General features: G+C 42.1%; 5 protein-coding genes and 1 non-coding gene across 12 annotated transcripts; 1 reads left to right on the top strand and 5 right to left on the bottom strand.

Annotated features, from left to right (window-relative positions):
- Positions 1 to 68,459: 68,459 nt before the first annotated feature.
- On the bottom strand, positions 68,460 to 105,198 carry LOC122774824 (forkhead box protein O3-like). Its single transcript, XM_044034363.1, has 2 exons — positions 104,237 to 105,198; positions 68,460 to 70,663 (listed from the first exon to the last, which is right to left on the bottom strand). The coding sequence occupies exons 1-2, from the start codon at positions 104,729 to 104,731 to the stop codon at positions 68,915 to 68,917; spliced, it is 2,244 nt and encodes a 747-aa protein (XP_043890298.1). The 5' UTR covers positions 104,732 to 105,198; the 3' UTR covers positions 68,460 to 68,914.
- Positions 105,199 to 111,450: 6,252 nt separating this feature from the next.
- Positions 111,451 to 113,848, bottom strand: med18 (mediator of RNA polymerase II transcription, subunit 18 homolog (yeast)). Of its 2 annotated transcripts, XM_044033364.1 has the most exons (3): positions 113,475 to 113,848; positions 113,096 to 113,190; positions 111,451 to 112,919 (listed from the first exon to the last, which is right to left on the bottom strand). In XM_044033364.1, exons 2-3 carry the CDS (start codon positions 113,166 to 113,168, stop codon positions 112,363 to 112,365), a joined length of 630 nt encoding a protein of 209 aa, XP_043889299.1. In that variant the 5' UTR covers positions 113,169 to 113,190; positions 113,475 to 113,848; the 3' UTR covers positions 111,451 to 112,362. The 2 variants fall into 2 exon arrangements, with proteins under 2 accessions (XP_043889299.1, XP_043889298.1); XM_044033363.1 differs by having other exon boundaries at positions 113,096 to 113,848.
- Positions 113,849 to 114,246: 398 nt separating this feature from the next.
- On the bottom strand, positions 114,247 to 120,708 carry LOC122775130. 6 transcript variants are annotated; one of them, XM_044034885.1, is made up of 7 exons: positions 118,863 to 119,711; positions 118,532 to 118,769; positions 118,179 to 118,448; positions 116,423 to 116,611; positions 116,152 to 116,256; positions 115,997 to 116,037; positions 114,247 to 115,045 (listed from the first exon to the last, which is right to left on the bottom strand). In XM_044034885.1, the coding sequence occupies exons 2-7, from the start codon at positions 118,548 to 118,550 to the stop codon at positions 114,929 to 114,931; spliced, it is 741 nt and encodes a 246-aa protein (XP_043890820.1). In that variant the 5' UTR covers positions 118,551 to 118,769; positions 118,863 to 119,711; the 3' UTR covers positions 114,247 to 114,928. The 6 variants fall into 6 exon arrangements, with proteins under 6 accessions (XP_043890820.1, XP_043890814.1, XP_043890816.1 ...); XM_044034879.1 differs by lacking the exon at positions 118,863 to 119,711 and adding an exon at positions 120,463 to 120,708 and having other exon boundaries at positions 118,179 to 118,769; XM_044034881.1 differs by lacking the exon at positions 118,863 to 119,711 and adding an exon at positions 120,463 to 120,708 and having other exon boundaries at positions 116,163 to 116,256; positions 118,179 to 118,769.
- Positions 120,114 to 130,381, top strand: LOC122775129 (cytochrome P450 4B1). The gene is made up of 12 exons (XM_044034878.1): positions 120,114 to 120,366; positions 121,334 to 121,478; positions 121,558 to 121,602; positions 121,701 to 121,828; positions 121,908 to 122,032; positions 122,734 to 122,888; positions 122,969 to 123,075; positions 124,371 to 124,561; positions 124,658 to 124,791; positions 125,784 to 125,848; positions 128,666 to 128,748; positions 129,469 to 130,381. Exons 1-12 carry the CDS (start codon positions 120,175 to 120,177, stop codon positions 129,638 to 129,640), a joined length of 1,542 nt encoding a protein of 513 aa, XP_043890813.1. The 5' UTR covers positions 120,114 to 120,174; the 3' UTR covers positions 129,641 to 130,381.
- Positions 130,382 to 134,107: 3,726 nt separating this feature from the next.
- On the bottom strand, positions 134,108 to 140,081 carry ppp1r8b (protein phosphatase 1, regulatory subunit 8b). The gene is made up of 7 exons (XM_044034975.1): positions 140,017 to 140,081; positions 139,478 to 139,538; positions 138,267 to 138,420; positions 137,158 to 137,375; positions 136,343 to 136,487; positions 135,856 to 135,920; positions 134,108 to 135,120 (listed from the first exon to the last, which is right to left on the bottom strand). Exons 1-7 carry the CDS (start codon positions 140,064 to 140,066, stop codon positions 134,767 to 134,769), a joined length of 1,047 nt encoding a protein of 348 aa, XP_043890910.1. The 5' UTR covers positions 140,067 to 140,081; the 3' UTR covers positions 134,108 to 134,766.
- LOC122775317 lies at positions 138,495 to 138,663 on the bottom strand. The gene has a single exon (XR_006361091.1).
- Positions 140,082 to 144,179: the final 4,098 nt, after the last annotated feature.

Genomic DNA, 144,179 nt, shown 5'->3' with positions numbered 1-144,179 from the left:
CTATATACAGTATGAATATATATATATATATATATATATACAGTACATATAGTATAGTAAAAATGTATATAAATTCAAGTCTAACCCTAACCTTTGTACAGTATATACAGTATGTATATATATTTATATATATGTATGTATATATATATATATATATATATATATATGTATATATATATATATATATATATATATATATATATATATATATAATATTTGCATTTTGAAGGTGAAGCTTACAAGGTAAACAAAGAAGAACAACAATCTTTCTGGTATGCAGATCTAAGTCAGGCGTGACTGTGTGTCAGTGACTTATACAACCACATTTCAAAAACCTGAATCATCCCTTTAAGGAGGGTTTGGATCGCATGCCATCACATCATGTATTTTTCAGAGCCTCGGGTTTCAGTCACTTTCTGCAACACCTCCACTCTTGCCAAGAGAGAGAATGAGTTTGGATCTGTTCCTAATTTCACACCTCTCCACAGCTGGCTTAGCGCTGTCGAACATGGCGGTGTCTGTCAAATGTACTGTTTTAAAAAGTTACAAACACTGGGCAAAAGAGAGTCGGTTATCCAACCAACCAGGAGTTTTCAGGAAAGTCACAAATAAATGACTAAATGAATGCAAAACACTCGCCTGTGGATGTTTTTTCACATCAAATCTATTCAGATCAGAAGAAATTCTGACATTTGCAATACGATCCGCAGACAACTCTTCATGGACACCTAGTAATGATTATTGTATCCTCACTTGAAAAAAAAGAAGATCATTTCAGAGGAAGAGAAAGAGAATTCCATCACATCCATATTTTAGGATGTCAGTGGGACAGTTTGAAGTCCTGCTGTGGAAGCTGCAACTGCACCTGAGGAAACAGAGGACCATAGTGGGACCCTGCTGACACAGAGCAGCATCTGGCAGTCTGTCTGAGGGAAGCAGCTGTGTGTGTGGCCCTGGAACTTTGTATTGTACAGTTATTGGCGACTTAAAGCTACAGTGCATGACCTTTGTTGATTGTTGTTGATGTTAATACCTCTGTTTGGTCTTCATGGTGCGTCCTTCATCTGAAAACAGACTCTGTCAAGCAAAACTATCACACCTGACTGAGGGAGTGTTGGTGTTTATACAGCAGCAGGTCAGGGGTGGATGGGGAAGAGGCCTTTCATATCATCAAATTGCTGAACAACTGGGTTTTTGTTTGTTTTGCAGTCGTCTAACTTTTCTACCATAAAGTTTCTGTTGCTTCAGTTTGTCCTGATGATAAATGAATCACTTCCTGTGTGCAGCGCTGGAATTTCGCTAGTTCTAAACACGTCTCTACTGAGAGACATAAAAAGAGTTGAATGGAATTGTGTGGTGACTTAAATCTTGTTTCCATCAAGTGGAGCGGTTAAGTTCGGTTTGATACAGTACGGTGCGTACTATTTGAGTTTCCATTAGGAACAGTACCAAGATAGACCAAACCATTCCATTGTTTGGCACCCTTCCCCTGAGGTACCAGAGTAAAGTGCTATGGTACGGTCTAGCTCCAACCACGACAGTCAGCTGTCGTCGTTCGTTGTCTTCACATTGGTATGATGTCACACTGAACTGGCCATCGGGCACAGCCCACACTCCGCCTACCAAGTAATGGTATTGTTCTCAGTCTAAACACACGCCTGACCAAGGGCTTTACCATTCCGAACTGTACCGTACCAAACCAAACCGAACCGAACCATGATGGAAACACAGCTAAAGGGAACTTTTGGGAATTTAGGACAGGACAATTATGGCAAAATTATAAACATCTTCAAAACAGTCAATGCTGATAATTGCCATGAGAAATGTAAGATGATTAAAGGCCACATAGACCGGAAGCTCCAATTAACGCTGCGTTTGTGTGTGTATCTGCGTCATGACCTTGTTTATGAAACCCTAAAGTTTCAGAACAAACAGTTCAGCCACTGCTGAGAAAATAGTGTTGTATTGTTTTCCTGGGCTCTGCGAAGCAGAATTTGATGTCGTCATCAGAAATCCTCACCACCCCTCTCACCACTGTAGCGCCTCCTGGTGCGGGCACTAGTCCGGGCACATCCGGTTGCGTACATTCAACCGCAGAAGAAGAAGAACTACTCTCCTTGTAGCTGCTGAGATGCAGAGCATCCACCGTGCCAGAGGGGGAGCTGTGTATCTGAGAGCTGGCCTATCTATTACGTCACTTCCAGGTACCAAGTAAATATTTTGATCGGCTCGTTTGCAGCGATTAGGAGGTTTTTAACCATGAAAACAAGTTAATATAGTAAGTAGACCTCAATAACTAACATGTTTTAGATTTTCAGAGTATATAGCAAATATTTCCCTATCTAGAGGATAATCCACTCCAGATGCAACCCACTGGGGTCAATTTAGAGTGTCCAGTAAACAATGGCGATTGGGTACCTTGCTCAGGGGTACCCCAGCCCTTGACGGGCTTCCTTCTGGTCACAAGCCAAGTTCCCTTGGCCATGGGCTGCCCCGAAACATTTAGAGTGATTTCACACCTTTTAGAGTGTTTATGCAATATATTAACATTTCATTGATACATGAATCTGTGTTACATTGTGATTGAACAATGTTACAGCACAATCTATAAATGTTATTATTCAATCATTGCCCATGCAGCCCTATATGAATTTAAAAAAACAACACATGTAATCCATCGTCAAATGTTGACGATGGATTACATGTAAAAGACATTTGTTTCCATTTAAATGTTAGCCACTGCCGTTTTAAACTCCAGTGCGAATGTGACATTCCGACCTTCCAAAAAAACAAATTGCTTCTTTTTTATTGTGCAACGTACTAAAAGAAAATACAGTCTATATAAATAGTTGTGCAAAGTAATCACACAAACCCCGCCTCCCTCGTGTAAAGACCTTAAGGGTCTGAAATGAAGTACTCTTCGTGCAAAGTCTTGTCAGACTGAGCCTCAGATGGCAGTCGGGTTCAAATCAGGTGAACAAGATAATATCATGCTGTCTTTTCTTTTTCAGAGATTTTATTTAATTGTCGTGTCATCATCATCATCATCATCCTCCTCCTCCTCGCTGACTGCCCTGAAACAAAGATGATAATAATAATGCATCTGAATTTGTAAACTGTGATTTTCCTTTCACTGATGCCAGTGAACCACTGCAGTCGTGATTGGCTCCAGATGTCGGCTCTTTTTCTTTCTTTGCTTTTTTTTTTTGTTTTCTGTGGTTGGCCACATCATGGAGGAAAAGTGACTTTTTTTGGGAGCCAGACATGCAAGGAGCAGGTGTATGCTGCGGTGGTGCAGTCCTGAGGTCCGTACCACACCCCACCCCAACCCCAACCCCCAAACCTCCACTGTTAATGACTGTGCCACAGCCCTCCACTGTGGCTTTGCCCCGCCCCTCCTGCTTGTCTGAGCGTTTGAAATGTGCCAACCAGATGTTCGGGGCTGACACCTGTACATGACACAGACTTTGACACATTCTCCTTTGGGTTCAGGGATGAACACACAAACGCGCGCACACACACACACACACACACACATACTTGTTTTTATATCTTAGTGAGGACACATACTAGACATAATGCATTCCCTACCTCATACCCTAACCTTAACCATCACAAAAGTGCCTAACCCTTAATCTAAACTAAATTCAAGTCTAACCCTAACCTTAAAAGCAGGTCTTAACTTTTGGTCTCCAATACTGACCTTGTTGCAGATCCAACAAGGTCACCAATCAAGGTTACTGCTTTTATTAGCCAACTGTGTAATAACAATACATTAACCAAGTGTCTGTTAGTAAGTAAGTGCAGCTGCAGAGAACATACCTGAATAACCGGGGGAATCATCACGTCTTCACCTTCCACAATGATTTACATCCAGAAGATTTCTTATTTCTGTGTCATTAGATGCACTTGAAGAGGAGTGATCACCAAGAACTAACACCAAACCTGAAGTGGGATGGAAGTATGAGTCAACGACCTGGGGGGGGGGGAACTCCACTTGTTGCAAAAAGAGCTGTATTTGAAAGGAAGTCGCTGTGAAAATGAGCTTATACGTCTCACTTAACATCAGTTAACATTTTCCTGATGAGTTGATGGTCTCAATCACTACTTTCAGCTCTTCTTCGATTGCACATGATGTCATTTTTGTAAATGATGGCACATATGAGTGGACACCAGTGTGACTGACAGCTGGTATCGTCCACAGGGGAAATCTTTGTATTTCCAGTTTCAAAAACTGACATGGTCCTGGTGATATTGGAGATTTCGAGGTTTTAAAGAAAGTCCATGTTTATAAAACGTCTATACTGCACTGTCGTCACACTATCAGGCTGCTTCATCTCACCTCGCATTTGTTTCTCTGCATTTACCAATTTTTTCTTTTTCTGCTAACTACTATAGCAATTTTGTGGATGCACACCCCCTGCTGGTACAAATCTTAATTGCACGACTTGTAAGGTCCAGAGAAATTCACATCCATGAAATCATTCTGGAATTACCTGATGAACTCTCAGTATATCACATGTATTAATGGCATTTTGTGTCTGACTTCACGATGGCACATGACACTAATGAACGCAGTGATTTTCAGCCACTGTGAAATTATCCAATTAGGTCCAGAAAATATTATGTAGTCACCGTCTACACACACTTGTTCAGCATATTGGTCAATAACAGTAATAATAGTAGGGAGCGTAATAGTCTATAACTGTATAACTGAATTTGGCTTTAACGTGTAATTTGTAACATTTTGGTTTGTGGTGTGCTGTGGAATCTTAATGTAAACACTGAACGTAGGTAGTGGAATTATTATGACTCATGAGTTATTAATGATGTTCCTGATGACTTTACTCTGTGGTCTAAAAGACAAGAGGGGAAAAAAATAAATAACAATCTGCTGAATCCCAAGTGTTGTAATCTGGACTCAGCATTGCTTGCTTATGACCTCATCACCTCATTTGTGGCCCTGTAAGTACATAAGATATGATTGTGCAATCTCATTATTTCTTCTGGTCAAACTTTACTGCCAATTGTTCTTTTTTTGTGGTTATTCCTGCGTAAGTTGTCCAGCACTGGTCCATAACTTGTGAGCACTGGCCAAAAAAATCAAAATGTCCCTACAATGTATGAAAAATTGTCCTTGCAAACACACAGAGACACGTGGCTCCCAACATGTATGATCAGTCCTACACTAGTGTCCAGATGCACAGTGCATACACCCACGTGCCCAGCAGAAGCGATAGCTCGCAGATTTGCCAGCAGATGGCTCAGCAGACATGAGCCAACCTGTAGACCCACACACACAGAGCTCCACTTTTAACCCTCTCATTTATCATCATCCACTCACCCACAGTTTGGCTCTAATGTGAACCTCAGGACACACGTTGAGTAGCAGCTACAAGGCGTCCAGTTCATGTCGCCCCGGTGCTATATAGCTCGCTCCCATGTCTCGCCTCCCCGCCCGCCCCTTTCGATATTGTGTGCCATTACGCTATAGTGTGTTGTGAGTGGAGACGGTCTGTCTGGCTGGTGTGAGTTAATGGAGAAGAGCAAGTGTATGGAGAGGCCATAAGAAGAGACAGTCGTCCTTCCTCACATGCTGCTGTCAGAACGCATACGGGCCTGATTAACGACAACAGCCACAATAACTCTTTATGCATTCTCTACCCTCGTCTGGACCACTGCCAACTCTCCCTCAGGGAAGCAGAGGTACACGGTGTGTGCAGAGAGAGAGGGAGAGAGAGGGAGGGAGGGAGAGGAAGGTGAGGTGTGTAATATGTTCTGATTTTGTGTGTGGGAGGGAGAGAGCTAGGTGTGAGAGGGAGCATTCACGCAGCGCTAAAGAGAACAATCAAATGCTGCAAATCCAATTCACAACTCTCCAGTTCCCTCTCTCTCTCTCTGCAATAAAGAGCCACTTACTATTGTGAATTGCATCTGTTTAGGCTACATCTATACCACTCCATTTTCATTTAAAAAAAAAAAAGAAGCATGACTTCTGCTCCGGATACACCTGTTATCCACACTGCCCTGGTGTCTTTTAAGAAAACTGAGAAGTTTAAAACCACTGTTGGCTCTGTTTTTAGTTGTGTTTTCTTATCGCCTATGTCCACTCGACAAAATCCCTGTTAAATGCTGGGTTTAAACAGGATCTTCACCAGTGGGAATGTGTTTAATCAGCAATGCACGTGAAGTGTGGTTCCAATTAACACCAGTTGGAGTGTAAGACCCGGGTGAGCGCCTTAATTTCATCATACATTCATACATTTGTCCTGATGGCACATGACATGTGGACACCAGTGTGACGGACAGCTGGCATCGTCCAGTAGGAGCCAGGTTGTGGGTGACGTCGACATAGCGCCAATTATATCACAAATCTCAGTTCAATTTCTTCGGGGCGACGTCACCAGCAGTTACGACTCGGCCACAGATCAACTATCAGCTGTGAACGAAACGCTCCATCACAATAACTCACCCCATCATCAGTCTGATAAAAGAAATCCTTCTTTCTTTTGAAACTAAAACGCTAAAACGCTCCCCTGGATGTCGATTGTGTTTACTTGGAAATGCAATTTTTAAATAAACATAATATTATCCTGACCCTTAAAAGTAGCAGCAAAGTTGAGGATGTTTCACCAGATTTAACTGGCTGTAGAATGAAAATAACCCTTAAACTTTCTATCTCTTTTAGGTTGTGTTTTGGGTCTCAAGTCCCTACTGATGCTCAATACTTGTGGGTGAATATATGTGTGTGTGTGTGTGTGTGTGTGTGGCTAGCTAGAAGCTATCTCCCCTCGCTCCTAACACAGAAAGGTTGAGAAGAGCCATCTTTCATCTCCTCTGCATCATCACAGCGTCTGCATTATTAATGGCCCTGATTACTGTAATCAAAAATTCTTATTTATTTGGAAGAGGAGGAGAAGAAGGGGGGGTGATGAGGAGGGGGCGGGGGAGGCAGCAGCAAGGCCTGGGCTTCGCTCACTCTCTCTCTCTCTGTCTCTCTCTCTCCAGACAAAAAAAAAAAAAACCTTTGGTCTCCATCTTTAATTTTTCAGAAACAGAGATGCCGCAGTGCCCCATCTTCCCCCAACTTTGCAGCTACGCTAGTTAAAACATGAAAATACTGAGGCATCGGAGTTCAAACTTTTTTCTCCCTCAGTCTTTGAGCATCATGTACACTTAGCGCTGCAATAACATACACACACACACACACACACACACACGCGGCAGTTACTGTCAATACTAACGTCTTAACGAAGACAATCATCTACACCTCCAGACAGCCTAAACGATAAAAAGCAGAGCACACTCATCCCTGCCTTTCATCTGGCTTTGAGCTTCTTTCCCACCTCCTTTCTCTCCTTCAATATAGTCTGTCTGTCTCCTTGCCTCCCTCCTCCTTCTCCTCCTCCACCGCCATTGCTTCCTCCACCATCCACTCCACCCTGTCTAATCTTTCCAGGCACTGCCATTTGCATGCAAATAGTCCATTACCCAGTGGCAGGGAGACACAGCCAGGAGCTCACTACTAGGTAATCAAGGACAAAAGAAGTGAGGGAGAGACAGGAGGAAAGGAGGAGAAAGAAAGAGTGGAAAGAGCAGTGAAAGATCACACATGAATTAACATTAGGAGCGAGAAGCACAAAGCGACTTGGCAGAACGAGGGGAAGAAAGGAATAAATAAAGAGAGAGAGTGGGGTGAGTCAAGGAGAGAGGGAATACACTGCGACTAGTGGAGAGTTTGACGTGTTTGAAGAGGCGATTGAGAGAAAGTGTCTTTGTAATGTAAAAGTTACACGTTAAGTCAGAGACGACAATGAGCGCAGTGCAGCACAGAGTGCGAGATGGATCAAAGAGCACTTCATTGAGGCTTGTCGGCCTGTCAATCTGCTGCAGCTTTATGAAATAAAAGGCTGTTATCCTGAAGTAAGCATTCAGAGGAAAAGGTTGCTCCCTGCATGTTTGTCTGCATTTAAAGAACAGCCTGCAACAAACTGCTTGTCACCGTTGCAGTGACCATAAAAGGGCAAAATTGTAGCATTTGAAAAAAATAGGTGGGTTTCAAAAGGAATCAAAAGCACACCTTGACATTTAGTCGGCAGATATTTGTCACATAGAGGAAACAAGAAATCCATTCTGCAGGTTTCTGCTAACAGGAGTCAGACTGTTGCCATTTCCCCAAACAAGTGCTCATCTAACTGTGTTTGAAGACAGTGAATGGACAAATGTAGTAACATTTATATGTCAAATAATGTACACGTGACTGTTTCAGGGTGTCTTCACACCTGAAAGTCCACGTTGTTCTTCTGCACCTGATGGAAATGTGATACATATTTAGATTTTTCTGCTGGTTTGGTTCACGTTGACAAAGGTAAATCCATTGTTATAGAAATACTGCTCCAGTAAAGACACACATCCCTTTGCAATTTCTACACCATGGAGCGTCGTAAGGTTAATGTTCATCTGCCCTGCTGCTCTGGAGACATGCAGCACCCACCGAAGGCCAGCAGGTGGCAGGTGGGCCAACGCGTTCTTATCCCAGAACGTCATATACAGTGACGCTCTGTCAAAGCGTCGCCTTGCAGACGCACAAGGTGTCCTTCCTTGTCTGAAAGAGACTTTCAATTGAGTCCAATGTAAACCCACTGGTGGCGCATTTAGACGCTCAGCGCAGTGAAGGGGTCCTAACTCTGGTATGTGAATACTATACAGTTCCAGTGAAAGGTGTGAATAGAGTTCGCACTTGTGATGAACCCTCTCCAGAGTTCACTTGCAAGGGAATCCAAGGTCCGGGTTCCTTGGTTTGCATCAGGAGTCTGTGAATGCGTTAACGGCGTAAACACTCCAGGGTTCTAAACAAGTCTGGGGCACTAACTTCACTCCGCTTGCTGTGTTTGCTGAACCAGTCTGAGGCAGTCGCGCTCACTCAAAAACAAACTAAATCAGGTAAAATCTTCACCCTCTTGACTCTGCAATATCTTATGAATCTACTTGTTGCTTGTTTATATGCAAAGGCGTAGGACAGTGACCTCCCTCACTGTGTTACATTCTGCACTCTCACCATTAGATGCCACTAATTCTTACACATTCAAGACATTGCAAGTCCCACTTGACTAATTGGCACATTAATCAATAATAACATTAATAATGATCACTATCGTTTATAAAGGAAAATCTTCAATTTCTTTTTGTCATTGTATGAAATGAATGGTGTTGTCAGTAAGACTCCCACCAGTGTGTGTATCCTGGTTTATCCGCAGAAGTTTTTTAGTTTTCTACAGTTTTTGTCCACCAAACTGCTCCTCTTGAGGGCTATAAACGCTAATAAGCACACAATCAAGAAGTGTTTGCATGTAGAGCCAAGATCAGTCTATTTTCCAGACGCACGGAAAATAAAATCTCCTCCTAATTATGAAAAGACCGCAAAGAGATGATGACATCTTAGGGAAATATTCTTTAAAAAGTTGCTGCTTCCATGCATCTCTCACACTCTTCTGTTATGACCCAGATGACCTTCCACGTGACCTTTTCTTCCACTTCCCACCCAGTCCCTTGTCTCACATTCAGTCCCTCTCTTTTTTTCCTCCGTTTCCCTTGATAGATGCTTGAAATAGCTAAACGCCTTCTTCTGGGAGAAGAAGAAGAAGAAGAAGAAGAAGAAGAAGTGCATGAGCGTCAAAGGAAATGAGCCCCCCACTGCTGCCACCACCTCCGAGCCCCTCCTGTCACCCCCTCCTCCTCTCTGCAAAGCGCTTGATTGCGGCCCGTTTGATGTCATAAACGCGGCGTGCAAAGATTTGCTCTCTGTTCCTCGCAGAGCCTGTTTGAAGCTCCGCGTGAGCGACACACATTCCCGACGTTACACTCTGCTAAAACGGGCAATTATTTTCTTCACCCCCCTTTTTTATGTTCGGCTTTGGAACGAGGAGGTGGCAGAGAGAGAGAGAGAGAGAGAGAGAAAAAGAGAGAGAGAGAGAGAGAGAGAGACGGGGAGGGATGACTTGCACCCACGCAATCCTCTAACTAAGACGTAAATATGCATGGTGCAAAGGCCTTTCTTCTAAGACAGGCACTTTACTGTTTCCTAAACTTTTGTGTCTTTTTTTCTGTCACAAGCATTACTGAAATTACACCTCCTGCAGATATCACCAGCATGCACCTATTAAGACCCATACATTAGTGTCACTAGTGCTTGGTTGAACCTGCCTCAACTACTTCTCAGCATCTCTAAGCACTTTCATAAGCCTTCTGTGTCAGTCGTGGGAATATAAAAGATTCTGTGGTAATACAAGTCACTGTAAAGGGGTTTATTCATCGTATGAAGAGCTTCTGAAGCAGCCCGAGGCTGCCGTCTCTCTACACCCACAACAGCAGCTCCAAGACAGTGGCTTGGGAAAAAAGAAAAGGTCTCGCCTTGGACCTGCTCCGCACTCACCCACTCATCTCCATAAGAAGCAAGGTCACCACTCCCTGTATGTAGCTTCATCTGTTTACACTCATATGAGACACAGTTGATTCACAGCTCACTCTCTCCCCAAAGCCCTTTTCACACTAAATGTACACATGAAAGGTGATTTACACCATTTCCATTACCAGTGCTTGGTCTGCCATTAGATGTTTTTTTGTTTTTGATTAACCCTAGTGTCACATGTGATGATACAAACTACATGTTTAGATCCGATTAACATCTGTCCTCAGTGATTCCTACAGATCTGTAAAAATCACATTTGAAATCACCTTGTGGTTTTAATCTGCTTTAGAAAATCTTACGTCCCTTTATCCCTGTTTTATTTTGTAGTTTCTCCTTGTGTTAACTTTTACTTCCTGTCTTGTCTGCCCCACCCAAATTATCCCTGCTCCCCCGTGTGTTTAGTAATCCCCATTATCTTCATGTTTTAAGACATTTATCTGTTGGTGTTTTGGCCTTTTTGTGCATTTGATGTATCAAAGACTCTTTCGTTCATTTCTTTGCTCATGTATAACCAGATTAAATGAAGTTTTTTCACAGGTTTCTGCAGGGTTAGCTGTGTTGCGCTGCCTCATATGCAACATGTGCACACACACACACACACACACACACACATTTCGACACACACTCCTCTCAGAGCTTGGCCTGTGCCCAGCGTTGCACTCCCCTTTTATGACCCTTGCTTTATGGTTTATTTAAAAAGTAACAGTCCCTTTATAGGTCATTAAAGCAGAAATAAAAGACAGCAGACGGCCTGTAGTGGAGAGAGGGGAGATCAGACGCCAGCCACATTGGCTTGAAACTCACAGAGAGAGAGAGATAGAGAGACACAGGAGCGTATGCAAGAGTGCATCCGAGGCCAAGGGGTTGTGACCTTCCTGGTGAGAAAGGTTAGCTACACATCATCACTTTGCACATCATTAACCTGATTGTATATCGTGTGAGGAGACTCTGCAGGGACAAATAAAAACACGTACAGAACATAAGCGGCGGCACACTGGTGGATGAATTGCATGCAAATATACTCGAGATGGATAGTTTAGTGACACATGCAAATGCACGGTTAATGCAAACATGCTAACACACATACAGTTAGTCCAGAGGGCGTTCACAACACACATGAAACATGATTCACATGTAAATGCATCAGTGAGGGACCTTCAGGGCCTTCTACGCCTTCAGAGGCCCAACATTAATTCTGGACCAAAAAATATGAGTTTAAATAATAAAAAATATATATATATATATATATATACATATATATTAAAACAATCTATGTCATTTAATTTAATAGAATACATTTAATACATTTTCTCTTATCTATGTTCTAAAGTTAAGCTTACTGTCAAGTTCCCATCAGCAATGAAAGGGTTACTGTCCTGAAACATGTTATCCAATCAGAATCGTCCGTCTCTGTTTGAGGGGCCGGTCACACCGCACTTCCTTGTATCTTAAAAAATATTCTTTGTGCTACCAGCTTGTGCGTTTGAAATTGTAGTGCAGTGTGAGGATGCTCATGAATTTATTTCTTAATGTGTGTATGGTTTGTTGTGCGTTGTGATTTCATGGCGCTGTCCATGGTGATGAAATGAGCCTCAGTGTTGGTGTCAGCAGCGTCACGTGGTGACCTCATTATATATTTCCAGATTGTGGCTTTGTTTGCGCTGAGTATGTTTATTTAATTTCAACTGTGTAGCCATAATGGTGTCCAGTTTTATGAAGTTGATGTTGAGAATGTATGTTGTTGCGGGGAATGTTATTGATGGTCTATTTGTTTACGTCCTTGTCAGCGTTGTTTAACGCTTTCAATTTGTCGTACTGTTTATTTTCTCGGCAATGACGGCTGAGGTGAAGGCCCAGCTGTAGTGTTCACGTTTGCCACGTTTGAATCATTTTATATTCTCTCTCTCTGTGTGTCTGTGTCTCCATGAGGAAGTTTTAATGGAGGAGGTTTTTATTTGTGGTTTTTAAATACATTCACCAGAAGTGTCATCTTTCAGAGTTTGCAAAGACGGTGGTGATTCGGAGGAGAAGAGCTGAGGAAGTAATGAATGTTGATGTGATTCCTGTGTTTTGTAGAAGAAAACATAGTCCAGACTGCTCCTGGATTTAGTTTTTTTAAAACAAATATGAACACAACTTTCAGTGTATTCACTCTGAACACAAAGCCTTTTTTGCATCGCGTTACTTGTGTGAACCCAAACACTGGATTACTCCAGAGACTGACTAAAATGGACGTAGCCTTCCAGTTAGAAAAGTGAAGCAAAGGAGGAAATTAGTAGCACATAGCCACCAGGGGGAGACTCCACTGGTTGAAAAACTCGTCAGTATAACATGATGTCAATTTTGTAAGTTATTTTACCATCCATCCCTCTTCTGCCGCAAATATCATCCACATGAGGAAATTATACAATAACGCACGGCACATGGGGTGGACACCAATGTGATTGACAGCAGGTTTCATCCAATAGGTGCCTGGTAGAGCAGGGATACCAGACCCAGCTTCAACTGAAACATAATTCACAGTTCTCTCATGGCACCTTTCCATTATACAGTTCTAGCACGACTCGGCTCTACTCGACTGAACTCCGCTCAGTTTGGTGTCAGTCACGTCCATTACTTCCGTTACCTCCTCAATGTGGGCGGAGTCGTCATGGCACAGCTGCACGAAACTGCCGCCACGTTGTTTTATACACGACACAAACGAATGACGGTCAAAGCCGTTGTTTTCGGTGTAATTGAATCATTAGAATCAGTTCACAGAATGGTTCAGTACTTCCCGCACGACCGGAGCGCAGACTGCGTCTGACACAGTCACTGAGCGGAAACGCGACTGAACGGGGTTGGGATTCGGCTCATGAACCCCCGGATTGCAAAATGAGCATGTTTAACTGTACAGAAATGTCAGCTGAGAATAATGGCTGGAATGTAATCACGGAATGAACGTGGATCCTTCAAGAGACGAGTCAGACATTAAAGAAAGGAGAGAGAGCGATGTCATCAGTACGCATATTAGTACTGTGTCTATATGACTTTTATTTAGATCTATGTTTTTAATACAGGATCAAATTCCCTCTGTGTCACTCAACATTAATGTGATAGAATTATACAAAAACACCATGAATAAAAACGTACATATAGACACACAATAGCCACACGAGTGTTTTATGTGCTTGAAAACAAGCGCAGTCACATGACATATACACAGCAATATCTTTAAACTCCATATATAGATATATATATATCCAAACGGCCTCATGACTGACTGTGGCTCCAGAGTGCCGCCGCGACTGCTCCCGTCGCGAGTGCGAACGACGCAAAGCCTTTGCTGAAACATGCACACAATAAACAGATTTATAACTTAGACAATAAGAATTACAGTACAGTTTGTGACAATGAAGAACAGCCCTGAATATTAGTTTGAATGTCAAGCGTTAGTTCTGCCTGAAACATTTTCCGTGGCTATAAATAAATCTTTGTCTCATTTAGTTTAATGCCCATGCACTGATATCTGAAGCCTAGGTGTGTGTGTGAGTGTGTGTGTGTGTGAGAGGGACAAAGGCAGCAGAGGAAACAGTGACAGTGAGTGGGTGTGTACATGTTACACTTAACATTGTAAGAAAGAGAAAGCAGAGTGACGGAGAGAAAGAGGCTTTGGTGTGGAGTGGATGTATTTCAGAAAGGTGTTGCCATGCAGGAGAATCATTTGCAGATCTTCAGGCCAGGACCTGCAGTTCATCTGCTCTGTGAAGTTGCAGAGAAGTGTGTGTGTGTGTGTGTGTGTGTGTGTGTGTGTCATATCAGTGTGGATCTCCACGTGCACATGCAGACAATTTTAAAATCATTTGCTCTTGGAAAGAAGGCTGCAGCAGCACTGCCATCATCAGCAATCCAGCAGAGAGAGAGAGAGAGACAGACAGACGGAGAGAGGGAGGGAGGAGAGAGAGAGAGAGAGGGGTGGTGGGAGGGGTTGGGGTATGTCAAGGCAAAGAGAGCGAGGCCATAGTCTTATTAGTGATAATGAGAGAGAGCCATTCGGCCAATTTACATCCGTAATCTGATATTAGCTGCTGCCACCCACACTAAGGAAGCAGGCGCGCGCGCACACACACACGCGCACGCACACACACACACACACACACACACACACGCACACACTTGAAATGAGATATTCATACTCATGAAAAAGCAGAACTGCTCTTGGGTGAAAGCTGTGGTGACCCTGAGGATACAGGAAGAACTTTCAGTGAACTAAAGACAAATAAATGAATAAATAAAAACGCATGCGTCTATTATTCTACAGTACTTTGCTACATTTATTTGAAAAATTGTACATAATCACTAATATAAAAAAAGGTAAATACACACTCTCTGTGCTGGGTTGCTAGAGGCAACGCTTAGGCCTCGGCAGAAGATAAAATGAATATTTGCGATGTCAAAAAAGATATCATTGAATCACTATTTTTATTTGAATTCTGTGTATTTTTGCATGATGCGCATGGAGGAATATTTAATGATAACGTAAGGGTAAATTGCAGCGTCTCAGTTCTATTGGTGGTGATAAAGGTCCATGAGCAAAACATTACACCTCCATGCTGTCGACTGGCAGGAATTCAACTTTTGAGCCTAATAGATAACACTTAATTTTATATGTAAAGCACCAACCACACACACACACACACGCACACACACACACGCGTACACACACACTCCTGCAGTCAAACACAGACATTGATGAATGAATCTCTGCAAACCCTTGACGAGACTCTCATGCACAGAAACAAGTGTAAGTCTCCTCCCGCTGCACTTGTGTGACATTCAGATGATGAAGCCCATGTCGGAGCACTCGTTCTCACATGAACACACTAATGTATCCAGGAAACTGAGGCTTTCAAGGAAAGCAGATCCTCTCGGGCGAACAGTGAAGAACTCGGCTGAGCACAATAAGACCCCACAACATGTTTCATGAATATTCCATCCACACTGGAGAGGCAAACCTCTCAATCCCTCGTGTTTCAATTAGATCCGAACCACCCAGAATCGTCTAATTGTTGCGCGCACTTAAGCATGTATGGCAGGAACCCTACCGCCTATCCGCGGGCTAGAATGTGGGTTTCAGCTACGAGCGTAGCAGAGCATTATGCAAGCCAGAGGGGGAACCTTTTAGCTGTAACATCACACACTTTCACATACTGTCATGTGTATGGCGGCAGCTCTCTAAAACCATTTGCCTCCACTACAGGCTTGTGGTTATACACTTCTCCACGTCGCCATCCTCGCAATAGAACTTTTATTATCTATAGTCATGTCTGGCAGTCTGGTTAAGAGCGCCATATGGATCCACGCTGCACAGCATTATCTAATAACTACAACATCGTGCTCTAATCTGATCTGCTCAGTTCCTGAGCCTTAAAAGCATTGTTTTTTTTTCTTAATGTAAATGAAGTGGAATTACAGTTGTCATACACACAGTGTGTGTGTGTGTGTGTGTGTGTGTGTGTGTGCGTGCGCGCACGATGCATTTTAACACGCCGTCGTCATCTTTGCAGCTCTTCCAGTACGTGCAAATTAGGTGACAATTGTACAATTCAATTATGATTCAGAAAATATTTCAATGGGTTTATTGAAGAGCGTTATAGAAAGGAAAGGTTCCTTTTTTATAAGCGGGTGAATAACTTTTGCCATTGTATGCTTGGTGTCTGTTTCCTTGACGTCTAGTGTGCTTAATCATTTCAGACATTTTGCTTTAAAACTACAGCTGTTTTTAATTGACTATATTCACGGTCACTTCCTGGTTTTTAATGAAGCGCCTCGTCTATTTCTAGTAAACTGTCGGCCAACAATGCAGTGATGCTCTACAGCAGAAGTTACCACGATGAAGCAGTGTTGTCCCCTCGTGACGCTGAAAACGAAACGTCCAAGTTACGGAGCTGTAAGTGACGCTTACGTGCATATAGTCCACTGTATAAGTAAATGAATCAACGCAGAGTACAGACTCTTGGCCTCTATGAGGAAGCTTGCTCCATAATTGACTCTAATCGGTCAGGTGAGAATGTGTTTGTCGCCCTGACTGATGCAGAGCAAACTGCTCAACAACACAGAACAAAGAGACTGTACGAAAATGGTGTAAAATCAGCTTTTTTCCATGTTTCAGTGTGAGGCTGTCACGTGCTCTACAGACTGTAAAGCCCTTCAGGCCAGTTGTATTTGTGATGTTGGGCTTTTTCAATAAAATTGCCATATTTGGGTTTGTTTCCATGTGTCACAGCGTTACTGGAATACGTGGTCATTTTTTGCAGTGTTTGCATGTTCTCTGGTTTCCTCCCACAGTCCAAAAACATGCAGATTCCATTAATTAGACACTTTAAATTGACCGTAGGCGTGACGGTGAGAGAGTGAATGGTTGTGTATGTTCGGCGATCTGTCCAGGTTCGCTGCAGGCCTGTGTCGGCTGGGATTTGCTCCTGGGGGTAGAAAATGGATTGATGGAAGCAAGTACATGTGCGGCTGGTCTGCGGTGCCGTGCATCTCTCTCGTCACTTAGACACACATGTTAGCTAATGAGTCCATTTACACTGCCCACGTGAGACACGTGTGGGAACAGACATCGCGCCTGTTTTTTTTCACGTTGCACGTCTCACGCCAAATATATACAGCGAAAAAATTGTCTTTCCTCACAGTTTCAGCATCCTTATGTGTCTCATGTCACAGCCACAGTACATCCTGTTCCTGTTTTATTGTTAAAGGACTTGTTTATGATGCTTAATTAACCTTTTAATTGAAAAAAAAAAAAAACGTGCAGAAATATCCCATGATAAATTGATATTAAGTGGACCACATGAAATCAATTGAAGGACTGCATTTGGCCTGCGGGCCACGAGTTTGAAACAATACTATTGGTTGCAGAGACAAGTCTGTTTGAAAGGAAGTCTATGGCACATGTGTTGTTAACAGGAGTTTATGGTCTCAATCACTAGTTTCCGGTTCAATAGACCATTGAGAGGAAAATAGATGATAAAGCACAGCACATGTGAGTGGACACCCGTGTGATTGACAGCGTGGGAAGTTGTCATGGCGTATAATCACGTATCCTGAGGCTTCAAAATAGAAATGAATTGTGTAACCAGTAGACGACATCTATGTTTTATTACCATGTGCAATACAGATGTGCACTATGATTCTGTGTGTAATTGTGCTGCATTTGTATTTACCTTTAGTACCAATGTAGTTGCACATTTCAATATATATATTAGTGTAGGAGTCACATTTAAGTTGAATATTTTGATCATATAGGATGATTTTTGTTGGTAAATCAAATGTGTGCATGTTAATTTGAGCTCGCCGTCCTCCTCAGGTGGTGACGACAGGGCCGAGGTTTTAAATTTGACGCTGGATCGCAGGAATGGTTGCACAGCACAGCACAGCACCGCTCTGTAAGTTCTTCTCTTTTTACCTTCGGCGCGTCAAACATTTGCTCTGTCAGGAGTGACAAAAACCACAGGAACCATGAAAGAAAAATGGGACTTAGGTTCTTCACAGTTCATTTATTTCAGTCCAGTTACCTTTGTTCCACTGTTTGCAGATGATGTTGTAATCTGTAGTGAGATTAGGGGGCAAGTGTGAGAGAAACTGGAGAGAAGATGAATGAGGTTAGTGTGTGTGTGGTACTGAATGGAGCTGCCAGGCTGGAGGAAAAGAAGCTTTCACATATTTCTTCTTCTGTTAAAAGGGACTTGTTTTGTCTCCACTGATGCCCAGTGTTTGCTCATTGTGTGAAGTGTTGGGTTTCATATAACATGAATATGTATAACTACAGCACTAGTCTGTGCATGTTATAATAAATCATCAAATACATGTACCACCGTTTCTGGTATGTGTTTATGAGAGCTCCCTCCTCTGTGGCTCAACCTGAGATTTTTACATTTTGTTCTGTGTTAAAAGTCTTTCTGAGATGTTTGTTACTGCTGTGAATGGAGTCTGAGGAGAGAGGAAGCCACATGCTTTACCATTTGTAAATAGCACCAAAACAAATTGCGACTTGTCAATATGGGTCATACAGATTACAGTGATTTGAATAGAATCACTCTGTGTACTAGTAAACTTTCAAATTTTGGATGAAAGAATCTGCCGTCATTATTTTTGCTTTAGAAGGGTTTTTTTTCTCCATTTTTCACCTCAGTTACTTTTGGGTTTCATCAGTTTTTTTTTTCCACTTTACTCCTGATCATCTTGAAAAGAATGATTGGCATAAACCGTATTTGCTTTTAGGGACACAAGGCCAGTGTGAATAATGCTGCCGCGCGGCGCTATAGAGGCATATTCATGATCATAAACCCCAGATCTCCATTCTAAAGAGCACAAATCTTGTCTCCGGTCAGCTCATCTCATCCCGATGCATTTATCTTGGACCACATGTAAATATGAAAGACGAGGAGAAAGACGACCAAAGTCTCGCTGAGTCAGAGGCTGCCTCTGCGGATCGTGTGATATCCATCACAGACGAGAGCAGAAAAACCCATTAGTTGGATGTTTAAAACAAATATGGTGGAGTGTGAACGACAGTATATAATGTGGAGGCTTTCACTGGAGTCAAGGACGACGAGACCTGCTGAACTATGTTTTCATTTCCATTGAAGATATTTAAGCCAGCGATAATCCCTGCAATACAAATGGTACATTTCTCTCTCTCAGTGTTCCTTTTGTTTACTTCTGAAACTCCGTCTTAATCACTCTCCTGCAGCTCGACAGTGTCAGCATTAACCCCAGCTGCATTAACCTTACTTAGTGCCTGAAACCTTTTTGCCTTCGAGTGTGGAGGAAATATAGTGAGCCTGAGCTCTGTGCCTCTGTGTGCTCTGCATTCTTTTTGTTTGACTGAGAGCAACTTCTACTTCTCCCCATTCAATATTGTGTATATGCTGCACACACACACACACACACACACACACACACACTTTCTCACCAATTACCTGTCTCTATCTCTCCGCCTGTGTTGTGTGATTGAGGGGAGATGTGAGAGAAAGTGTGGATGTGTGTGTGTGTGTGAGATAGTGTATACCTGCATATGCAGGAGTGTACACAATTGTGTGTGTGTTTGTGAGAAAGTGTGTGTCCGCGTCTCATTCTTCTGCCTCTGTTTCCCCCTCCGGATCTCATGTATAATTTATGGTACCGCTCATGAATATGCTAATTAGCCGGCATGCAGGGAGAGGTGAGAGGGCTTCCCCTGTTCTATTCTTACATTCTTCTGATGAGAGAGGGAAAAGGGATGGAAAAGAGAGTGAGCGAGAGACAGAGTGTGTGTGTGTGTGTGTGTGTGTGTGTGTGTTGCTGCTGGTGAAGGGAAAAGGGAACAAGACGAAGGGCAGGGAAGGAAATCGCTGGAAGGAAGGAGTGTGGAAATACATTTATGAAATCCCGGGCGTTCGACAAATAAGCACTGTGGCAATATGGACAGTGTGTGAGCCCATGTTGTGCTATATTGTGCTGGAGACAAATGAATCACCCATGCTGAGGGGACGTGGAGAGGCGAGATTGGAAGAGGTAGTGAGAGAAACTGGGAGATGAGAGGTGGAAGAAAAAAGTACTTGTCATTGTTCCATCAGCATTTGAGTCGTGTTTGTGAAAGGCTAGACGGGCAGGCAAAATAGGACTGTTATTCCACTTTCAATCGCTCCGCGCCATAAATAGATGATAGGTGCCAAGTTTCTGAAAAACACCTATCAGAGTATCGCTCAAGACAGAGACAAAGAGAAAAAGTGATGCGAGCTCCAAGCGCTAATCAGATAAATTGCGGGGGAAAGAGAGGTAGAGGGTAGAGAGAGATTAATCCAACCACTAACAAACTAAACATCAAACACTTTGCCTTCAAAGTTGCGTAACATGAAAAAAAAAAAACCTTTTAAAGCACACAAAAAAAACTTCACAGAGAGCTGAGGGAAGATCACTCATCTTTCTTCTCTCTCTCTCTTTCTGTCTTTCTCTTGAACCCTCTGTCTGGAAGCTTTTCTCTCTCACTCCCTCTCTTTTTGTCAACCTCATCCTCGCTGTCTCTCATCCCTGTCTTCCTCTCTCTAACTCTTCTCCCATCTCCCCTCTGGAGTTCAATCATGAGGAGTGAATTTTGCGTGAAATAGTGCATGACATGCAGTGTGTGTGTGTGTGTGTGTGTGTGTGTGTGTGTGTGTGTCTTCCCTTCTGGCAGCCTCTGGGTAGAGAGAGCATTCCAGCGGGCAGCTGATGATTCAGCATCTGTCACCCGGCTTATGTAAGGGAGCAGACACAGTCTGGATGGCTGACTTAGCTAACTGACTGACTGACTGGATATATGAATGAATGAATGAATGAATGGATGGATGAATGGCTGAGTTACTCACAGACGTTGTGAATAAAAGTATAAGACTGAGTCAGAAATAAGTCGATTTTAAACAAATGAAACACAGAAAACAATATAGTGATGAGATTTATTCAAAGACACACTCTTTTATTGGTGACAAAGTCAAAACCAATGTTTTAAAATGAACAATATTAGTAGTTTGTCCTGTTTGGTTTGTTTCTTTTTATTTTCTTACATCGCTGATATTCCGGGTTATCTCGTGGATTTATTACTTGTTTTTTTCCTCTGTGATGGTGCAGGAGTTAAATAGAGCTGCATATATGTATGTCTGTGACATATTCATACAGATGGATGTGTTTTGCTGTGTTACAGCCGGGCTCATGGGCAGCAACAAACAAGAGGTATAATAATAATTCAACTTACATTAGTTAAATTAACAAAAGCAGACGGTATGAGGGGAGGACGTGTGAGTGTGAGTGCAAGTGCGTGGATGTAGTGACAAATACGAGGTGGAAACAAGGAAAATAACAATAACAATAATAGCGTTAGACTTTTTTCAACCAGGGGCCTCAAACTCAAACAACCTCGAGAAAATTAAAATCCATGATGATGATGATATTGCACACCATTTCAAAATAAAAGCGTTCGCTTCTACAGTATATGAAATGATAACTAGTTCATCAAAACATATTTATTATGCAAAATGAATCTAAAACTGACAAAAACATGTAGACAATTGTAATTAAAACACTAGACAAGTGTAATAATGTGATAAATATAACCTAATGTATTATTATTAGTATTATTATAAACATATTGTTAATTGTTCTTGAATAATGCTCCTTCTATTATTTTATTAATAAGAATAAAAATAATAATAAGAATAATTTCTGTCAGGCTGTACTCCGAGAGTTACAAAGCTGTCCTCCATAGGAAGAACCTCGCAGTTATGTGTTCATAAAAACTAGGTAGTAAGTGTTGGGCTGTGTGAAATGCACAAACCTGAGTTTGTACTACTAACACAACTTAAATGTATTGTTAAATGTTATTTTGAAAAAAAAAATACACTTAAGTCTCGTGTAAAATTCCAAATTCAGCTAATGTATCCATGAGGATGTGACTTGAGGAGCTGTGGGTTAAACTGCCAAACCTTTAGTTGTTGCTCTGCCTACTGAGCCTCAGCTGTGCCTTGCATCAGTATCGGTGTAAACACAACACACTGCAGTGTTTTGAATCCACAATGATGTCGTTATGGTGTGTTGTAAACTGGTTCTGTTGAACCCTGTGGTGGTGGCCAAAAGAAAAACACTTTTCAAACCAGACTTTTTATTATCATGGTTAAAAAGTGTGATCAGTTTCAACATGTGTATACCTGCTTTAAAAGAGATCTTTTAGGTTAAAAGAATCCCGTGTAAGTGCATTGCCATGAGCTCTTGTCCAACAGCTGATAAACATCCACAAACTGAGCCTGGAAAAAGAGCACATCATTTTGCAGTTTCATTTTTTTGTTGTTGTTTTTTATTACAATGTCCTCGTTCCAGCAGTAAAGATTAAACATATGTTGGAAATAAACTTAATGAGGGCCTTTAATGAGAAACAATTCATTAAACACTTCATGCTGCAGCTTATGTTTTATGTCCCAGTGGTCACCATCAACGAGCCCAGTGGTCTGACTTGGACTTGCTGCGAGTCAGCTAGGAGACCAGCTAACTAGTCCTTGTGGCCAGCTGTCTGGACCTGGATGATGGATCGGTCCGCTGGCTGCCTGGTTGGCTGGAGTCAGGCTGTCAGGAGAGGGAGAGAGAGCAGGGAGCGGAGTGGGAGAGGGTGGAGAGGCAAACCAGAGTTCATTACTGTAAACTTGGGAAGGCAGTGTGGTGACAGGCTGAGCGAGAGAGCAGAGATGGGGAGAAATTGGGAGTGACATGAAAACTCTGTATCCTCATGCAAATAGATGCAGTTATCTCGATGACCTAGATGTACACACAAAAACATTCTCACACACACACGTACGCAGGGGCGCCAGTCTTGTTGCTCAGGCTGAAGGTTGTCGGGGACAGACTGCATGGAAGTGCGTTCATGCGTCCGTGTGGATGAGTGGCTGATTGAGTCACAGCAAAAGAAAGAAAAATCAACAAAGAGATGAAGAATGGTGAAGGAAAGTGAAAAAAACAAACACAAACAGGAGATTGCATTTAGCCGCTTGACCTTCAGCGCTGGAGCAACTTCTGTGAGACAAGGTCGGCTCGGCAAAGTCACTCCTACACAGAGCTCACGCTCGCATGAGGTCATGAGACCGAACACACACAATCTCACAGAAGAACCTCACACCCAGATCTCAGCCTGTAGACTCTCAGCCAATAGATATGAGGTGCAATAACACCTGATGTGAGTGGGAGCCTCTCGCCGCTTTGAAAACAGAGCACACACAAACACACACACACACACACACACACACACTGCGATCTCCAATTCACACGTCTCACTTTGGTGGCCAAAGACAGGGGGAGGAGGAGGGGGGAGTGAAAATACAGGAGGAGGTGGAAGAGGGAGAGATAGAGATAGAGAGAGAGAGCAAGAGAGGTGTCGCCTCTCCTCACTGATCCCTTATGCTAAGAGGGATTTGCATACATTTTTAATCAAAGCAAATTAGATCATAACCAAATTAAATCACGCTTTCCAGCCGCCCCCTTCTCTGTCTACCTCCTGTTCCATCCTCCCACCTATTTCTCATCATTTAATTATAGTCGCTAACAGGTATGGTTAGACAAAAAAAAATAAAATAAAATCTGTGCACTGATGGAGCTAATTGACTTAAAACATATATGTTAAAAGTGTCTGTGGGTGTTGAAGTGAATACATTTGTCAATAATGAATAAAACATGAGGACTGGATTTCAGGCAAAGCTAATTTTACATTTGTGGCAGGCTTGCGCCTGTCTTGGCTTTGTTCGGTGGCACTGCTACTGTAACTGTCAAACATGTACCGACAAATATATAGCAATAAATCAAATGAACACACACACACAGACACACACAAGTTGGCTTACAAAACAGTCAGCCACCACAGAAACGAGACACCTCCTTCTACATTCCTCTCCACACCCTATGCTGCGAAACAGATTGGTATCGGCCCCCATCGCTCGCTATTGCCAATTACACAATAACTTCCTACTGTTGTCCGATAACTCAGTCACAACCCTATTATGGGCGTTCATCATGAGGTCCACCTCCTCACTGGCCCAAACACACTTTGTCACAAACGCAATTTGTCACGATTTCATCCCCGACGACAAAATAAATCCAAAAGTAATTGCATGTGCACGCGCCGGCTATCGCGCACACACACACACACACACACACACAGGAAGGAAACATTCATGTGCATATTCAAGTCTGTTTCTCTCTGTCACACATGCGTGAGCTCGTGGGCAGACAAAGGTGCCCGCAGGCCTATTTGAGATGCAGACTCCCATGTCCCGGTAAATGATATTAAAAGTCATATCATGAATAAATCAGCAGGCAGGGCCCAAACGTCTCCTCCATGACACATTCACACATACAGTACACAGCAGAGAGAGAGACGGGGAGAGAGAGACGGAGAGGAAGAGAGAGGGGAAGGGACAAAGATGCCATCAAGCAAAGCACGATGCATATAAAGACGTACACACTGAATAGACTCAGGCTGCTATTACTTTTATTGTTGAATCACCTGCTACGTACTGTAGATCATTTTATTTAGTAAACTGTGCTAGCCTGTGTGAACCCAGCCAGTCTGCCAACTAAAGACCCAATCACAAATGAGATTTTCCCCCCGGCGTGCCACAGGCGGATTAATCTGAAGATGATTGAGAACTGATGTATAGCAGCTTTCGTATACATCCAATATGCCAGGAAGTTTCTCGCTGTGTTTCCATCGAGTGGAACGGTTCAGTTTGGTACAGTACATATTTTTGCCCTTGGAGTACCAGAGTAAAATGTTACCGTATGGTCAGGGTGGAGCTAGGCAGGCTCCACCCATGACAATCAGCTGATTGGGAGACAAAAAAACTCTCACTCTCTTGCGATCGTTTTTTCTTCAACACCCGCAAAATACAATAGCTACAAAATAACGTTTTACACACAACACACACAAAGTAGTGACAAGTGACTTGTAAAGCAGTTGTTTTCAGTGTAACTGAATCATTAGAATCAGTTCATTTTAACTATTTGTTCAGTACTTCCTCCGTCACTGGATTGAAATACAGCGGCGGGGTTTGTGATGCGGGTCGCGATCAGCATTGCTGTCGCTAAATACACCAAACTCCTCTGTTAAATGTTGAGATTTTAGATATTTCCTTGGAGATGAACTCACATTTTTAGGATTGTTAAGTCTTTTTAACTGATCTACTTTTCGGCATTGTTCGGCTTGATTCTTGTGTTGGGCGTCTTGCTCATGCCTCTTCTTGTGACGGCACTGTGACCAGTCAGTGGCCGGCAGTCTGACGACATCACGCATGGTATAAACTCAGCTCGGCTGGAACCTCGTAAAAAAAGTACCAGGTACCAAGTATTGTGCTAGTGGAAATGCAAAATAAGGGGCTTAAGTTAAGGTACAGTTTTCAGTCGAAATGCAAGCCTGACCCAGGGCTCTACTGATCCAAACATACCATACCAAACTGAACCGTACCATAAAGGAAACACAGCCTATGTGGGTGCCCTAAGGGTTATATTCAGGCTGACAATATGGGTTCCAAGGGGGTTTGTCTGTAGTTTCCATATTGGCCCCACACGTTTACCCACATGGGGCTCGTGCTACTGAAACCATATGGGACCTGCCTGGCCTGTGCCCACTTAGAACCCACTTAGCAACCAGGGAGCCTGAAAAGAGTACTAAGTGGACATGGGCTTGAAGTGGGCAAACACAGATGGGGCTACCATGGAAACCACGGGCAAATCCTCTTGGGGACCCATATTGTCAGCCAACCATTAAGGGGCCCACATGGACATGCTGGCTGGGTGTCTTTCGATTCAGCTATAGCTAAGTCTAGGTGAGATGTGGTCTGACATTAGCCAGGCAAAGGTATAAGTTGTTAGACGCAACTGCTAGATAGCCATCATTCATTGGTCCTATTGGTTGTAGGTCTATACAATTACGTACAGAGGCACTTCATCTACGTATATTGGTCACGCCTCGTGCATGTAGTAGGTGACTACACCATTTCCAGTTCAACTCAATCTTAAATGAGACCGAGATGCACTCCGACGTTGGCCAGGCTACAACTGAGCAGTTGTATGAGGTACTGAGATTTTCTGAGAACCAGCTTGAGACATCTTTCAAAGTGGGAACGCAAGAGAAAAAGAGATTTAGACTGCTGATCTCCTGCTGCCTCGTCTGGTAAGTTTGTCTCACTTCTGAGCAAAACATTTCAAACACAGAGGTTTTGGTGCAGGGAGTGAAAGGTTTGCAAGCTAAAACAAACTTCAGTTTCCAGTAAGAAAAGCCGGTTAATGGCGGCAAACTAAAGGACATGGCAACCATTACAAAAAATAGCACAGATTTTATTAGATACACATTTGGTTCAGTGGTTAACATTCTGTTTTTCCAAGTGCAGTCAGTGCTGACAGTGTGTGGATACAACCACACTTCAAGAAACCTGAACTATCTGTGAGGACATTCTTAACTCTCAGTCTCCAGTGTTATGAAATACTGTTTGTTATAATCACAGAGCCATTGCCATAATTGAGAGTCCAGTTGTTAGAAGAACATGTTATTGTACAGACTGTGCTTCATCTCAAGGTTGGCTCCAAGAGAACGCTATTGTGTTCCTTCTTTGCCAGTAAGAAGCCAATCACAGCCTGCATGTATTCCTGCTTCTTAGGAAATAGTGTTGAAGGTCATTACACATGTGATTATATGATTATACGTGATTATATGTGTCATCTCTGAGGACTTCAGAATTACAGGTAGCATGCCTGCATTAATGTTACCTCTGTTCTCCTTGGCCAAGTTCCTTTAACTTTGTCTTTTTATAAAAAAAATAAATAAAAAGCATGTCTTTTTATAAAAAATATATATATATATAGTTCAAGATGAAGACAAAAAGACAGCGAGGTCTAATCTTCTAGGATCTAAGCAGGATTTACAGTGTTTAATGTTTTATAATTGTTACTCCAGCACCGGCAAATGCCTATGCTGCAAAGAAACCGAAAAAAAGAAAAGAGTCTCATTTTTGTTTGTCCAGGCTCATCTCGGAAGAGAAGCTCAGAACCGAGCGCTGTGATCTTCAAGTGGGATTATTTTAACAACCTGAGGATGAAATCAATAGAATAGACTATGTTTCTAACGATCCTGCCATGTTCAATTGATTATTTAATTATATATTATATTACACATCACACATCCATATTAGCTTGTATACAAACATTCTTACATATTTCAAGTGCTATATCTCTCTATTGAACAACAGTAATTCCTCCAGTATGCACTACTATCTCCTTTGACTTAACCCCAATGTAGACTAAATTGAAAACACTTTAATTTTCATGGACATGTTTTGTAAAGCCGTTTGATAAGAAAATGTAAAAATAGTAGCTAGAGAGCATACATACAGATATTTCCCCCTTTATTGCATTTGGTGAGTTTTGAAATGAAAGACTAAACCATCATTTTAAAAAACGCAGACTGGGCAGTAAAATAGCACTAAGACAAAACGGCTGCAACTAACGTCTGTGCCACAACAAGCAAACTGGAGAAAACATGTTGAAACCTTAACCACATAAAGCAAGGAGCTCTTTGTTCAGCCAAGTCAAACGCACCTGGAGAGAAAGTCCTGCTGCTAAAAGCCATTTGAGCATCTTTAAAATGATACTTGGTTCATGGAGACACTTTTGGTCCATTTCAGTTCTGACCTAAGGTGAAAAGAAGCAAAGCCTGAGGCTAGAAACACAAATTCCATACAAAACATTTTGGGATTAGCTTTTAATTCTGAGATCATCACACTCATTTGTGACAGATGACCTGAAGCAATCTCTTCATCTCAGAAACTCTCTGATACTGGCATTTGATATTTGGAGTTTATTTAGTACGACTCACTTTAGATATAATGGAAGTAGATATAATGGAAGAGCCAATAGGAGAACCTGCACTCTTGTGATTAGTTAAAGCCTCCCACGATGCTACATATTTAGTTGTGAGGCTGAAATAAGGTGCAGTTAAGTGTTGTTCTCCCTCCCATTACTCCATTTACATTATGCTGAAAGATTATTATGGATTATTGATCAATAACAACATACAAATCCTGTGTTCTTGGAGCAAAAACACTGAGGTGAACGAGGTGAACATTTCACTGAGCGCCGAGGAGCAGGTGTGGAAAACTACAGCGATGATTTACTATCATTCAACATTCCATCAGTATCACAGAACAAATGAGAGCGCTTGTGTAATAATTCTTACCTTTCTATTCCCTGATATTATTTTCAAGTCTTATCACTAACTCATTATCATGGGTTCAGATCCTGCCCTCCATGCAATCAGCTCATTCCCTTGACCTGTTGTTCCACGCCCCCTTCCCCTCACCTGCACCTCATTAGTTCCCCTGTGTACGTATCAGCTCACCTTCTCCAGATTGTCTCGTGTGTACTCCAAGCTCTCCAGCATTCTCTAGTTCATTCGTCTGCCTGATCTGACCTGTTTCATGTTTTTGACCCCCGGTTTCTAGCCTGCTGTTTTATGGACTTGTTTGCATGATTGGATTGACCCTGTGACCCTGTTTGTTTCACAGACTATGTAAACTGAACGCTCCTTTAAACTGAGATTCTGCCTCTGTTGTGTCTGTGGATTCTTCTCAGTCAGTTTGTGTCACAGTGTTTTTGTTGTGTGACCAGTGCAAGGACACTGAACTGTCATCCATTCATTTGGAAAACCTAACCAAAGCTTGATCCTTAACCATAACCAATTAATACCTAAGTGTAACCTTAGCACAATTCAAATCTTGGCCTTAAACCAAACCGGTTCCTCAGAAATTAGGGTCTGCGTCATTGGGACCGGGTTTTGGTCTCCATGAGGACTACTGGTCCTGACAAGGTCAGGGTTTGTGCCAGAAAAGGTCTGAAAGAGATATAAACATGCACACACACAAACTCTTGAGTTTTACTTGAGTTTTTTCTTGGGTTCCAGGGAATGTGAAGTGTTCTCTGTAGATTTCAAACTAAATCTCAATTAATCAATTACTTTTGACCTTTGATCCTCTTAAGTTCAGTCAGACCATAATTAAAACATCTACTGCAACAAATTGAAATACAGACAGCCTTGTCGCTGATGGCTGTGCTCGTTAAATGTTCCCTGGATTGGCCAAAACAAACAGGGAGCACAATGCAGGAAACCCCCCCTACAAGTGCAAGCCCGTGCAAGACATTTGATAAGATTTCAAACGTTTAAGTCTGTCAAACTCTGATTCAGAAAGGTGGAGGCTGCAAAACTTTGCCAGCAGTATCGGTGTACCAAGACATGATTGAGAGAGGAGTGTTTATTAAATTAACCAACTTGGTGAGAGAGTGGCAGTGATCGCAGCATGACTAATAGACTGTGGTCAGCTGGCTGTCAGCTGATGTCGTATGTCTACTGTGTCCTGCATGAACTCGCACGAGGCTTCATTTATCATAAAATCTTTGCGTTTTGGATTTTTGGTCAAATGATTTATTGATTCACACAGAAAATCATCAACTGATGAATGGAAACACTTATTAGCTGCCAACAAATGAGTGAATGTGAATCCTCACTGATTCACAGCTTTAATGTCTCCCTGCTCGCAGACTGTAAAACTACTGTCCACATCTTTAAATAAATGTGTGATGTTTTACAGTTTGCCTTCAGGGAAAGTTAAAGCGTATGAGTGATGACTGAGTTATTTTTAGATGCAATAGAAAACATGACATGTCCCTACATATGATTCACAATTCATCTTTAATTTTGGCAGCTGCCGAATATAAATATATAATATAATCTTTATTTTTTTTTTAAAGATTTCTATAATGTGACATTGATTGTCAATGAGAGATTTTAAACTGAAGCAGTTTCCAACACAAAGTGTCATAAAGTTGATTTAATTTACAGTAATGTAATTCTTGTTGTTTTATCCTTTGTGAAGAAACAAATGATCAGGCAGGGTAGCTGTGATAGAGGGATAGTGGACCTCATTTTACAACAGTATAAAAGTCACACGAGCTCACTCGGGAACGGAAGTCTGTTAAGTCCGCACTCTTTCACGCCAAAGTCCATTTAGAAAATCAACATTTTTAGCCTGTGGGGACATGGGGGCTGCTGGTCTGCTGCCTTGTCTGTGTAACACTGGTAAACAAGGACAAGGAACCAGGAATGTTAAACACCCAGTTACTCAAATAGAATGTTGAACTCACTAATGACAGCAGCAGTGGATCAACCTGTCCCGTGTGCTGAGACTTCAAAAATGTCACATTTTCTCTATGGAATTTGGTTCATAGCATGAGTGATACTTGTGGGAGCGAGTGGTTTACAAAGCAATTTCTTTGTGTCCAGTCATAGAAGGCATGTCTGACATTGAATTCAATTGGCAAATGTATGGAATATCAAGGATGAATTTGAACTTTAGAGTAACACAAAATAAGATTTGCTCTCAGGGGCCCCCTACAGCTGGGAAACGGTATTGTCTATTATAGCTGTGAAGGTATAAATAAGAACTTCTAACAACCATGTCTTCAGGTCGAGTGTCGTAGCCAATGTTATAGCATTTTATACAAAACAAAAAAAAATCCTGTGACATATGCCATAAAGCAGCGGCATGGTGGCACAGTGGTTAGTAGTGGTGGTTAGCACTGTTACCTCACAGCAAGAAGGTGTTGAGTTTAATTCCTGGTCTGGGACCTCTCCGTGGAGTTTGCATGTTCTCCCCACCGGGCTCTCTGGTTCTCCTCCTGTTAGACATTTCATTGTACAATACCAGTTGTTGTATAATGACAATAAAGATGCTTTCCTTTCCTCTTCCTTTCATGGTGCAGACTGGAAACCCAAGGCTCCATAGTGCCAATGCAGGTGATGGTGACCCACTCAGGTTTTGATGGTTGTAAGACAATCCAATACCATCAAAATAATCTTGGAGACATTATTTCAAGGTTGTGTCGCTTCAAGAGGCTACGTGAGACACACGTGCATCGCTTGCACGTTCAGCCTTGTATGAAATGGTGCGCTGCCATTGTGTGCACGGTATTCAACAGGAGGAAGTGCAAACGTTAGTTTTGTGTAACTGGCATCCAACAACTCGAGTTCTGGACTCCAGACAAAAATGGTGCTCGTATATTCCACCAGTATCCTGAATGTGATGTGGCCATGTTCTGCTAAAAGTGCACCACATTCCAGGTCAGTTTCTTTGTGTAACAGTTACAGAATCTTGCAGCAAATATCTGAGAGGTTTTACAATGAGTTTGAGAGGAAGTGTGTGTGTGTGTGTGGGGGGGGGCGGGGGCGCCCAATGGGAGATATGTGAACAGTATGCTAAGTTGTGTATGTGTGTAAAAAAAGAGAGAGTTGAGTGGCGCAGAGAGCAGGGAATCGGCTGATGGGCAAACGCATGCTGCCTCCAGGTTCAATCTGCCCGCGAGTTAGGCATCAAACTTTCACATCCACACATCAATTATTCAGCGGCCAGCGTTGTCGGAGTGTTAGCATGCCACAGTGGCAGACGACAAAACCCTGGATGAGGACGGAGAAGGGAATCAGGAGGACACAGAGGAGGGAGAGAGACGGAGAGGGAGGGAGGGAGGGATGAAGAAAGAAACTGATGATTTGAGAGATGGATGGAGAGACTGTGGCTCCTATGAAAACAGGCTCGAGGGAGGCAGGAGGGTAAAGAAAGACATCTGGGGTCTCGGGGAGAAGTTGGAGAAATTGCAGGAAAGTGCAGAGCAGTGGCTTTTGGAAGTAACACAGTGATGAGACACTACAGCTGCAACTATGTCCTAGTCAGAATGTAAATGTGTTAAAAATGAGATTCATATATTATTTAACTCCTTCATTTTTTCCTTCACATTATCATTTTCACTTTTTATTTTACGGGGCCACACGAGGGAATAGTGCCTCACAATAAGAAGGTCCCTTGAATCCTGGTTCGAATCCCGAACTCTCTTCATTACTCGTTACTACCAAATGAAATCAGAAGAACGAGAGTTTGTAAATAGTTTTAAATGTTTTTATTAGTATTTATGTAGTAACTGATAGGTACTTTAAGACAGCTTGAAAGTGACCGCAGTTGTGAACGGTTGTAGAGTGACTTCTCATTTCTCTTGCTTGACTTTTTCATGAATTAATATGGAATGGATTAATTCTGTCAATGTCCATATCTTAATAATCCCAGTGTCCTCTCCAGATGCACCAATATTTGGAAGTTAACAGAAAGACCATTTACTTATCCAGCACGGCAGAGTTCAAGGCTCAATTATTTATCCCGTATATGACTTGGTAGTGTGTTTTTTCCCAGAGGAAATGCCCATAGTAGTGTGACGGCCCCAGGACTTCAATAAAACATACAGAGAATGACCAGCGCCATAAACAAGCTCATAAAATACAGTACACATTCACTTCTTTTTGCCAAGCAGTGGACAACAAATAGGTAAACGTGGTGTTAAAGAAAAACAAAGGCAGAATTAATAAAAGGAAGAACGCCAACCTTTCCTTGGCAGACTTGTTTGGGATGTGCCCAGGTCCAGTTAGATTCTCACACCTGTTGTACAGTCCACGGCACCAGAGCTCGTTTGAGCTGAATCAGACTGTGATATCAACATGATACCACTTCACTCTGCACTAGAACCAAACAAACAGAAATGTACATACAGCACATCCGGGGGGGATCATGTTTAACAGCTACTGGAATTCAACTGAGGTGATTAATATCAGAGTAAAGTGGCTCAGTTTATGTGTGACATCTTATCTAAATAATTAGGTAATTTAAAGGTCCAGTGTGTAACCCTATACATTTGTACAAGAGTGTAAATGCTTTAAAATAAATATTGTTGGGTTTACGCCTTCTATGTGTATATATTAAACAACTGCCCTTGTTTTACAGTGTTGTTTTACCACCATCTTGCACTACCATGTTTTCTACTGCAGACTTTTACACATATGGAGTTTAATATAAACACTATGGTTTGTACCAGGTACATTGCACCATTCTCAAATTTGCTGTTCGTCCAACTGTAGACATCTGCTTCCTGTTTATGCCAGTGTGCATATGCTCAGTGTACACAAATACGCCATGTGCTATGGATTTCCATCTGTGTTAGTATGGACAGAGATGACTTCTAATACAGAGTACAAAAAATAATAATAATAATAATCATTTCTACTAACACTCAAGGTTGCCCAAGAATGAAAGATGAATATGATATAACTATGAGTACACGCTCAGAAATAGGGTTTATAAGACCTGTAGGTACAGGTTTGCAGAACGTTCCCTCGTTAGTAGTAAATGTTCTAAAATGTAAAAACTGTACATGCCACTGCACATTTTATGTACAGGTACAATATTGTCTTTCCATCCCAATCTGTCCCTTCTGACAGTCGTGGGTGCCTTCCGATTTTAGGCTGATTTGATCCGATTATCCAGCCAAATTATCCTGATATTATGTTTGATATAAAACCCCCGGATAACCAATGACAGCGAGTTGATCGAGAAAAGCATACTTTTTGTTTAGAGCCAAGTTGATTCTGTCTTCTCAGCACAAAAATTCACACACACAACAGCTATTAACTGACCACACTAACAGTCTGTTTATATTCATGTTAAATCACACAAGTTCCTGTGAGATCCCAAATCCCTGAAATCATGGTGTGAGGTCCTGCGTCATTGACTGGGGCAGGCATTCGATATTCACCAGTACAGAGTTCTCAACGGGCCTGAAAATTACAACCCAACCCGACTGGGCCCGCGGGTCTTTAAGCCCGAACCCGACACGGCCCCCGAATTTCGGCCACAGGAATGTTCCGGCTTTGTGGAGATCAGCGATGGACCATTTCTTCCCCTGCCAGCTGTGCAGTATCGTTGGCATTTTGCTGGCAGTGATGTCTGAGTCGTTAGCAGCACCAGAGCAGCACAAGATGCAGAGTGGGACATTTGTGCCCCTCCAGTTCACGCTGAGCATCATGGAAGGGCTCCAAAAATGACACTAACATGCCCAAAGTGTCGGGGGTTACGCACGCAGCAGTGTCAGGTCTGTCCCCCTTCATCCAGGTTCACCCTCCTCACAACAAACAAACAACTTATAATTTACAACCTGCAAGAAATGTGTTTTATGAGTGGAAAACAGGAAGCCCGAGGCCCGACCCGAACAATTTGCATATTTTTTCACGCTTGTCCGACCCGTTGAGAACTCTACACCAGTACTTCTATTTTTCAGTGCGTAGTAAAATACACTGCTCAAAAAAAATCAAGGGAACATCTGAACCTGAGCTGTCCCTTGAATGTGCTAATGTCTAATCCCATCCTGATCATTCCCAATAATAATCTCCTGTCTCTCAGACTGGGTCACTTGTCACCAAGCCATGCAATCAGGCTTTGGGCTCTAGGCCCCTTATCTCCAATCAAGGACAATCTTAACACTCCAGCATACCAAGACATTTTGGACAATGATCCGCTTCCAACAGTTTGACCCTTTTTCCTTTTATATTCCAACACGTTTCCTGCCCCAGTGCACAAAGCAAAGACAAAGTTTGACAAGGTTAGTGTGAAAGAACTTGACCCTGACCTCAACCCCATCAAGCATCTTTGGGATGAACTGGGACAGAGATTGTGGGCCAGACCTTCTCGTCCAACTCAGACATGCTCTACAAAATGAATGGACACAAATTCGTTCAGTAGTTTATTTCCTGTGTTTAGTTTCAGTCGTTCAGTAGTTTATTTCCTGTGTTTAGTTTCAGTCGTTCAGTAGTCAAGTAGTGTTAGTTTCAGTAGTTTAGTTTCAGTGTTTAGTTTAGTTCAGTTAGTTCAGTGTTTATTTTTTTTTCCAGTGTGTTTAGTTTCAGTTTAGTTTATTTCATGTTTAAGTTTCAGTTTCAGTAGTTTATTTCCTGTGTCAAGTAGTTTATTTCCTGTGTTTAGTTTCAGTCGTTCAGTAGTTTTATTTCATGTGTTTAGTTTCAGTTTCAGTAGTTTATTTCCTGTTTAGTTTCAGTTTAGTTTTATTTCCTGTGTTTAGTTTCAGTCGTTCAGTAGTTTATTTCCTGTGTTTAGTTTCAGTTCAGTAGTTTATTTCCTGTGTTTAGTTTCAGTTTATTTCATGTGTTTAGTTTCAGTTTAGTTTCAGTCGTTCAGTAGTTTATTTCCTGTGTTTAGTTTCAGTTTCAGTGTTTATTTCCTGTGTTTAGTTTTAGTTTCTTTCCTGTCAGTTTAGTTATTTCATGTGTTTAGTTTCAGTTTCAGTAGTTTATTTCTGTGTTTAGTTTCAGTAGTTTCAGTTTCCTGTAGTTTCAGTTTCAGTAGTTCATTTCCTGTGTTTAGTTTCAGTTTCAGTAGTTTTATTTCCTGTGTTTAGTTTCAGTCGTTCAGTAGTTTATTTCCTGTGTTTAGTTTCAGTCGTTCGTAGTTTATTTCATGTGTTTTAGTTTCAGTTTAAGTTTCAGTGGTTCAGTAGTTCATTTCTGTGTTTAGTTTCAGTCGTTCAGTAGTTTATTTCATGTGTTTAGTTTCAGTCGTTCCCTGTGTTTAGTTTCAGTCGTTCAGTAGTTTATTTCCTGTGTTTAGTTTCAGTCGTTCAGTTCAGTTTTATTTCCTGTGTTTAGTTTCAGTCGTTCAGTAGTTTATTTCCTGTGTTTAGTTTCAGTCGTTCAGTAGTAGTTTATTTCATGTGTTTAGTTTCAGTTTTAGTTTCAGTCGTTCAGTAGTTTATTTCCTGTGTTTAGTTTCAGTCGCTCAGTAGTTTATTTCCTGTGTTTAGTTTCAGTTTTATTTCCTGTGTTTAGTTTCAGTAGTTTATTTCATGTGTTTAGTTTCAGTTTAGTTTCAGTCGTTCAGTAGTTTATTTCCTGTGTTTAGTTTCAGTCGTCGTTCAGTAGTTTTATTTCCTGTGTTTAGTTTCGTGTTTAGTTTCAGTCGTTCAGTAGTTCATTTCCTGTGTTTAGTTTGTTTATTTCCTGTGTTTAGTTTCAGTCGTTCAGTAGTTTATTTCCTGTGTTTAGTTTCAGTTTCAGTAGTTTATTTCATGTGTTTAGTTTCAGTTTAGTTTCAGTAGTTTATTTCCTGTGTTTAGTTTCAGTCGTTCAGTAGTTTATTTCATGTGTTTAGTTTCAGTCGTTCAGTAGTTCATTTCCTGTGTTTAGTTTCAGTCGTTTAGTTTATTTTGTGTTTAGTTTCAGTTTCAGTTTTTCTGTGTTTAGTTTCAGTCGTTTCAGTAGTTTATTTCATGTGTTTAGTTTCAGTCGTTCAGTAGTTTATTTCCTGTGTTTAGTTTCAGTCGTTCAGTAGTTCATTTCCTGTGTTTAGTTTCATCGTTCAGTAGTTTATTTCATTGTTTAGTTTCAGTTTAGTTTCAGTGGTTTCAGTGTTTTTTCCTGTGTTGTTTCGTTTCAGTCGTTCAGTAGTTTATTTCCTGTGTTTAGTCGTTCAGTTTAGTTTCAGTAGTAGTTTCATGTGTTTAGTTTCAGTCGTTCAGTAGTTCATTTCCTGTGTTTAGTTTCAGTCGTTCAGTAGTTTATTTCATGTGTTTCACATAGAAACACTTCAAAATCTTGAAGAAAATGGAAGTACCATGTATTTGAATACTGTACTTCAATACGTCATTACAGTGTCTGTTGGTGTAATGGTCAGGTGTCCCAATGCCTTTGTCTATATAGTGTACCTTTACTGATAAGTATTGTATAATTGTCTGGCAACAAAATAACGTAACATTCACCTCTGGAGACCAAGAGCTGGATTCAAAGTCAAAGACTGTGACGATCAAATGTACTTTCCTGGCACAAAATGTAAGGCGGACGCCAATCAGAGAGTAAGACAGTGAGATTTAGCGAAGCTGAAGGTAAACCACAGTGCCGCACAGTTGACTTCATGGCTGACCTTGATGTCAGCTGATCTGGAGAAAAAAAAAAACTCATCAAGGGCATTTCATCGCAAACTAAGATCTCTTATTCCCAGACAGAGCAAACGCCTTCGACTGAGCTGAACTGTAGCTGAGCAACATTCCACCCAACAGCTTCAGAGTGATGCTGTGCTGTCGGCTTTTCATGCACAAACACACGTTCTCCAACAGTCAAGAAGTCAGGAATCTGTCCATGAACGCACACACACACACACACACATACACACACACACACACACACACACACACACACACACACACACGCAGCGAGCACTCACTCTCACAGAGAAGCATGGTTTCCCACTTGAGTGTGAGCCAGCCACAGAGAGCAGAAGACGACTGACAGCCGAGGCAGTGTGCTGATGGTAGGCAACATTTTCTCGAAAGCTGGGACGGGGGAAGAGAGTGTGTGTGTGTGTGTGTGGGTGTTTGAATTCTGTATTTTTTTTTCACGATGTTCACTGACATCTTTCTTTTAGAATGTCAAAGTCATAGCTGCTTCATTTTAAAAGGAATTAAATAAAGTGGGCAAAATAGATTTGAACTGAATAAAAACTTGCTGAAGTGGATTCAGCAGAACTGAAAAGTTCATTCAGAAACACGACGAGAGGAACAAATGAGCAAAATTTGAGACGGTGAAAGTGAGCAAGGTCACTTTTTTTATTTGAGGTTGTGCCGTAATTCCCCTGTGAATGTGCTCTTGCTCAGAGTGGGTTTCCCTAAACAAAACCACAGAAGCAGCGGACATCCATTCATCCTCAAACCTTGACCTTTAGACTTCTACTTTACAGCTGCAGGGCAAGTGAGTGACCTCAGTGCCCTTGTTCTTTCTCCACAGACAAACACACACACGTATGTAATCACGTGTGTGTAATTACACTTGTGAAGACCTTCACAGGCTAACCTCTTAACCCCAACCCACTAAACCACACTGCCACTGCATCTATGCAGACAAACACTGCCCACTACTGACATCAAACCATTGATCTGAATCCACACTGTCATGAGAGGCCCCCAGTGTCCAACTTAAAGGGATAGTTCAGTGTTTTGTTTTTGTTTTTAAATGTGGTTGTATGAAATACTGACAACGATTCAGTACAGTGAACACAATTACACGTATACATCATGTGAAATGGCTGAGGACGATACTAAACGTGCACTAATCAAGCCAAAGACATAATAGGCAGAACACAACAGCATGAACAGCACAAAAAAACTGTTGTTTTGCTTTTTAAAATCATCTTATTTGTTGGAATCTGCCTTGGCCTGAAGGTGAAAGTCAATAATTTAATGTTAAAACACTTTATAATATGATTTGTTGAACTCTGTGAGAGCTGATCATTAATAAATAAAGTTGTCTGGAGTAAAAGAGACAAAAAATCTGCTGTCTGTAGCCCTGGCAACACTGTAATAAACATATTTATTACATATTTATTCAGAGCAAAGAGATGATTCATTGGCCTGGTTCATTATGATCATTTTGTGTAATTTACATAGTTTAGTGCTTTCTTACAGGTGACTTAGATACAATGTGGTCATGTCTGATTCCAGGATACATCTGAAATGAATCAAGCAGAGTATGTTATGTACATTTAGAGGGCGGAGCTTGGATGAGAAAGCATATGGAGGGAGGGATGTACTCTATCCTGTAACCATCTTTTTTTACCCAGACATTTTTATTTATTGATCGCTATCTGAACATTAAGAGGCTCCTCGAGCTTCAGATCCAAACGAGTGAGTTGGTTCATTTTCACCTGAACCCATGCATTTATTATGTGTATTCGCAGGTTCACCTGTCAGGTGCAGACCTGCACACTCATGAATGCCACGGATCTCTCAATTTACACGGTCTTTGAATGAAAGAATCCAGCTCATGACCCATCTGTGGAATGACAGACGTTACCTAATTTAGCTACGTCTGTTTTTTCTTTAAACTGACTTTCAATGTTTCCAGCTGAACTGTTTTAAAATCAAAAATCATATCTCATAAGGGGAGAACTGGCACTGAAATACAGTGAAACTGCAGTCGGTCAGATGACGATGACGATCTCTTATCCGTTGTGAGGATGGATTGGATTGATGGCTGAATGGCAACCAGCTCCTGATGTGGTTTCTGTGATCAGAGTCAGTAGCATCTAGACTTGTACCTCACACAATGATGGTTGTAAATGCCAGATCTCAACACATTCACAACCACGTTGGAACGTTCAGTGCTGTTTTAAGAATCATATATTTATATCTCGCCCATTTACAAGAGTCATTGTTCTTCTATTATCAAAGCACAGGAAGGGAAAGATTTTAGTGAAAAACAAAAATGACTGATTGGTTTGAAATGGAACACAACTTTTTATCTAAGCCATAAAAGTCAGACATTCCCATCCACCAGCCAAACCTCCACTGGTCTTTTCCACTGTGATACACTACTTCCTGAATCAGGCCTTGGATGTAAATCACAAGCTGCATACGCACATCACTTTTTAGGGAATATTGTTGTGGAAGTGGATGTGATGGCACATTCGCAGCCAAAAATATGTGGTGTATTTGAGCTTCAGACGGAAGTGGCCAACATTCTGCCAGAGTCTCGTTCGCCACCCACTGCACTGTCACCTAAATTGCCGAACAATGTTGGGTGAATTTTCAAAACATCCCAGCGTGCACCCTGTGATGTTCGCAGTTTTACGGCTTCTCCTTCCACCACATCCTTGCCCACCATAACTCCTTACCGCCACGATGCCCCCCTCTGATGTGGACCATGATAAACAAGTAAACAAACAAAAACGATAACCACACCCTCGACCTAGCACAGAAATAGACTTTAGGGGAATTTTTGATTTCAAAGAACGTTCCCATGTTCTTCCTGTCACTCATCATCATCCGTGTCTGACTTTCTGTTCGGTAGATTTTGACATTGTATGTCGTGTGTGCTGTGACTTCTGATTTCTTGTCTTTATTTTGATGGTCTGCACCGCCCTGATGTGATTCACCTGTGTCCCCTCCCTTCCTCTTGTTACATTGTCAGATTGTCTGTCTTGGTTTTTACCTTTCTGAATGTTGGATGTCGTTATTTAGCTCAGCCCTGTCTTCAACGCATTTATTATTTAATTATTAAAGTATTATTATAGTTCTAGTTCTCGACTCGACTCAGTTTGACATCAGACAGGTCGTTTTCCATGACTTCATCATGGGTGTCACTTTCTTTCATACAAACACGCGTCAAACTAGTGACGGTTAAAGCAGTGGTTTTCCGTGGAACTGAATCCGACTCGTTCATTACTTCCTGCATGACCGGAGCACAGACTCCGTCTGACACGGTCACTGAACTGAAATACAGATCAACGGGTTGTGATTCGACTCACGATCTCCGGCTTTAACGCTCCTGTGTTGAATATTGAGATTTTAGAAAAGTCCTTTTCTGTTTTCAGGATTTTTAAGTCTGGACATTGTTCAGTTTGATTCTTGACACTCCCTGACCAATCCGTGGCACTACTGATTCGAGCTCAGTCGTGGTGGAAGTGTAGAATGGAAAAGCGCCGAAGCAGCTTAATTATTTCCCCCATTGTGTCCAAGCACCAAAGACTGCACATTATTTTGTTAAATTAATGCTAAATTAATTTTTCATCCACGAGTCTCTCCTGATAAAATTATATTTCCCTTTTATACCACAAAACAATTAGAATCCTATTGTAAATGGGAAACGGTCAGAATTTATGTCGCGCTTTTCTAATCTCGATGACCAGTTAAAAGTGCTTTCACTAAATGCCATTCACCCATTCACACCCATTCTCTCACTCACACATTCATGCAGCTGCCGGCACAGCCATCAGGGGTAAAGTGTCTTGCCTAGGGATCAGCACCGAGCTGGGAATAGAACCCTCAAACTTCCGGTTGAAAGACAACTCGCCCGCCCGACCACCCATCCACCGCCGCGCCTCTCCATGTTTCTCTCTTCTGTCTCGACACTGACCAACCAGGATGGCCGCTGGTGTCTACTGGACCGACACTGACCAACCAGGATGACCGCTGGCGTCTACTGGACCGACACTGACCAACCAGGATGACCGCTGGCGCTCTACTGGACCGACGACCAACCAGGATGACTACCACTGACCAGGATGACGCTGCGTCTACTGGACCGACACTGACCAACCAGGATGACGCTGGCGTCTACTGGACCGACACTGACCAACCAGGATGACCGCTGGCGTCTACTGGACCGACACTGACCAACCAGGATGACCGCTGGTGTCTACTGGACCATCCCGTCTGTGATACTCTAATGTGCAGCTGAGAATGTTCATGCCGACAAGTCACTCAAGCGGGCAGAGCAGTGAGACACTGAGGGAGGGGGGGGTGCATCTATATTTCATACACCTCTCAATTAGTGTCAATGCACCCCGTGCTTACCTTTCCCCCTCTCTGGACTCGATAACAGGTCAGATTTAGATTCACGTGAGAGCTTTTAAACGAGAAGCCATCGGCGACGCGTGGCAGCAGTTTCACACGGCATCATCTCCTAAATGGTGTCACTCCAAACGTGGCGACACGGAGGATAAATAAAAATCCCACAGAATGACACATTCAAGTCAGACATTTACGCGTGTCGCAGTTTTTATGGAGCGCAGATGGCAAGGTTGTCATAAAAAAACGTTAAATGAGAGCGAGAAATAAAAAGAATGTGTAGAAGTCGTGCATCAAAAATAACGATCCCACATTGACTCCTCCATATGTCGTCCAATCAAATGATCGCTATCCATTTCAAGTTTCATTATTCTAAGGAGAACCAGATGTATACATTTACAGCTTCACTTTAGAGACACTTCAGATTTTGGGTAGTGGAAATAATCTGGATTAGTGACCCTCAGCATGTCCTTCCTAAGTAAATCTCACCAACCCAACTATGAGGGTACTATTATGATTTAAATTACAGCAACACAGCCCTCATATTCTATTAAACCTTATTATATTTCTACTGATTGTTTTATTTTAAAGCCATAATGTGTGACATTTAAATGTAATCAGATGCCTGTCACATTCAAACCACTGTCAGTCAACACAATGATAGTCAAGTCTATCATCTCCACACAGGGACCACACGGTGGAGAAGTGGCTAGCAGGGTGTACCCCATCTTTCGCCCTATGTCAGGTGGAATTGGCTCCAGTGGCCCCGTGACCCTTATGTGGAGGATAAAGTGGTAGAAAACGGATAAAAGAATCTCCACAAAAATCTCTCTGTGTTTCTAAGACAGATGGTGTTAAGGAGATGTTTAAAGATCAGGTGAGACGACCAATGATGGAACCTCTGTAGTCAGTGATGAGCTCAGGTGAAAGATTTCACTGAAGACAGCCGAGGAGAAGTGAGACGACGCCTGTGAGACATCATCGCGCGCCAGGTCTGATACATATAGTTAGTCAGACTTGAGATAGTGTATCCGGTCCAGATGCCTGGAGCCTTAAGGGGAACCTTGAAAGGCACCAAACGTAGTGCTGTCTATACTGTACACCAGCTCTGGTTATAAGAATATGTGAGTAATTCAACTTAAAGTTTAGAGTTTTCTCTCACAGATGGAAGAGAAGGTCAAACAGAGACAATCTGAATCAAACATCACCAAACGTACACACTGTAGCTTTAAACTGACATGTTCTTTTACAATTGTATTGTTGCTGGTTCTCATCCTGACAGGTCAAGGGCTTGGGTACCTCTGAGCAAGGTACCCAATCCCCTTTGCTCCCAATTGCTTGGTTAATTGGACCCTCTACGTTGACTCCAGCTTCAACCAGTGTTCTCCTAATGTTTGGATAAATTGGCGAGTTGTGTCCAGCATGAACAGAAATTCTGCCAAATCAAATATGTGCATCACTGAAAAGAGTGAAAATAGCTGTTTCTGACGAACGCTACAAACCTGGTGAAAGCACTGTCAAGTTAACATTAAAGGGGCTAGCGCTTCCTGTTTGGTCACTATTGTCGATCGGCAGCGGTGACAAGACGCTAGTCAAGAGAATTGCAGTTTTCCTCGGATTCTCAGTCTCCGAGTTTTGTGTTGTGTCATAAAAAGCAATCCCTGCTGTGAAAAGCATGATAAATATCAGGGAACACTATTGTCTGCTGTGTTTTCAATATGAAATAACAGATCTCTTTCTGCCTCTGTCCTGGTGAGAGGGAAAAACAGAGTGAAAACGACGCTTATAAGGGAAACGGTGTCATTTTTCTGTCACCATTATATTTAACAACAGTTTCATATATATATCTATATATATATATATATATAAAATTATGGAAATGTATGTGATTTAAGAAGTAATTAGAAGCTATTACTAATCGCATGTCACTCACTTTGCTGTGATTCAGTTCAGGGTTTCAGACGCTAACGTTATAGTCAAGTTTCCGTAAACGGTCTCTATTTATTCTGCATTCACTTACCGCAGTTTTGCAATTCACAAATTCACACCCTCGTTCAGCACTTTTTCCTGTCACACATCTGTCATTCACACACACACACACACACACACACACACACACAGAGCCACCAGGGACACATCGTTATAAACCCCCACCCGCCCTCCGATTGAAAGACGATCCACTTTATCTACCTTATTTCTGGAGGCTCTACTGGATAAATGATTTTGGGTAAAACTTCATTAGTCCTTCATCCTGCAGTCTGTGAATCACTCGATGCTGAAACTAAAACCCAGACACGGTGATGTGGGACACCAAGGCTCTGACTTGGCTCAGCGTCTGCCTTTAAATAAACAAGATCGTGTCTCACCTCCTTTTAACAAAACATCACTGATCTTATTACTGTGTAAATACTGATATACACCCCGGAGCTTTTCAGATTGTTCATAACTTCACCGTCTGGAGCAACGGTTTTCATTTCATTCTTTCTTATTATTTGGGAAAACGTTGCATCGCATTGTTCCAATGTGGTATTGATACACAGTAATTCTTGGTGTAAATGAGTTTAATTTAGCACAATGTCGGATTGTATCTTGTCCTAATCAGGGCTGGTGTTAATTACTCCTATAGTGTCACTATAACACTTCAAAATTTACTCCGTCTTCCTGTTTGAGGTGTAACCGGTTAATGTTCCCACAGTCGCTCTTCAGGGAAAACACTGGTTTTGCTTCACTCAGAAAGTCACAATCATAAATCACACAAGGTGTACGGTGTAAGTCTATAATTCCTAAGTCTAATACATTTAGCATGTTTATGAGTTAGTAGTGAGGATGGCGTTTGTCTTGATTCTTAAAATGAGTTAGTTAACAATTATCAAATTGTTTAATGTCGCAAATCCCAGTTTGCACATTGTAAATGTGGTGGAGTAGCTCCCAGCTCTCCATCAGACTTGTGTACGCTCCACATCAGACTGGCATTTATTTCTTTTTCCAATTTAAAATCTCAAGTGATTAGTAATAATGTGAGTAAAGTGGTCTGCACACAAATGTGGCCTACAGGAAATGAAGGGAGGAAGGGGCGGAAAACTGAATTGAATGAAACAGCAGCTGATGTTTTTGTATATTTATATTAGTTTCTTTATTATGACCAAACTTTTCAACTTTTACATTTTCATTTTGACCGTGCATCAATATCTCTATCCAAATACGGTGGAGAGGAAAAACTGTGCACACGTTTGACTTGAAGCATCAGGCTCTCTCTCTCTCTCTCTCCCTCCCTCTCTCTCTCTCTTGCGGTAAGCTCTGCTTTTTTATTTATTTATTTATTTATTTTCATTTTTTTTGTCCATCTCCATGAGGATATGCTACTGTTTCTTCCCCCCCCTCCCCCTCCACTTTCAAATCCTTAACCCAGCTGGAAGCTCCAGCTGCTAGGTTATGGCTTGTCTGATGCTCCCCTGTGGCTCATTTAACGAGGGAAGGAAGCAGACGAGAGGAGAGGAGAGGAGAGGAGAGGAGAGGAAGGTCTGGATTTTACCATTTATTTTTTGAAGACAAAAACAATCTAATCATTTTTATATATCGTGATGAGTAATAACTAGTGCTGTCAAATGATTCATTTTTCCTAATTGTGATTAATTGCAGAAGTTCAACAGTTAATTGGAACGAACTTGCATTTTTTTTTATCACATTTATAATTCTATTAATTTGCAAATCACAGTTTTGAAGTGCACACTAACAGTGTTAAGCAACTCTTACCACTGTATCTTGATTGGGAATGAAATGAATGTATAAAGTTGACTAGATGTCTGTGAAGGTCCTCGGTCGTCCAGGTCATATTCATCTCCAGGAATTAGTTGTAGGCATCTTAACTCGAGCGAGTCCACTTGCCTAGAGCTAACTCCTGCACTTAACTTTTAGATTGATTTGATATTTTCAAATCTAAAGAAGTGCAATAAGCCTGAGGAAACACGAGATCGACTTCAGAAATGTTAATGCAGCAGCATTTTGCACTTTGCAGCAGTGCCAGTTTAGTTGCCCTCGGATCGGATGACTGAACCACGCTGCAGCGTTTACACACGTGAAAACATACAGGCAGAGTGATTCTGTGACACTGGCAGCAGAATGATTTCTCGCTATCTTTGGATATTTACTTCACTTGCTGACTTTTATTGTTGCATGCATTTCACAAGGCTGAGCAACTCTCTCTCTGTAGCACAGAGCAGCTCGAACACATTCCATGGTGCACTGTAGATGCACCAGGCAATTAATGCTATTTAAGAGGAAAAAAAAGCCTTAGGTCAGCCCTTAATCACACTTAACACATCCTCATACTAATATGCAGTGTTCTGTTTTCAAAATGAAATCGTGATTTGATCGCAGCAAGGCTCTTATTTGGATGTCAATCACACAGGTGCCCACTTATATACGTGTCTGGCTTTATCATCTATTTTCCTCTAAATGGGAACATAATTTACAAAACTGGAATCATGTTCGATTGAAGAAGACGAGCTGAAACTCGCAAACCAGACCATTAAGTCCTCAGGAAAATGTTTATTGACATTATAAATCAAAAAGTACAAGCAGGAGGAGAGAAGTAGAGAAGCTACAGACTTTAAAAGTTCTTTTTGCGGTCAAAGGATTCACCCCCTGACTTCTTCTGATGGTCAAGTTTCTTATAAGCAGTCTGTGACACGTGACTAAAAAAAGCAATGCATGGTCTGCAGATCAGATTTCTCTAGCTCAAATCCCACTGTGTTAACCATCTTTGTCTCAATCCTTCACTCCAACTCCAACTTTACAAACCAGGTTTCCTTTGAGGGAGTATTCAATAAAATCAGTTTACCACAGAGGTCTGGGAATGCCTGCATGAGTGAGAGGCCAAATGGTCTCTGTAGAGCGCAGTAAACATTACGAGTAGTAGTGCTGGGAGAATACAGTGCAAAGTACCATACAGTACTGTGTATATTACTCTGTGGCCCACTTGGCAGCCATTGGGGTGAGAGGTCAAACCTAAAAGCCAATAGTGATTGGTTCCCCTGAGGAAGGTCACAGTACTCACCTGGCCTTGGGCTCATCCATGCTTTTCCTTCCTCCCTCTGTCTCTGCACACACTGAGGAGCGACCTTGAGCATTTTTCTTGCTTTTTTTTTTCATGTCCAACCATCCTTCTTCCTCCAACTCACCAAACAATTACTGCTATAGCAATTTCAGAAATAAAGGAATCTCAATTTCTGCTCAGGGAAGAAAACCAGTGCTCTGGGGTATTAGAGACTCTCTTTCTGTGTGTGTGTGTGTGTGTGTGTGTGTGTGTGTGTGTGTCTGAGGTCAGGGCCCCTTCCGCTTTTTTGATGTACTAGATACCTCGCAGAAACAGCTCCAGTGAGCACTTACGGTAGGCGATGCCCAAGGCTTTGATTACCATGAGCTCAGGAAAGAAGGCAAAGGTCAAACCAGGGCGTGAGTACTTTTTATTTGTGTGTGTGTGTGTGTGTGTGCGTTAGTGTTTTAAGTGCTACTTATGTAACCATGGGTCATTAAATGCATTCAGTCTTTAGAATTAAACTTAGCAAGCAATTACTTAGGAGGTTGTTGCTGTTTATTTCCACTCTGTACTTGTCGAGTAATTGATGGGAAACAATCAGTCGAATGGATAAAATGCACCTAATTGGATGTACAGTAAAAGTGAAAGTGTATCATGAAGTTTAGGTTACAATGTGGTCAAAGTCAAATATTCCAGGTCTGTCTGTAAACCATGATGGATGCAGGGATGTTGCAGCAGACCAGGTGAATGAGGCTGTTGCCTGGGGCCCCAAGCTAAAAGGGGGGGGGGGCCCTGAAAAATAGTACAATAAGCTGCTTTGAGAACCACACAGAAGTACAGTATGGACATTTTCCTAAAATGGCCTTGACAGGCTGTATGTGAGAACGCACAATTCATGTCAGAGCTTCACCCCCCGTCTTCAGCGTTCAATTTCTGGATTACTCTAGCTGTTAGCCATGCATCTAATCCAGACTATGTCACACTGCCTTCATTATGTATTAAGTAAAAACTGTTTTTTTTAACATGAACCCAAAATTTGCACAGCCAGGTTTTGCACACACTTATGTTGGGAGGGGACAGCTCGTGTTGAACGGTTTGGAGTTATAAAGCAAGAGAGTCAAGGCTGAGATGGTTTGGTCTCGTGCAGAGGAGGGAGAGTGATTCTAGTGGACAGAGGAGGTTGAAGACAGAGCTGCAGGGCAGGAGGAAAAGAGGAGAACCACCGAGAGGCTTCATGGATGTAGTGAAGGAAGACATGAGGAAAGCTGGTGTAACAGAAGAGGAAAGATGATCCGCTACAAGGAGAAGCTGAAAGAAGAAGTGTGCTGTAGTCCACAGAAACGATGTCTGAGAAGTCCATGCTTACAACAGCTAGCAATGGCTGCATGAACAGCAAATGAATGGGCCATTGCTTTAACTGTAGAGTGGAACGGGGCTTTGGTGTAGTTTGATGAGGGCCCCCCAGGATTTTTGCCTCAAGCCCCAAACTTCCTTGAAATGCCATTTGGATGAAACTATAGGGGTTCATTACCAAGAAGCTGTTACACCCCAAGACAAAGAAAAATGTACATGGCTCATAAATACACAATGCCCTCAGTAGAACAACTGCTGCACTGGGAACAATAATATTATGGGTAACATGAAGGTTTGTTAAGGATAATCCGAGCCAGTGATTTCTCTCCTCAGTAAGCATTGGTTAAGTCTGCTCTCCCAGACTTTGGCCCCGTTCAGACCTGGTTTGAATGTGTCCGCTGTAATCCCAGTTTACACATGCAACACTGAAGCGGGTCTGAGGAGTTTCAGCTGAGGAGGCATTGTGTAATGGTGTAATGCGTGCTCTTGGGTGCATTGGGTGCAGGTAAGACCAGGTCTGAACATGTCTGAACTTAAAATAACATCTTACTTTTTCAGGAGGGACGGTCAAAAAACATCCAGCTTACAAAAAAACCCCACTAGATTTCATGCTTTATTCATGCTTTGTTTGATTTCTGTGACAGAAAATAAGACTTTTTTTAATAAAAGTCACAGACTCGAGTGCAGGCTCTAAGACTTTGACGCACGTCAGTGTCCAAACCCCCCTGACCCCCTGGACTGACAGAGCAGATCACCTAACTGCGACCCATGCAAGTGAAACTGATCTGAGTGCAGATCCATACATACCCTGTGGCAATGTCATGATGTAGGCCCACACCTTCAGCTCCTATTTGAAGCCAAATGTGGTACAGGCCGAGACGAGCTGCTGTAGCTGCGAGGCAATAGCAGCGCAGCGATCTGAGAGCAGTCTGAGCCGAGCTGCAGCTCTGGGCTCTGGTGAGTAGTAAGAAATTAATTAAGAGTGAAACAGCAGCAGGAGGGAAGATAGGAGGGAGGACAGCAGAGGGACTGGAGGAGAAAAGGAGCATGCATTAGAGGAACAGAGAGAGAATAAGAAGAGAAGGCACCTCTGGGAGTGGGAATCCTGGAGGATCAAGACCATTATTGCTATTATCATTGTCTAATTTTCTCATCGAGCTTTTCTCTCCCCATCTTTCTCATACCATCTGTGCCTTTGTGCGTGTCCTTGTCTCCTCTTCCTCTCTGACCTTTCCTCTCCTCCATCTTCTCTCTCCCTCTCTCCCTCTCTCTCTTACCCCACTTTTCCTCTCCATTCCGGCCCTCAGAGTAAGGACAGGCTGCTCGCCGGCGGGTGTAGCAGAGGAGGGAGAGCGAGCGAGAGCCTAATGAGATGTCTATCGCCTCTGTCTAGACCGGACCGCTCCTCCTTAGCAAAGAATCACCACCACTTCCACACCACTACCACACTGCACGACACACTGTACCCGTCTATCTGCCTGCTGCTCATGTTGCTGTGGCGTGTCTGAAGGGTGTGTGTGTGTGTGTGCGTGAGGTTGTGTGTCTGTAAGGGATGGGCGGAAGCATTATGTGAAGTTATGGTATGACCATGTGTGAGAGGGGTACACACTATATGGTGTGTGTGTGTGTGATTGTCTTGTTTGTGTATATCATGCACAGACAGTTCTGAGTGACAGTGTGTGCTACTGTCAGTGCTATCTCTATAATTTGAGTGTGTGAGAAACTGGCCCTTGGGCAGACAATATTATGATGGACGCCCTCACACACACACACACACACACACACACCTATACTGTTGACTGCCTGTTAGGGCTCTGCTCACACATGAGCTGACCAAAAAAAAAAATAATGCCCTCCACAGTCAACTGGCAGAGCCCTCTTTTTATTTCCTGATAGGCAGGGCCCATGGCAGCGCTCCACTGCCACATGGACCTCTGCTTATACACCAGGGCTGGACCTGAGACCTCTCCACTGGCAAAGTCACCAGAAGTACTCACTCACACGTGTTCCCCAGCATTCATCTCCACGGTTGTCTTTGTTAGTCCAGCAGACTCTTTCAATGGTTCAGAAATAAAACCAAAAATCCACCGAGCAGAAGAGACAGATACCTTTCCTTACGGCAACATTCTCCGTCTCACCACATCGATTTCTCTATGACTGAGTCCTGAAAACCTTACTTTTGTGGAAAAGGGAAAGAAAGAAAGAAAGAAAGAAAGAAAGAAAGAAAGAAAGAAAGGCTTTTCTAAGAATGCTTATCTGTATTTTGACACGTAAAAGAGTCACTGCCTTAGATTGAAAAAAGGCACATTGATTTCATAAAAGAGTTTAAATGTTGATGAATGGTTGACGGTAACTCACTGCAATTCCCTTTGGTTATGAAGGAGCGGTGTAACGTTTGTGGAAAACCTGTATATTTGCTTTCTTAATAAGAGCGTGATGATTGACGTCGACCTCATGTCTGCGTAATAAAATGTAGAGACACTGACACATCGCTGCTGTCGCCAAGAACCAGCCTGAGACACCGACGCTCCCTCTCACGGAACACATGGTTCACAAAGGGGACAGAAGGACACGGATTCTCGGCAAGTGACAGAAGGTTCACCCAATAAAACCTGTGCCAGCTTAAGTCAACGATATCTTTAATAATATGCTCGCCACGTTCGTCCTCGCCATTAGACGGCCTTTTTCAGATGGGAACTGAGGTTTGTGTTGCTTTGTGAAACCCTCACTCCTGAGGACAAACATTTTCATCACATCCACATGATGTGAAGGCTAATTCCATCTATGCCACAATTAATTGCAATATCACTCGGCTTCAGTTTATCATAAGAATCAATATGCCATAAAGCCTTGGCTCTCTGACGACGTTGGAGAGGCAGTGATCGGCGGAGTTCCACTCCTTCTGGATCCAAAATCTTAATTATCAATCTAATTGTTTCTTGCTAAAACTATAAAACCTCTGTGCAGAGTGCGCAGATGTAACCAGCAGCAGCGTTGCAGCCGTTTCCTCCTCTAAAAATGGGAGGATTTCCTCTAAGTCCGTGTGATATTTTTCCTCAGAGGAGTCAGTTTCTCACACAATCCTCTCAAAGCCCTGACAGGGATGCTCATGTGCAGCTCATGTGCCAAAAGATTTGCTTATTTGTGAAGCCCAAACCAAAGTATAACTTCACAAGATGCTCCGCGTTCCTCATCTTGTCACAGGTGGTCGATGATCACCTGAGATTTGGCTTGAAAATGATTACGATTACATCTTTATTCCCATAATATTGTGACTTTATTCTCAAAAGCTTGACAAAAAAAGGTTGAAAGGTAATCCACACAACCTGTGGATGGAAATGAACAATCAAGGATTTTCCCATTTTCCAGCAGGCTGTCCATTTGTAGTCAGAACTCCGAATTTCTGAGGAAAAAACAGGAAACTCGGAGCAACCTCACGTACCCCAAGTTTGTATTTGTTTCACAGTAAATCAGTTGTACACATAGTTCTGTTACATACCATGTGCAGCAGGGGCCTTATGTCACCATATTCTATTATAATATCACAATAACAACATTCGTGGTGATATTTCACAAAACTAAAGTGTCTGTATTGATATAGTTTTAAAATAAAAATCTATTTATGATGTAGAATGAATCTTTGCATTCAAAAAACACACAGAAATAACTCATTATAGCTTGATAGTAAGTGGTGGACCACATGAAATAACAACTTCCAACTTCAGATTTGCAGCATTACACCGGCTGTCAGCTCGGCTCTGTGTGATGGCGAGCTTCAGTGAACGACTGAAGCTCGCCATCACTCGAGGCCTCGTTCCCTGCCTCCTTTTGTCTCTTTACATGGCCGTCATTATCAGAGGCTATTGTGGAGGCATCTCGTATGGCAGCCTGGTCACTGCGCGCACACACGCTCGCTTCATGTCAGTGCTAATCTGGAGGGGCTAAAGTAACGAGAGAGAGACACACGATATGAAAGCGAGCAAAGGGAGTGAGGGATGGAATGAGAGAGGCAGAACACTTGTTAGCAGCCATGCTGAAAGTCTGCTCCAGTTCTTCGCTTGAGTAAGAGGCACCACCTTTTTTTTTTTCAAACGGAAAACTCTTCCTCACTGTCTCTGTTTCATCCCCACGCCCTCCCTCCTGCTCTCTCCTCTCTGAGGTCCATTGGCTCCAGGTGACAAGATTACTGAGGGTCAAGCAAGACTGCACACTGGGTAACTCACCTCAGTCACACCAAAACACACACATTTACTGTCTGTATATCCTTCTGTCAGGCTTATACACACACACACACACACATACACAGAGACAGACAGAATGTGCTCACACACTGGGCTTTCGACTGCAGGCCTCATTACCTACACTACTGCTGCCCATTTTAGAGACACTCCTCAGCACGCTGCCTCTCTCAAGCTTCTTCTCGCTCAGTCTCACACAGTCAGTCACAGACACACACACACGCAGTAGGACATTCACGACTTGAGGGGACATTGCATTGACTTACATTCATTTCCTGGAGACTTACTCTAACCTTAACCGCAATTACTACTGGCCTAATCCTAACCCTGACTCTAACCCTAACCTCAACCTAACCTTAAACATATCTTCACCTTAAAATGTAGTCATTTACGTTGTGGGGACAACACTTCCTTGGTCCCCACAAGGAAGACAAGTCCCCATAATGTGACTGTGTAAACAGTTTTAGGTCCCCACAACATTAGTAATACCTGCACACATGCACCCGCACACACACACACACACACACACACACACACACACTGTCCTTCCATCAGTGAGTTTCTCTTTGTGCTCGTCCTCATTTTTCAATTTCAGCATCAGACCTCCAATACCTCAAATCACAATTTATCAATTTACTGATGTTTAGATTATTATTATTATTATTATTTTTTAGATATTTATTGCAACAGTTTTCCGTTGTTGTCCTGCAGTAGGGACGTTAATTTAAACGAGCATCACTACAATAAAACAGCTTCAGCATGTTAGAAAACAACAAAGCTGGTCAGATATCTTGTAGTTATTCCTTATCTTAACGAGTGTAGTTTAACTTATCTTAGCAAGTGTAGTTTAACTGATCATAGCAAGTGAAGTTTAACTTATCTTAGCAAGTGTAGTTTAACTTATATTAACAAGTGTAGTTTAACTTATCTTAACAAGTGAAGTTTAACTTATCTTAGCAAGTGTAGTTTAACTTATATTAACAAGTGTAGTTTAACTTATCTTAACAAGTGTAGTTTAACTTATCTTAGCAAGTGTAGTTCAACTTATATTAACAAGTGTAGTTTAACTTATCTTAGCAAGTGAAGTTTAACTTATCTTAGCAAGTGTAGTTTAACTTATCTTAGCAAGTGTAGTTTAACGTATATTAATAAGTGTAGTTTAACTTATCTTAACAAGTGTAGTTTAACTTATCTTAGCAAGTGTAGTTTAACTTATATTAACAAGTGTAGTTTACTTATCTTAGCAAGTGTAGTTTAACTTATATTAACAAGTGTAGTTTAACTTATCTTTTAACTTATCTTAGCAAGTGTAGTTTAACTTATATTAACAAGTGTAGTTTAACTTATCTTAGCAAGTGTAGTTTAACTTATATTAACAAGTGTAGTTTAACTTATCTTAGCAAGTGTAGTTTAACTTATATTAACAAGTGAATCACCAAGTTTCATGATAAAAATAATAACAATTATAATGATGATAATAATAAAACTCCTAACATGGTTACATATATCTGTGCAAGATTCAAATGATTAAAATCAATTTAAACAATTAATCAATCAAAATGAGTCCATATAGAAAAGTATAGTATAAATAGAAATTAATACATAATTATGAAGAATAACTATGTAAGAATGCCACTGATATAAGATGATTTGGCTTATTGAGACTAATTTAAAGTACATTTATAAACAATATATGTTTAAGAGTGATTTAAAGGAATATAAGGAGAAAAGCTGGTCTGATCCCCATTTCAAACTTTATTCCCTGACATTCATATGTTCCTTCGGTAGCTCATTGTCGTCTCCAGGAGAAAGAAGCCCGGTCACACACTTCAAAAACACTGCTGTGGAGTGGGTCAGTAGCACCAAGGGAGTGAAAATCACTAACAATCTGACCTGCTCCACATCTCTGTGTGGTTTGGAGTTTGCGAGTCCTCAGAAAAAAAGAAATCATCAGGACTTCACTTCCTTCAGTCAAAAACACACTGCCCACAGCATCATCAAAGATCTCACCCACCTGTTGATGACACAGGGTCACTTTCATGGTTGTGTGTGTTTTAGCTTTTAATCTGTGCTGTTTTATTTCCTTTTATGGGTTTATGTATCTTCTCATTGGTATCAGGTTTTAACCTGTTTTATCTGCAGGACCCTGAACTACACACACTCATACCTGATTAACTGATGCGCAGCAGGTATTTGGCAGTTTGTATGGTGGCCTCTTTGGTGCATAAAAGGGCACGGTGAGGACGTGGTGGGGATGAGGTACGGGGAACTGGACACAGTGGAAAATGACGTGATGTAGTGCCAGAAACAAATGGAGTGGAAAGCAATAGCAGCGTTACCTGCCACCAACACCAATGAGAGCCCAGGTATCCTGTGTCTACACTGGGTGATGATGGGGCGCTATTGTCCTTGATAGGTGTGAGTATCCTGTGGGCAGTGGACATGCGGCCAGGTGTGGGCATTGTGTTGTTGTGTGTGATGTTCTGATGTCATGGCTCCTCTTCCAGTTAAAGCCATGCTAGAGGATTTTCAAATCTGACTTGACTTTAAAAATCACTTACAGAGTTCACTGTGTCTGTGGTGTTTTAATCATGAGACTAGACGATCCAGTCAAGACGCAGGACCACACACTTGGAGTTCAATCAGATAGTTTCAGGGAATCTTCTTGGGATCTCAACGACACTTATGTGATTCAACACGACTTCAGAATATAAACAGACATGAAGGTGGACTGTTGGTATATTGTGAAAGATTTTTAGACAATAGAAAGTTTTCCTTTACCTTGTTAACAAGTTTCGGCGTGTATCTTCCGCCTGATGTGAAGTGGGGATGTGCCTTATCAGCTGATGTTACGGAGGCGGGATCTTCCTGTCAGATTCGATGGGTGGATCACGCTTCCTGCTGTCCCACCCAGAACGATACCGATACCAACGGTGGATCAAGGAGGACGTGTGCACAGGACAATGAACCGGAATGAGGGAGTGCCGTCCTGGGGGGATCGACCCGTCAAATCTGACAGGAAGATCCCGCCTCCGTAACATCAGCTGATAAGGCACGCCCCTGCCTAACTTCAGCCGCAAGATACACGCCGATACTGGTCAACAAGGTAAAGGAAAACTTACTATTTTCTAAAAAACAAAGTGGACTGTTGTTGTATGTGTGATGTTTTGAGCTGAGAATCTGTGGAAGTCATCAACAAAAGTACACATTTGTTTCTGTTTAGTTCTAACAAACATGTTTAATTACTTACGATTTGAATCAGGAAGACTCTGAAGAGTCTAATGAAGTTATTAATTACGCCTGTTAACCCCTCATGCCACAGGATAATTTGGCCACATATTGTTCAAATCAGCCTAAAATCGGAAGCACCCTCAGTTGTTGGAAGGGCCAGATCAGAATCAAAGCTGTGTGATAGAAAATGTGCTGCACATAGATGTGCTGTATGAGTGCATGGCAATCAGCTTTGAGTCATCAAGACTAGAAAAGCGCTATAAATATAGACCATTTACCATTTGTAGCAGCAGCCCCCTCAAGAAAAGAAGGCCTGGAGCACTGCATATGATCAGACTGTGGTCTGAAGCTTTTAGATTTTACATCTTTTTAAAGGCGACATAGACCGGAAGCTCCAATTAATGCAGCGTTTGTGTGTGTATCTGCGTCATTACCTCGTTTATGGTACCCTAAAGTTTCAGAACAAACAGTTCAGCCACTGCTGAGAAAATAGTGTTGTATTGTTTTCTTGGGCTCTGCGAAGCGGATCAGAAAACCTCACCACTCCTCTCACCACCGTAGCGCCTCCTGGTGCGGGCACTAGTCCGGGCACATCAGCTTGCGTACATTCAACCGCAGAAGAAGAAGAACTACTCTCGTCGTAGCTGCTGAGATGCAGAGCATCCACCGTGCCAGAGGGGGAGCTGTGTATCTGAGAGCTGGCCTATCTATTACGTCACTTCCAGGTACCTGGCCAATCACAGGACAGTGGGAAAGCTCTCGTTGGCTGGCCAATCACAACACAGTCCACATCCTGGGGGTGTGGTTTTGGTCTTAAACAGCGCGGCTGACGAGAGCGTCAGTGAGGAGATATTTTGATCGGCTCGTTTGCAGTGATTAGGAGGTTTTTAACCATGAAAACAAGTTAATATATGTAAGTAGACCTCCATAACTAACATATATGTGTGATACAAGCATTCGATGTCACCTTTAAAATGTTGATAGTTTTTATTGAATACACCCTGTAAATGTCACTTTTAACTGTACCTACCTCTGATTGTTAAAGAAGCTGTGTTTTCCTTTTGTTTTACAGACGTTAATGTCCCCAATCCTCTGTGGCATTGCCACCGTTTACCACCATGTGCAGTTTCTTCCTCTGTGCCATCAGACTCCTGAAAACGTAATGTTTTGTTGAGGTAGCATAGTGTGTGCAATTCAGGGGGCGTGTCCTCAGTGCAGTGACTCAACTCTCCCATTTAGCACGCAGCTCAGACAAATGTGTCCTTCCTTCCTTGTACAACAAAGGATCCAGCAGGTAGATCCTTCCCAATGCAGCCTTTACCAGCATTCATTACATGCTGGAGATGGATGCTCTAAAGGGAAGAAATGCCGGCCAACAATTGAGAAAAAAAAAGAATACACTTTTAAATAAAGGTACCAGGCTTTATCTTAATTGAAGAGCAAGCAGTAAGCCTTTAAACCATGTAGATTGCATCCTGTGGCAGACAGTTGAGACGCGGTCCGTGTGTGGTAGTTTTTCTTCAGGTTGTCATGGATTAAGTGCAAGGATTCAACTCCAGAGGCGGCAAAAACACTCCACCCTTAAATATTCCCACCACCACATTTTACTGTCAGTTTGATACATAGCGGCACCACTCTTTGTCTCCTCACATCACCCTCTTGTTTAAGCCATGAATCTCAAAGTCAGATTCATCAATAAATGGGACTTTTTCAGCCACCCACTGTGATCTGCTGGTATTCCACCCACTGTGATCTGCTGGTATTTCACAGCCCACCCTAAGAGTTTGGCGTTGTTTCTCCCACTGAGAAGCGGTTTAGAAACTGCCAGTCATCCTCTGAGACCACAACAACAACACTGCCTTCTTTTGGCAGTATGTTTCTCGATTGGTGTTTGCAGTCTTTATTTAGCAAATTTTGGAGCTGCAATAAAATTTTATTTCTCTCTCTCTCGGGAAACGAAGCTTGATGTTTTTGATCTTCTGATACTGTGGTCAGTTTTGCTTTGGTTACAGACGATCCATGGTTCCACGCCTGCGTAGAAAAACCTTCGTCTAGCTATGGTTGGATGGTTCGCACAATCTGAGTGCTTTCAATTAGTTTTGGTAAATGATCAGTTCCCCTCATCTGCTGGGAAACTTGAAGAAGCATCCGATGAGTAAATCATATCCATTTCCATGTGATCAATGCTTCAATTAAGGAAATTAACCTAAAGGAAATCTGACCAGTCCAGTGGCTTTTCAAGAGACTTTGGGGAGCCCAGGCAAAGGGGCCCCACATCAAACCGGAGCAAGGGAGGCTAATGACATTGGGCGTAGTTAGGTTTCCAGTAACGACATTATCACAGTCTCCTGTACACAACCATCACAAAACTGACGTAATCAGCTGTTTCCGGGGGCCACCTCTTAGCTTGGGGCCCCAGGCAATCATCTGCTTTGCCACTCCCCTGCTTTTGTGAAAAAATGTGCTCACATTCAAAAACTATACGAGAAGTAGTGCGTAAATCTTTTTCATTTTACACGACAAAAACAAAATCATCAAATTCACAACAAAGATTATTAATCTGGTCTCTTTAGACCTCATATGGAAGATGGTTTTCTGCCCAGTTGTAGAGACCAGATTTAGAGTTCATCGACCGAACATGCAAAGTATGAGCGTATTCCACGACTCGTATGCAAATGTTATATTATAATTCCATGTCGAACACCTGGTGTGGCTAATCCTCCAGTCAAGTGCCATTAAAGGTTCTCTGGGTGGATCCGTGGTGTAGTGCCAGTGTGTTTCAACACAGAATCCAAGACCATCTAGACCATCAGGCAGCAAATTATGACAAGAGGATGTATTTAAAAAGGGTGCCATTGGACATGACATGAGGAAAAAGGAAAAAAGCCAATTAACAAAAGATAAGGCTCACCTAAGGAAATCCATATCTGCCTAAGTTTGTGAAATCTTCAGAATATGTTGGTGTCAGACTGGAAACTGAAGTTTGTAAACTGCTCACTTTCCTGCACCATAAAAACAACGGTCTTTTATAGCCACAGACACAGAAGCTGCAGTTCTGCTGATGCCTCACGTCACTAAGGTTAAACACCAAAGTCACACAGTCACATATTTGAGCTTGCTAATGAAAGCAGTCATATTGTGTTGTGATGTAAAATCATTGATTTTGTCTATGGATTTCAGTGCAGGAAACAACCAACTCTTGTGAAACTTAAACTATCCCTTTAAAACCACTGCCGCAGAGGGTGTTACACCAAATGTGTTTAAAAGTTGTGACCGGATTGCTTGAGATATATATATGTTGTTTTTAATTTTATGTTTTTCCTCTGTCTGCACATTGAGCCCGTGCACAAAAACAAGTGTATGGAAAACAACTACCTCCGTCTCCTCCTTTGTGACGAATACTTTTAATGAAGGAAACCATGAGACAGATAATTTTACCTGGATTCACCTCGACGGAGTACCTCATGAAACTGTTCATGATAGTAAGCACATTTAGAGTAATTTATGTGCGTGTGCGCCTCCGTATGCATCTGTCCCACGGGATCTCGCACGGCCTCGGCACAAACAGCTCTTATCTCCTGCGATCGAGTCTGACGCTCCAAAGCTGCTGCCATCAGCCACAAACTCATTAATTACTCTTTAGTATCAAGCCATAATTAGAGACACCAATCAGGCTCCCGCTCTGTTTCCCCTCTCCACCCAACCCCCAGCCCCTATTAGCACTCCAAACCGTACTCTGCGTGCAAGTGAGCTAAGCTATAGTTGTTGCACAGCGACGAGTTCCCCCATGTGTGAGATTAGGGAGAGGAGGGAGAGGAGGGAGGTGGATGTGTGTAAGGAGGAAATAAAGAAGGTAAGACAGAGATAGGAAGGTGAGGGTGGGGAGGAGGACAAGAGGGAGGTGAGGTGATGTCGGTGCTCAGGAGGAGCATTAATTTGACATTAATTGTGTCATCATCGCTTTAGGTCACACACACACACACACACACACACACAGCCCTCCTTGTCTCACACTCTTGATGAGTGGATCAGTAGTGGAGGGAAGGAGAAGAGATCTGATTACATCTGTCTTGTGTGTCTGCACCGGAAGAAGGTGAAACAGGGACAAGGCTGAGCGAGGAGGTGGGAGGGTGATGGTGGTGGTGATGAGGAGGGTTTGGAGTCATTAAGGTCAGTGATTGGTTTAATTACATGCGAAGGAGAGCAATAGCAGGATTTTCCTTGTCGTTCTTTTTTTTTCTTCTTTTAATCAGGAAAAAAAAAAAACTCTGTAGCTATGAAACCCAAGGGATCCTCGACTTGATCATGTAATCTGTTTTATATTTAGAGAGATGAGAGGATTTTATGTAAAATACATTTTTTTTTGTAGAAAAATCCTTTAAAGCTCCAGTGTGTACATTTACGAGGATTTATTGGCAAAAATTAAATATAAAAGACCCATAAGTATGACGAGCAATACTGAAATCCCTGCACTGGCTCTGTCTGTGCTTCAGAATTGATTTTAAAATGTTTTTTAAGGTCTTATGGGTCTTCATTTATCTGCTTATTTACTTATTTATTTATTTTCTTTATCTGTCTTTTACTTATGGATTGATTTTATCATTTTTTTAGATCTTTTATTTCATGTTTTTTTAACTGTGCTTGCTCATCTGCAGACAGGTGAGACAGCGTTTCCTCAGCTCCTTTGTCTTAGTTGTGTTAGTCAAGGTGTGTAACTGTGACATCGAGTGGGGTGGGTGCTTTTTTTTGTGTTGCATTTTGTGTGTAAGAAAAGTGCGTTATAAATATAGTATGTTTGTATAAGTTCATACTCACTTTAAAATGCAAACACCATTGTTTTCTAACCCTATAACCTGGTGTTTTTGCACCTAAACCGGGCCTCTCAAACTCAAATGACCTGGGGGCCACTGAGCATGTAGTGTGGTCAGAAGTGAGCCCGTGAAGCAAGTTTTTGGGAAAAGCAAATCATTTGGTGTCTGTATTGATATGAAACAATATATAGTTCAACATAAAAATGTGTTTATTGTGTAAAATGAATCATTGCATTAAAAAACGTACAGAAATAACTCTTGACTTGATGATAAAGTGTTGGGCCACATGAAATCTTCTTCTTCCGGCTTCTCCTCTGTGTCCTCCTCTGTTCCACCAGCTGTCCTCATGTCCTCCTTCACAACATCCATGAACCTTCACTGTTGTCTTCTTCTTTTCCTCCTGCACGGCAGCTGCAGTTTTTGCACCTAAACATAACCACATGAAAATGATTATCATCACGTTTAATTTCCTTAAAACGCCAAAAGGGCCACACACACACTTAAAACTGTATGAGGAGGATATGCATGTAATCTCTGCAAGTGTGTAATTTTGTTTCAGAAAATACGTAATAAACCATAATTGAAAATGCACAGTTAAGTTGTGTGGGAGATGGTTTAGGAGGTGGTTTATGAGCTATGCTAATTTATTTTTATATACAATAATTAAGCAAAGAGTGTCTGTCTTTACAACCAAAAACCCAAGATGAAAAATGATCAGTGAACTGATTGACGGGTGCTTTAATACAGGGACAATCACTGGATGAAAGCCGAATTCTAATTATTAATGTTTTGCTGATGCTGTTAGAGTTTGTTTACGACAGTATGGGGAAATTTCAAACCATCGTGACTGATGTGGTTTAAGTTATAGCGCTTTAAAGCTAAATGTAGCCACCAGAATAAATTACACTGACATTTTTATAAAGTGTGCAACTAACAGTTCTCATTTGGTATGAGGACTGTCTTTAACACGCTTTTACTCTTGCAGGAGACCCACAGCTTTTAACACTGCTTTCAGTGGAAAATCCTCAGATCTAGTTCCCCTAACAGCAACATTGTGCCTCGGCTCAACACTGAGGACATTGTTTACCATGTTAACGCCTCTTCTTTGACTCTGGTCTTGGTGTTGTTGCTGTTTTGACACCAAAAAAAAATAAGAAAACTGAGACCTGGAAGAAAATCCCTTCCATATTACACCAAAAACAGTTGAGCAACCAAGGTCCTCTGGCAGGAAACAACGCCTTTTGACCGTCTGTTTTCATCACAAAAGTGAACATGGTGGTACCAAAGCGGTCAGAGACAGGCTAAAGGGAGATTTAGCGGATCCACACAGATCCAGAGAGATGGTGGAGGTGCCTCAGATGAAGACAGAGAGATGGGAACAAACACAAAGCCACAGATTTATAAACTCGTGTTCTGTGTTTCCATCATGGCACAGTTTTGTAGAGTACAGTACGGTTTGGAACTGGAAAGTCCTGGGTCAGGCTTGCTTGCTTGTTTCGACGACGTAGAACAGTAGCTTTACTTGGTGGATGTGGTGTGGCCATGTCAGCGTGATATGTAACACGACATCGGACTGGTGCAATGACAACGAACGACAGAATGGAACACAACACAGACAGCAATACAATGGAGGAAATCCAGCAGCTCCTTTCCTGCTCGATTTGTGGCTGTTTGACTCTTCAAGCTTGTTGGTTCCTAATGGAAATGCCAAAAAATGACGTACCGTACCACTCAATGACAACATGGCTTTGGTAAATCATGGACTCAGACTAGATTTACCCATAGCCAGTCTGCACAGCAATGGTCATGCAACACATATTTACATTACACTTAATGGTAAAACTATGCTACATTATGCTAATGCTACACTTACCCTTCCAGTGACGATGCTATCTTTAGCCGTTAGACTCCAGAGTTGAGTGTTGTTTCCGTCTCGTCTCTTCTAAACTTTCAGTGACTCTGGAGATGAAGATGAAGGGAAGTTAATCAGGAAGTTGAAGATGTCAGGGTACTGCAGGTGTGCAATAATGTCCTCTCCGCCTATTTCCAAACTCAGAAAAAACTCAGGTTTGTTTTTTTTTTTTGTAAACCTACTGTAGTGTTCAGTTAAACAAGCAGCATGGTGAAGGACGAGTGCAACGCACAACAGAAGAAGGCATCGTGGGGAAACACGGAAAAACTTAATGTCTTCAAAAACTCATTGCTTTAACAGTGTGCATCATAATGTCACTTGGAAAAGTGCGTACAGTAAAGTAGTAGATACTTCTCCTTGGTCTCATGCTTGCATTGATGCTGGTCACAGCCAATAAAAACCTAATCTATTGCAAAGTCAGTGAATGTAAAATGTACATGGGTTTTTAAGAGTGGAAAATTGATTATATTGTACATTGGGATGGAATCAAAATCACATAATCCTAATCTCTGACATACTATACGTCCTTCTGTTACTGAATGATTTTTAGGAAACCTGTGATCCTGTATATGAGGTGTTTATGTCTCTTGACAAAAGAAATGTATGTTCATACTTAGCAGCAGATAAAAGCACGATGCTTGTGGTCAACGTCAATGAAAAATAGCAAACTCAATGCGTCAATACATCACAGTGCTCGCTAACCATTTTCTTTCTTTCGCTGCCATCCTGCTTGACTAGCGTAGCTGTTAGTCTTCTGTAAAACTCATCATTTTGTGTCTCCACAGACATGAACAAAAACACTGTTATCCTGAGAAACACAGGCTGAATTAGCATTGTGTGATATTATTATTATTTGGCAATGGTTTCTATGTAACACACATTTGTTTATATTGAAAAGTTACACCCTACAGCTTTAAAACTTGTATTAAATAGTCAATAATTGTTAAGCTTAAAGTATGTGTTCTTTCATCAGTGTAAATCTTCTCAGTCTAATAGTCTCGTGAAAGGCCAGATGTCTGTGGTGTCTTTGTTACATTTCAATGCAATGATCATATTTAATTCCAAATGAACCTAGCTTTTTTGTACTTTCTGTAGATTATTATTGGCTGGCTTTTATTCTCAGATATATTTACAATTATGTTGTGATACGTCAAATTCTAATTAAGTTAGACGGCGCCTGTTGAAACATGTTTGTGAGTGGCTGATGTGGGTGAGAAAGTATGTGTGCTTATTCTGGAGGCATTGTTTTCAACGTCAGCCTTCCATGTCGAAGGATTATTCACTTCTATATGAACAAGTGGTAACACTTTAGATTAGGGAACACATATTCACATATTCATGCCCTTTATTCGTAATTATAAAGCATGTATTAACACCTTATTATACGTAACCTTATTCTACCTCTATTACGACATGAATTAAGATTTTTCCTGATTAAGGTGTTAATACGTGCTTAATAATTACAAATAAAGGTCTGGTATGCTACTTATATGCATGTTAGTAAGCATCTAGTTACTGGTGAATATGTGTTCCCTAATCTAAAGTGTTACCAAACAAGTGAGTCTTGGAGATATGGCGGTTTTTCCACTGCGCAGCTCGGCTGGAGAGCCAGAAGTGCTGAATCCTCATAAGCACTCAAGGACATCTGCACCCTGGAGCCTTGCCTGGGTGGGTCTGTCTGTTAGCAGTTAGCAGTGTCCCCAGCCAGCCTTTAGCTCCAAGGGCGGTCTCGACAACAATATCGCTGGGCCAAGTAAGGAAAGACTTCCTCCCAGATGCTTGAGCGAATGAATAATGACACAGTACCACAGCCTCTCTCTCTCTCTCTCTCTCTCTCTCTGATAATGAGTAACAGAGGAGCAGACCCTCCCTGAGGCACAGCACCTGGACTGGACTGCCTCTCTGTCTACCTCAACCTCCATCTTTCTCAGGAGATAGGCAGTGAAAAGTAAGACTTTGGCCGTGTGCCAGGCTCTCGGTCTCAGTTACAGGTCCTCAGTTTGGTCTAATTGTAAAATCACGAGGCTCACTGAGTCATGTTTGAGCTCAGCCGTGTTCCAGTAACCTCCAAGACTGTCAGTCTTTATTCAAAACACAGATATCTCTCATTTGAGCAGAGGGCGCCAGACTTGTAACCTTGAAATCCTGTTCAAGTTGAAAATATACAGCCTAGAAGTGCATCTGGGCTGCCTGAAGCAATTACTTTGTGGTCCACTAGAGGACGCTGTAAGCACAGCTTGGCCCAGTGATGTTATGTTGTGTCACAGAGGCGTCACAGATGAGCAGCTAAACAAGTGTTCAACCATATGTGAATAATGGTGAGATTCATAAATAGTAATAATATTATTAAATAGATAATGTCCCATCAGCAATATAAACCGATTAGTAGCATGTGATAATGTTCATTTTTGAAGCGAAACAGTCGGATCACTTGTTTGCCTTTAAATCTACAGAGCTCCCTCAACAGTTTCCCAGTAAATAACTTTTTTTTACGACAGCACCACAAACATTCATCCATTCTCTACTGCTCTATCTTCACTGTTGTAAAAACTCACCACTCACATTCCTCCTAACTTCCCTCGTCATTAGCTCTGACAACGGTTTTCTCTGCTTCTCTTTTGCCAGCTCTGCCAAGGTGAACGTCTAAAATAACACTATCACTACCTTTATCTCATACCTGTTTCCTGGCTAAGGCATGTGTGTGTGTGTGTGTGTGTAGTGCCATGAAGCAATTCATGTTTCTCGCGAGACCCAGACTTCGCAAACCTCCTGATTCGGAGGTCTACGGGTCAGCGGCCCTGATCTCGCATGGCTGGTTTTCCACTAACAGAAGGTAACAACCATTTAACCATCACAATGACTCCGAAGCTGTTAAATTAGGGTAACAATCCTGCATAGTTTGGCTTTAAAACAATACACATTTCATGTTATAACATGTTAGTTTCTTGTTCTTACAATAGACGTACATTTTAACTTTGGACTGATCTGTTATTAATTTGCTGGTGTGGCAGGGAGAAAATCAATGTGTAACGTAATATTCATTTAAACTTGATTTTTTGGAAAAGCAACAGCTCTAATATCCTCCCCGCAAACCAAAAAAAAAAAAAAACACCTTTTCATGGTGTGTTTTTGTGTTGAGCATCTTTAGCTTTAAAGACACCCTGGCTGGCTCTCCCTCTCCGCTCCTATATCTCCCTCTATACTTCTCACTTGTTCCCCAGCAGAGAGGAGTTGTCAAGTGGAGTCAATTAAAACTGTACATCTAAGTGAGAAATGTCTGTTTGAGCCTGCGTGTCGAGCGCACGCCGTTTCATAACTGCGCCGCGTGTGCTTCTTTTGTGCAAATGTGTGAATCTGTGGTATTTTCAAATATATGTGTGTGTGTGTGTGTGTACGTGAGTGTAGAGGCGGAGGCTCCCCTGGGGCCTGGCAGTATGGCGCCGTAGTGCTGCACACTCCTCCTGTGAAAACGCCTCCAATGGGACCGGGACAGCTGTGGCCAACCTATACTGCTTCATGAGCCATAACAAGCCTTATGACTGACACACACACATATCTATATATGTGTGTGTGTGTGTGTACACACCTATTTTCTCCGATCCCGCCAACTGTGTCTGGCTGTCTGGTTGCCTCCCTTTATTGTCTGTCTATCCAAATCTCTCTGGATCTCACGCTCACGCCATTCCTCTCTCTCTTCCTCATGCAGTCTGTTGCACAAGTGATGCTTCTCGACATATGTGAAGGTCCATTTCCATCCCTTCTTTTTCCTTGGTCTTAAGAAAAAGAAATAAAAAATTCATACAGCCCACTCCTTTTTGACTCCCACACAGCAACTTGGTGTCACACAACTGCGGGGGCTGCCTGGATGTGTGAAAGGAGTTTTGAAAAAAAAAAAACACACAATGAAGAAATTAATTAACGGGCCGCGCACATTCATTCATCTCATCGCTATTGTGTGCGAGCACCATGAGAGAAGCCCCGGGTTTGACGAGCACAAGTGAGCTCAGACAAAATCCACTCCAGAAAAGGTCACTTTGTTGTGTTTTCATTAAGAATCACAAAATAGGAATCATTATTCGTGGTCATTGTCCCACACATGCGACAATGGAGTCAGACTCTTTCTTTCTTTTGATTTCATTTATTTAACAGTCACCAGATGATGAGATACATTCTCTTAAAAAAGAAATAGACAACAAAACTGATATTCTTTTTGAGATTTTAGAAACTATTATACAATATTCTTAATATATAGATTTTGTACAAAATAAAAGTCAGTAAAGGGCGGGGCAAAATCTTAACAAAAAAGAAAATAAACAGGTCAGGGATCGGGGTGGACTCGAACAACAATCACATTAAGGAGTGACAAAGACCAAATCTCTTTCATAAATAAATATAGGAAAATTAGACATCATATATAACTCTCTCTCTCTCTCTCTCTCCAATAGCAGGGCATTGTTACATAATGTGTAACATAATGTGACATAACTGCTTTTATGAGGCCCATTTGCTGAGAAAATTCCACATATTAACTGGACCCAGTGTGGCAAAAAAGCCCTGAAATATAAGTATTTACCTCAATAATGGGTCTGATAGTCTGTGCCATGCTTGACCTTTGGCTGGAACAATAACCTCCACCATACCAGTAAACTGCAACCGCCTGCTGTGTTCTGTACTCAGTACAGACCAGACGCAGAGATTCTGCTCGAGGGAACTATAGAGGAAAAGGATGTCCTCTTTCTTTTTCTATCGCGCTCCCTCTCAAGGCCAGTGAGACACCGTCTTCAGACTCCCTCACTCACAAACACACAGACAATTATGTGTGTTTGTGTGTGTGTGTGTGTGCTGGGGGTGCATGGTATTGAAAAGGAGTATAGAAGGTCATACTGCACTGCCGACATCTTTTCACCATTGAATCATTGAATAACACCCTTACATTGTGGCCATTTCAGTATTTTTCTTGTTGGTCCTCAGAATTTTAACAATACAACAACAATTACAAGACAACACAAAAGTGGATATGAATGGCTGTGGGGCAACACCACCCTGTTTGACATAGACTCTTGCCATTAAGATTGGCTGATTGTTTTAATCTCCCCTCGTGACACCCTTTTTTTTGAGAATTTGAAGCTCAGGGTAAAAGCACAGAAATCATGGAAACGAGGGAACACAAAGGAGACAGATATGGTGATGATCTGCGACACGGATACGCCATGTCTTAATACACACGCCCAATGAGCACTGAAACTGAGGCCGATGACTGATCTCACTGCAACAACAGACTTTTGTTCTGTCCTTGTCTCCATCTTTTCTTTTTCTTGTTTCTTTTCTTTTTTGTACCCTTTGTGAGCAGGTGAGTGGGCAGTGACATTGGCCCTTCTCAGAGCAGGACAGCAGGCAGAGTGACTTGGCATTAATCACAGTTTTGTCTCGCTTTTTCTTGGCACATTAAGTTGGAGAGGAGAGTGGCGGCTGGGACGGCCGGGGTGAGAGATGGGAGGACAACGCGGTAGATTCTCAATAATGACGCGTCGCTGCCACATCACTTTGGAGATTAAAAGCAAGATGCTGAATTTCAATCAAAGCACATTAATGGCTTGGTGTGAGAAATGGCCACTTTGTCTCCACTGGCAGGCAGAGAGAGGGTGGGGGAGAGAGAGAGAGAGTGAGAAATGAACTGGCACAAGAGGAACAGGTGAGACAAGGTGATATGACATTTTAATTCACTAAATTGCATGCTTGCCGGTAATGATAGAACCTGTTTAATGATGTAGTGACCATATCCTCTAACCAATGGCAAAAGGTCATTAACAAAATGTAACATCCCAAAGAAAAGTCAAAGTGCCAAGGACTGAACGCACCAAGCTGTAAATTACAAGATTGCAGATGTAATATAATAAATTGGAGCTGATTATTATGCGACTATTATAATTTAATGGGCAAACAGATTTTAGACAAATAAATACTCTTATTCCATTGATGAATTAGGGTTAAAGTGATAGTTGGTGGTTGTGTGTGGTTCTAACCCGAAGTCAGCACTGACTCGCCCTTCACCGGGAACCAACATTTTCCAACTGGAAAGGAAAGGTTTTTTTTACATCACAGCACATAGGACTTACTGATACACTGCTGCCTCCATCAGAAGTTCAAATGTGTTACTTTTGTGACTTTAGTGTTTGAAATCTTTCATTTGGATTTACCTAAGTCACATAAACTTACCAAACTACTGAGCCGCAGACGAGCAGCTAGCAAGTCCGCTCAAGCTAAAGACACTGATTTTCTCTATGGAATTTGGTGCGAGAGAGTGAGCAGTTTACAAACTTAATTGGCAGAAAGAAAAAGCGACAAACATCTTAAATTAGATGTGCCGTTTTTATGTGACTAAACTGCGTTTCAGTGAGTCGTCAGCGAGTGCAAGCGTTTGTCTGGGAGCATACTATGTCAGTACCTCATACAACCACATTACAAAAAATAATAAATACATTTCCCAACAGTATATAAACCTGTATTATAAATTTGCCTCAGGTGAGATGTGTGGAGAAGGAAATGGTTTAACTAAAAATGAAATTAAAAAGGAATGTCCTCACCACTGACAATGACAGAATAAAGGAGTCAAATTTTAATTCAATGCCAAGATCTTTTCTTTTTTTTTTCACATTTGTTGCGATCAAATCAAGTCCTGCAGCCACCTTACAAAACATGCCGGGCTCTGCCTGAGCTGCTCTGCGAACGTGTTGCACTGTGAGATGTGACCCACTTGCAATAAAGTGCATTGAGAGTTCAGTTCTCATGGTAGATGAGAAGTGATGTTGGGCAATCACAGCTGAAAGATTGTCATCACAGTATAGCTAGTACAAGGAAAAACCTAATGTGACATGAACTAGATCTCTCGGAGGGGAGGGGGATAAAAAGAGGAGGGGAGGGGTTACAGACGAACTGTCAAGACAACAAAGAGAGATGGGCGTGTTGGTCGTAAATTAGTCTCTGTGTCATGTCAGGAGTGTCACAGTTGAGCACAGTGCTTCATGGGTGGGGTGGGTGCCTTTGTTGCCCCGGGTTTCAGCCAGGAACCCAGCTCTGGTTGCTGTGGGCTTGCTGCGGACTGGCCAGGCTGCTCATTCCCATCCCCATGCCCATGGTCACACCCATGCCCATACCCATTCCAATGCCCACACCCTGGGCTAGTGAGCAGTCAAAGTTAAAGTCCATCTCCTCCCCAGAGTCCATAATGTCATGGAGGAGAATGGACTCCACGTCGCAGTCCAAGCTACCATGGAACATGTCAATGTCCAAGTCGGCTGGTAGTCTCTCATGGGTGTGAGCTTGGTGATAGCTGTGGTTGTTGCTACCAATGCTACCATTACCCATCACTTGGCCATGGTGGTAAGGTCCGTTAGTCACGCCATGGTGTTGTGGGTCAGGAAAATGGCTGTGGCGAGGGTGTGGGTGTGGTGCGGTGGCAACATGGCAGGAGTCCTGGGGCATGCCAAGCATACCTGCTGGGTTTGGGGGGAGGGTGGTGGAAGCAGGGAGGTGGGCGTGCGATGGCGGACTGTACAAATAGGGAGCTTTGTGGTTGTAGGTCTGCAGTTGATTGTTGTTGCCACGTGGGGCCAGGGCCACTGCGCGGGGGGGCGTGTGGCTATGGCTTTGGTTGAGGTTGTGACTGTTGTGAGCGAGGCTGTGAGGTGAGTTGTGGTTGCGGTTGGTTACGCTATTGTGATTATGACTGGGTGTATGGCTGTGAGTTCTGTTATGGCTATGAGCTGAGTTGTGACTAATAGGTCTGCTGTGGCTGTGGCCATTGTGGTGACCGGGGTGGTGGCTGTGATGGTTTGAGCCTACTCCATTACTAGGTTGACCAATTAGAGGATGGCTTTCCCTCTCCTGTCCCAGCATCATGTCCTTGGAGCAGTATTGCTGCCCAGCTGGAACCCCTGTCAGCAGACTCTGCAGGGCATTGGTACTAGAGTACGCCCGCATGGTTCCAGAAAAACTAGCTGGCTTGTTCTCCTGAATGGTCTGCATGGGTGAGTGGTGGTGCAGCATCCCCACACCTGATGTTCCATAAACGCCTGCACCATAAGTGCTCTGCCCCTTCACTCCAGAGCTGTAGTGGTAAACAGGGGTTTGGTGCTTGTGTCTGCCAACAGCTGGATGCTGCTGCTGCTGCTGCTGCTGCTGATGTTGCTGCTGCTGCTGTGGGTGATGGTGATGGTAACTGTCCTCCATCAACTGCTCATCCAGTCTGATAGCACCTGCCAGGCTAGCCAGCTGAGGCAGCTGCTCGAGGGGAGGACAGCGATTTCCTGTCCCCATGGATGGAGAGCGGGCACTGGTTGGTGATTGGTACAGGTGGGGGGACGTGGAACTGGACAGGCCACCCTCCTCTGGTTCCTCAGGTTCTTCTTCTGCGAGGATGGGTGACAGACGCCCACTCAGGGTGGAGGCTGATGAACTAGCCCTGGAATGGAGGTCTGTCCAGGCATCAAACTCTCCATCTGTCCCAGTTGCACCTCCGACCCCTGGGAGGCCTTTCTGTGGTGAGCTGCCATGGTCAGGAGAACCCTGGAGTCCCACCACAGCAGATCCTGCTCCTATTCCAGGTCGGCCGACCCTCTTGCCTCTAACGCGGCCTTTGCTTTTCAGGTATTTGGTGCTGTTGTCCATGGAGACTGCTCGTCGGCGTGGGGCCTTGCCCATCTTCCCTCCATCTGGGTTCAACATCCACCAGGAACTCTTGCCAGTCCCCTCATTCTGCACTCGGATGAAGCGTGTGTGGAGTGACAGGTTGTGCCGGATGGAGTTCTGTGGAGAGATGACAGGAACACACCATTTATAAACAAACTGCTCAATGACATGAACACTGTAAATCAATGGAGTCTGCACAAGAAGCATATGAAATATTACATAGGAAAGTTTGTGACATCAGACACAAAAATACAAAACACATGAATATAATGGAAATATTTGGCCAAATTATGACAATGCTTTGCTTTCTGTAATTGGATTGAAATTTATGAAATTTATGAAAATGTTAATGGTTAAAAAAACACACAAACATCTAAAATAAAATGGTGCTGTTGTTAGCTGAGCACATATATATTATATAAAGTGATGACTGGAAGAGCTGTTTTTACACAGATGACTGAAAAAAAGAAAAACTGAGAAGATGTGACTGTCGTGTATAAACAAATGTCTACTGCATTCAAACCTCTGTCAAATAAATTCACACAGCAGCAACACTGAACTAGTAAAGTAAGAATCACAAAGAAGTGTCCACAAAAATACAAAGTGGTTTCATCTTTTTCATCATTAAAAATGATGAGATGCTTTCTTCTTGTCCCCACCCACCCCTGCACTGCTGCTGTATACACACAAATGCTCCTGCAGACAGGTCTGATAGTTTTGTTGAAACATTATCAAAAGGACTAAGCGATGAATGTGTAAATCTGCGTCGGTCTGAGTCTGAGCCAAACTAAAGCGATCGGAGACGTCTGAAACGTCTCCTCATGTATGTCAGCGCTGCCCACTTTAATTTCCATCCATCCATCTGTCCTTCGCTCCTTCTCTCCTTTCAGCCGGGCTGATGTTAGCCGCTGTGCTTGAGTGGACTGTATGTTTGAAGTCAGTGCCAGTCTGGCTGGGTGCCAGCGCTGTCTCTTTTACTCTCGTAGCTCGAACGCCGTGTGGGTGTGTGTTGGGGGTGGGTGTCGCAAGATTGAGCCAGGAGCAAGGAAGGCTAATGGATGTATCCCACCCTCCAACATCTACCTTCCCCTCCCTTGTTTTGTCTTTATCACATTCCCCCTTCCGCTCCTGTCACTGTCTGCTACACATTTTCGACTTTGTCTAGATTCTTTGCACACAAGAGTAATTTTCCACTTCTGCTTCCAGTCTCTATGCCTTCAATTATACAGTGTGTCACCAATTACATTCCCATTATCCTCAACACCAGTGTGTATAGTCACTGACTAAGTCATTCATAGGATATAGAAGGGTTTTTTTTTTTTTTTTTTTGAATAATCATTTCCATCTGAAGTCTTGCCAAATAGTGATGTGCAACAATCTGTCATTGAAATTCTAATGTTTGTCTTGTGTGTGTGTGTGTGTGTGTGTGTGTGTCATTTTGATGTTTGGGCAGGAAAATATCCCATCTAAAGCACTTCCTGTGGTTAAGGAATATACTGGTACAATAGATTGTCTCTGATTGCAGGGCACTCACGCGTCCACGTCTCCATCATGTTGCAGATTATTTGTATTCACGCTGAATTGCGCGGCAGGGAGACAAATAAATCAAATTGCAGCTGAGACCACAAATGGGAGGCAAACTGAATTCAGGTGATCTGTGAATGCCTCCTTGGGTTATCTTACTGTGACACCATCAGCATTGGGTAACCATGGCGACCAGGTAAACGTGCAGAAGCGTATTACACTGTGGTGAGAGAGAGGAAAGGGTGGGGAGAGGGAGAGGGGGATGGGAGAAAGGATGCAAGAGGAGGTGGTTGTTTGATGCTGCTGCTCCAACACTAAACAGCCTTTCATCTCAGCAGTGCAGGTCCGCAGGGGATGCCTGCTCCCTGCCTCTGACGGCTCCTCTACGTGCCGCGCCAACTCCCCGTCTCACTCTGGCAGGATCATCCACCTAATCACACCGCTCCAAATCATCCCCATCAACTCGTGTGCATGCCTGAATTAAAACATATGTAAGCCTTCATGCCGTTCTGCCACCGTCGGGTGTAAATGGGGCTGAAGCGCTTCACGTTGTAACTCTGTGTGACCTGTCTGGTTCAAATCATGATTTATCCCCCGTATGACGGAAGAGCAGCCCTCACCGAACTTGGAGGGATTTGTCATCATCCCAAACCCTCTTTATCTGATGAATCCACCTGCTGCAGAGATTTGGGAGATTTCGGATGGTGGTCTGCCATGTCGTCATTATCATCATCACTAGCTTCTGGCTTCCTGTCGTGCAGTTTTCCAACATTTTTCTCCATCATCCTGTTTGTGTTTATTTTAGCACCTAAGAATAGCTCGTGGTTGCAGGTGGTTCCACTGTGGGTGTGTCCGCCTCCTGTTCCCTGAGGCTGAGTCAGGGGGCAATTTGGCCAGTCTATGGCCCTCACGCCCCTGAAACAGGCAGTCGCTGCTAATCCCCCTCCATCCCGGAGTAATCCCAGACAATCCTGGGCTAATCCTGAGTTGATTCAGGGGCACTCCCAGCTGGGTGTCTCACAGAGAGCCATGCCAGGTCACCACGGACACAGTGGGCCGCCTGGATACGCTATGATCCAATAGTAATCCACATTACCACATAAGGGGAGTTTGAGCTGTGGGAAATAAGGACGCTCAAACAGCCTTTTTAGGATATACTGTCAAACTATAATAAATGTATGTTTTTAATGAATGATTTGTTTGATTTTGTTAACTCTTTTTTTGATGCCCCCATCCAACGACTACCCTTTCTTCTGTCTGCTCGCTGTCCTTGAGGGTTGCCTTTGCCACATTTTCACCCCTTAAGGGCTTGAATGGAATAAAAATTGAAAACTTTATTATGTTTTAAATATTCATAAAATGGAAATTCTCTTTCAGCCCCCTGGCTTGCCGAGGCAGACAGATGAAGCCTGCAGAAACATACAATGACAGAGGAACACACACATCACGCGCCCGGGTCCAGGAAGCTACTTCCTATTCAAATCATACCCCTTTAATACAATGGGCCTAGTAGAGAGGGCTCTAAATAATGAATGAAGCCGTGGCTGGGCTTGTGTTGAGAGATGCTCTGCCTGGTCCCATAATAACTGAAAAGAACAGACAGAGTCAAAGGTAGTGACGCGACGTGTTTGTTTTCCACACTTGTCAGTTTAGACACGATTAAATCAGACTGATGGGGACGATGTGGCCATAAATTTCTTCAGGATAATAGTTTTAAGACGAAGTGAAAGCCAATTAAGGTGAAAAAAAAAAAACAAGCAGCTTGGCCTGCAATCCTGAGAGCTGATTTAGATATTTAGACAACCGATACCAAGCCACGGGATAGGTCTATCTGTGCTCAGATTAAAGGCTTAGGCTCTTTGCACACAAATCTGACATGTTGACACTCTCCTCTTTAATGCACAGGTGGACTGAAGAGTAAGAGGGTTTTGACCCAAGGAAGGAACGAGAAGGACGTGCTGAAACCAAACAGATGGAAGCAATGCAGCCTTTACAAGGCACGTTTCCTTCAGATCAGGAGACTCTCAAAAATAACACGGACCAGAAAACACCTTGAGACTGAGGCATGGGCTTATAAATAATATCTCGAGATGCATCCGGATATGAAGCTGCACACAAGTTGTTTGAGTTGTCTGTGCTTCTCAAAGGAGAGTGACAGTACAGTGTGAATGCACTCTAAAATAAAACATCGACTGGTTAAGGTCTGCATTACATTATTATTACCTTTCATTGCACATAATACCTGGTTTATTTCTTTGGCTTTTTAATGTTAAATGCAGGCTATTTACATGTGTGCGAAACAATGAAAATGTGGCCAGATTCAGCTATAACACAAATAATTTGTTTTATTCATTTACTTTCAAGTTACATTACTACTTCAAGTTACAATTCTATTCCGACCTGTGACCAACTTCTGTTAAAATAATTATAAAATGTAATACTCTTCATGGAGCATTGTTTTTTTTTTTTCTCCCGACTACAGACTGCAGTTGCATCTACTCTAGTTAATACGGCAATTTGTTAGCGTCACTCAATTTGTTTACTGGAAGAGAGACGTGGGAATGAGAAGAACGTGAGCAAAGTTGACAGAGAAAACATAGCGTTTAAAAATGAATGGACCAAACATTTGTGTCTCATATATATATATATACAGTATATACGTATATATATATATATATATATATATATATATATATATATATATATATATATATATATATATATATATATATATATATATATATATATATATAAGCGTCATTACGAGACCAAACACAGAGCAAAATACTCGAGCTGAGAGCACAGAACGACAGATCTCCCCGACTCATCACACGCCCAACGACATGCACATTTTAATCGACTTCATTCCAAGGATTCAGTATTGTTTTCTTTTACGTGAAATGTATCTTCAACTAGTGCCTATTTATTTTATTTGAAATGAAATGAAGTGGCTGTTTTATTTTACATAGAAATGTTTGCCATTGTTCCGGAAAAGAAAGGAAGCAGAAAAGTGAAAAAAGAACAACTTAAAGCTCTGTTTTGTGTTCAGCTACAGAACTCATTTTATTTATGGTACAGACAACCATTTCCTTTCCATACCAAAAGTGTCCTACTTTGAATTGAAAATAAACAGTGTTGAAATGATATGATTTAATTTGATGGACATAATAGTAGGATGTTGGATGCATTTAAGACATTATGAGGTCTAGACCTTTGCTGGGAGGACATTTTAGTTACTGGACCTCTTTGAATTTTAAATGAGTACCCCTGCTGTAGGTTATGGCCTAAGAGAGAAATGAATAGATGTTGTTTGGTGCACATTCAGGGTGTTTTTAAATCACTGTTATGGCGGAGTTTTTGATATTCTTTGTTGATAACGCAGCTAAAAATGTATTGAGATGTCAGTCAAATGTCAGTGTCTCGATCTGTAATGAAAACATGGGAAACTGAGGAGCCTTTGTTGAGGTTCCTGACTTGCCTCAAATGACATCAGCAGTCTGATAACTTTACATCCTCATCCAAGGTTTTACTAACATCCCTAAATCCATGCATGAGAGGATCACACCGGCTCTCTGTCCTCTTTAAATATGTTTTTACAAAGGTGCTTTAACTGGGTCTCAGTTCTGATAACAGTTTTACTCACGATTATGCTGCAAAGCCATGTATATAACGTTTTTCTTTTTTTAATTATTAATAATTATAATAATAATATTATTATTATTTGAGTTGGCCAATTATTGCTCATTATTCTTTGCCCGGCAGAAACAGGTTCCTGGATTTTCATCCATAGTAACCTCTTTAGGAACGATTCATTTGGCTTTTGGAAATCTAACAAAACCAATCAATTGCTCGACTCGGTGCCCCCGTTTCTTCCACGCAAACTCACTTTGATTCAGCGACTGGAGAGGCCTGCTCAGTGCTGGGAATCAATAAAGTTAATGGCTATCAGTGCTGAAGCTTAGCACTCATCAAGGTCCTGCTAAATCCACAATCCACCTGCATTATGAGGCCAATGTCAGTGCTCAATATGCAATATTCAACTGTTTGTGCTACACGGTCTAACTGCTACAGGCTGGGAGCACAAACAGCACTTCCCTCTGGTTCCTTATCCAGGAGTGTCAGACATTGGAGCTGGGACTATGGCTACAGCCATAATTCTACATTTTTATTAGAAAACGATGTGTGTCCAGACGAGGGTAAACATACATCGATACCAAGACCCTGAAAACTTCTGAGGTCAGTCAACCAATTGCTCTCGCACCAAGATCCAGGCTCAAAAACAGAAGCAACAAGGCCTCTTTCATGACGGACTTCAGCTTTGGAACCACGTAACTTTCCATGTGAGCGCTGCCCCATTTAAGACTCAAGAACAATTTTCAACTCACAACTCATATATACAACGCATATTTATTTCTGATTTATAACTGTACTGTTTATATAGCACTACAGTCATTTGAAATTGTGTCTTTTTAAACCTTATCATAACTTAATATGAACATATTGGACACAATGGTTGTGATTAGGAAGCTGATTATCTCCTCGGCAGCTATTTGTTTAGTTAGTGTTTAGTTAAGTAGTTCTAATGAGAAAACAACAATGGTTAAACGTAATGGCAGTGATTTCTATTACGACACTAAATCTGTTGAAAGTATTGGTGAAGTTGAATGTCGCAGCTTCCTTTCCAAGCATGTCGTCTTCAGTTTGCATCAAAACTCAGACAATGTATAATATTGTGAAACACGGTGGTCAAACATGGTGGCTGCCATAGAGCTGTAATTCATTCATCTTCAATTTCTGCAAAATCAAAATTCTCTCTTTACACAAGCAGTAAAAGAGATGTCATTCGATAATTCAAAATTAAAAATAATCTCAGAGAACCATGTGATCGTCTCTTGATTTTTCCCTCAGCCGTTTTTCAGTCATCTTGACGAGACCCTCTGTGCCAGCATCATTTCTGATGCATGTGCCCTCACATGACGATAGGAAGACCTAGAGCTGAACGTATGCAGTTGTACACAGAAATGGAGCGGTGTGAATGTAGCCTAGATATAGTCATGATGATTACGAGGTTATCTGGGATGATCCATCTGACTGGCATGGGAGCAGCTGTGCTGGAGGATACAGCAGGTGGTGGAGGAGCTGAGGGTGGGAAGATAAAGGTAGTGCAAGGGGCCCCTTCAAGCCACACAAAGGGGTGCCCTCAAAATGCCCCCCCACTTGCCCCATCCCCCCCCAATCAGAACCCACTCAGAGTTGTTCAAATGCACACACACACACAAGGGCATGGAAGCAGGTCAGACAGTTTATAGGTCCCATCTTGTGGCTAAATGTGCACTCATTCAAAGTGAACTGAGTGAGGAACTGGGGACTCTGAGTGGGGTCTGGGAAACCACTCACCCGATTCAAACAACCTCGAGGGTGAGGCAGAGTGGTGCGCTTGCCCAGTTAAGAACACAGCAGCTGTTCTTGTAGTGGCACCGGGTAAAGCCGTTTGCCACACTCGACTGGTATTACCAAACCATTTCATGCAGAATGGAGCCATTATGTATTGTCAAAGGGTAACCCCCCAGCCCCCCCCACCCCTCTATGGTGCACATTCATTTGATAAGCCTAAATCAAGGGGGAGTAACAGAAGCGCTAACTGTGTTTATTGTGATGCTGTATTTGCCTGTGCAGAAGGCAGGAGGGGTGGGGTGGGGGGGTGGATTTTCAACACAGGCAGTTTTGTTCAGCACAGGAATGAGTTTTGTCAGCTAAGCCTGTCTCCAGGCTATTGGTGGAAATTAGCGCCGACTAAATATTCGCTTTCCGTGATTGATGTCACGGCTCGCGTTGTCCCTTTGAAGGGAAATAAAGAATTTAGAGCCATGTGGATTAATAGGGATGGGGTTGGGGGAATTTAATGTGTCTGGGGGCTTGAAGAGGGACTGAAGAGCCTAATGGCTGCACAGATACGGCACAATGGAGCCGAGGCGATACGGTGTATCAGGGAGGGAGAGAAAGACAAGTGAGAGTATGAGAGTAAGTACAAGACAGAAAATGAAAACTGTTTGTGTGTGGAAAAAGAAGGAGGGGGGGGGAGCAACAGAGAGAGAGAGAGAGAGAGAGAGAGATGTAGCTATTTGCCTGTGAGGCCCAGAGTCAGATGATTAAAATCCCTTTAAGAGACTTCTTTAGGAGAGACAGATGGGCAGACGGGCCCGTTTTTGGAATACAATCAAATTGCAAAGATTAAAAAGGAGTCTCTCGTTTATTAGGAGGTGAGAAACAGTTACTTCTCTGCCACATGTCATCATCGCCTCCACAGCACTGGTCACGACCGCATTGGCATGCAAGCTGCAGTACAGTCCTCATTGGGAAAAAGCATAAACCTGGGATTAGGAATTACATCAATCTCTGTGTATCACTGTGGGGTCTCTGAGGATTGGCAGAATTTGTAATTTGCAGCAGAATAAATACGTCCTACAAGGAGAATGAAAAAAAATGTCATTACTTTCATGACCATTTCACAAAAAGCTGAGCTGTGCGCGGGTATCTCAAGGACTTTTCATGAATAGCTGTCAATGTTACAGACTGAACAACTGCGTCTCAGGTCTGATCGTTTTTATTGATTGTTTGATATTTGTTGTCAATGTTTCCACTGTTTCAAACGTCATTATATGATTATACTCTAAAGCCCATTATCACCTTGTTTTTTTGCCGTTTAAATAAAGTTTTTTATTATTATTATTGTTGTTATTATTTGATTTGGCCAATTATTGCTCATTTTTTTGTTGACTAGCAGAAACACGCTGCTGTGGTCTCTGAGCATCGGCAGAATTTGTAATTTACTGCAGAACAAACACGTCCTACAAGGGGAATCAAAAAATGTTTAGGCTTTCATTACGTTTGCGATCATTTCATAAAAAGCTGAGCTGAGCGCGGTTATCTCAAGGACTTCTCATTAATAGCTGTAATAGTGTTAGAGGCAGAACTTTCACTTGAGCACCAGTCTGAACAGGAACATTCCCTTGGACGCCACTGCACTTGAATAGACTGAGTTTGCACAGTGGAGCGATTCAGGCACAGTGAAAGGTGCTCAGTGTTAGACCCCATTATTCCGACATGGCTGTACTACCATTTACTTACCAAAAAAAAAAAAGCTGAAAGTGAAAAGCAAGTGTGTGGCAGCCTCGGAACAGGAAGTGACTGTGGAGAGGGGTGTAATGGTGTTGGTGGGGGATTCCTGCTTGACTGTGCACTAATTGAAGCCAATGGCTTGAGACTCATCAGGCGTGCCCACCCTGGCGCCACGGGTAGAGTTGGCATTAGGGTGGCAGGGTGTGGGTTATAGAAGAGCTGCCGCAGTTTTGGTGGATAATAATAGACATGGACAGCTTAGAGGAGCATCTGAGACCCAGATAGGGGATCGGAAAATCCGCTCTCCTGATGCCAGGGACAGCTGAGCATTTCCGGTGGGGGACACAATCTGGGCATCACGTCTAAAGCCCACGCACAAAACGAGGATGTCCACAAAATAATAGGCAAGTGCCACAGTGTAATATGGAGGATTTTTCCACCGAGACCTGTAAGGTAGGCAGAACTCATGGCCTCCCACTGAGGATTCACACAACAGGTGTTTGGGCTGGGCCACCTGTGGGGCCAGCCGCCTGCTCGCACTTCACACCTCGTCGAGGGAGCAAACTAACATTTTCCACTGGGCTTGCCATGCTTTTGTTAAAGACCAACACATTTCTGGAGAGGCTTTTTTTACGGCTTTTCTTTAACAAGATCAGCAAGACATGCGTGCATGCAAGCGTGCACAAGTCAATCTGCATTTATGTGAGTGCCTGCGTGTCTATATTTGTGTATCAGTCCATTTAATAGCCAACAGGCACAGTGTGGAGTTGATTATATTGAAACCTCCCTCAGCTGTACACAACAGAACTGATGGCCAACAATGGAATCAATGCAGGCCGAAGCTTTTCTCGCACTCGGCCTCCACGTAATCTCATTCATAACAATGAGAATCTCATTTCCTACATTCTAAAGGTCAGTGCACACCTCTGATCACACTTTAATAAACGTCATTCTCATCGTTTAATTTCATTTCAGCGGAGCAGGAAACTCATAGGCAGCCATGCACATGGCGTGCAAAATTCATCGGATCGTCCCTTTAATTGTTTCAATTTCACACCGCAGAGAAGAATGAGCGCCATCGCAGAAGGGGGAAAAAAAATAAAGTGCAAATCCACAGAAACACATCTGCAGAACACACACACACACACACACACACACACACAGATGAAGAAGAAAAAGTCCGGTCAGCTCTCGTTACATTTTAATAAAAACGATCCTCACAATTTTTTTGGACCCACACCAAGTACAGCCTCCGCACTCCTCTCTTTGTCATCACACATTTTTTAACTCTCACCTAAATTGGCAAATTGCACCCAACAACCTCACAATCCTCTCCAAACACACGCACACCTTTTGCACACACTCCCTCACCGTCTCCCACACGTACATCGCACGCACATGCCAACATGACACAAAGCCTGGCACATCGGGCACACTCATTACTGCAATGCCAAGCTACCAGTTGCTAAGGAGACCTGTGGGAGAGGGAGGGTTCCTTGCTGTTGCCATAGCAGCCAGATCGCTCCCTGCCAACTCTCTCCCTCGGGAAGAAACAAGGCAAGAGGTGGGGGGTGAAGTGGGTAGAGGTAGGGGGCAGCGGTTTAATAGGGCTATGGAGGTGCGATGGAACTTCATTAGCCATCGGTGTGCACCACGCCGACCATCGCTCCTCATGACTGCCTGAGACCACATGCAACACTTCCACCTGCAGAACTGCAGTTATTCACTCACACAGTTCAAAGACTCACTCACGTGTATGGACTAGATGGTGAATGGCATGGTTAGAGTGAATAACAGGGAGTGGGGGGCGGGGGGGTATCTTCAGAGGGAGGAGCTGAGAGGGCAGAGGTGAATGAAGAAAACATAAAGAAGATGGGGGAACAAAGGAGAGTCAAAGAAGGTCTTAGACGCAGGGGCCCGCTTGGGAAAGTGGTTGGGATGTGATAGAACTGACACTTGGACCCTGTTCAGACCTGGTATTGACATCCCTCCTGACATCCAGATCAGACTAAGTTCAGGTCTGAACACTCCTCACCTGTCCTAAATGCGTCCTCAGATCTGATCACATTCGCATTCATACATTCACACACAGGTTTAAAGACGCACGCCGTCAAAGTAGTTTTACTGAAATCAGCGATCACATGATCTCAACACTACAGCTTAAACGTATCGTATTTCCTGTGACAGCAGTGTGAGGAGAGCTGAGATTCATGGCTTCTTCTCCCGTCTCTATCAGCAGTCACGACTTTAAAGTTGGAGTCACACGTAAGAATTCCAGATCTGAAAATGGAATGAGGATGCATTTCATTCCAGATGTGAACAGCCATACTTAGCACTATCCACACCAGATTGGATCACTGAGGACAGATGTTGATAGCACGTCTGAAGGAGACCGTGGACTTTCTCCACCGGTTGTCCGCAGAAGTCGCTCCTGACTTATTCCTTCATATTATCACCTGAGAACGCAGCAGGATGTGTATAAACCAGAGCGAGTGAATATGCCCCGCCTCCTTGAACAAAACTTTCTGGAGCCAAAGTTCATGTCTAGAACTACCACACAGTGGTGACGTGGTTAGCACTGCTGCCTCACCAGCTCAGCTCTCCACTTGGTTGGAGGTTCTCTGTGTGTGGAATTTGCATGTTCTCCTTGTGTAAGCATGGGTTTCCTCCCACAGTCCAAAGACATTTGTCAAAGACACATTTGTCTCTGTATGTTTGTGCAGGTGGACGCGGCTGGGATTGGCTCTAGCTCCCAACCCTCATGTGGAGGATAAAGCGGCTGAAAATGAATTAATGTCTAAAAGCTGTTTCTGTAAATGTGCCTCCTCCATATAATCACCCTTGACCTTCACCTGCTGCCTCTATGTACCCAAATGGACATAATTATCCATTACAGTAATATATTAATAATATATTAATGATGTTTCATCAATCTCATCAGCACAACGGCATCGGCGGTGTCGCGCTCCGTTTCATTAGAGCGGAACACGGCGTTGTCATTGACGTATCTTTCAGTTTCACTGACTCTAAAACACTGATGTGACTGTGAATGATGGCTGTAAATGCTACCTGTTAATGGAGCTGTCCAAAACAGTGATTAATGGCTGACAACTTTTCAAGCTTTTGCAAAACAGCCGGAGAGCCTCGTCGCAGCCCACACATATCTCTGTGATTACAAGTTTTATTAATTAAATTAATGCACTTGACGTTTGATTGTCAACTTCATCTGTCGTCCCAGCAGCAGCAGCAGCAGCAGCAGCAGCCGGGGAAATTACGACGACAGTGGCCGAGGTTAAATGGTAACATTTTAAGATATTTTTTTTTTAATTAATCCTAATCTCATCGCTTTTAATGCGGATTAAACGCAGAAGATGAGTGATTTCATTGCCTCACTTTGGAGCGAGGGGTTGAAAATGAATCCAGGTGTGAATCCAGTGTGTATGTGGCCTCAGATATTGAACGTCTGTGAAATCAAAGTGTATGGGATTCAAATCCTGAAGGGTCAAAGACATTTCTGTATTCAGGAGCAGTGCTTCACATATCGACAGCCTGATAACCCCTGATACTCCTGGCTGCCTTAGATTCTCATATTTTAAGTACCAGTGTACAGTATATATGAAGTTGTGCATCGATTTAGTCTGAATGAACTCTGAGTGTGCTTTTATGTGTGTGTGTGTGTGTGTGTGTGTGTGAATTGAAATGCAATTGTGGTTCACAAAGGCTACAATTAAAGTGTTCTATTTTTTATTATTTCTATTATCATATATTAAAATAAAAACTTTAACCTACTCCTTTTTGGACACATTTTTTTTTTCATTTTCTTTATCTGTTTTTATTTTACATCTACTTCACTATTTTATTTAATGTCAATGAATATTCATATATTTAATGTTTAGTTTTTGTTGATATTTTGACATTTTACGATGCCACAAATTTTACCGTAATTTTTTCAGTAATTTCCGGTCCTCCGGTGAAATGAAGGCTATAAATAAATGTTTCATGTCAATTAAAACAACAACACATCAACGTTGAAAACACTTCTTAGTCCTGCATTCGAGTGCAGTAGTGAACATTTTGATGGTTGCCGTGTAATGATCCATCACTTTTTAAAAACTACAATAAAGTGAATATTGAATATATCTCGCAAATCAAATCGGAACACGTCAGAAAAAGTGCAATTAGATATTTTCCCCAGCCCTAAAAGACGCTAAAAATTGAGAAGAGCGAGAAAATAGGGGACCAGAAAAGTCACTATTCACCCCCTTCCTCTTCCTCTTCCTCCCCCCTCCTCTCGCTATTTCCTGAAACAAAAAAAGAGCCCAATTAAGTCATTTTGAGTTAGGGTCTTGTGTGTGTGTGTGTGTGTGTGTGTGTGTGTGTGTGTGGGGGCAAAAATGTGCATCCAAATCATGAATGCAATAAAGACAAATGGGGGGGGGTTAGTGTATTGTACGCTGTGGTTCTGTCTAAGAGGTGAAGAGGGGGGAGGATGAAGGTTTGTTGGGGGGGCATATAAGTGTTGAGATGAAGCTCTCTCTCTCTCTCCCTCCCTCTATCTCCCTCTCCCTCTCTCTCTCCTCTCTCCTCTCTCTCTGTCTCCGTCTCTGTCTCTGTCTCTCTCTCTCTCTCTCCCTCTCCCTCTCCCTCCCTCTCTCTCCCTCTCTCCAGCCTAACAGGGCCAAACCTTGCTCTCAGCTCCTCGACGGGAGACGCTGAAATATTAATCGCCACGCTCCAGCCGCAGACTAGCGAACACAAACGCTTCAAACTCCCACCCTAATGAGTGTGTTCATGAATGGCTAATGTGCACAGATGGGGGGCTGATGACTGGATAGATCGCAATGGGGAGGGAGGAGGGTCGGGAGAAAGTGAAATTTCGGCGGGGTGCAGTGTTGAGGGGTGCAGTGGCATGCCATGACCTTTTAAGAGCCTCCTGAAAACTTAATTAAGACTAACCTACTACTGCTACTCTTTCCTTTCCTCCTCTCTCTCTCTCCCTCTCTCCTACACACACACACACACACACACTCACACGGAGAGTGAGAGAGAAAAAAATGTCTCTGATCCCTCATTTTCATCTGCTCTCCTCACACACAATAGTTTTCCCACACGTCCTGCTGAGCTGATGTATAAAACTTCAAGACGACTCACGCTGGCTTTTTCTATGTACGCGCCAGTTTGCCGGTCATGTTAAGGCACATACTGCACACGCATCGCGAGATAAACAAACGCACGACTGCAGACATTAAAGCTGCAGAAGTTGGCCCCCCCACGTGGATACATCTCAGGAAGAGGCAGGAACAAGTACATGAGCAAGGTGTGGAGCTCTTTAACCTTGGACGACATGTGCTTCCACGGAGAGGCCGCGAGTTACATCTCACTGACGTGTTCAGTCTTGACCTGCATGCGTGTTGTCTCAAATGGAGCTTGTTCTGTACGAACGACAGTTATTCACCTTCATCTTTTATGGGGGAAACTTTCACCCCTGAGGTAGCTTTCACCTCAGTGAACCCATAGACCTTATATAAAGCTGTGTTTCCATCCAGTGACGGGGTTGAGACTAACAGCCACAAACCGAGTGGGAAAAAAAGAGCTGCTGAGTGTCCTCCATTGTTGTCTGTTGTGTCACGGTACAATGTCACGCCATCAGGCACAGCCCTCACCTCGCCTACCAAGACAAGTTAATGTTCTCAGTCCAAACACAAGCCTGACTCAGGGCTTTATGTTCCAAACTGTACCGTGCAGCATAAGTAATGAGCATACAGGCGTCTTGTTGGTGGAAGTAGCAGTTTGCCACCAGGGGGCGACTCCAAAATGAGCTTCTAAATTCTCACTTGAGTTGTAATGTCAGTAAATATTTACCTGAGGAGATAATGGTCACTATCACTAGCGTCAGGTCTTGTTAAATAAAATGTAATGACAATTTTGTTCCCATGGTGAAATGAAGGCAATAAATGTATGTTTCCGATCTGAGAGGAAACCAGTGAATGAGTGAATTTCTGGTTCAGAAAACTGACATGACACCAGTCTTCCCAAATCTCGCAGCTTTTTTTTCCAAACCAGACGATCACATGTATTTCTTCTTTCTATACAGTACAGTCTACCTCTATCTTCATCACCGGCTATTCTCCTCATCTGCATTTTCGGTCAGAAACATTTGGAAAACACGGAGGGCCACAGAAATGTGGGCTAGCGCGTCTTCCCAGGACTCTCCATTACCATAGAGGCCACCTACGGATTAGGAGCACCCAGCATGTGGACGCACACACACACACACACACAGACACACAAAATGCACATACACTGATGCAAACACTCACAGCATCTAATTAGAGGAGTGAGATGCTGCTGACCTAATTCCTAACCTCTCCTCGGCAGTCAGGATTGGGGCCTCTGCTGGAATCGGTTGGATTAAGGCGGGAAAATGGAAGGTGCCTCACAGTGAGAGGTGTGGAAATAGAAAAGTGATGGAGGTTAGAGATGGAAGAGCCTCTTTCTATATATGAGGAGGGGAGATATGTGGAGGACACTGTAAGGTTACAACATCTAAACAACTACCAATCATAACACAGAGCTTTGTTTGTTTGTGATAGATAGATAGATAGATAGATAGATAGATAGATAGATAGATAGAATATATATGCCTGGAATATAAACGCAGCATGTGACAGGGGATTTGATTCTGCATGTTGTTCGTTCACATTTGGAAAACTGTTTTTAAAAAGTATGACATGTGATCAAGTCCGTCATCAAATACGGATACAGAAGGAATCAAGTCTTGACTTTTTTGCAGCCGAATGTCATACAACCAAAGGTTCTCAAACACAGGTGCAGTCAATCTTAGTGAGCGGGTCCCCAAAAATGAAATGGCCCCAGGTATGAAGTAAGTTGAAATGCAGCCGCATCAACATACCAGTCATCGCCGAGGGAACGCAGACGAAATACAGAGAGGGAAGTGCACTGTGTGTAGTTTAAGAGTTAAGGTTTGCAAGAGGTGCGATTTTACTTTGCCTTCAACAGACTCTTCCGATGTACTTATGACTGTCTGTCTGAGTCTTTCATTTAAATTGCAAAATTAAGCTGATGAGCCATGCAGTTTATCAAATGACTAATCTGCACGCAGCTCTGATGCCATACCTGCAGAAACACTCTGGAATATTCAACGCGGCCCTGGTGCGTCTCCGTGCGATCCATTTTTGTATCTTAAGGTGAATAAAAATGTCAAAATCTATCGTGTATTTTTCAAATGTTGGACTTTCTTCTCATTCGTACCATGTCCACCTTCACTACTGTATTTGTCATCGCGCTCAGAGGCCAAAAGAGACACAGGCAGCATCATTAACAAGTGAGCAGTAGCCTGTGATTACCTCCATGGCCCACATCCATCCATCATCATATAAAAATTCCTGAAGGCAGATGCAGCTGCAAGGATGGAGGCATATTTACAGTGAGTGCGTGATTGTGAGCCCCACTGGCGGGTTCTGTGTGTGTGTGTGTGTGTGTGTGAGTGTGTGCACGAGTGTGGCCAGTGAAGGTGATGGCCCCGTCCTCACACACACACAACTACACATCTGTCAGCGGCTTTGCATGAGCTGATACACGCATGTGAGAAAGTGCTACACCTCTGTGTGTCAAAATGTGTGTGTGTGTGCGTGTGTGTGTCTGTGTGTGTGTGTGTGAGAGAGAGAGAGGCAGCACTCCTGAAGGGGGGCTGCAGCATTTCTGCCTGAGTGCGACTGTCAGTGGGCATCACTCAGCCCCGGCAGTGTGGCAGGATGCGAGGATCATTAGTGGAGACGGAGAGAGGGAGCAGAATGGAGGAGAGTAAAGGAGAAAAGTGGAGAGAGAGGGGCAGTGACTGTGTGAGTCAGGCAGCGCATCTTAATATCCGTCTTGAGAGCATTACACACACGGCACTGCACTTTCCTCTCAGTCACGCAATCGCCCCACCGCAAAGACCCCAGCGTGGCCCCCTTCTTCTGTCATTTTCTTCCCCTCTGTCACTCTCCCTCCCTACATCCATCTTACCCCCTTTTACACCCTGCATCTCTGATTGACCCTCTCTGTCCCTCACCACGGCTCTGAAGTCGTGCCCTCACTTAAGCACGGTGCGTTGCAGCTTTTCATTTCCCCCGAGCTCCAGATTCATCCATCCCACTTCCCGTCTCCTGCTCCCGTCTTTCCATTTCAGCCCATTGCTCCCATTTTCAGCCACTCTGCATCTGCACGGCCGATCTTCTCCATGCACTAGGCATCACTTCTACTTGACCCCATCTCTTAGCCGCGGCAAGGTGAAACAACTGCTCAACACGATGTGAGACATGATTTCTTCTCACTTCTGCCTTCGTTCCCCTGCCACATCCCAGCACTTTATCTGCTGCAGTGGCTCGCGTCAGCCTTCAGCCCTCAGCTTACTCATTTGTACATTTACCCACCAATCCACTCATTCATCTGACACTTTGAATCAGTACACCTCGTGTCCACAAATGTGCATTTCTCCACCGTCCCTCAGTCCTGCCCTGCGCTCACGCACTCTTTAGTCAGAGTGAACCTCCATCCCTGCAGGACCGTGACCTGTGCCGTGACGCTTGTGCGCGGAATACGAGAGAATCAATAGGCCTGACATTTACACGAGCAGAACAGATAACGACGTTAGCTGTGCTAGCACGGGCGCTACCTGATTCACCTTCATCACTCGCTTCCCTGATCCATGAGTTTGCTTTTTGCTCCGCAGCATTCATCACACAGAGGTTTGGCCCCTTTCTGTAACACAGATGTCACGCTGAAACATTTGTGAGCTCGGCGTCGGCACCTGCTGTCGCCGTGCTCTAGCATTATAGCCCTGCTGATGACAACACTGCGACGTTATCATGAAGGCTCGTGATGTAATGTGGCCGGATGCCAGCCCTGCTGACAGATTGGAGAGTTTTCAGGTGACATGAAGTTAAAAAATGAAACTGTCATGTGTTGGACATGACATATGCAAACGATGAGGTGCAACCAAGGACAGGGACACACAGCTATGCATCAAACAAGGCCACTCAGTGTTTGGCACATGGGTCCCACTGAGCTTTATCCCCCTAAATTATGTGTGGGCAACTTTTTGATTTTAACCAGAGGGCCACACTGACATAAATGAAGCAAGAGAAGGGCCACAACAAAAGATAATTAAAGGTGACATTGAATGCTTCTATCACACATATATGTTAGTTATGGAGGTCTACTTACATATATTAACTTGTTTTTATGGTTAAAAACCTCCTAATCGCTGCAAACGAGCCGATCAAAATATCTCCTCACTGACGCTCTCGTCAGCCGCGCTGTTTCAGACCAAAACCACACCCCCAGAACGTGGACTGTGTTGTGATTGGCCAGCCAACGAGAGCTTTCCCACTGTCCTGTGATTGGCCAGGTACCTGGAAGTGACATAATAGATAGGCCAGCTCTCAGATACACAGCTCCCCCTCTGGCACGGTGGATGCTCTGCATCTCAGCAGCTACAACGAGAGTAGTTCTTCTTCTTCTGCGGTTGAATGTACGCAACCGGATGTGCCCGGACTAGTGCCCGCACCAGGAGGCGCTACGGTGGTGAGAGGAGTGGTGAGGATGTGCCGATCCGCTTCGCAGAGCCCAGGAAAACAATACAACACTATTTTCTCAGCAGTGGCTGAACTGTTGTTCTGAAACTTTAGGGTTTCATAAACGAGGTCATGACGCAGATACACACACACAAACGCAGCGTTAATTGGAGCTTCCGGTCTATGTGGGCTTTAATATACCCATCTTTATATGCAACACGCATAGCATTAGTATTTTAACTAGAAACTCCCATCATGGATACATTATTTCAAAATAAAAGTCTGGCTGTGTTTCACTAGTTTAACATTATTAATGTGAAACTGAAATGTTTGGTCTGTATTTGCAGTAACTCTGTAAGAGCATGAGGATTGTCTCTTTATATGTCTCACCATGTCAGACCCTTGACTTGACTCTTGTAAAAAAATATGTCAATGTTGACTCTTGGTTCTATTTCTGAGGCCGTTTCTCATCTTAGCTCCGATTCCATTATCACAAGTGCTAATATAACATTGTTGCTTGAGTCTTGAGTCTTGACCTGTGAGGACGCCGAGGGCTGGATAAAACCGGTTTGTGGTTCCTCATGTTGCCCATAATATTATATTTGAAATAAAAAGATTACAGTTCTACAGCCAGTCATAAGTCTGGCCTCGTTAACTCAATGGAAAATTATTAGAAGACCAAGATGAGCATTAAAGCTGCAGTAGGTGGGATCGCCACAAAAACAAAACAAAAATGCTTTATATTGTGTTGTATTGCATTTAGGCCTCATGCAGAGCTGGTATTAACATGCACCCTGAGAGACAGCTGTTCACAACTGGCATTTAAATGCTTCTTGGATGAGTCCACTGTGACCAATTGTCTCTGGTCGTGTCAACATCGTTCAGAACATCATCCATTTCCTGTTTTATTTTGTAATACACACCATCTCTCTCATTTCATGGAGCTTTAACTTCCTGGTGATTATAGGCCACTCCCAGATTGGTCACACCTGTGTCTGTCAGTATAAAAGCTCACGTCAGCAGTGGTTCACAGACAGCTTGTCCTGTCACTATAAGCTTCCAAGTGTTTGTTCCTTTAGTTTCACCTTGTTTAGCTTGTTTTTTTTTTACCCTGGTGTTTTCTTAAATACATACAAAGTCATGTCAAAATGATGTTTTTAAAGAGTTTGCCTGAACAAATGTGTCCCTTGTCAAAGTATTGCATGTAACAGCGTGACAGCCAAGTATAACGCAATGCACAAATATACCAACAACCGCTCATCAAACTGCCAATCCAGTCATATTTATGTGTTTATCTCTACGGTTCAAACAGAGCTCTCAGACAAGGTTGATCTCACCACTGTTTGCAGAAAACAATGGTGGACACAGCATCAACGTCACTTTAGCAACGATAGCAACTCTTGCTGCGTAGTCAGCCATGACAGCGTCACCATGAGTGAACTGTAGAGACAGAGAGTGAATCAGTGCAGTACACACGCGCAACTGCAACAAGATTAAAACCGTCGGAAAAATCAATCAATGTGTTGATCAGGTGAGCCACGGTGTCTCAGCACAGGGGGTGCACGCAACACTGTCAGAGAATACTATGAATCATTAACTCAAAACACCACACAAAACTATACATTTGACACGAGTTAATACCAGAAAGGTATTGTAATATCATCCTTTAAAAATATTACTAGAAGCTGTATGGTTCTATAAATGCTGTGCAGGATTCTTCTTCACTGTTTATGAGCCAGCAAAAATACTTCATTGAGAAAGAAAGAAAAGACCATTTTATTTTATTAGGTAAGCTCTGGTTTGCCTTGTTTCCTTCCTTCTCCTGCACAGGGATGTGCTGAGTGCAGTCAGTGCTGACTGGACATCGTGTTGGCTCCTTCTACAACTGAACTTTCTCTTTAACGTTCACACTTGTACTGCACACCTTTCTCGCTGTTTATCTCTGTATTTCTCACAAGCACAGAATACGTTGCATGAATTACAACCTTTGCAGAGTCACCTCTCCAGACACACTCATCCTAGTTAATGCACACACACAGGTTTGCACAGCTATTCTTCATTAGCCCTAAATTTGACAAGTTGCTCAGAAATGAGTTTCTGCCTCATTAGGACCAGGTTTTAGTCTCCATGAGGATTAGTGGTCCTGACAGGGTCAGTGTTTATAACAGAAATGGACCAAATACAAGTCCACACACACACACACACACTCTGCAGCACCATGCCCTCAGCTGTTCGTCTTGCACCTCCTTGCCACTCATCTTGATCTCTCTCCCGGTCCAGTCTTTGGGAATGAATCACTTGTAAGGATTTGAGAAGACTTTGCTAAGCTGATTGCTAAAGGGGAGGGTGGGGGGTGTCATATGTATGTGTATGTGTGTGTGTTCCCAAATACAAGCCCGTACCCCACGCCACTTACCCATTTTGCACTAATTGAGGGATCTTTTTTCGGAAGCCGTTATTGCACACATTTAATTATTTATTTTGACGGGAAGCAATCTGGTGGCGAGTGAAGAGGCCTTGTGTCTGTGTGTGTGTGTGTGTGTGTGTTTATGAGAGAGAGAAAGTGGGGGGGGCAAAAGCGAGACTAGGTCAGTGCAGTCGTTCGGGGGAAAATGTGTGTATGTGTGTGGGTACAGCTATACTGTAATCTAACTGTGTCTGTGGGGCTTTGCATGTATGAACAGTAGGACAAATGTAGTGTGCTTGTGCATGTGTGCGAGCGAATGTGTGCTGCGTCTCAGAGTGCATGGCTTTCTGAGTGCAATGGGAGTGCACTAATGGACGCACACTTGAGCTGAAGTGTGCAGAGTGTAGCTGAAGTGCAGCCAAGTCTGGCTTCCAGTCCTGCTTGGAAGCCCTATAATCTACTCTCTTCTATTCTACCTCTCCTTTCTCGCCCTCTCCATTTTCCTCACTCTCCTCTGCTCGTCTTTCTTTCTCTGTCTCTCAATCAATTTAATATGTTCATCCCCTCCTCACTGATCGAGACGGCCCACCCCCCCCGTCTCTCTACTGTCTCCCTATTAAACCTCTTTATCCTGGTTCTGAGAATGGAGACACATGGATTAGCATCGTCGCTGGCTGGCGGTGGACTTTTTTCTTTTCTTCATGCCACCCGCCCCCACCCCCCCGCTGTGCAGTGAGGAGAATGAAATAAGGAAAGTCGACATGTAACCACCAGTAGTCTTGACCTTTACCAAGCTCCAACGCCTGAGGCTGGGTGAATGAGACATTAGGAAAATGACTGAGCATTATTAACCTCTACTTACTTACACACACACACACACATTTACACACTGTCTGATCACAACAGTGGCTATAATGCTTATTTCCGTTGCCTGCACTCTTCTGTTGGTCCATGTGATACTTTCGGTCTTTTGAGCTGTGGTTGGAAGTTCTGTCACGGCAAACATTGCTGCCAGCAGAGACACAAGGAAAAACAGATTTCGGTCACATAACAAAAGAGAAATCTGCACCCACTTAAGTCTTTGATATCTTAAGAGTATGTTTGTCTCTTTATCTCACAGTGAGACAGACGTTTCTGACTGGAAACTGAAGTTTGCGAAGCGCTCACTCTCCCACTGCAAAAACTCCATAGTGAAAATGTTTAGCTTGTGGGGACATGGGGGCTACTGGTCTACTGCTACCTCACATGGTACATGTGTGTCACTGGTGTAAATGTAAACAAAGGAACATGGAAGTCACTGAATAGCACATTTAAACTAACTGATAGAGGCAGCAGTGGATGTAAAATCGCTGATTTTCTTAATGGACTTTGGTGCAGGGAGTGAATGGTTTAGAAAGTGAAGCAAACCTCAGTTTCTCATTGAAGAAGTCTAACACCAAGATAAATTCTTAAGATATCATAGCGAGTCTGGATTTTATTAACTAAGCCTCTTGTTAAGTGGCTCAAATACTTTGCTTGTTGCCCTGCTGGCAGCCATATTTCCACTAAGAGCAAGTGTCAGTGTCTCAAGCTGGCTCTCAGTGCAGGGGGTAAACACAGTGCAGTCAATTTTTGGATTATGTGTCAGTAACTCACATAACTATGCCTTAAAAAATCTGAACTATCCCTTTTAGGGTAAGCCAAAGCCAGATTATTATACTGGGAAAAACACTTATGCATTCTGCATCACATTACTTCAAAAAGCTAAGAATGGCTAGACCGTCACGAGCAGCCAGCTCGCATTGTTTAACTGTGATTGATCCCTTGTCGAGCTCCTGCTTCCCAGCACTCCAGCGAAGGCAAGTGCCCTGTTAAAGAAGCGATGCTTCATAATAAACCGACAGCACATGTTCTCCAAATGACGCATCAGCCTCTGAGAGAAAACCCGGAATATTGCCGAAACCAAACCGAGCTGTCCATCTAATGATGGTCCCTCTTCTTCGTCTTCTTCCTCTCTCTCTTTAGCCGTGTGTGCACGCGCATGTGTGGCCATCCTTCTACTCCAGTCAATCAATGAGCAGAGACAATTCCCCGAGTGACATTTACGGAGAAGAAAGAGAGCCATTTATCACTTTAGTTTTGGGATAATAAAAGAATGACTGAATGAGCCTGTGTGTGTGTGTGTGTGAGTAAGTGAGAGAGCAGGCAAGAGAGAGAGCTAAAGATGAAAAGAGGATTTCAAAAGCACATGAAAGAAGCAGGAGAAATGAGCGAGGGAAGAGGGAAATGAGTGATAAAAAGGCTACTTTGTGGAGAGGACGGAGAGTGTGAAATAGAACAAGTGAGGGGAGAAGAGGAGGCCGTGAGTAACAGTGAAAAGGAGAGCGCGAGAAAGAAGGGGTGAGGAGGGGGGGATGAGGGAAGAGGGGCCCGGGGTACCGAAAGAGAGAAGGCAGAGACAGAGGAGAGTGGGGTTATTAAAGGCTTTCAGTGCAGAGAGAAGGCGAAGGAGGAAGAGGGGGAAGAGTGACGGATACAACCGGAAAAGAGAAAGAGGGTGAAGACAGACGGAGACAGAGCGACGTAGATGTGCTGGGTTCATTCGGGGCGAGACCTCACATGGTCAGCATACTAAACACAAGACCCAGTGTCCTGACCTACATCCATGCAGTGACATACACATCCAACTGGGGAGGGAGGAACTTCACCTCCTGCCTCACTATACGTCCCCAAAACACACACACACACACACACACACACATATGCCTTACCCTTTAACTCCAGCTGGTCTCACAGTCTCCTCATAAGCCCCACACACACACATATGCCGGCTCTCACGCAGATTTGCCTTCACATGGCTTGTTTTTCACATACAACTGCACACACATGCCCAGGCATGAGCACAAATGTGAAGAGAATTTCTCTTCCAAGGTCAGATTTCCTCTTTTTTTCCATGTTACACCTCAGCAGGACGCTACGTCGGATTCCTGATCAGCCATTACCCGATGTGACCTTTACAGCTCCATCCATCAGCCACGGTCATGTGGCTGGGCCTCAGCCGCAGCACATCCACCAACCATTAGCATAACAAGCATCTTTCTTGAACATAACTCTTGATGTTCCTCCTCCCCATTGCTTTTCTTTCCTTTTTTTTCCATGCATGCACTCCGATTAGTCAACGTTAACTACGTTTCCCTTTTGTGAGGCAGCTCCCTCCATCACTTGCTACGTCCGCCAAACTCAGGTAGACTGATCCATGACCCTCAGAAAGCTGCACCCAGTCCTTAGCCCCCCCCCCTCCCCGCCTGACAGCAGCTTGATGGACAGGTGGAAGAGGAGGCACACGGCTGCCAGGAAGGGTCAGAAGACGGAGCGCCGTGAAAGACGCCGTTTAGCTTGGCGTGCATCATCTCTTTCTCAGGGACAGTTGTGGCAATGTACGTGGCACATGGCCATCAATCGCTTGCATACATGCAGGAGGAGGAGATATCCGACAAAGAGAAAAATTGTATTATGTAGGAAATATGGGCACGGTGATTTGTCGGAAGCCGGGTTTCACGGCCAGGAGAGAAACATGGCTCGGGGCACACTTCATCTTACAGAGCGAGCAAAGAGGGAAAAAAGCATCTATGTTGTTTATCTAAAGCCCACATCTAGTTACAATGGCTTGATTTGAAATATTCATATACATGTATGACAAGATCAGGCCCATTATGTTGCTCTCTCAGCGGGGCTTGGCTCAACGGACAGAATGGAAACCCATCAGTCAGTGTAAATTACGAGCACATGATGCATTACATAAGCATATAGATGGGCATGAAGAGGAGTATTATTGTGGCCTGATATCAATCATGGCAACGTGCCTTCAATAGTGTCATCAGCATGACAACATGCTATAGGCTATTTCAAGGATAAACCCACCATTATAATATTTCACAAAGCACATAACAATGGGGAAAACACATTAAGCTCCGTGTTGTGCGCATCATAAAGCATCATGTGGGTTATGTTTCACATGGATCTGTGAGTATACAAATGGCACTTCAATCATAATGCACTGTAAATCACACAGCACACAGGGGCAGCGGCTAATCATTATTCTCCCTGATCAATTCAAGCTACGTTCCAAACATATATCTACTATTATTAAACAAAACGACATCCTGAGATTAGGGATGAAACAAAAACAATATTCAGTTTTCAATAACAGGAAAGATTACGCTCCCTTAAACTTAAACTTAACTTTAATTTACTGAGTTACTGAGGCACAGGAGCACATGGTTGGTTCTACTGTGTGACTTTATTGCACATTCTTAAAGTGGATCACATCAGAGTGACGTTACTGCGCCTCCAGCTCACCCTCACCTGAACTGTGACATCATAAACAAAACCAGAAGGAGAAAGAACAACATCAACCTCCAAAAACAACACCACCGCTCAGTGATAGCGTGAACGTGCTTATTATTTATATCTTTTACTTCGCTCCCTCTTCCGATCGATCTTTCAAGTAACCCTGATGAACTGATGAAATGAAAAATATTGAGGCAAACTGTAGGATCTGCTACGTTCATGTGTGGCTAACGGCTCTGCTGACGGCCTGAAGACGGACGTGCGATGCAGCGCTGTGCCACAGATGATGCAGCGCTGCTAAAAATGAAAAAGACGAGGGAGAAAACCATGTTTTGCTTCTTGTATTATTCTATCAATGTCGGTCGGAGCCAAAGCCGACCAAAGCCAATTAAACACAGGTTTAAACAGAGTTTTTATTAAGTGAGAATTAACAGTTCAGTTATTAAAAGAGGTCAAAGATGCCACTACTGATGCAGAGGTGTCTTCTGTATTGAAACTATTTTCCATATTCACGCTACGTTAGATGAAGATAAACATTGTCTTCATTGTGTCAAATTAATAAACTTAAATAAATTATAGTTGTAGACGGCAGAAGCATAGAAGTAAAGGAGGCAGCTTTCAGCTTTAGTTTCACCCGACAGTTTCCGTCATATCTGGGGATCTTGACGCGTTTGCTGATATCCCATAATACACCGGTAAAGCCGATATTTGCCAATAATGATACTGTGCCGATAATAGTGTGCTTTGCTACATGTAAAAGCTTTGTTTGGTTTGATCCAGTTTTATTCCGTTTGAGGCTGATGATAGCCGATCACCTCGTGTGTTTGTGTTCGAATAAGTTAACATTTAGTCGAGCGCTTCAACCTGCAGATCTGAACAAAACAAAGCATTCCACAGTGATGCTCGAACAGTGCACAGTCTGTATATAATCAGGAGTATATGAGGCACATCTTTAAGTACAAATAAAAATAGTATGTTCATTGTACGGCTATTAAGGTGCACACCAATATGGAGAAGGCTATAGCCTGAGGCCATGATGGGGGGGGAGTACTGGAGCCAGAGCAGAGCAGAGTGGAGCAGGCAGGCCCTGTAGTGGTGGAGGACTAGACAGAAAGAGTCGACCCAGCGTGACTACCGCCTGCCTGAGCAGAGCAGCCTGCCTGCAATTAAGGTGGAATCAGGGAGAAATCTGCGCTGCCTTGATAATGAGCCTCGTCTGAATTATTAACGAGAGCTGTTCCCCCGGGACCCGGGCTCCCACTGAGCCCATCAACCCCCCCAACACATCCACACACACACACACACACACTTGCACTCATCCAGGGAAGAGAAATACAGTCAGAAACATGCACATAATCACACATTATGCACAGTGACGAGGGTGAGCAACAAGCGCGCCGCTACACACGCAGGCTGAGCTTTTCAGCGCTGCCAGAGAAAACACATTTTATCCGCATGCAGAGGTGAATATCCGTGGAGCCATTTGATGACAAAGTCAGAACAAAGTCACTTCAGTCACCGCTGTCCAAAACAGACTCTTCTCAGAACAACGCGGCCCGACCGAATTTGGAAAGAGAAAGGGGAAGAAGGCCTTGATGTGCTGCTCGTGCTGCCAGCAAACATGTGGAGTAACACGGCGCCTTTTCTTCACCACATTACATTACAGACGGCATTTCCACATACGCCAGCTCTGCGATGATGAGTCATTTGTTGCCTATTTGTTATTATGGAAAGTATTTATGGTCGTGGATGAAAAATGCTTTGTTCCGAGAACTGTTCCCTGACGCCGTAATATGACTTAGTTAGTCCGCTGAGAAAGAACTGTGAGGTCGGAACCCTATTACCCAGCTGAATGTAAGCACTGAATACACAGTGTTTCTATCAGGATTATACGGTAAAGCCTCTTTGACACCAGCATTAGAGTGTATACCTAGGATTTGTGAACCTGGGTGAACCCTTTAAAAAAAAAAAAGAAAAAAGAAAAGGTAATTACCATTCCGATAGCCAATGCTTTGGTCTGAACTGTGGCGTCACGTCAGCAGAGGAAGAGGAAAAACAAAAACAACACCACGCTGTCTTGACAATGTCACTCTTTTACTTCAGTCCCTCTTTCAACTGATCTTCCATTTGATCCAAATGATGAAATGAAAATCATGAGAGCCGTCGTAAACGGTACAGCTTTGCCAACGGCCAGGAGATGAAAACGTGTCATAGCAACACTGGAGACCGAGAAGAATCGAAGCTGAAGCTGCTAAAAACCTGCAGAGTCATTTGACCCAGGATGCCTTTGTTCTATAGCCCATTGAATACAGTTGTGAGTGTATTTGAGCAGTAATATAGTGGATTTCCCTTCCACCTTTATTAAACATGTGGGTGCAAGCACTTCACTGACCCCCAAAGCAGGAGAAGACCGCCGTGTTCGTTCCGTGCAACTTTTTAAAACACACTCAACCGCCGAGACTTCGAGCTAACGCAGACTCAGAGAGGAACACACACCACATTCTGTCCCTGCAGCTGTGAATGGTTTTGCCAAAAACTCCACGGGTGCTCACCAAACAGAGCCACGCCTTCCCGCGTGAGCCAATCGCCAGAGAGTCAAAGGCAGGTTTCAAAACAAATTAAACGGCAAAACAGCACCACAGAAAGTCGCTTCCGCTCTTTTCGGTCGGCCCCCTCCTCCTCTCCCAAAAAAAAAAAAATTGTTCACCCCACCCAAGAACAGAGTGTTCCTCCATGGGTGGTTCGAGGAGGCACAAGTGTGTTGTGTGTTTGCATGCAAATGCCTGACTCACAGGGAATAGTGGAAACCATCACCCTAAATACGCCAATGGGGAAATTAAAACAATTTCTATGTTCTTCTTCTTCTTCTTCTTCAGAAGACGAGGATCAATTAATATTCTGAGAAATGTCATCACGTGCCTGTTCAAAAAAACCATCAGAATGCAGAACCATGGGTAACGGGCGTGCTTAGAAAACGCTTCATCGGAAGTTCAGCTCGGCTGAGAAGAACAACCAAATTAGTTCAACCCCGTCGAACTGGGATCCTGACGGTCTCATCTCCTCGTATTCTGCTCCAAAAGACCCAGTAGCTCGGAGTCTGGGAGTTGAGCTCGGGGGGGGGAGAATCCAGCATTGTTATCCTATTATCTCTGAGATAATGTGAGATATGAGCTTTCTCTCAGATGCTTAAGAAAGTCGACATCACTGGCAGGAGATTACTAAAGCTCAAAGTCCTGATGCTATAGCTGCCGCGAGAAAGACTCCTTACCTCATTTGGCCCTTGTGAAAATAAATTCACTGGGACAGAAGAATGTATAGAATGTCTAATGGATAGAAACCCGGGTGGGGAAATGATGAGGGGATAACATGGGCGTCTGCGCAATGGAGTAATATCAAAGACCAAATGATACGGTTTCTTTCGTATTACTGCCTCCTGATAGCTGTCTCACATATTTGAATGCATGCCCATGCTTTGGTAATTTGCATGTACATTAATCATTTTCGGTGAGAAATGAACTGTCATGGCTGCCTGAAGGCTGCAGGCAGAAAAGGCGGTGAGAACGAGCTTCTTGGCATCAGATACCCAGCTCAACCTGAATATACTGCCTGAACCCAACCTGGCTCCGGCTGCCGAGAGCCAAGGGGAGATGTAAGGTGCTCATAATCCCACACCATAAATCTGTCCAGCATGCATCATATGCTCTCATTTTGGGGAGTGTGTGAGCAGCGAGTGTGTGTGCATGTGTGTGTGTCAGTCGCACTCTCAAATTACTCTGCTCCCCTGAGCCAAGACGAAGGATAAAATATGAATCAGCTGAAGTCTAGGACCGTTTCCAGTCTCTCCAGACTCCAACCATCACTGAGTGACACAAGAATGCATTTGTACACACGCACACACACACACACACACACACACACACACACACACACACAAACACCGGGGAAGTTTCAAGTCTCTTCACTTCATGCTAAGCTTCTGACAAACCCACTCTTTGCAGCACATTTGACATTCATATCCCTCATATTTGCCAAGTGCCTCTCTGCTGCAGCTGCCGGAGCCCATAGTGACAGGATTATGAGACTCCATCTCTTCAACAATCAGTCAATTAGACAAAGTGATGTGATCCAGCTCTATTTCACATACTGCTGTGCTATGTGTCTCTACAGATAAGACTATACAGCATATACTATTTTACATACAGTCATTTTTCTGTCACAAAAACACAGTATTGTGCTAGTCTGGAGAAGAAAAGAAGAAAAAGAGACTGTTCAAATGTATGTAAAGAAGTTTGTCCAAATGAAATCATACTAAATTAAATTTGTCAAAGCTGGTTGGGAGTTGAATTACTATTGCATTTATACGCTCAACTAGACCCAAACTGGGCACGGTGCCCTGCACATGTTCCACAGCTTTAATCTGAAAATAACTGAAGAAGCTGCTACACGGAGAAAAACATGGGCACAGACTCTTAAGAAGAGCAAATACTTTGCTTTGTCAGCTTCAAGAATTAAATATTTTGAAGTCAATGGCATTTTGTTTTGTAAAAACTGTAAAAAAATGTCTGATGCTGACGAGCTGGAAGGGAGCGCGTCACCACCATTCCCCACTAGTGTTTGTATACTGGGACAAAAACAGAGGTACAATTAAATGGTAAAGTCAAAATGTTTTTTTTTTAGCTCCATCTTTTCTGCTTTGTGGGATTTCTGCCACTGGCAGGCGCCCCTTGACCTATTGCCCTGCTGGCCCTGTGTAAGATCTCTATACTTACAGACACCTCATAAATAACACTCCAGTCTCGTTGGATTAAACTGTCTAAGTGATTGCGTGGCTGGCACCCGTGGCAGCCCGCTGTGCGATGCCCTGGCCTCTGCCTGACCCGAGTGCCGGAGAAATACTGTGAACACTCGTCCTGCACAATCTGGGAAACATATCTGATTGTTTTTTGTGTGAGAGTGTCACGTTTCAGTTCAATATTCACTTTGTTATAGATTTTAAAAAAAACGTGCTGTGCTTCTAGTTGAACTGCTATTACTAATACAACTATTATTGGTTTAATTGCAAGAGACTTTGCAATTTGGAAACTGCAGTTTTAGTTTGAAAATGAGCCATTGTTCACCCCGAGTGAGCATATAGTATAGTTATGTCAGGCAGAGACAGACGTGAAGCCCCTCCCCTTCCCAAAAAAGAAGCTTAACAATGTCATTATCTGACCCTCCTTGAAGTTTGTGAACTCCAGGGCGCCTGCAGCACAATCCTGACACCAAGTTCCTTTTAAAACCCCCACCATTAGAGGCATTATGAAGTCAAGAGCGAGACTGCACACAATGCTCCCAATAGTGACACGCTGTCAGACCAATCAGCAGCCCAAACACACACATGCCTATAGGAGCAGACAGCCCCTCCCCCCCCCCCACCCCCACCACCCCCGCTGCCCTGGCCCACCCACAAAAGACACACATGCGACGCGACCAGTCCTGTTGGTGTTCTGTTCCAAATGACATGTGCTCCTCCTGTGCCACTGTGGACTTCCTTGAAAACAAAGACTGATTTAGTGTCCACTAGTCTATATATACACCCTAGTTTCACAGTGTTAACAAGTACACAAGGGTTAACAAGTACACAAGTCCATATGTAAAATCCTCCAGTAAGGATCTGATTAAGAAGCCATGACCTCAGAATACTGTAGCCTTCCTAGAACCGAGAAGTCATTAGGTATTTATAGGAGCTTAATGGGACTGTCTAGGTGCACTGGCTGTCTAGGACCCATCATCAAACCAGCATCTGCTTTTCAAGTTTATTTTCCTCACTGTTGCCATGTCGCAGGTTCCGTTGCTTGTAGCTGGTCATCCCTCCTCCCGCCCGCTAACCCCCTCAAACCAATCCTAAACAAGCGAAAGCACCTCATTTCATTTTATTTCATCAGCGCCGTATACCAACAATCCTTTTATCTTTTTTTCCCGTCCTTTCCTCGGCCATGAGAGGAGAAAAAAAAAAGCAGACTGTTTTGCATCAAGTGCTTTCTTTTCTCGTGATGGCGCTGTGGACGGAAATGAAAATGTAGCGTGAGATACAAGCGGTGTTTTCCAACTCACGTGTTCTGCTATCAAATTTAATTGTCTGATACGTCTGCAGAATGACGCGCGAGAGTGCACCTGCTTTGCATATGCATGAGTGTGTGTGTGTGTGTGTATGGACCCAGGGTTCACGGAAAATCTTGGCCCTGTGACCTCACATTAACCTCATCATATTCACAGGCTGACTTTACATGCGATCCTGCCGCTCGTCTCTCATGAAACAGAATTCGGCCTTTAGATTCACGATTGCCTTTAATGCAACCATTTGCAGCGACACTTGTGTTCTGTGATTGTTAAAAAGAAAAACAGGAAGACACAGATTTGTGGATGCCTCGCTCCAGGCTAAAGATATTCAACAAAGTTCCATTAAGTTTTCAAAAGCCCGGAGCCGAGCTCGCTTAAAATTTCAACAAATGTTCTGATGTAAATGCACTGCCTGACCAAAACAAAAATCACATACTCATACACATACTAATATTTAGCTTATCATACAAGCCTGTGGGCTGCAGATCAAGGTTCAGTACATATATGTTATATGCCCAAAAGATGAGGTCACCTGACCAGGCGTTTTCAGGCATATTCCAAGTCGACAATGCAAAGATTCATCCGGCTCATATAGTGAAAGATTTGTTCAGGGAGCATGAGTCATCATTTTCACATATGCATCGGCCATCACAGTCCAGACCGTCACTGCAGTGAGAATCTTTGGGATGTTTTGGAGAAGACTCAACACCGCGCGCCAACTTTTCAGAACAACACTATGGCCAGTGTGTGCGGTTATGAAGCTAAAGGCAGTTCTATGCTACAGTCACAGGTCACCGCATCAAAAACCAAGGTTCTCCTTGCATGAACGCTGCAGAGAGACAATATCTCCAACAGCTGTTGGTGCACTTGTTGTCAGTAAGCTTCACATGTGACTTTTAAGTGTATGTTTACATTGCCACTCTGGCTAAAACCAGGTCAGCCCTGCTACCGACATTATGACTGCCTGCTTTAAACGACTTACCTAATCCCCCATCATTACCTGGAATGGGCCCCATGTCTCGCCTGTGGCCTGAAATAGCCCAGGACCTCAGATTGCCACTGTCAAACCCCCTAATTTGCAGTTTCATAAATAGCAGACTGGGACTTTGGCGCTACAGAAAAAGGAGGCCCAGTGGTTGGGAGACTCCTGCGAGTGCAGCGCTAATGACAGCCGCGCGTCTACCTGGAGACACACCTTAGCGAAGTCGAGTTTAATGGGACAGGCTTAAGGTGTCAGTCAGGTGCTCGTGATTATGTGTGAGGCCACGAGAGGAGACGGTGGGTGGTGGCAGAGTTTATGTGTTTATGTGTTATGCAACGGCGACACAACAAGTTTTGACAGAAGGGCGACTGCGTGTTGTTGCACACACGCACATTACTTTGTGCCTTTGACTGTATTTGGTGATATATAAGACGCGCCTACTCTAAATAGCTGTGGACAAGAGGAATCACAAAACGATGCCATCATTCCCCCTGGACATATTTTATGATAAATATAGCACACGGCATTAACGGTCTGTTCGGTGATCAGGTTATGGTCCGTGTGACCTCCTCTCTAAATCCTGTCTCGCTTTAGTGAAAAGATAAAAAACAGATGCTGCTGCAGCTGCATGCACTTTCTTTACCTTCCCATGCATTCCCATGGAAATCACAAGCAAACTCAACGTCTCGTCTCAAAGTCTCCGCTCAGCAGAGGTGCGGGATAAGGACAAGCTCTGCTGCGCGGCTGATCCCTCTGCCCCCTTCACCCTGTCCTCAGATGGCCAGAATGAATGGCTCCATATAGGAGGAGAGGCTGCTTGTGCTGCTGAAAACATGGGCAGATGTCCAGGAGGTTACTCTAGGCTCGCAGCCAGACAGGCAGTGGTGGTAGTGGTGGTGGACTGTGGTCAGTTGTGAAAAACCCCCCTCTGAATATTTACATTGTGGACAGCTGAGTTGTGATCATCTCCAACAAGTGTCCCTCTGTTGATTCCGGGAGGTTATGGAAGAAAATGTGCACTGTGTTTTCACGTAATAATGTGATATGTAAGGATTTGTCTAAACATCAGTAGTTTGGACCACTATCACACTCATATACAGCTCATCCTTCATAACATGGACATTAATTAATGTAATATTTGGGAAAAGGAGTCTAGCTTTAGTGAACAGGTGTACTTTGAGGTGTATTTGGGGGGGAAGAGGGCATGATGGATCACTGGTTGGAGACATGAATCACTGAGTGTTTTCAGGTTGCTCTGGAACAGTTTAGTTCCATTTTTCCTCAGTAGATATGAAGAAAAAGAGTATGATTAACCAGTGTGGTTAGCGTCCTGCTGCTGGTGAATCATGGACACTACATGATGTCCGTCACGAGCGGGAACTATAACATACACAGAGCAGGAGACTCCACTCCACAGTCTATTACAGTGTGTCATCTCTGATCTTTCACAATGACTGGCTGTAGTAATGAACTATAAGACAAGATAAGGCTTGTCACCATTCATGCGTAACCGACACGGAATCCCACGGCAGCATGTGTGTGGAACAAGGAGGTGGAATAATCCTGAATGACTAATAATGATTAATAATATGAGAGTTTAATGTTGGGTATTTCAGATGTTAAAGCTCCATCCTTCTGCTTTCACTCCTTACCTTCCAGCCAGCTGAGCTATTACTGTCGCCCTTATCCTTGAAATAGGGCACATAACGGACCATCCAGTCGTAAATCTGTGACAGCGTCAGTCTCTTCTCCGGTGTGCTCTCAATGGCGCGGGTAATGAGATCCGCGTACGACAGGTTCCCCCACGCGTTCCGCCGCGAGGATTTGGCTTTGCGCAGCGGTCCGGTTGCGTCGAGGACCGCCGCGCCAGCCAGGCATGAGTGCGTCGCGCCCGTGGGTGCCGGGGCGCCGGCTGGATGCTTCATCTCTCCCGGCGTTCCGCCCACGAGCCCCGCCGCCCTGCACGCCGGGACGTCCTCCGGTTCCACCTTGATGTTGGCCACCGGGAGACCCCCGCTGACCTCGTGTCCGCCGGGGAAATCCTCCGGGCACGGCAGCGGCCAGGTGCACGAGCGAGGCCGGCTCTGCGGCTCGAAATCCGAATCAACCTGATGAGCGTCCAGTTCGTCGTCCTCCATCATCAGCATTTAGTTGGAATGGAGTAAATCAAAGGAGAAAAAGCAAAAAAAAAGAGGGGAAATACCTCCACGATCCCGCTTCTTCACTGCCCTTAAATGTCACTTCACGTTGAAAATGTCTTGTGATACAGCTTCTCTATATTAATATGCAGTCCGAATCAATGAGAGGATGTTCAACAGATCATGGTGGATTAAAAAAAAAGAAAATAAATCACAGCTTCCCGTGGAGAGATAAGAGAAGTAGTAAAAGTAATAATAATTTTTCCTCCATTTTAAAGAGAAAAAAAAAGGATCAAGTATCAATGCTGATTTCTTATTTCACAGTCCACATCCGCTCCACACATGCACAGTCTCAGAGCCAGTCATGGGGGCTCCTCAATTCAATTCACTCTCAGCAACAGATGATATTTCAGATAAAGAGCATATTTGCAGGGAAGCCGTCGATAAATCCTCCAGGAGACAACAACAGGGGGAAAATGGGGAGAGAGATGAGGAAGAGGAGGAGGAGGAAAAAAATCAGCAAGGCTGCGTAAAGACAGCAGCCACTGAGGCGATAATACGTTATTACCGTGAATTATTCAATCTTCCAGTGTGCGCGGATTTACGCTGGCAGCGGCACATTCAAGTCCATTCAGCCTGAACAGCACCCAACTGTCTGCAATTATAATGGAGAGGCGCGCGCATGTGACCAACCCATAAATTCCCAGTCTGGGGAAAAAAAAAAAAGAAAATGTAAAGAAAAAAGAAATAGTCCAGTGAATCAAATCTGGGAATGACAATAATCTGGGTTCTTTTCTCCCCTCTCTCTCTCTCTCTCTGTCCCTCTTTTTTAAAATCACACCTCCTCTGTCTTGCTCTCCTCTTCTATATCCTCCCTCTCTCTGATCCCACACATGTTCTCATTTGCTTACAACTCGCTCCGTCGATGTGAAGTGAGGATGACGCGCCGGCGCTGGAGTGAAGATGCTGCCAATTGGAGTGCGCTCGCGAAATCAATACTCTCTGAACGTGATTACAGCCAAATCCCGAACTCTCTCTCTCTCTCTCTCTCTCTCTCTCGACTCCCAATCTCTCTCCACCATCACTGTCATTGGCGCAAAAAAATCTTAATCCAAATTAAGATTGACCTTTCATGTGACCGGAGCGCGCATCTATGCGCGCCACAGCCTCGGCAATAAAACAAAAACCATGTGGTGAAATTCACGCACGAGATCAGAGAGGATTCCTGCACAGTCTCGTGTCGTGAGGGCACGCACGCGGGCTTCTCATAAAGAAAGAAATAACAGCGGTGTGTGTGTGATGATCCGCCTTTGTGCGTGATAAATTGGCCGCGTGCACGCGCGGCATCCACATGTCCTCCATGTGGAAAAGTGTATTATAGTGTGCTGATTGTTTTATATGCGGGGGTCACACCTGCACACAGTCATTGTTATATTCTACAACGATTAGATTGATTTAGTGCAGATTAAGATAGATTATAGGTAACCCTAGATGTTTAATCTGGCCCCATAGTCCAACCAAAAGTGAGGAGAAATGAGACACTTGGACGTTCTCATCTCAACACACGCACATACATGCCCACGGTCAGACCAGCGTGTACAGTTCCACCCACACTGACCTAAAGAGGAGGATCCCCAAAAAAGTAATCCCACACCGCCCCCTTCTCGGGCAGACAGGTGCTCTGCTCCTATTGGCTGTTACATTTCTCATGTAAACTGTAAAAATAAAAGTCCAACTGTGCGTCATGATATCGCAACAATGATATTTGTGACAAAATTTATACATAATTTCAAATTAAATGTGTTTGTTCTGAAAAATAAGTGACACGAAATCAATGTAGTGTCACATGAGGACATGAGTGCTTTAAGGTGATATTTGGGGTATTTGAAATGAGGTAAGTAAAACAGATATTAGCCACCTAACAAAAGGCTTACCTAATGATATCTACACCTGCCTGAGTCTATAATATTTTAAGAATATTTCTGCTGTTTAATATCACCACTCTTGCTCACTCTTTCATGCTAGATGAAAAACAGAACAAAGGACTTTAAACACAGAAGTCACAAAATAACACGTTTGAACACACTGATGGAAACAACTAGAATTCCCGTGTACTGTGGTGGAAATGGTTGATTCCTCAATGGAATTTGGTGCAGGGGAGGGACTTGGTTCTCAAAGAGATGTAAATCTCAGTTTTCAAACTGACATGATTGATTAGCAATGGGATAGAGTGATGAGCATATACTTAAGATATCGTAGACTTAAGCAGGTGGAGATTTCTGTAAGGCTTTTCTTTGTGTTCACACGGGCTGCCATGTTTTCAGAGAGAGCGAGCGTCCATGAATCACGTTCAAAACCTGCAAAAAACTATGCCTGTAGAGTACTCATCTGGTTTGGCAGCTTCACACTGAACCTCACCTTTTCACCTGTCTGTGTCTATCCAGTGACGTTTTGCACAGCAGCCATGTGCATATGAAAGCTCATATTTTCATGTGCACATTTGCACCTGTTGTGTAGATGGATGCTAAGAGTGTGGAGGCTATTATTTATTCATGGACTTTTAACAGACAGTTCTACATTTGCACGCTCTGGCGCAGCAACAGTTTCTGATCATATCGTATGCAGCCACTGCATGCGAGCATTTTAATAGCATGAGGGTAATCAGTATGACCTGTGGGGGCATGTTGCTGTGATTGTGTCGAAGTCAAAAGCACTCCACGGCTGAAAAAAAGAAACTGTCCATCGACACAGAGGCGTACATGCAGTGAGCCGAAACTGTAAATGGTTGAAGTGAGCTCCGTGGTGTAAGGTGGAACCCCACCCTTTGCATGCAAAGTGCGTGTGTGTGTGTGTGTGGACCGAAGCTGTACTTAAATGTTGCACAACATGGCCACCCTGTGCACTCAGACATGACTGATGTTGAGAAATTTGTGTCAAAAATAGCCCACTTTTAAATGTGGGAGGATGTGTCATCGTGTGTCATGCCAGTGACTTAACGCGCGGGGCATCGGTGGGATCTCAAATGCCCTGTTGCTAATAGTTTGCATATGCAGAAAGGCTACAAACCCTATTGCACCTACAAATTTGAGCAAAGGGTAATTACTATATTTTCAAATTATGTGGCGAGACTAACAATCAGGCCAATGCTGCAGACAGATGAGCCTTTCATATGCTCCAGTCTCAAACACGAGGTTCTTGTTGCAGTGCTTGTTCACAAATAAAACTCCCCGAGAACCATAATTTTTGTGACACTTGAGATTACATAATGTGTCTTGATTACACATATAGTGAACGAGAAGTAATTGTGAACATCAGGAAGACAAATGACCCGATGCAGAGGCTCACAGCAGGGCTGAATCTCCAGAGAGGCAATTTTCTATAGGCTCTGAGGAAGAGCAGAAGACTTGCATACAGTTAGGAAAAGGGCCAGGCAGCACGATTTAGCAAACGACGTATGTTTTTCGGCCCTTTCCAGGCTGATTGCTACACTGTCCACATACCAGACATACCAGAGGCAGCGTGGCTAGCTTCAGGCTCTGGCTGATCCCAGAACAGAATATTCTGCAGAGCAGAATAATCATCTTAAGCAGCCACAAGCAAGGAAGAGCACCACATCAACAACAAGGCAGAGCTTTGTGCTCGTCAGTTTGCACCCCAAAAGGAGTCTCTGGAATTTCATTCACATAAGGGACAAATTTCTCCTGCCAGGCGAGCCCTGCATCTTAAGACGTCCCTTGCAAAACCTCATGATGTCGTGCAATTCATCCCTGCATCCCCTCATCTCCCCCCCCCTCGTGGGATTAAGGAAATAAAGAGGAAGCTGAAGAACACCCTTGGGAGATCGATGCCTGTCTGGGAAAACACCTCCCCTGGTTCTCCACCCCTCTCGGCAAACAACCCACACACTCTAACAAGCATATGGGCTCCCAATGACACAGGAAGGAGAGGGCTCCAATCCAAGTATTGGGAATGTTTTCTGAGTGGGCGAAGACAGAGTTTACCCCTCGTGGCACTGAGCCCAAAGCAGAGTAACTTTAAGATTTCCTGCCCCGAGCAAGAGCCAGATTCTGGTGGCATCTCGGCATCTTCACGCTGCCAACATTATTTTCAGTCGTGGCAAAGACAGTCGCTGCCAAGAGTTTTCATTTAGGCCACGTTTGTGGAATTGAAAAATAAAGGAATAAGCAGGTAATGGCTCCTATCCTAATTTCAGAGGTCTAGCAAAAATATGATTAACTTACACCGTCTGTTTTGGTCAGTTAATTATATTTAACAGTTAAAGACCCAGAACAACCAAATGGCCCAGAGGAAAATCAGTGAGCAGTCTTTCATGCCTAAAAGTGCAGCGTGCTAAATTGTGGGATAATGAATTGATGATGTCAAAGATGGTTAAAGACAGTAGGGCTGAGTGGACAGTGCAAACACATAAAAACACCAGTGCAAGTGAGATGTTAATCATTGCTTCCAACATGCGTCTACAGGGCCAGCACAAGCGTTTATGGGGCCCTAAGCAGAATTGGATTTTGGGCCCCCCTACCTAGAGTAGCCGGTGCTTGAATATTATTGATACAAATAACACAATATAATAATGTTATTTATGCCAATCCGGTGTCACTGTGGTGATACTGAACTTGTAAACCAGTTTAATGACTTTGGTTTTTGAAACTCAGAATAGATGTGCAAATGTGCACTAAATGAACTCCAAATAACATATTATTTAGATTATTTAGATGTGTCTAGAATATAATAATAAATTAAATGTTTGTAGCTTTTCATTCACGAGTTGCATAATTGAATAATTGCTGCTTGCCTTTGAATTTTATATGAATTTAAATGCAGTACTGTATCTGTGGTTAATGGGCTGTTTGTTAGTCAGGGTTCATCCTCTTGTTCCAAAATAAAATTCATGCACTTTCATGGTCCATTCCCACAATTTTAATGTACATGAATGATTCTTTTAATCCATTCATTTACAATAAAAGAGATGTTTTATGCTATAGACAACCAACACTAGATTCAGGTGGAGCATTTAGACTTTTATTCTTTTATTCCTCCATGTAATAGGCAAAATATTCAGTCAATTCAGCGTTTGTTGTAAAACAAATTCCAGTCGCTATTTAAAGCGCTTTACTCAAAACCCAAGCACTTTTATTCAAACTTTAAAGTTCAATCATTTCAGGCGCCTGTGTGAACCCTGCTGAGTGAAACAATTTGATGATGTTCTCTTCACCACTGGCTGCATGTTTTCGTTTTGATCAGCCATTTCCTAGACAAGCCCATCGATAAGTGATGAGGATACATAAAAAAAAATCTTCATCACTCTGAATAAAGATCCCACAATAGAAATGAAACAAGTTCGATGCCTCTTATGAAACCTGATTTTCTTTGCATACATGTGTTGAGAAAAGGCATCACTCTGGTCTCAGTTTCATCAAATAAACCACGCAGCTTATCACATTGCCTCTGGCGACAAGCTGAAGCTCCTCACTTGTGCGAGTCAGTCGGTTGGCTACAACCACAATAGTGGAGCAGGCCTGATGCCAAGATGGTGATTAGCCTAGCTATGCCTCTGTTCTTTAGGCAATGTGGAGTGGAGGTGCAGTGGGAGTCCAGCTCATCACCAAAGAGCACTGTGCTAAAGACAAGTTTAAGTGGAAGAAAGTCAGCAGACTGTAGTGTAGCCATGCCGGACACATAAAGCCTTGGGCAAGAAGGCATCTGCCTCTTTAATACATAATTCACTCAGAGCAGAAACATCATGCTTCAGTCCTGAGGGCCGGTAGTCTGCTTCTCGTTGTTGGAACATAAAACTGTCTCCATCAGATTATCTGCTCTCATTGACTTTAAAAGAAAACAAATCCATTCCTTGAGCGAGACACACCGCACCGCGTCGTGAAAATGTTCCTCGGGTTCTCCAGGTGCGGCGAATGTATGTGGAAGCAATGTCATCGCACCTTTCCACCTCGGTGAGCTCGTCCTCATCAGCCTTGACGTGCAGGTAGGTCAACGTGGAGAGACAGCCATCTGCCCCCCCGAGCTCTCCCTTCACACGCACACGCGACACGGTCGCTTTACATCACTACCCCCACCCCCCCACCCCGCAAATGCATCTTCCTGTAGCAGTATTATTAGAAGCACTCATGACAGATTGCCAACATTATTACCATAACTGACAGGATGTGCATTAGTTACTTCAGTCACCGCAGCAGATTGGCCTTAATGTCGACACACTAGTATACACACACACACACATACATGTATATATATATATATATATATATATATAACCTGGGGGAGAGCTGTAGTGCTTTTACACACAATAGTCCCAGCTCAAGTTCCCATGAAAGAGGCACTAATGGGTTAACAGTAGAAATGAGAGGGGAAGAGAAGGAAAATCAATGCTTTTGTTGAAGGGGAAGAAAGAAAGGCTTTCACAGGTCTATGTATCATTAAGCAATTGAGAAAGCTAATTAGAGTGGGGGGAAAAGATGTGCAGATCTCACAACTAATTATTTCCATGGCAACCACAGCTCCTGTACATGATCTGAGGTAGCATTCAGAACAGCCTCTGTCCAGACAGTTACGGGAAGAGCAAGAGAGACCCCTAGTGGGATGAAACCAAAGTGTTCGTAGGTTGCAAGTCCAATGCTCAAAGATGAAAAGGGACTTACTGCAGTAATGCAGTAATTATTACTATATAACTATATTATTATTATTGTTATTATTAATTATTGGAACACAGCACTGTCTGTCACCAGTTTAAAACATAAAAAACTCACCTTCACAGAAAACAGGCTGCCATTATGGCCATAGGGACAAACTAAATGTGGCTCACCTTATAAGATGTACGACTGCGCAAGTCTAATGAAAATTTTTTGTTGCTTTATCTTACCATTACAGTTACATTTCTAATCAGATTCGGCTGTTACGTAAGTCGTTCACTCCCCAGACCAAAGTGCATAGAGAAAACCAGCAGTTTAACAACATAGCACACAGGAGTTGACGATCCCCCGTTGCCTAGATGAGGTCAAAGGTTCAAATGTGTTTTTTGTGACATCTCTGTTTAAAATACAGGGACTGAACATCCATCCATCCATCCATCCTCTACCACTTTATCCTCCACAGGTGGATTCTCTTGATATTGGAGATTTAAGGAAGCATGGATTTTTGTCAGATGAGCCCTTTGGCAAGAGGCTAAAATAAGTTTGCTTGGCCAAAAAGAAGAAGTTAATCTTGTGATAAAAAAATCTACGCAGTTCAAATGGGTTTGTGTTAACGCCGTTAGTAACGCGTTAAAATGACAGCACTAGTTAATACCTCACGCTACCACTCTTTAAAAATCCTAAAGTTTCCCTTTAATAACATGGACTAAAGCTCATCCTCCATATGCTTTGACCTTTCTGCAGTGTAATTAGTCTGCCATGTCAGAATTTCTATGACCATGCTCTGCTGGAAACATGGAGAGTAGTTATGTTCTGGAGGAATGACATATTTTCTAGCTTGTATAACAAATGGACCAGAGGTGTTAGAGTTATACAGTATTTAATTTTAGTATAAAAAAAAAGGGACCAATGATGTAAAGAAAAATGAGAAACAAAGAAACTTGTCCATGGTAGAAAAGGAAGAGTCCACCCAAAACGTCAATGTCTCTGCTTGCTTGGGTCGATCTTCTCCAAATGAACCAGGGGTTTGAGTTGCTCAGCAAAGCTGCGCATGTCCTCCGAGACTGTGTCCTGACCAGCGGGAGCCAACACGCTCAGCTCCACCAAGTACGACAGTGACAGACGCTCCGTGTTCTCCGTATTACCTGGTACCAGAATGCGTGAGAGCTTGCTAACCACAACTTTCATTACACCTTTCCGGAATATGTGGCCATTTGCCACAAACTCATGGTCCATGCGGAAGCCCATCTCATTTAGGAACTCTGGCAGGCTGTGAGATGCAGCCACATCAACACAGTTGCGTACCAAGGCATGGCGGCTCTTGTCTCCCACTTCAGGTTGGCCCAGGTAGCGTAGGTGCCACGGAGCCGTAGGGTGAGAGAGGGAGCGTCGGGCACGGAGAATGAAGGGGTTACCCTGCTGGCCTTTCAGAAGATAAACCAGTTCATGATCTGTGAAGCTCTCGGGTTCCATGTTGTCACAAAGACCTCGGAGGCGATGTAGGAGACTTTCCAGAGCCTGATCTAAGACACTGCCTGAAGAGTTAAAAGGGAAGAGAGACGTTTTGTGACTTATGTGTCAGCACCTCAATCAATCAAACAACCTGAACTTTAAGACCCATCATTTTTTATTTTATTCTTTTAAATATACCAGTTTATTATATAATGTCAAGATTGTGTTTCTTTGTTTCTCAGTTTCTGACTTATCTCACCTTGCAACAGATACTCCATCATATTGATCGTTCCACCAGTGACTGGCATCACAGTGACAGGAGGGGCCTCCATCTTTACCCAAACACTTTTCAATCTGAAATATGAAAACATTGTTTCACCAGTGGAATTAACACAAATAAACATGCCAATACAAACTGAACAGTTCTACTAACGTTTGGACTACATTAGTTCTAAATTAAATCATTTACTCAGCCTTCTTTTATATCACATAGGTTGAAATAACAACACACTCTTGAGCTGGATACTTGATATAAATGTTGGTCTTTTCCACTTTTATAGCAAAATTGTCACTAATAGAGAGAGTAAGCTATATGTAGTGAGTTAGCAATAACGCTTCATGCAGTTTGCTTCATTAACCGTGTACAAGGCAGATGAGGAACCCCGAGATGGGTGGCGAGTTCGTCCTCTTCGGCAACGCCTCCTCAGTAAAGGCCGGGGATGCAGTAGGCCTCGCCGGAGGTACTTCCAGTCAACACACGGTTAGCTACTAGCTAAGTTAGCTTCTTCAGTTCAAGTCACCGTGCTCAGCATTTCACCGTTGAATAAACAGATTCTGCTGACAAATATATGTCAGTGACACCAGAGAGATGGTTGGAATAGAATAAGCAGCGTCTGTTTGTAATTAATTAATTAGAAATCGGAGAAAGAGAATAGTTAGCGAGATGATTTAATGATGAATGAAAGCCGTTTGTCTTCTTCCTCGGGTTTGTTTCGCTGAGGCCGGCATGGCGCACTAGAGCCACCTTCAGGACGCAGGTAAGCATTGCAACTTTTAAATATGAACCCAGTTTACCTCCTCCACACAAAACAGTTGTAACCAAAGTCAAAAATATATGCATATAATCTTTATTATAACTATGCTGGACACCCATACATACTACTACAAAGATCATAGTTTACAAGCTGGTGATTTGTTTTGTAGCATCACCAGTAATTGATAACAAATGATAAAGAAGGACATTTTACAACAGTAACATGAGTGAATGATACTACTAAGTACTCTTTTAATCCTAGAGAATTAAGTCAGATTTTATCAGGGCTTACGTTTTGGTCTCTTCACACAGGAAACTGTTTACTCTGGGAACAGTCAGAACAGTCAGCAACACACAATTTGAGACCATGTTGTCAAGTTAGATTTATTCATACAATGAGTGCTTTATTGCAAAACAAATTTAAGACAAGTAGTTAACAACAAAGAAGACAAGATTAAAAGTGAATAGAGTAAAATAACAGCATAGTAAACAATATTAATGAATAAAAGAGTTTAAGACAATTAATATATAAGAACACGTTGTTTTCTGCACATACAAATCAATATATGCTATATGTAATTACCTTTCATCACTTCCAAACAATTCACTGTATTGCCATCATTATGACACCACATCAACTCTCTGCATGTTGCTTTTTCTATAAGAGCGCCACCAGCGGGCAGCATATAACATGACAATGAATGCTATTATCTTTAGCATCTTACAACAGTTTTCTGATAAATAATAAGCAATATGGTGACCAAGACATTTAATCTCACCTCACATTTTAAGACACTGCACACAACTTTTAAACATGAAATCATCAAAAAAAAAAACTCAGAAAAATGAATTAATAGCAAAAAAAAAATACTGCTACTGATAATATGGAGGAGGTGGGACGTAATATCATATTTAAAATGATCAATAATAAGTCAGGACCTAATGTGGCCTCAACGTCAATCACAAAGATGAGATGTCTTATCTTGTGGGACATGTACATAAGGTCAGATCAATCAAAATCTAAAGATTTTACACAGCAGCTTGGTCTAAAACGTGGATTTAATCCCTGTGTGTAGGCACACTATACACACAATCACTGTCAGCCATGTGACTGCTTGTTGTCCTGACAGGTTTCCTGATGATAAGTGATGAATAAATCACATGGGTCTCCTCCACCTGCAGTAAGATGTAAGAATCTTCATTAAAGTACATTAGACAGGTGTTTGTTTGTTTTTAAATGGTGTTACTGATAAATCATTTCATAATAAACTTTAAGCATAATGCAAATCAAGTGATCTGTGAGTGAGGAACAACAGGTCAGTTCAATGAGCTCCAGCAACAATAGCCAAAGAAACAACAACAACAAAAAATCCAAGGCACTCTCTTTTTTTTCTCTCTCTCTTTTAAGCTATTAAAATGCCTTTAATGAAGTGACATGGTCAACTTGAACCGTTTAAAACAAACACTTGTACCTGACACCTTTTAGCATCAAGCAATCATCCAGCAAATGGCAGCAAAAAAAAAAAAAAACAAATGAGGAAAAATGGAAGCGTAAAAATACACCCACGTCATTTAAAGAAGGCGAGAAGCTCAGGACAGAGAGCTACAATATCCAAATGTTAGTGTTTTAATAACCTGCAGATGAAATACAACAATAAGCTATTTTGCAGTAATGCTGACCGCTGGCACTGGGACAAAAAACGCTGGCCCTGTTGCTCCAAGGTAAAATAGTTAAATGCACAGTGTGCAATTTCTGTTGCTTGGGGTCGTTTAGTTATAACAATAACAAAATACCTAGTTTGATTATGTTGTGAAGCAGAGTAGGATCATGGGAAATGTTGCCTGGCTTGGTTCCCCTGTGCGTTTGCGCTCTACAGGGAGAGCTATGGCAGTGGCAAACAGCAATAAGTCGTCATTATCATTAGTGATAAATACACACAATAAAACTTTTAATAAAACTTTTCTTTCTTTATTTATAGCAGAGATGGTAAAGTTACCATAAATATAAATATTTCTATGGATTAAAATGAGCAGTTTGGCTGATGTAAGTTCACTACTGAACACATTGGATGACAATAGTGTCATCATTTTGTATCAATTTTGTAATCATCATCATCCCACACTTACCCTGTCATCAGTGGCAGAGCCAGAGCAGCACTCAGTGAAACCTTTAGAGACACAGAGAGAGAGAGAGAAAACAGTCCATGTCATGTGAGGTATGTTGAAGAGAGCTCATCAACAAGAAATAAACAGGAAGTTGTACAATGAAGAATGTGGCCCACCTGCCCACAACCTTGTTCTGAAGTAGAGCACTGAAACTATGACGAGAATTAGACATGCAGCCGCGGCTGATGTTCCATAGACGACAGGAGACAGAAATTTTGATTCTGTAAAAGATCGAAAAATACATTCAAATAATGTCATGCCGCAGTGAAATTGAGTGAAGCAAAAAAATCCCCTCAGCCACCAGGTGGGAGCACAAATCACTTTTTGACAAGGGAAATACTGCATGATGCAGGTAAAAGCGCCAGAGTGGGCTATAATAACACCCACCTGGTGAAGTAGGCCTATTTGATGGTTGGGTGCCATTTCCAGTGCAGTTTAAAGACCCATGCACATCTAAATGCAGTGATGTGGTCCATGTGCTTGTGTCCACATTTGACATGTTGTTGGATTTGAGGTCACTGAATTCCTCATCACATATTACAGCACAAGAAATAGACGAATCCTCTCTCTGGTGAACTGTAATATGACAAAAACGGTTTTGTTAGTTTGACAAAAACAAACAGATTTTGCCGCGTCACAAAAGACACACCACATAAAAATATTTGCCCACTCAAGTCTACAATAGAGTAAGAATATAGAATATGTAATGTATGTCATGTAATGTAATGTAATATGTTTGCTGGTTTTTACCAGGCTTTTATAACAGGAACCTGACATTTGTAAACTGTTAACTCTATCGTACCAAAGGCCATACAGGAAATCCTCATTTTTAGCAATCGCACTGACAAACCGCTGACCTCCTGCTGCCTCTTCGGGTAAGTATGTGTCAAAATACAGTGCTTTTTGCGACGTAATCGTGCCGTAAAGTTTATATACGGGGCAACTTAACGCAAGCCATCATAGATAGATGTTCTAGATGAGAAAACAATAAATGAATTAGCATTTTAGCCGTAATTAGGCAGCCCAGGTCAGCATTTATGTTTGTGATAGCCTGACAGATTTTATTATTATTATTATTATTATTGTTGTCATCATTATTATTGTTGGAATGAATATAAAACCACACACTCAGTGATTACTCTCCCATTAGCCACTAATACTTACCTCATGATTTTATTTTTTGTGTCTTGAATTATGATAGTCCATTATCCGAAGTCGCTTTGGATAAAAGCTAAATGCTAAATGACATGTAATGTAATGTAATGTAATGAATGTTATATCACGTTTGCACTTTTACTGTAACACTTACTTTTGTAAGAGTCTGGGTCACCGCAAATCTGAGCGCGAGGAATGTAAATACATTGATATTTTAGGTTCCTAATTGCTTTTGGTTTGTTTTCATTTTTGTCTTTGGATTCATTTATATTTATTTTGTGTTTGAGAATAAAGACATTATATGTGAAAAATAAAATTGTATTTATATATCTTCAAAATGATTCATGCACATGTACACAGAGGGCAGAATCACAGTGTTTACATGTGTCCCCACGAGTCCTCACAAGCTCATTTTGGTGGCTAATTATTTTCTATGACCATTTTCATCAAATTTGTACAGTTTGAAAATAGAAAAATAATTTGCTGGATTTCCTGATTTTTGACATTTCCCTGGTAATTGTTGGAGATGAACTCACGTTTTTAGGATTTTTAAGTCTTTTTAACTGATCTACAGTTCGGCATTGTTCGGCTTGATTTTTGTGTCAGACGTTTTTAGCAGGTACTAAAAAAAGTAGCGGGTTTCAGATACTATGCTAGTGGAAACACAACTTAACCATGCCGTTATAATAAATAACACTAGGATGTTATTCAAACTGGTTTAGGGTCACAATAACTTCAGCATATTTTTGGAGACCTTATTTGAAGGTTGATATACTACATTGTATCGCTTTAAGATGTGACACACACTTCAGAAAAGGGCGTGAAACAATGAATAAAATCAATCCACACATTGTTTAGATATTGTAGAAGCTGAGACATTTGAGGGAGCGGCACAGGAGACACACACAGCTCACTCAGAGCTGCCGATGACGCTCATTTCCCCCGTTAATGTTGACCATCAGACAGTGTGTGTGTGTTTCTTTCTTACCAGTTACTATGCACAGGTTGATTGTGAGTAGTTTCTGTCTGTATCCATCACATCTGCTCGTCCAGCAGGTGTATTTCCCAGCATCGGCTCTTGTGACATTTCTAATACGTATAGACTTGTTTGAAGTCAGAGTTTTCAGTTTTGCTGATGAGATTGTCGCGTTACTCGCCTCGAAACTCCAGTCTGACTTTGTCAATTCACCAGGACATTCGTGTGTAAAAGTGCTGCCGGCTGTCACATATATTGTTTTCTGGATAACATTCTGAATTTCTGGGGGAATAAAAGAAGATAACATGACACTGACGACTGTGGCCTGTTCACGGCTGCATTTGTTCTGATAACAGCTCTCACACCTGTACAGGCCTTGATCATCTTCCTTAAAATGAGAGATCACCAAGGAATGTTTTGACGTGAGACTCTTTCTGGGTTGAGAGGAAGAATGGATTAGCATTCCGTGCTTATTTTGTTCAAAGATCTTGATTTCGTGACTGTGATCGTTCTTCTTGTAAAACCATTTGAAAGTGTCAGAGTCACTTCTCTGACGTTGACATGGTATCACAGCTCGACATCCCGGCAAGACGTCCAGTTGGTCTGTGAAAAGAAATCGCAAGAGTACAAAGTTTAAAACAAATCAAAAAGAATATCTGCTACATGCTAATATGGACCAATCAGTTGGTTACTTACTGTTTTGTGAGACAGAGGTGGAATAATTCCAAAAAAACAGACAAAGAATGAAGGCTTTTTGCATCGTGCTCACATTTCTCAAAAAGACACACTGCTGAGACACACACATACATTCAGCTCTGACAGATCACAAATTGGTGGCTCTCAGATAAGTTTCTGATGTATCGGAAGTGGTCTAACAGTCAATGCTAAATGGGAAATTACAGTGGCTTTGCTCTCATTGTTTTTATGAAAGGTGTTGCATTTGTTGCTTTGTGCATGTTAACCTACACAACCTGCTCCAGTATCAGTCTCACTGATGCTCAATACTCTCATTCATGCTGTTTAATCATCATATATCATTTAATTTCTCTCAAATATTTGCTTAACTTACTTACTGAATACATTTAATGTGGTACTTTGGTACTTTAGATATTAATAGATATATTTTGCCATCATTCCACATCAAATCGAACACTTTTACTTAGAAATTGTGTGAAATATCATCATGAATATCTTTATCACGATATCATTTTTTTTAGACTGGCCCCCTGTTAAGCAGACTTGGTGCTAATTGGCCCCCAGGTCATTTGAGATTGATGGAACGGTAATGGAGAAATGAGTGATTGTGCATAAAAACTCTCCATTGTGTTATCGTTTGCTTCTTTCTTCATCTCGCTTTGTTTCAGGCACATTCATCGTGTCACATTTCACGCTTGAGCGACGCAGGGTTGAAAATAAAGAGCCACCACAAAGCAGAACTTCCTCTGGCAATGGGAAAGTTGTTAATGCGTTTATGATTCCATGTAGCCCATTTTAATCATTTAGTAATTATAAGTAGAAGATTATTAGGGGTGTCACGATTCTCCAAATCCTCAATTCGATTTGATTTTCAATTTTAAGATCACTTTTTTATTCTATTCTATTCTCAATCCTTTGTTTTTCCTCTCATTTGGCACAGATGGGTCTGCCATTTTTTTTTTAGACTTGTCTAGTTTAGTCAAGGATCCTTGGTTTTTATGTCATGATTACTCATTTCAATTTTTGGTGTCATGTGATATAATGTCCATCAAATCAAATTTGCTTTTTTATTTTTATTTTATTTGTAGGATACCGTTGCTTTTTTCACCTTATTTTACCCTATTATACAGCAGTATAAAAACTGTTAACTTGCTCAAATAAGATGAGGTTGTGGTTATGGAGGGAGCGTGTCCTGAGTAGAAGGCGTGTCGTGAGCGCTGCAGGCTGCAGGCCAAACCCTTCTCCATTCGCAGCTGGATTATTGCTTCATTCTCGCGCTGTCCCTCTGCACAGAGACACTGGTCCTGCAGGCATGGATTTGTCAGACCTCTTCGCGGTGTTTGATTCGGGCTGGCCTCGCCTTCACCACCTGTTAGCTCTGCTTTGTCTCTGTGTCGTAGTTTATAAATCACGCGTCTTCTGGCTCCAAAGAAGAACCGAATTTCGAATCACGGAACACTTTCCCGGACCGCCGAGACACTGGCTTTGTGGAAATATACTTCAGGTAAATCCATAAACGCGTCACAACAACAACAACAACAATATTGTTATGTGCATTACTGGGTAGTATTAAGCTGAAATGCATGAGCACGTCATTCACAAATGTGCTCCAGCATTTGTCGAATTCCAAAAGAGCGCAGCTTTACGCACGCCCTGATCCATCTGCGCGTCAGTGGAGCTGTGAAGTTTCCACTGTTCGTGGAAACCACAGACTCAGAATATGAGACTGAGAGAGTTCTATTTTTATTGATAGGTGGCCTCACTCTCTCACTCCTTTCATCCATGCATCATAATTGTTGGAGTGAAACAAACACCGTAGCACAGTACATTATAAACCACGCCCACCTCTCCCCTCAGGACATTTTTATTTAAAATCTCATTCTCAGTTCACTCATGATAAACGGTGCAAAAGGTCCATTCATCGTTATGTTTTAAGAATTAAAACGTAAAAGTTTCTCTGATTTTGTTCAGCTTCTTAAATGTGACTATTTTCTGGTTCCTTTGCTCCATAAAAAATAAAAAATAAATCATCAAGACTGAATCATTGTTTTGGTTCGTGGAGAAAACAAAACGTTTGATCAACATTTTTTAACAACTTTTTCTCACAATTTTTGGACAAAACGTTAATCAGCGTTAATCGATGATGAAAATAGTCGTTAGTTGCAGCCATAAATGAAATGGATTCATAAAAGTCGGCAATTAGGGCTGAACTGATCACTGAAGCCTATTTCCCACCTCAACTCGCCTCGGCGCGGTGCGGCACGGCTCAGTTTGGTTTTCCACTACACAATAGTACCTACTCAACGTGGGCGGAGTCATCACTGCATGGGGAACATGACAAATGATCACATTAATGGTGGTGTCTGTTGTTAGGAGTTTGTTCCATTCTGCAAAACATATTTAGTTTAACATATTGTGTTTGAGTATTTGAGTGATGATATTGTCATTATTGATTCTTTTTTGTCTTTCAGTTTAAACACGATGGGACCGACTTTGACTTGATCTTGAAGTGGGCAGGACAGTATCCTTGTGCTTTCCCAATGGCTTTTGGTCCCTTTGTGTGTTTCCTCCACATTTACCACCCTGAATATGTCAAACTCTTACTGTCATCAACAGGTGTGTTCACATCTTTCTCTGAAATGATACGTTGGTTTTTACGTCTACTGAACTGAGGCTTATGTTTGTTTCTTAACAGAACCGAAAGATGACGTGATATATAGATTTATTGAGCCCTGGATTGGTAAGACTGCTTTACCTTTGACTTGCTTTCCATATTTACTAGATTGTCTCTTTAAACTTTTACTCACTCACTCACTCATTAACTGTTTCCATGATCAGGTAATGGTTTACTGGTCTCAAACGGCCAGAAGTGGTTTCGCAACAGGCGTCTCTTGACACCAGGGTTCCATTATGATATCTTAAAATCCTACGTGACTCTGATGTCAGACACTGCTACAACGATGCTGGTATGTGTGTAAATCCACATCAAGCACCAACAGAGAGTTGCAGAGATGTCATTCATGTCCGTTCTCTCACTGTTGCCAGGACAAATGGGGAAGATATGCAAATGCAAATGAGTCCTTTGAGTTGTTTGATCATGTGAGCCTCATGACACTGGACAGCATTATGAAATGTGCGTTCAGCTACAACAGCGACTGTCAAACTGAAGGGTGAGTCCATGCACACTTTCCACCTTTACTCATTCAACTGTCGTCATACATTATACATTCAAATATGCACACTGCATCTCACGGGGCTTCACCTTGCGACACTGGACGCTGACTAAAATTCTCTTTAATCTAGACACCACAGAAAATGGATCGGCCCTAAAAATGAAAAAGTTCTCTTTGTAAATGGTTAATTAGCACAAGGGGAGAATTCAAAATATTGTATAAGTTCATTTTTTGATGTCAAATCTTGTATATATCATAATATTGTAATTACCGGTATCGGTATCAGCAAACACACCAAGATCCCCCAATATGGCCAATGACAAAACCATACCAATACTAATATATGCTTTTTCCACTGCAGAGGTAGTGAAATTAATTTAATAATTAATATTATGCACGCTCATGTCGTAGCAGATCTAGTGTGTAAGTGAAGGAAGAAGCCTCTTCTGCTTACTCTTCCAGCCATTAGTCCAATATCTAATAATACATTTTAAAAGTAATATCAGCTGATGCAGTAAATATTGTGTAACCCCAGAATGTATACATGAAGTTACTTTCGAGTCAAAGGGGAGAAGGATAGCTCTGATTAGAGAAGACGTCCTGAACTGTGGTTTTGATGTTGCCTAATACACATTTAAGGCAGTAACTAACATTTATGTCTTATTGGTTAATCCAAAGTTTAAACATTATCGTTTCAGTGGGAAAAATGATTACATCAAAGCAGTGTATGACCTTGCTAATCTGATAAACTTGCGGATGAGGATATTTCCGTACCACAACGACCTCATCTTCCACCTCAGCCCAACTGGCTTCAGGTTCAGGAAAGCGTGCAGGATTGCTCACAGACACACAGGCAAGCGCAGCACATGATTCGATTAATAACGATCAAAAACACTCGCTTATTAACACTTATTGTTGTCCCGTCTTTTAAAGCGGAGGTCATAAGAAAGAGAAAGGAAGCACTGAAGGAAGAAAAGGAGCTGGAACGTGTGCGATCCAAGAGAATCCTGGACTTTCTGGACATCCTTCTCTCTGCAAGAGTATGTTGTATTTATATGTATTTTAAAATATCAAAGTGATGGCAGAATTTGCTGTCATTCTTTGCAACACAGGGAATGAATTTTCTCACTGAGCTGAAGGTATTGATGTTGTTGAAATTGGCTGAAAAAGTCATTTATTGTCATTCATTGATGTCTTCAGCCAAAGTCCTGTTCAAAGTCCAAATCACTTCCTGTGTTTATGTACATGTACATATGTATATATATATATATATATATATAGTTAGTTATTTATTTATTTTTTCAATTCAATTTCAAAAACTTTATTGCCCCCAAGGGGAAATTCAAGGTCCAGTAGCTTAGACATCACACACAACATAAACATTATGATGAAAAAAGAAAGGAAAGAATAAAATGAATAAACATGAGTAAAATGGACAATAAAAAACATTTTAAAAAAATCAAACAATTACTAGATAATAATATTAATATTGAGTCTCAGGGCTGGAGGGAGGGGTTGTGCATATGGCTAATATAGCCAGCAAACAGTTGTAGACAGTGTAGCAGTAAACAATGGGCCAGTGGACAGTCACTACACTACAGTGCAGTGCAGTACACAAACATTATTATAGGAGGTAGCGGAAGTGGAGTAAAGGGTGCATAGGTTATATATACGGTATTTATATATATGTATATATATACATATATATGTATATATATTCATATATGAAAGTCACAAATGACAGACCAATCTATATACAGAATTTTATTTATATTTACAATTTGTATACTACAGCTCTGACGTGATAGATTTCTTTCATCATTTACCTTTAAATATAACTTTATTTTCTTTGATTAAATATTAGTCTGTGCATAGTGAGAAAACATTTTCTAGGACCACTGATTTACCTAGCTACTGTTTCACTTTACTGTCTACTGTTAACACCACCTTTGACCTGAGTGTGACTGCCACCTATGATGTTTAACTTGAAGTGGAGGAGCTAAATGCTAAATGCAAACGGGTGAAGTATTCCTATAAGGACACTTAAGAAATACTGATTTATATACATGCAACAAAGGACTCATCTAAAAAAGCCTACACCTTCTTAAGTCATGATTTCTTAGTACATTTTTCACTTGAACTAACTGACGGAGGCAGCAGTGGATCAACAACTCCTGCGTGCCGTAATGTTAAAGTGCTTTATTGTGAGTGGTTTATAAAAAGTCTGAAAAGTGTGTCACATATGAACATAGTCTTAAGATATCGTAGACGAGAAAGCAGACAAGCAGACCAGTTTATGGAGTTTTATATTTTTGTCTTTAATCTTGACTTTCAGGATGAGAATCAGAACGGGCTGTCAGATGAAGAAATCCGAGCAGAAGTGGACACCTTCATGTTCGAGGGTCATGACACCACAGCCAGCGGCATCGCCTTCATCCTCTACTGTCTTGCCTGCCACCCAGAACACCAGAGGCTGTGCAGGGAGGAGGTCACTGACGTTCTGTGTGACAAAGACACCATGGAGTGGTATGTTGGCGTGTTCTCTGCTTCCACTTAAGTGTGAATCTATCCCATTATGTGGATCTATCATTAACATTGTTGTGTTTTTTTGTCTTATCTTAGGGAGGATCTCAATAAAATTCCATACACTACAATGTGTATCAAAGAATGCCTTCGTCTTTACCCTCCTGTACCGGGAATAGCCAGAAAAATCACCAAACGCCTGAAATTCTTTGATGGCAGGACTCTCCCTGCAGGTGTGTGGTTCACATGTGTCAGTACTTCTAAGGGAAGGTGTTTTAGTTCATATTTTTTTGAAGTTAATAAAGCTAATACAGCCAAAAATATTACTTCAGTTGATATTTTTAGATTTCTAGTGTTCAAATACTCGTTGGTACTATAGTTGTTTAGCAGGTTGAAGGGTTAAACCTTCCTTGCACTGCTGCTGTACAGTGCTCTAGCCCCGAGTCATTAAAGAAAAGTCCAAGTGGGGTCAAAGTCCGTGTAGTAAAGGTGGATTGGCACATTTAAATAAGCCGACAGACAAATAAAAAAAAAAATACTGACGCTTATAAGTGATGTTTAAATAATAAATGCATCATTAGCATATTTAAAAATTCAGATACTATTGTTTAATAGCATCTCTAAGTTTCCTGTGAAGATGGAACTCGTCTACTCATAATTTATTGTTGCTGCAGCTGTTGCTTACATAGTTATAGATCGGTCAGTTTGCTCTTGACTCCTGACACACAGCCTGTGTGCAGTGCAGCTCCAGCCAGATCAGCAGAGATGTCAGATCTCTGGTCTCTGCACTGACTGCACTCGCTATGTTCCTTAACTTTATGTTGAAATTCTTAATGCTTTATGTGTGTTCTGTTTGTTTTTCTGTCTCTCCCTGCACTCAGCTGTGCAGGATATTTTATGACCTGATCAGTTTTGGTTCTGTTATAACACTCATTTACATATATAGTCTGTGATCGGGGAAAAGGAGCAGTCGCCGTGGTTACAGCTGCACGTCGGGGAACCTGTAAACAATGATGTCATTGACAGTGGAGCAGATCATATTTCTCTGTGAGAAACACAAACGGCAGCTGGGTTCTTGTGCACAGTGCACAGTTCATCTGTAGTCAGTTTTATACACTTACTTATTTATACTTAATATACTAATATTCAAGTTCATGCTGTTGTCAATCGTCATACGTCTTGTCCTAATCCAAAATGTGTTTTTATTTTTTTATTTTTGATACAGGCTCCAAAGTTTCAATATCTATCTTCGGGCTTCACAGGGATCCAGCTGTATGGGAAAACCCACATGTAAGTAAATATAGAGGCTAGTGTTGTTTTAAGCAAAATCTCTGAAGCAGAGTGAGAGTGAGGCAGAAACAACAAAATCTCAAAGCCAATTGCACATGTTACACTTAGGTGAAGATGCTGTTCTGCATAGGCTTAAACCTCATTAGCCACATCATTAGCAAAAAGAGGCTACATGTACCCATTCCAGCGTTGAGCTAACACCATTCACCTCCTCTATACCTAAGTTTCCATAGACTGTAAATGTATCACCAAATTTTCAGATTCACCAAAAGAAAATACGCCGCACAGAAAATCTAAGTCTAACTAAGGATATCTGTGTGTCGGACTGCAAAGAGTTCATGACACACCAGTTATGTTGAGTTTTTCACTCTCTTCACTGAGCTGATATCCTGTTTTCACCAAACCTGCTTTTATGTACATAGTTGTCCTTAGTTGTAGGATTTTCTGTGCGGAGTATTTTCTTTTGGTGAATGGTGTTAGCTCAACTTTTTATATATACATATACAAATATATATATATATTCAGTTCTGAGGCTCTAAGGCCACAAGATGCACGTATGAGGTCCAATAATCACAGGTTTCTTTTCAGCACTGTAGCCAGGCTGACACAGAGCCACAGCTCCACTGAACCATCTATTCCTTTAACACTGAGCAGTGATGACTTTATGAACTTTTTTGTGAACAACATCAATTAGAGAAAAAATGGATCATCTCCTCCCTCATATTGGGACTGACTCATCTTTTAGCACAAGAGCTTTAGAAGCACCAGGTGCACAATTAGACAGTTTCTCCCCTATAGATCTCCCTGAGTTAACATCATTAGTTTCATCATCCAAGCCATCAACCTGTCAGTTAGATCCTATCCCCATCGAACTGTTTAAAGATGTGTTTCCTTTAATTAACAGCTCTATATTGACTCAAATTAATCTATCCTTATTAACTGGATATGTGCCCCATACGTTTAAAATAGCAGTTATTAAACCCCTTCTCAAAAAAGCGACCCTTGACCCAGATATTTTAGCTAATTACCGACCTATATCTAATCTTCCCTTTGTCTCTAAAATCTTAGAAAAGGCAGTTGCCAATCAATTATGTGAATATCTGCGCATTAATGGCCTGTTTGTAGATTTTCAGTCAGGTTTTAGATTAAACCATAGCACAGAAACAGCACTAGTTAAAGTTAGTAACTCAGATAATGGTCTAGTTTCTTTACTTGTCCTGTTAGATCTTAGTGCTGCATTTGACACCATTGATCATGATATTCTACTGCAGAGATTGGAGCAGACTCTTGGTATCACAGGTGCTGCCCTCTGCTGGTTTAATTCATACTTCCAGTTTGTTCACGTTAATGATAAAGCCTCACTACAAACAAAAGTTAATTGTGGCGTTCCACAAGGCTCAGTGCTTGGGCCTATACTTTTTACCTTATATATGCTTCCTCTAGGGAACATTATTAGAAAGCACAGGATGTTCCAACAAGTGTGTTAGAATCCTTCAGTTCATTCAAAATGCTGCAGCCCGAGTTCTGACAGGAACTAGAAAGAGAGACCATATAACTCCAGTGTTAGCTTCTCTACACTGGCTCCACCCACAGTTTAGAATTCAATTTAAAATCCTCCTCCTCACGTACAAAGCACTTAATGGTCACGCCCCTTCATACCTGAAAGACCTTGTCTTACCTTATCACCCTAACAGACCACTTAGGTGTGGTTCCCAGAGTCTGTAAGAGCAGAATGGGAGGCGGAGCCTTCAGTTACCAGGCTCCTCCTCTCCTGTGGAACCAGCTTCCAATGACAGTTCGGGAGGCGGAGCCTCTCTGTGTATTTAAAGTTAGACTTAAAACTTTCCTTTTTGATAGAGCTTATAGTTAGAGCTGGTTCAGGGAAACCTGGACCAGCTCTTAGTTATGCCGCTATAGACCTAAACTGCTGGGGGAGTTTCCTGTGGTGCACGCACATTCACTCTCTCACACTCAGGATATGATTATGACTTTTTATATGTCATTAACCTTGTCTCTTTCTCTCCCTAGTTTGTGTCCTTCCTTCCTTCCCTCTCTCTCTCTCTGTATTCTTATCTTGCAGGTTGCAGGATCCAGATCCAGTTTTCGAGGCTATCCATATCATACATATCATCACCATTATTATTGTGCCATAATTAAAAAGTCAATATCAGTAACTGTATAAACTTGTAACCTGATACAGTTGTTGTGTATCTGCTGCTGGTCTCTCTCTCTCTTCTGTCTCTACCTCATCTCCCTCTTGTCCTTTCTGTCCCCCACCTCTCCTCTGTCCCCCATTTTTCCTTTCACCCCAACCGGTCGAGGCAGATGACCGCACATCTCTGTGCCTGGTTCTGTCAGAGATTTCTTCTTCTGTTAAGAGAGTTTTTTTCTCTCCACTGATGCCTAGTGTTTGCTCATTGTGTGAACTGTTGGGTTCTCTGCTCTCTTTGATGTTGTCTATGTACAGTGCCTTGAGATCATGTTTGTTATGATTTGACGCTATACAAATACAATTGAATTGAATTATATCTACTACATCTTTTGAACCACACTCATATAACCAGTAAAAAACTGACCGTCTGATAAAACCAGTAAGAAGCCTAAATGCTAAGTTCTGGACTATTGGACGCAAGAGAGTCATGATAAAATGAATGCATGAATAACCTTTACCAGGTCAGAGTGAGGGCGTGGTATTTTATTATCTGGTGGTAGCAGACTGGAAAACAACTTTTATTGATGTGTGAGATCTGAATCAAATAAAGGGGATGGTTTGGTGTGTGTGATTACTGCCTCACTGATGTTTCTTTCTTCATGTAGGTCTTTGACCCACTGCGCTTCCTACCTGAGAATATCTCCAAGAGGTCACCTCACACGTTTGTGCCCTTCTCAGCTGGATCCAGGTTTGTCCACGCACTGCATGACACCATGTGACTGCATCTCTCACAACAGGGCAGGGAGGTTTTCAGGTCACGGTGATGCAGGTCGTGCTGACCAGCTGAAAACAAAGAAAAAACAAAAAGACTTTAGCCACATCTAGGGATGGTGTCATTGAGATTGTCAAGTTCAATTTTCACACATCAAACATTCTTTCTTTTTCATTCTGAGCATTTTGGAGCAGTAAAACATTGCCATTTTGTTATTTTGAGGTATAATATAACAAATAAATAGTTATTTACAGAACTTTTGTATTGTAAAATAGATGATATGATTCATGATTCATTTTTACATGTGATGAATTCAATATATGTAATATATTTTTTTATATATACATATATGTATGTATGTATATATATATATATATAAATATATATACATATATATATATATATATATATATATATACGTTCGTACTGTAAACCTAAAAAAAAACAACATTTATTTTTACTAATAGCTTTATATTCATAAAATGGACTGTGTGCTTAAAGTTTAAATCATTGTGATGGATAATCTAAATAAAAATAGTCCAGTTTTTTACTATAATATGGAGTAAGTTAAATGTTTGTGATCATCTGGTATCTTTTTTTTTACTGTAACTTTTCCTAATGCTGTGTTAAATGATCAATTATTATTTGAATTTGTCATGTTTGACACACAATGTTGTGTTCTCTTCGCCCCAACAGAAACTGCATTGGTCAGAACTTTGCCATGAATGAGATGAAAGTGGTGGTGGCCCTGACACTGAAGAGATATCACCTGATCGAGGACCCCACACAGAAACCCAAGTTAATTCCTAGACTGGTGCTGCGCTCGCTCAACGGCATCCACATTAAAATCAAACCTGTCGCTGAATAAAGAACATGTTTGTTTTTTAAATGTATAAACACATGAGCGGTAAAGCTGTAATCGAGAAGAAATGTGTTGATCATTTTTATCAAGGTGCGAGGTGTCAACTACCGTAGGTGTATTGGAAGAACTGGACTTAAAGGGCTGTTTCACCCTAACTAAGAGTGAACTTAAAACCATTACAATGCTGCTGTGTTTGTTTAATTCACATTCTATTACAGAGTTGAATTCAATTTGACCCGTTTTGGGTGTTTTTTTTGGTGAATGTATTTTTTCAGATCTTTTACTCATAAAACTAGTTATAATTGACAGTGAAGAGCAGTGTTGGGCTTTTATTTTCTTTGATGGCAGTCACTTTGACATCAACTTTTTGTCTTTTTTTTTTCATTCCCAACTTCCTGTTGTTGTGGGACATGAGACATGTATCTCAGATCCACTGTCTAATGATCAGATAACACATTTATTTATCTCTGGAAATTAGTAAAAAAAAAGTGAGTGAAGTGTCAGTCAACATTTGTTGTCCTGTTAAATATGTTTTTGGGGCTTTTTTGATCATTACCACTGAAGCGGGATGTGCCATCGCCTAATGCTAGGATAAATAGTTGTCACTATAAATCAGGGGTCCTATTTAAAAGCTTGACCCCGAGTCTGCTACTCTAGGAGTCCTCCCTAATATATCATGTATATCACATGTCATGTTGCCATGGTGTGGGTCAAATATAAAGAAAAATAAACAAAATTAGAAAAGTTTTTTGATCTTTATTGTCTTTCTTGCAAAAACAGGTGAAAAATTATTTTTAACAAAAATCAACAAATGAATAATTTAAATTAAAAAAAGCAACAAGACCTCAAAGTTTTTGTTTTTTTTTAAGAAAGTAAAGTACAAAAACTAAAGTTAAGCCTCCCATCTTAGGGGTGTCAAACGTATGGCCCACGGGCCACAATCTGCCCTCCACATGGTCCAATCCGGCCCCTGGGATGAATTTGTGGTCACACTATGATTAGAATCTAAATATAATGTAAATATATTTATAAAAAACGTCAAATGTGATAATAAAAAACCTCCCCAAACTCAACATACTTAAATGAAGAACCGAGTTCATCAAACTTACATTTTATACATAAAACTTTATAGATCACGTTGTCCTCATTTTATGGGTCATATAGTTTTTGCGGCTCCAGATGAATTACATTTGAGCGGAGTCTTCTAATTAATGTTACTCACTACAGATGTGTCGTTAAAAAATGCTGAATTTCTATGTTAACCGTCAGTGTGCAGGTTTAATAACATTACGTATCATAATCTTATTTTCTTCAGTCATTCAGTATACCATAAAGGTAATTTAATACAAGGTGTGACTTCTTTAAATGGTTTATCTCATATTCCTGGAAGGTTTCTCTGTTTAACAAGTGTTTTCTGTCCATAAAACAGTGTCTCCACAACATTAAGTTTCGGTCAGATGTCTTTGAACCATCAATAAATGATGGTCACAGCTGTTAACCAGGCTGAGCCAGAGGTGACCTACATATCACATTTAAAAAGACTGTGCTTTTACAGGTGGCCTCTGTATGTTATTAAAAAAACATTGAAGTCCCATCTGTCCGGATGGCAGCGTAGTGGTGAGCACCGTTGTCTCACAGCAAAACGGTTGCCAGTTCAAGTCCCAGTTAAACTGTGTGTGGAGTCAGCACGTCCTTTAATTGTTAATTGGACATTCTGACTCGACCGTAGCTGTTTGTCCTGTGACCTTTGACCCTGTGTCAGCTGGGATCGGCTGCAGCTCCCTTGATGATAAAGTGGTAGATAATGGATGAATGTCTTCTTCCTTTTTGGAGGATGTGCTTACATCGTTGTTCAAAAGTGACACATGTATGAAATCTGCAAAACTCTGAAAATGGTTGGTAGACGGAAATGGAAGTGAAAGTGGTATTATTATTGTTATTATTCTCATTATTATTATTATTATTATTATCAGCATTGTTATTATTAATATTACTGTTATTATTATCATTATTATTATTATTATTGTTATCATCAGCATTGTTATTATTAATATTACTGTTATTATTATCGTTATTATTAATATTACTGTTATTATTATCGTTATTATTAATATTACTGTTATTATTATCGTTATTATTAATATTACTGTTATTATTATCGTTATTATTAATATTAATATTAATATTATTTAGCAATCAGAGGATTTGTAGATTTCAAAGTGGGCCCCAGCACTCTTCAGTTTGAGAAAGCCTGCATCCGTTAAATTAATTAAATTAAATGAATTAACCTTTTTTGTGTGTTTTGAGTCTTCATTTTTTGCTTATTTTCTAGTTAGTTTAGTTATAAAGACTACTTTACCTGGAAAATAATAGGAGCAGAAACAAAAAAATGTCACTTGTCTCTTTCTGTTGAGTGGACCTGCACATACACCTTGTACAGTAAGCAGGGGCTTGACTGTAAACTCTGCGAGTGCCTGTTGTGAAAGCAGAACAATGCAACAGCCGCAGACACTGAACAGATAAGAGTCCAAATAAAAGTAATTCATTTCTTTATTTACAGTTTTATGATTACAAAATCCATAGCCTACAAAAACAAGGTCACCAGCACAGCCTGGAAAAATGAAACATCATTTTCTATTCATTTATTTCTCCATTTGAAGGTCCAGTGAACTGGTCCCTATAACATCATGGATCATGGGAAGCCACTCTTGATGCAAACCTGTGTGTGTGTGTTTATGGGCAACAGTACACGTGCTTTTTAAAGTGATAGTTCAGGGGTTTCGTTTTGTTTCGTTAGTGTGGTTGAAAAAGTACAGACACATTTAGTCAGCAATGATTTCACTGAAGATGCTACATATCACACACACACAGACACAAATATAGATACATAGGCACTTAACAAAAGGCCCACCTCATAAAATCCACTCCAGCATAAGTCTATGATATCTTTTTGCTGCTTTATCCAGATAAAAAAGTTTGTGTTTGTTTATAAATCGCTCACTCTTCCACACCAGGAGTTGTTGGTCCACTGCTGCCAGGGCATCAGTGTCCCTGCAGGCTTGAAATGCTGCATTTCTCCATGTACGACTTATTTGGAATAATTTGTTGCAAAGTGTCGTTAAAATCAAAGCTTTGACTTAAAATATTTGAAACACTATTTTTGCTTTCTGCTCCTTTATTGACGGGCAACTTCATGTGCAACAGAGAATCGTGACCTGTTGAGTTCAGAGAGGACTTCTTTTTTAGTAACTGACACTTGTTACTGCTCACGTGAACAGTAACAAGTGTAAGCGATCATTAATACAGAGGTACAAACAGTCCAGAAACGTGACAGACCAAAAACCAAAACTGACCCTCGTCTCATAAAAAAAAGACTTTCCATATCCCATCACTGGCTTTGATGGCTCTTTAGTTTGGCTCTAGTTTTGAGCTTCAGTTCATGAATATCTGTCGTTCGCGGCAGAGAATTTGTGTTTAAACGTATAGATGCTATTTAACAACAGCATCTCCATTTAAATAGAATTAAATTCCTTTATGTTAATTATACATCACTGAAGTGATTTTTCACATGAACTCCAGCAACAAGCAGGCTCCAGAATTGTTTCCAGTCAGTAAAGGTTGTCAAAGTGAAAATAAAGCAGCAAACATACTGAAGTAGTAGTTAACTAAAGCAGGGGTAGATTTTATTGGATGAGCCTTGAGTGGTCAAACTCAGTTTTTCCTTGTTTTGTGTCTCATTTTGCTTCCTGGCACAGGACTGACTGAATATGTTTTAGTATCTCATCTAACCACACTAAAAAAACCCTGAACTGTCACTTTACAATTTGTTTGTTTTGTTATTGAAACTGCCTCATTCCAAACCTTTTCCATTAACCTGTTATGTTGAAGCAAAATGGGGATTAGCTACTGGAATCCATTCTAATCAGTTTCTTCTTAGTGCATGGTCATACTTTCCCTGTTTACACATCGATCGCCCCCATTTTATGTATATATATATATATATATATATATATATATATATATATATATATATATATATATATATATATATATATAGACATATATATATATGTTTTATTTTATTTTTCCAAGTGATGAGTTGTACATTTGGTGGACCTTTTGGTGGACATTCTCACTTAAAGTCAAGAACGCCTCCATGCTTATTGACTTTTGACCAAAACAATGCACCATCAACTGAAGTGGGAAACATTCTGCACATGTGTGAAGGTCCTCTGCAGACCACCATGGATATGTACGTCACGAGGATCCTAACAGACCTCTGCTGACACTCGTGGCATGGAAAGTATGACCCAGGCCTTACTAACAATCCAATTAACCCTCAACCTGTTTAAAAAAAGTGAAATCCTCATATTTACACACTTTACACTGGCGCTGGAAAAACACACAACAAGCCATTTCAAACTCAACATACTAAAAAAGGTGTAACGATAATATGATGCACACACCGTTCAATAATGACGTAAGGCTTTTATCTGCGGAGGAAACCACTATTATGGGATGCCACATACCGCTGAACAGGCTGAAAACAACTGTGCTTTTTTTTCAGTCAGACACCGCGTAGTGGCCTGGAGGACAAATGCCATCATACCACGTTATCGCTAAAATGTTTGAGTTTGAGCAATAAAATTATATTTTAAAAGAAAAACACTGAACAACACAATGTCAACAAGTTCTTAAAATAGAAAGCAGCCCTGTGTTTTGTTAGAGTCTGATTCTCTGACTTCCTCGTCTTCTCACAGTAAAATATTTCGTACAAAATACTTCCTCAGCCGCGTGTTTGATGCCACTATCAAAAAGTTGAAGGAGTGAGATAACTGCGCCGTGATGTGTTGAGTGGACGTCAAGAAAAATAACTCTGTGACCCACGACTTCCTTGTAGCCTCGTCTCTCAGACAAGTAGGTTTAACTGCCGAGTCTGTTCGCTTTGTTCATTTTGCCAAAACATTGACTGCTGACTTCGTAGATGACTCCTTGCAACACACCGCGGTTTAATTAGCCTAACACAACTGTTTCTTTTTTTAAAAAAGGAAAAAGAAAGACGCCACCTCTGCCAGGTCACAGTCCCTGATGTTCTCCTGGTAACCTGAGAGCCAGCAGCTTTAACAAACTGGTTAGATGAGTAGTGAGGGGGTGGGTTTCTTGCCCGGCCAAGCTTCTTTGGCGTATTTCTTTTTGCGTGGCTCGTTGAGCGTCTCTGGTAGGTAGGGCGCTGTGACGGGGGTGGGGTTGAGGGTGACGGGCGGCTGGTGAGCCTCCGGGTCCAGGTCCACCTCTGGGGCGGGATTAGGGAAAGGCAGAGGGAGCCCTCCCTGCATAGCGGCGCCCCCTGGAGCTCCTGTTGGCTGGTTCTCATGACTCGTGGGAGGCAAGTCTCCGTAGAGACCTCCGCCCAAGCTGTAGGCGTGCATGCGTTTACCAGCCATGTCATCGAGACCCAGCGTGTTCTGGCCCTCGGATCTTCGTTTCTACAGCAAGGAACGCAGAGTTAGAACTGGGGTCATACATTTAGCCTATGCAAATCACACAACTCCCCACAGACAACACAAACACTGAACCGGTTCAACACAAACACTGAAAAATCAACTCAAGTCAACAGAGATCTACAGCTGAATAGTCAAACGCTATGGTATTTACATGACTGTGTCAGTCTCACTAACCTCAAGACTTTTCAAACACATGTGAACCTGTTAGTCCAGATGAAGTTGTAATAAATCATAATTTCAAATCAAAGTCAGACTAACATCTAGATAACGATGTGGGTTGAGAGTTGAATTACTTTTGCGTAGAGTTGAGAATCACAGTTGATACAACACATGCTCCATTATACCGACAATATCACGATCATCAATATATTGACAGACAATCATATAGTGATACATCACGACATCTGTCTAACTGTGAAAAGTTAAAAGTGCAGGAGATAAAAGAATTTAAACATGTGCTGACATCTCCTCTCTGCACTTCCTTCCTTTGTGGGGGGAAAAAAGCACAGACTGAGGGACAGGTTGGGACAGATTGTCTGTTCACATTTATGCCATCAGGACATGAAACGACAAATACCCCATGACTGACCCTGCTGCCCTCATTCTCTGAAACCTGCCGATTAAAGTAATCCCATTTTCTCACAGGAGAGGGGACAGTCTTGAGAGGAGAAACATTGGAACTTGAGATTTGTGAACAATGAACAAAAGAATGCTTACCTTGATGGGGATGACGGCAGTCTGCACCATATTTCTAAAACGTCCCACATTTGGGTCTATATCCTCTGTAAATAATAAAAGAGTGTTACGATTGCTACACATGAAACACACACACACACACTGATGAAAAGTTTTCTCTTGGGATGAACTAGAAGCCGCTGCCACCGGGTGGCGAGTATTTTGTTTTCTGTTTTTCTATTTATTATATATTTAATTCCTCATGGGCATTTGTGTGTTTACACAACTAGCGTCTGCTGCGAAGCTTGAGACAGCGAGCTCAGTGCATTCTGGGAGTTATCGTTCATCTACATTTCTGTCTTTCTCGGCCAAGAAGGCACTTGCTTCAAATATTATTTCACATTTCTACTACATAGATGACCCAGCTTTAGTAGACATTCATCTTTCCAACGGTGAAATATTCATTTAAATGAAGGATATTTGGTAGAAACAATGAAATGTGGTCAAACTCCTTGACTTTTATTCCTACCTGGATTAATGATACAGTCCTCCTCGTTGAAAGTAACTCTGGAGTTCCTCCGTTTCCTTTTCGGCCTCTGGATTTCAAGGTTGCCCTCTTCGATGGTCAGGAGGGAGATGCGCTTGTTGTGCGCTGTATTGAACTCTGTTAGGTTCTGTTTTCAATCAAAGGAAGAAGAAAAAAGTGTGTATAATGTGGCAGCACTGCTATAAAAAAGGATGACGCTTCCAGTAGACTGGGCAGGATAACAGCAATGGATAAAGTAGATATAAACACTAGTAATAATCAATTTACCTGTGTGTGTGTCTACAGCACTGACTGGGCTATATGGACACTTGCTCTCATTAAAGACATGGTTGCCAACAGCAACATAAGATTTAAGACACTTAACAAAAGACTCACCTAATAAAATCTATACCTGCTTAAATTTGAGTTTTACAGCTGTCAAATTATTCTATTTTCTATTTCTAAAAATAGCAGAAGTTCAATAGTTAATTGCAATTGTATTGTGTATAATGTTTTATTACTTGTGTTTCTTTTTAAGTTCCGATCAACAATGAAAAACAAGATTCACCTGCGTATGTTGATTCTAATTCAAATGAATACAAAGAAAATTAGCTCATGAACTTGAGTTTCAAATCTTAAGAAGTGCAATAAGCCTGAGCTCACACCTCCATAACTAACATGTATGTGCAATACAAGCATTCAATGTCACCTTTAACAAAGGGTATTTTGCAGTTATTCCAATCTCTGATTCATTGCACTCAATAAATATCGAGTAAAACTTTGCATCTACTTGCAATCCAAGTTGTGTTTGTCATTACCTCTAGCTCCGTCTCTTCTTCTGGAAGTCCGAGCAGACCTTTCAGCTCCTCGTCCTCTCCGGTCTTACTGTCTCCTGTACCTGCAGTGCCCTGGGTTTGGGGTTTCTCTCTGATTGTGTAGGTCCGTGTTGAGGCTCCAAAAGACATAGTAGAGTCTATGGGCACCTGCTGAGGCTTGTGTGCCTCCAGGCGGATGTGTCCGAGGTAAGTACCATGTGCTAAAAATGGTGACAGTCAAATAAAAAGTATTTAAAAATAGACCACTTGAACCTGCATCAAATGTGACTCAGCCTGTTCCCGATGTTAATGCACGTGTTTCACATGTGAAAGAGTGCAACAGATAAATACCACTTCTTCATGGTAGTTCGCTATATAATTCCACTATTGTTACAGCTAACTTAATTTTAAGAAGTTCAATGTTGTGTTTAAACATCAATACTTTTGTATTTGTAGTATCAATATCAACTGGGTATCAACCTTTCTTTATCACCTTATATCAATAAATGTTTTGTCATTCAATATCTTATAATAATGATAACCATTTCTGGCATGCTGTACACAGAGGTGTAATGCTGCCCTCCATAGTTTGTTCTTGGTGTTTCTTTATTAAGATTTCAGTACCTACAGAGTTCATCATGAGCCAATGAGCATGCACCATCTAACAGTGCTTGTGATTGGCCGTTTTAAGGCATACATTTAATGAATGAGGTTTTTAAGAGCATGGCATAACTTTGAGAGCAGAAAGCTGTTTTCTGGAGGTTAATTCCACTCCACCATAACCAGAATAAATGGCTGATGGAGCCATTATTGACTATACCTGATAATGACCCAATACAAGAGAATTTTAACAGCTGCTACACACAATCAAATTTTGATACCTCAAAAAAGTAAAAACCTAATCTTTCCATGTGATAAGCCAGAGCAGGCACCACAACTCAAACTAAGAAAACAAGGGCTGAACTACATTTAAGGGAGGCACCTCCTCAGAGAGAGTTGCAACTAATGTATAATATATATATAATTATAAGTGTTAGTTTTAGAACCCTAAGCAAGTGTGTCAATGTTTACATGGATAAATACAGTAGGTGTGGTGGTGAACAGTTTCTTACTGCTGTTGAGGTCTATTAGAAAGACCCTTTTCAGGTGTTTGTGGTAGACCAGGGCAGAATGGACACGCGAGCATGACTGGTGGTCAATGGTGAAGTCACACAAGTCTGGGTTCCTCCCAAACAGGTAGTACTTCTTTTCATCTATGATCAGTTTCTACAGGGACAAGAGTTTCAGACGGTTACAGCAACAGCTGGAAAAAAAAAGGTCTGTTAAACAGTCTGCAGTGTATTTGTGCCTCTGAGCCATAACTCAACAGTGATGCTCCCCACTGCAAAGCTTAAATCTCAGGGCTAACGTCACTCTTACACCGTTTGAAGCCGTGCAATCATTAAAAATCCCCCAGTGTGAAAAACACATGTGGGGAAAGATGGACTGTCAGGCTTGTATCTGGTGCATTCACCAACTCATTAGGCATTACAGAAGTTAAGGAACATATACAATAATGTAACATGATGACAAGGCCACAATGCCTTGAATTTACAGCAGGGTTGCCAGGTCTACGGTTTTGCCCCAGAACTGGGCTAGGTTTGCTGCCAGTTTGTTTTGGCGAGTTGAATGCTGATGAGAACCAAGTCAGTGAGGGATCCCAAAATATGAAAACAAGCAACACTGTAAATTGTTATTTGCTCCAGCTCAAAAATGTTCTTTTTTGCCACATGCCTAATGTTCAGCCAATTACAATATAAACAGTTATTAAAATTGCATAAAGTATATTTGCAATAAACCCTTTACATGATTTAAACATTTACTATAGTTAATGTAATACCTCATTTTGTAAGACACAACAACTTAAAATGTTGAGGTTCATCAGTGAATAGCAAAAACATGTGACATAAATAGTAACTGCATGCGATCCAGGAAGGGTGGAGGCATCAGTGAACTGCTCTCTATGTTCATAGAACCATTGTATTATTCTAAAAATTTGGGGAGCATGTTTTAATACACTATTACAACATATTGAATAAGGGTTTCAGGGGTTGTGTATCTTGATAAAACATCCCCTTTCAAATAATGTACACCCGTACAAAAATCACTGTGTATGACACCACTAATCACTGCATGAGCACAGTGAGAATATGGGGAATTTACAATGGATTACAATTATCATACGCAGAAAGTCGCACACAGAACACCTGGCTTTGTCACCACTGCGCTGGTTATGTCACGCAGACCTGGCAACCCTGGTGAAAAGGTAAAAACTTCAACTTACCTCTACTAATTTGTCTCCCTTCATCACATCTAAATGGAGACCTGGGGGCGGTTTGCCAGCCCTGAAAGCAACAGGGAAGTTACCGCTTTACACATTAGAATATCCCAAATACAGTGAACACACGCATGCTTGCAAAACGTTTAAATACAGGGATTAAAATGATTTTTTCTTGACCACTGAGGACGTAAAACAAGTCCCGGGGTCTTTTAGACAAGTGTGAAAACCCTCATGGCGCCAGAAATCGCTGTCTCAAAACAAGACGAGGTCTACGATCTACAGTATGTTCAAATAATCGACGAAAGACTAACATTCGTACACATGAGACCAACGAAATCACGCGACGCCATCAGTGTATTAGAGTCAGCGTTAACGGGTTAGCTTGCTAGCTCGAGTAAATGATAGCGTTAGCAGCGGTTGCTCCCGGCGTTCTCTCTAAACGACAGTAAGTTACATAAACCAGCGAACGCTGCTCTGCTCGTTTGCATGTTGTCTTGCTCCTCAAGCAGAGCGTTACAACTTTGACGCGTGCAGTTTCTCACCATGATGGACAATCAAAAGGAGCACTCTCGTTGCTTATTTTAGTCGCCATCTTGCCTCAGCTTCTAGAAGCCGAACAGCATGATGGGTAAACGTCACTGTGGGATGAAGGGAGTTGGAGTTATGACACCCCCGAAACATTTTACATCCAAGTTTCACTAAATGACATCCAACTCAACAAATTATATTGTGATTTTAGCTTGAGAGCAGCCGGAATCCTAGTTTCAAAGCATGTATTGTGCTTTGTTTAGTATGGGGGAAATACAGCGAACAAGACCAAACGTAAGTTCCCTGGAGAGCCACTAGAGGTCCTCAGCCCCAAGAGTATGGACTTCTACGTGCTGAATAAACGTAGTCATGAAAAGCATCTGCTTCAAATCTGGCACATGGATGAAATGGTTGTGAGGGCTTTTGAAAATGGTGAGCTTTAATTTCAAAACACAAAATTAATTAGAATTAGAGTTAGAATGTAACTAACCCGTCTTAAATGTCCACTCACTTTCCCTGATTATGGTTGTAAACTTTAGTGTTTATATTCAGGATTTTTCATTTGTTCTTCTGTACTGAGTGCACATCTCGGTTTTAGTCTTTTTCTACACTGTGTGTACATTTTTAGATATTGTGCATTCTATCTTATTTTTTATCTCTATTTTTATTACTTACTCTATATTAGAGTGTAATTTTAATTTTTTTTGTAATTTTTTTACTATATTGAATTTTATTTTATTCTATACTCATTTTTTTAACTGAGCTGTTGTAAATGTGTGTTTCCCCCCTGGGGGATGAATAAAGTCATTCAATCTTCAATCTAACCCAAAGGCACTATAGCTCTCTATTAATTCAAGGAACGTATGTCAGTCTGCCTTCTTCTAATAATAATACTTTCTGGTAGGCTGTACATTAAGAGGTGTAATTTTGCCCCCCACATTTATCATCCTCTCATCCCCTCACACTCATCCTTACTCATCACATCATGTCAGCCATTTCAGTTTAATAATATATTGTTCTGTGGTGGCCATTTTTAAAAATCCATTTTTTATCATCCCGCCATTTTTTGACCGTTAACCAGTTCCACATACTTCAACACAGAAACTCAAACATTTGGCTTCTGCTAAGATTTTTGGGTGTTGTATGTGAAATGCAGAGACGATGCCATCACTACTGCTCTGCAGCAGTACAGTGTCGAGCCATCTGGGATCTGGGGATATTAGCTATTCATTGACCACAACTCAGCCTTGAAATTCATCCCTGACACAAAATTTGGACGACCCCCCCTCCAACTGTGCTGGGATACAAAACATCCACAAACTGTCAAGATCAGGCCCCATGGCTCCTCCAGCATCACACTCAGCACCAGCTCCACGCAGGGCTGTGTGGTGAGCTCACTCCACTATGACTGTACTTGTATCCAGACATCAAGTTGTGTACACTGCCACAATGATCAGGGGCGTAGCAAACCTTTTAAAAGTGCCCGAAAAAAACTCATATTAATAAAAACAATAAACACAATGACTGTAGGGTACAAAAGGTATAAAATACAAACTAGAAAGGTATAAAACACACTCAGTATAGAATAATAAACACATCTTCAAACTAACAGGGGTGGAGTGGCTCAGTGGTTAAGACCCTACTTTGTGTACGAAAGACATCATGGTCGCAAGTTCGATTCCACCCCTGGCTAATTGTACTTGATTCCATTGTAAGTCGCTTTGGATAAAAGCGTCTGCTAAATGACATGTAATGTAATGTAATGTAATGTAACAGGAAATAAAAATGGACTTAAAAAAAATTGCAATAAACATGACTAATAAAATGAAAATTGTATCTGCGAAAATAAATGCCTATTGGGTTTGAACAATTTTCTCAATTATTTCACATATATATTTAACACAGCTTGTTGATATAATGTCTTATATTTTATTATCAATATTGACAACTTTGGGCTTCCATATGTGCAAAAGTGACTGACAGTAACGGAAAATAAGTCAATACTTGCAAAACTCTGTAGTAAAACAAAAACAAACCAAAAAAAACCACCTTCTTATACATCACACTTATGACTAGCACTTTATAGTTTGGCTTACTTGAAGCACTTACTTACTTCTAGCTCTTGTTTGTACCCAAATGTTTAAATGCACTTATTGTAAGTCGCTTTGGATAAAAGCGTCTGCTAAATGACATGTAATGTAATGTAATGTGTGAACTATGAACCTAGCCAGTTCCCGCCTCCTCAGCACGAGCTGAAAGATAACTCTAATACACCAAGAGAGGCGGGACTTAAAGCAGAACAGTCAATCATCAGCCAGTCACACTCAAAGCCGGTGTCTTGTTTGAGGCAACAACAGGAGCGGGAGGGGGAGAGGAGGCAGACACAGATCAACTGTTGTAATGCGTTTGTGCAAAAGTGTGGGAAAACTGCAGAAAAAGTGTGGTTGTTAAAGCACCCACATCCCCCACGGCTGAGACTTCTGTCTCATTGCTACCAGTAATGAGACAGCAGTCTTGTATAAAGTACCTTAAAGGGGATACTTGAGTAAAAGTACAAGTATCTTACCAGAAAATGACTTTAGTAGAAGTTGAAGTCAGTTTTTATTAACATTACTTCAGTAAAAGTCTTAAAGTATATGACATTTACTGTACTTAAGAAGTACAAATAAAAGCATTAAAAAAGTGAGGATTGAGCCACGGTAGCTCAGTGGTAGGGTGTGTTGTCTTTCAACTGGAAAGTTGTGGGTTCAATTTCTGGCTCTGCTAGTCTATGTGTCCTTGAGCAAGACACTTAACCCCATGTTGAAGCGTGTGTGAACGATAAACCTGTAGTGTAAAGCAACTCATCAAGACTATATAAATACAGACCATTACCAAGCCTTCTTCTGATTTCATAACTATGATAGAGGAAATGTAGTGGAGTAAAAGTTGCTAGAAATATAAATAACAAATTCAAGTACAGATACGTGCATTTTGTACTTGAGAACAGTACCGGAGTATTTGTACTTGGTTACATTGGAACACTGTGAGACAGCATACAGGGATGAAGTGCAGATGTTTGTCAGTGTGGTCTTCTCAAAATAACCCACGACTCAGGGGCCACAGAGTGGAACCAGCCACAATTTCCACCAACTCTGTGGAGAGGGTCTCTACTTTCTACTTCCAGGGAATCCATATCTGGGAAGATCTCTCTCGGTCAGCAAATTCCACGGTGACAATAAAAAAGGCGCGGCGGCACATCCACCTCCTCAGACCGCTCAGGAAAACACATCTGAAGCTGTTGTTGTTCCGCTGCTCCACAATGAAGAGTAACACAGTTTGTGCAAACCAGGTTGAAAAATGTCATCACAACTTCAGTAGAGCAGGGGGAAGAAAAAGAGTTCCCATCCTATAACACTTACTTTTACACAATAGACTCATCATTATCTTCTTCCTCAGGGCCACCAGAACCCAAAACTCACACACAAATTCACAAATATAACCACTAATTCTAATTAGTTAAGTGCAGTTAGTAGTTCTGTACAACAACCAGTGTCTTCCTGTCCCCAAACTTTTTTTTTTACGGTATTTTAATATTATGGGTATATCTTAAGTTTCTTTTTTATCTTTCGTATATTGGATTCTTTTTTTATTCCAATAGATATCAGAAGATCCACAGATAATAGTGTTGTCTATTCTATTATATCCGGTTCTATTTCTGTGCTGCACACAGGAAAAGGATTTATTTTATGTCGACAAACAGGTTGAAGCATGACTGAAAATACAAATTAGTCTTCTCAGAAAACCTGGTTGTTCAGCAGTTTGATGGGATAAACGGCCCTTGTCTCCATCTGTCCCTGCGCTGCCGCTGCATACACATGAATGCTCCCTCAGGTGTGATTGTATTGCACGACATGTTCAGATGCAGGACGCAGCATAAAAATAATATGTTATATCATTTCTGTCCACAAAACCAAAAAGTCACCAAATCACCAAAAGTTACGCACTGCAGCTTTAACTTTGCAACAGCAACGTTTGACAGCATGAAGAATTAATAACCACTAAATATTGTTGAAAGGAGACCGCAGATTGTAGCAGAGGGCTCGTTCTCTCACTTTTTCCTAATTTCTGCTCATAAACCTCCCTAAATGCTACTCACTTTAAATTGTTCAATTCTTTTCTGACAAAATCAGAAAGG

This window comes from Solea senegalensis, linkage group LG9, assembly GCF_019176455.1.
Source record: "Solea senegalensis isolate Sse05_10M linkage group LG9, IFAPA_SoseM_1, whole genome shotgun sequence".
In the NCBI taxonomy this organism is placed as follows: Eukaryota; Metazoa; Chordata; class Actinopteri; order Pleuronectiformes; family Soleidae; genus Solea; species Solea senegalensis.
The sequence above is the reverse complement of the archived record's forward strand: the minus strand, read 5'-3'. Positions and strand labels throughout refer to the sequence as shown.

Excerpts from the sequence above, each read along its gene's own strand:
- LOC122774824 (XM_044034363.1), bottom strand. The coding sequence starts at position 104,731 with ATGCTGATGATGGAGGACGACGAACTGGACGCTCATCAGGTTGATTCG. Across the intron at positions 70,664-104,236 it reads ATAGCTCAGCTGGCTGGAAG|AACTCCATCCGGCACAACCT; the intron begins GTAAGGAGTGAA and ends ATCTCTCCACAG.
- med18 (XM_044033363.1), bottom strand. The coding sequence starts at position 113,240 with ATGTTTATTTGTGTTAATTCCACTGGTGAAACAATGTTTTCATATTTC. Across the intron at positions 112,920-113,095 it reads GATGGAGTATCTGTTGCAAG|GCAGTGTCTTAGATCAGGCT; the intron begins GTGAGATAAGTC and ends TTAACTCTTCAG.
- LOC122775129 (XM_044034878.1), top strand. The coding sequence starts at position 120,175 with ATGGATTTGTCAGACCTCTTCGCGGTGTTTGATTCGGGCTGGCCTCGC. Across the intron at positions 121,603-121,700 it reads ATTTATTGAGCCCTGGATTG|GTAATGGTTTACTGGTCTCA; the intron begins GTAAGACTGCTT and ends TTCCATGATCAG. Across the intron at positions 124,792-125,783 it reads TGGCAGGACTCTCCCTGCAG|GCTCCAAAGTTTCAATATCT; the intron begins GTGTGTGGTTCA and ends TTTTTGATACAG.
- LOC122775130 (XM_044034879.1), bottom strand. The coding sequence starts at position 120,646 with ATGGATGAAAGGAGTGAGAGAGTGAGGCCACCTATCAATAAAAATAGA. Across the intron at positions 118,770-120,462 it reads ACAAATGCTGGAGCACATTT|ACCAACTGGACGTCTTGCCG; the intron begins GTGAATGACGTG and ends TTCTTTTCACAG. Across the intron at positions 116,257-116,422 it reads AAATAGGCCTACTTCACCAG|AATCAAAATTTCTGTCTCCT; the intron begins GTGGGTGTTATT and ends GATCTTTTACAG.
- ppp1r8b (XM_044034975.1), bottom strand. The coding sequence starts at position 140,066 with ATGGCGACTAAAATAAGCAACGAGAGTGCTCCTTTTGATTGTCCATCA. Across the intron at positions 139,539-140,016 it reads CCTTTTGATTGTCCATCATG|GGCTGGCAAACCGCCCCCAG; the intron begins GTGAGAAACTGC and ends TGTTGCTTTCAG. Across the intron at positions 136,488-137,157 it reads AAGAAGAGACGGAGCTAGAG|AACCTAACAGAGTTCAATAC; the intron begins GTAATGACAAAC and ends GATTGAAAACAG.